The sequence below is a fragment of the Erinaceus europaeus genome, chromosome 7, assembly GCF_950295315.1.
Source record: "Erinaceus europaeus chromosome 7, mEriEur2.1, whole genome shotgun sequence".
Classification (NCBI taxonomy): Eukaryota; Metazoa; Chordata; class Mammalia; order Eulipotyphla; family Erinaceidae; genus Erinaceus; species Erinaceus europaeus.
The window spans coordinates 106,095,446-106,228,079 of NC_080168.1; the positions used below are offsets into that span (position 1 = coordinate 106,095,446).

Here is a 132,634-nt window from a genome sequence, read left to right on the forward strand (position 1 = left end):
GGATTCTGGTTGCCCCCCCTCCCTACCTGCAGGGGAGTCGCTTCACAAGCCATGAAGCAGGTCTGCAGGTGTCTCTCTTTCTCTCCCCCCTCTATCTTCCCCTCCTCTCTCCATTTCTCTGTCCTACCCAACAACAACGACATCAACAATAACTACAATAAAACAAGGGCAACAAAAGGAAATAAATATTTGTAAAAAATCTTTTTAAGTGGTCCAGGAGGTGGCGCAGTGGATAAAGCATTAGATTCTCAATCATGAGGTCCTGAGTTCAATCCCTGGCAGCACATGTACCAGAGTGATGTCTGGTTCTTTGTCTCTTCTCTATCTTTCTCATGAATAAATACAAAAATACTTAAAAAAAAAAACATTTTTAAAAAAAGATAATAAAAACTTCTAATAAAAACTTCTAAAAAGAGAGACAGAGAGACTTAGTAATGCCTCAATAATCTCTAGTCGACTGATGACCATAAAAACTTCTGACTTCTCCACCCAACATATACTTCCCCACAACATTCTGCAGTCTCCTTCCTACAAGGTGCTACTTCTCAATACAGTGTCTCAGTTTCCTATCTGCTCACTGCAGGCCTCCACCCCATAAAGAGAAGGATATCTGCCCTCCATTCCCACCCACCCTCCTATGCCCTTCCTGCACAGAGCTTCCTGTGATCTCACTAGAATATTTGAACAGTTTAGAAATTATCTCTCCACCCAGTTGCTACGGAAATCAATCCCCTTTTAGTTTCCCTGTTCCTATGCCCAAAGCAGGAGGTCCGGGACATCATTTCCCCCCTGATTGTGACCTACCTAACAAGGACAGATAGAGGGTGATCTAAACTCAGCTGCTGGCTCTACCCAGTCTTTTCACCTTCCTGTCCACTTTGCAGGATGGAGGCTGAGATTCTAGCCCTTCAAGTCTAGGGCATGTACCTTCCCCTGGGAAGGCCTGGCTTGCAGGGAGCACGGAGGAAAGAAGCCAAGGCACACAGCACAAGGCCAGGCACACAGCACACGCTGGAGGGGGAACCCACGGTTCTCTCAAAGCACTGCAAGCCAAAAAACAAATCCCGCCTCCTCGAGGTGTGGGGTGAAGGGACCAGGGCATCACTGTGAAACCACTCAGTCTCCAGCCAGGGTCAGCGGCGTCCCCACCCCCACTGAGCCACGTGACCTCAAAGGGCCGCCGGGATCTGGAATGCAGTGACCTAAGCTCCGTCCCCACAAGGGCCGCCGGGCGGAGGCGGGGGGGGGGGGGGGGGGGGCAGGGGCCGCCCCTCCCCCGCCAGGCGACGGGGTGGGGGTAGGGCGCAGAGGGGCGTCCCCTCTTTCCCATCCTAACCTTGCGCGAGCTAGGGGAGCGGGGGGAGGTGGTGGTTTGGCTTCATCCAGGGAACCTGTAAACAAGCGCCTAGAACTCGATCTGCTCCAGCCGCTTCCCTATTTAGGAGAAGGGGCCGAGCCCAGCGTCTAGCGGCAGCTGGGGGCGCGGGTCACGTGACCGGCCCGGTCTGGGTGGGGGGAGGAGAGACTGGAGTCGCGAAGCCAGGGTGGAGGGAGGAGTCCCACTCGGGGACGTCCCCTGTGTCTTAGGCTTTTTTTAAGGCTAGTTCTTATTTATTTACCTATGTATTAAGGATAGAGACAGAGAAAAATAGAGGGGGAAGGGGAGGTAGAAAGGGAGAGAGAGAGAGATCCAAGTGTTTCAGTTTGTGAAACTTCTAGCCTACAGGTGGGGACCGGAGGCTTGAACCCGCGGGCACACCACCACCTCCCTGTTCCTTGTCTTGTGTTTGTTTAAGACTTGTGGGGGAGAGAGAACCAGACATCACTCTGGTACATGTGCTGGGGATAGAACTCAGGACCTCATGTTTGAGAGCCCAATTGTGCCACTTTCCAGATCACTCACCGTTCCTTGTGTCTTTATCTTTCACTCTAGTGCACATATCCGAGGGGTGGGAAGGTCGAAGACCAGAACTGCCGCAGTGGGGACAGGGATGTCTGAATTTTATCAAGCCTAGTCAGCTTATGTCTTCTTTCGAAAGTCCGCCCCAGGTGACTCCAAAAAACCAAACTCCCTGGCTCAACCCTGGGTCTGGGACTTGCCCATTCAGATTCAAATCTGCCCCCCGCCCCAGATTGGAGGAAATTTTGGTGTTGAGATGTCTTTCCCTCTCGTTTTATTTCTACCTCTCAATGTGAAACAGTCTTGGCCAGCAAAGCCAGCTGACTTGGATAGTGTCCTTGCTTTTCCTGGTTCAAGCCTGGCCCTCACAATATTGGAGGAAATTTATAGGACACCCCACCCCCAACCTCCAGCCTCTGCAGCTTTACCTCTTATTTTCTGTTTGAAAAAGTTGGCCCAGAGGGCAGATAACCCCACCACTGTGTCCTGGAGCCCCGCTTCGCCAGAGCCCTGTCCCACTAGGGAAAGAGACAGGCTGGGAGTATGGATAGGCCTGCCAATGCCCATGTTCAGCGGGGAAGCAATTACAAAAGCCAGACTTTCCACCTTCTGCACCCCATAATGACCCTGGGTCCATACTCCCAGAGGGTTAAAGAATAGGGAAGCTATCAGGGGAGGGGATGTGATACGGAGTTCTGGTAGTGGGAATTGTGTGGAATTGTACCCCTCTTATCCTATGGTTTTATCAGTGTTTCCTTTTTTTTTTAAAGAATATTTTTTAAATGTATTTATTCCCTTTTGTTGCCCTTGTTTTTTAATTGTTGTAGTTATTATTGTTATGATTAATGTCATTGTTGTTGGATAAGACAGAGAAATCGAGACAGGAAGGGAAGACAGAGGGGGGAGAGAAAGATAGACAACTGCAGACCTACTACACTGCTTGTGAACCGACCCCCCTGCAGGTGGGGAGCTGGGGGCTCGAACTGGGATCCTTCCACCAGTCCTTGCGCTTTGTGCCACCTGCATTTAACCCGCTGCTCTACCACCCGACTCCCATGAAGTAAATTTAAATTAAAAATATGAGGAAACTAAATCAAGAAATTAAGAAAGTAGCAGGGCAGGGATGATCAGCATAGCTAGACTTTACAGAATGTATCATCACAAATCTGAAGCCCCAGTGAGGTTTCCGGGCAGCTATCCATCCCCGGAGCCACTAGCTTCTCCCTAGGCCCCAACATCTGGTACCCCCTTCACTTTTCTGTCACTGGGTCTCCCTCAGCTCATCCCACTTCACCTCTAGGATTGTACCTAGGCAGCAAAGCTAGGACCACATGGCCTTTGTGACAGGAGGGCAGAGAGCTCTGAATTCTACTGCCGGACACCCCACATTTCCAGTTACAGTACAAGCCAGCATGGAGCTTCTACAGGCAGAAACTAACAGAGAAACCAAGAAAGGGAATGTGTTCCATCTATAATAATAATAAAAAATTTAATGAAACATTTCAGTGACATCAGAGGGTCAGGAAAGTTCTCCCCTAGGGCCAGTCTTGAATTTGTTTACCATGGGGAGCAGTGTAACCTGCACAGAGGAAGGTCTTCCAGCTCTGCTTCCTTCCTTAAACTGTGGTTCAGGGAACACCCAGTTCAGTGGGAGAATGACAAGGACAGCCACTGCTGTGAGCCCCACCCGCACTATCCCCCTGCTCTGGCACTGGAGGGTAGGGTAGAGACTGCTATTTCCAATGCTTCTCACTAACCTCCTCCACCAGAGGTCAAGGTGAAGTCAAGAAATGGAACAGGTAGGTGCACAGAGTCCCTAGAAGAGGGAGGCATGCCTAGGGGGCCCTGGTTTTAGCCATCACCCTTAAACCTAACTAATGACTCAAAGTCACACAACCTGCAATTGACCCAGGACCTGGTGGCAGGAGGCAACAAGGCTGGTTCAGACAGGAGGTAGAACATCCACTAGTCCTCACTTTCCTCAGCCTCCTCACTGTAGGAAAGTGGTCTATCATGACCCCAGAGAGTTGTGGGGGCGATGGGAGCAGAGCAATGAGAAGTTCATGGCATCCAGAACTCAGGGCCTGCCTGTTTTGAGCTTCCAGGTACCAATAAAGCTGCCACTAGAGGCGCAAAGGTCCTCACCAAGTCCTCACCAGGACCTTCCTTCATCTGACCCCTCCACCATGGCCTCCACTCACATCCTTGTGCTTCTGGTGTTGGGAGAGTCTCTTTTTTCTTTCTTTTTGTTTTTGCTTTTGTTATTGTCGTTAATATTTTATTTATTCTATTCTTCTTCTTCTAGCGTTTGCCCTTCTTCCGTAGCCAGTCAACAGCATCAGGTTGAGCCTGATGTAAAGTTTCAAGACCTCCTTTGAATCTGGAGTGGTGGCAGTCGTTGACTATGTGGGTCATAGTCTGTCTGTAGCCGCAGGGGCAGTTCGGGTCGTCTCTGGCTCCCCAGCGATGGAACATAGCGGCGCACCGGCCATGGCCTGTTCGATAGCGATTGAGGAGGGCCCAATCATAACATGCTCAAAGGTCAAAGCCGGGTTGACGCTTGCAGGGGTCTGTGATGAGGTGTTTGTTCTTTACCTCAGCTGACTGCCAACTCTGTTTCCAAGAGTCTGGAACAGAGAAGATCAGTGTAGGCATAGGGGACCAGATTGGGTGACGAGACGTCAAGTGTTGAACAGGGTGGGCGAAGATATCCGCATATATTGGCAGGTCCGGTCGAGCGTAGACGTGGGAAATGAACTTAGATGATGCCGCATCCCGACGAATATCTGGCGGGGCCATGTTGCTAAGAACTGGCAGCCATGGAACCGGGGTGGAACGGACGGTTCCAGAAATTATCCTCATGGAGGAATATAATTTGGAATCAACCAAGTGGACATGGGGGCTACGGAACCATACTGGGGCACAGTATTCTGCAGTGGAATAGCATAATGCCAGAGATGATGATCGTAGTGTGGAAGCGCTCGCGCCCCATGAGGAGCTGGCCAGTCTTGCAATGATGTGATTCCTCGCGCCCACCTTTGCTGCAGTTTTTATGAGATGTTTGTGAAATGACAGGGTGCGATTGAGAGTAACGCCAAGATAGACTGGCTGGGCTTCATGCCGGATTCTCGTACCGCCAAGCTGCACATTAAGCTCACGCGAGGCCGAGGCATGGTGTAGATGGAAAACAGATGATACCGTTTTTGCAGTGCTAGGGATTAGTCGATATTTTTTACAGTAATCAGATATCAGAGACATGTCTTTCGTCTTTCATTTATTCTATGAGAGACAGAGACAGACCAGAGCACTGCTCAGCTCTGGTTTATGGTGGTGGTGCTGGGATTGACCCTGGAAACTCAGAGCCTCAGGCATGAGAGTTTTCTGCATGACTATTATGTTATCTCCCTTTCCCTTAGTAGAGTTCCTGTCTGTTTTCTTTCCTTATCTTTCTTTCCACCAAGGTTATCACTAGGGCTTGGTACCTACACAAAGAATCTGCCTCTCCTGATGACTATATTGTCTTTGATAGGACAGAGAGAAACTAAGAGGGGAGGAGAAAATAGAGAAGCAGAGAGACCTACAGTACTTGCTTCACTGTTCATGAGACCTCCCCCTCCTGCAGGAGGGGATCAGGGGCTAGAACCCAGGCCCTTGTGTGTAGAAACATGCATTTAACCAGGTGTGCCACCGCCCAGCCCTCTCTATCTGTTTTCATATGCTAGATGTCAGAACAAGAGGCTCTGAGGACCACCTCCACTACACTTCTTATATACCCTTCTTATTATAAAGGGACAGCTACAGCCCTAATCATAGAAGGTACCCATAGCTTACCTGAGATGAAGACAGTGTTGTTACAGCCTGATGGTAAGCTGTAAAATAAATTTAATGGGTCATGAACTGCATCTTTAAAAAATGAAATGGGGGGGGTCGGCGGTAGCGCAGCAGGTTAAGTGCACGTGGCACAAAGTGCAAGGACGGGTGTAAGGATCACGGTTCAAGCCCCTGGCTCCCCACCTGCAGGGGGGGAGTTGCTTCACAGGCAGTGATGCAGGTCTGCAGGTGTCTATCTTTCTCTCCCCCTCTCTGTCTTCCCCTCCTCTCTCCATTTCTCTCTATCCTATCCAACCACGAACATCAACAATAATAACCACAACAAGGCTACAATAACAAAGGCAACAAAAATGGGAAAAATGGTGCAGTGGATTCATGGTGCAGGCACTGAGCCCCAGCAATAACCCTGGAGGCAAAAAAAAAAAAAAAGAAAGAAAAGAAAAAAAGGGGTGTTCTGGGAGTTGACGCAGTGGATAAAGCATTGGACCCTCAAGCATGACGTCCTGAGTCAAGTCCCCCGCAGCACATGTCCCAGGGTGATGTTTGGTTCTTTCTCTCTCCTGCTATGTTTCTCATTACTAAATAAATAAAATCTTTAAAAAAATGAAATAGGGCTAGGGAGATAGCATAGTGGTTATGCAAAAATACTTTCATGCCTGAGGCTCCAAGGCTCCAGATTCAGTCCTAAGCACTACCATAAACAAGAGCTGAGCAGTGCCCTGATACTTTTTTTTTTTTTCTCCAGGGTTATCTCTGGGGCTCAGTGCCTGCACTACAAATCCACTGCTCCTGGAGGCCATTTTTTCCCTTTTGTTGCCCTTGTTGTTTCCTGTTGTTGTTATTGTTGTCGTTGATGCATAGGACAGAGATAAATCGAGAGAGGACAGGAAGACAGAGAGGAGGAAAGATAGAAAGACACCTGCAGACCTGCTTCACCATGTGTGCTTAACCCACTGCTACTTCCCAGCCCCCCCATCCTTCTCTTTAAAAAATATAATAAATTTTAAAAAGCAGGAGGAGGAGAAATACTAACTGGGAAGGCAGTACAGAGGAAGAACACAAAACTTGCAAAGTTGTTCCAAATTTGTTCCCTGGCCCCTTATATGTCAGAGTGATGTTCTCTGGTCTTTATTCTCTTTTCTCTCTCATAAATTCTTCTTCTAGCGTTTGCCCTTCTTCCGTAGCCAGTCAACAGCGTCAGGTTGAAAGCTGTCAGGAGCTGCTTGTTGCTGGCTTTGAAAGTGACTGGGATCCATGTGGATTCAGTCGGCTAGGAAGGATCGTCAGTTTCCCCAATGAATGGGTACTCACGGGACGCACCACGAGAAGGTCGATCCAATGCAACCCTCTCTCATAAATAATACATTTTAAAAAAGAAAATACAAATGCATGCACATAGCAAGGATGAGTCTTACCCCATGAAACTTTCACCAGTTAGTTCACAAATAAAATAAAACGTGTTTCTTTCTGTGGGTCACTAGACCCCTGGGCAAAAGATCACTAAGACAGAAAGTCAAAACTCATGTAGGAAAACATAAAGATTGCCTGCTCAGTATCAGTAATGAATGTATCCAGGGAGGGGTACAAAGGTTCAAGTACAGGACTGGTATGTAAGGTCCTGAGGTCAAACCATAGCAGTGTGTGTGCCAGGACTGTGTTCTGGCCTCTCTCTCATATATATTTTTTGCCTCCAGGGTTATTGCTGGGGCTTGGTGTCTGCACTATGAATCCACTGCTCCTGGAGGCCATTTTTCCATTTTGTTGCCCTTGTTGTTGTCATTTTTATTGTTATTGCTGTTGTTGTTGCCAGATAGGACAGAGAGAAATCGAGATCAGGAGAGGAGGGGGAGAGAAAGACAGACACCTGCAAACCGGCTTCACCGCTTGTAAAGCTACTACCCCTCTGCAGGTTGGGATCCGGGTCTGGAACCAGGATCCTTGCACTAGTCCTTGTGTTTTGTGCCCAACCCACTGCGCTACCGCCCAGCCCCCAAAATATATACATATACATACATATAGATAGATAGATAGATAGATAGATAGATAGATTTAAGAAATAGACCCAACAATGAAGAATACAGTTCCTAGTCTCATTCCAGTCCATATCCAGGTTGGGAAGTCAATAGTAAAACTAGCAGTTGCAAAATCTGATGCTTTGAAAGAGGATGTAAATGATTACAAATCCCTACTATGAAAACAGTTCTCTGGGAAGGCTTCCCAGAGGAGATAATGCAGTTTTTAGTAAGAGAAAACAATGAGTAGGTCCTTATCTCTCTTTCATCTGATAAGAAAGGCACTATTAAAAGTGCCAAGAGTTCTAGTGTTTTATTATTATTAATAGTCCTTATTTAGTAACACTAAATAGGGGGAGAAAGAGAACCAGAGCCTCACTCTGGTACATGGAATGTTGGGAACTGAACATGGTACCTCATGCTTTCAAGTCCAGCACCCTACTAAATGTACCACATCCCAGGCACTTGTTTTTGTTTTTTTTAATTTATTTTTTTATTTTTTAAATATTTATTTTATTTATTTATTCCCTTTTGTTGCCCTTGTTGTTTTTTATTGTTGTAGTTATTATTGTTGTTGTCATTGTTGGATAGGACAGAGAGAAATGGAGAGAGGAGGGGAAGACAGAGAGGAGGAGAGAAAGATAGACACCTGCAGACCTGCTTCACCACCTGTGAAGTGACTCCCCTGCAGGTGGGGAGCCGGGGTTCGAACCGGGATCCTTATGCGGGTCCTTGTGCTTTGCGCCACCTGCGCTTAACCCGCTGCGCTACAGCCCAACTCCCTTGTTTTTGTTTTTAACTAGCTCAGCTCTAGTTTGTGGTGGTATTAGGGATTGAACCTGGGACCTCAGTGTCTCAAACATCAAAATCTTTTGCATAACTACTAGGCTGTCTCCCAAGCATAGGAGTTCTAAAGCATTAAGACAAATTCCAATTGTATTGTGAAGTCATAGGTGAATTATTTAACTGTTCTGAATCTTGTCTCCTCATCTGCAAAATGGGCATCTATAAAATAAGCATGCTATTTATTCTATCAGTCTCAAAGAGATCAAATGAGATCTATAATGTAGTAGAAAGTACTATAAAATTATAAAAGGGGGTGGGGTTGTTTGTATGGATAAGGAAATGGAAGTGGAGATAGGAAGTATCCCATGCAATACTACAGAACTCGGGGCAGAGGGCTCTTTACAGTCCTCGTTCACCGTCCTCCTCCTCCTCCAGAAACTGAATGGGTTTGGCAAGAGGATGCCGCAAGACCCCAGAAGTTCTATGGCAATCCTATCATTCTAATCATCTTTTGATAACAATGGGAGGCAGATATGTGAGAACTCATCTTTTTTTCCTCTTAATGAATTGGGATCTACCCAAACTCAGTTTTCAAAGTTACATAAGTATCATTCACATCTTCTGTAACAGCTACTTTCATTTTTGGAAAAACAGCATTTCCATTAAAATGGTGTTATATAAAAAGGTTTTGTGTATGCATGTGTAGGAGCAGAAGGAACAGTTACAAGTGAGCTCTGCTAAGGCACAAGGCACATACACATTACAATCTCATGAAAGACAGTAGGGAGCAAGGTGTTTGCGGTACCTGGCAAGTTAAGATGCGACCTATTTGTTCCTCAGTCCCAAGAGCATGTCATACAGTGGTGAACTGCAGCTGGCCCATCAGCTGCCCCCACCCTTTAGGGACTGGAGAAGTCCTGGCTTTCCTGGAGGTCTCTTCCTTGACAGGGCGAGTTGCATTAAACTATTAGGTTTGAAAGTAGTTCAAAAGTCACCCAGTACAGTTTCAACCTACATCACTCTCTACAACCTGGCCTTGAACAGCTCCCTTCCTTTCAAGATTAGATGTAGTTCACTGGAAAAGACTAGATATTGAGCTGGAGCTTGCCTTTCTGTGCTTAGCATTTTTTCTTAGGAACAAATATATAGGCAGTACCCTCACTTTTGAGAGTCCAGGAGCCAAAGTCAGTGAACGGTGCCTGGGGGCCTAAAGTATAGATAGGGCAGGTTGGGTGGAGACAGCATGAATCCACAGAACCTCTAAACTGAGGCTGAGTTTCTTAGAGTGGGGTGAGGATTGGGAAAGTGTGTGTGTGTGTGTGTGTGTGTGTGTGTGTGTGTGTGTTGATGGAACTGGATAAGAATAAGTGAATGGCTTTGAGCAAAGCCCTGCATTTCATGTCTCAGCTGAAGGAGGGAGTGTACGGGGTCAGACTTGAGGTCAGTTCCAGTTCAGATACTCTGCAGTCCTGAATCCCACCTTCACACTCACATCCCTTTCCAGTTTCACTCTTTCATGTGAAACAGTGAGTACAGATCAGAGGACCAAACAGCAAGAAAACTGCCTGAACTCATCCACGCTGGCCCTATTTGAGTTGGGCTTCTCTGCTAAACCTGCACCTTACCCAAGAAAAGCTGCAAAGACTGGAAGACCTCATCACCAAATAGGAAAACGTGAGCTTTGGTGCGTCCTTTTAGGTAGTTGGGGAGGAGGTGTGGCCTAAGGGACCCGGAGGAGGCCACTGAGGGGGGGCGTGGCCAGGGGCGTGACCATAGCGACTGGAATGTTGTTGGGTCCTCGCACCGCATAGTAAGAAGCGGTCACGCCCCCTTTCCGAAGAGGGCCAATCGGAGTGCCGGAGCAGTTTCAAGTCTCCCCTGCCAGCTTGCCCGCCCGCCACCCCACCCCCCCTCGGGGATTCGTTATTTCCGTGACAAAATAGCAAGGATCCGCACGGTCTGCAGCCCCGGCCGCTCCCAAGTGCACAGTCCTAGGGCCTAGGACAGTGCTGCGGAGAGGGAGGCGCCGGCGGGCCACGGAGAGGCCTGGGTTGAGAGCCAGGAGGCGCGCGGGGGTGGGCGCTGCAGCCGCGGGTTGTTTATCTGGAGTACGGAGGGGAGGGGGGAGCCTGGAAACCGCCCCGTGTCCCATTTCCTCCTCTTGTTTTCGCTCCGGATTCTCCATGTTGGACCCAAACTGAGGAGCCCGGAGCTGCAGCCGGGGGATCGGGGCCGGGGGCACCGAGGGGTAGCCACTGCCCGGGCCGCCCGCCCTCCATCCAGGCCACCTCCCTTCCCGGCTCGGGGAGGGAACGAGAGCAGGGATGTGAACAGCCGTGGGGAGCGCAGACTTGGGAGCCGGAGCCCGAGCGGGCCCCCCGCCCAGGCCCCCCAGCCCAGCCCAGCCTGCGCGCCGGCCCGCCCGCCCGTCCTCCCGCCCAGCCAGCCCGGGCCCGCGGGATTGTTAGATGGAACACGGCTCCATCATCACCCAGGCGCGGAGGGAAGACGCCCTGGTGCTCACCAAGCAAGGTAGGGGCAACAACTTCCCAAAACTTTGCGTCGCCCCCGGGCGGGGAGGGGGCTCGGCACCGCCTGGAACCCGAGGCCGGGCCCCCAGTCTCCCGGGACTTCCGAGCTCGGAGATTCCCGAGCCGGCTCCCGCCGCCGCCCGCCCCCACGGCCCGGCAGCCGCTCGGAAGCCCACGGGGATTGCGCGGCCCGGGGCCCCCGGCTCGCGGGGGCGGGGGAGGGGCGTCCCCGCGCAGCTGTCACCCGGCGGGGGCCGCGGGGCGGAGGGGCGGCGCTGGGGGGTGGGGTCGTCACTTGGCGCACCCTGGCGCCGGGCTCGGGGGGGGGGGTGGGGGCGGCGGAGGGGACCCCGCGCTGGAGCGGAGCCGGGGCTGCGGTCCAGCGCCCCCTTATCAGGTCCGGGTCGCGCGGGCGTCCTGCGGGACTCGGCACCAAGTTCCAGGCCCCGGGAGGGGGCGGGGGAGGGGCCGGGCCTGCGGGGCCGCCGCCTGGCTGTGCACAGCAGCCCGCGCCGAGGCCCGCGCCTCGCGCCCCGCCCGCCCGCCTGGCGGCCCCGCTTCCCCGCTTCCTCGCTTCCCCGGGGTCGCGGCTGCACACAGAGCCGCGTTTGTTTCGCCCGGCGGCCGTGTCCCTGGTTACATAATGCACCCGATGGCATCAGACCCGCCACGGTGCTCGACCGCGCGGGGGAGAAGTGCGGCTCGCAGGTTCCCCGCCTTCCCGAGGGGTCAGGTGGCTGATGCAGGGGGGTGGGTGGGGGTCTGAGGTCGCGGGAAATCGGGGGGCTCGCGGGGGAGGCGAGGCGGGGAGGGGGCACGGGTTCCCTCGTAGTTTGGTAATAGCTCACTCCTTACCATGTTCCTCATCGGGCCTTGAGGATTGTGCCTGAAATAGTGGGCAGACTTTTCCGCGGGGAGTCGAGGCTGACGTGTTTATTTTCTCTGGAGAACTTCCCGAACTCTAGGTCCGCCTGGTCTTGAGCGAGCGAGTGAGAGAGGGGGAGAGAGAGAGAGAGAGAGAGAGAAAGGGAGAGAGCGAGCTCACTCTCGGAGCAAACTCGGTCCCTGCGCCCCAACCCCCTCCGCGAAGGGCCAGGGCTGCGACTGAACTCGCCGAGGCCTGTACTTGCTGGAGGTCTGCAGGGCTTTGGTGTTGACACACACACACTCACACACACTCACACACACTCACACACACACACACACTCATATACACACACACTCACACACACACACTCATACACACACACACTCACACACACACACTCACACACACACACTCATACACACACACACTCACACACACACACTCACACACACACACTCATACACACACACACTCACACACACACACTCACACACACACACTCATACACACACACACTCACACACACACACTCACACACACACACACTCACACACACACACACACACACACACACGCCACTTTAGTCAGCAGATCACTGAACTCTGTGGGCTCATTGTCCCAAGAAAGACCCCCAACTCTCCTCCCATTTCACTCCAGCCTCCTCATCCCTGGAAAGAAGTCTCAGTGCCAGCCAGGGACGATTCCTCAGGGGAGTATGACTAGAAGGGCTTCCCTTTGTGGCCAGCCGAGCTCCTTCCTCAGGCCTCGGTGGGGGGGGGGGGGAGAAGGAGAGAGAGAGAGAGAGAGCTAGCCTCCTTGGGGCCTCTTGCAAATCAGCTCAGAGTTTCACCCACCCACCCAGGCCAAAGGTAGGGGGCGATGGCCGACAGCAGGGAGCCACGCAGCTGGCTTCATGATGGTGTTAAGTTGCTGGTGTTGGCTGGGTTTTCTGGGAAGTTTTTATTTTCTGGTGTGGTTTGTCCTTCAAATTAGTCCCTGAAGAATCTGAATTCTCCAGCCAGCAAGGGACGGGTCTGTCTCTCCCTCCCCGTGTAATTTGATTGCATTCCATGGAAGGCAGACTTTTCTTTCTGGGCACCCAGCCCGCCATCCAACTTTCCTAGTTCTTATCTTTTGCAAAGAAATCTTGCATCTCAGGAAAAAACTGGGTGGGGGAGCAAATGATTTCATGAGCTCCTTTAGGATTTCTTTGCCCTCCTGCCTCTCCACAGCATCCCAACTCCATCCTCTGCCAGCCTTCGGAAAAGGGGGGAGGAGGCACTTTACAAATAAATAAATGTCTAGAAAACAAAACAAGTTGCACCTAGCTTGGGTTATTTTTAGTGAAGCAACTTTCTGCTACACATCCTCCCACCTTTATATATATTTTTTAAGCATTCTGCTTTAAGGCTGGCAGGGTGTGTTGATTCAAAAGTACTTACAGTAGAAGGAGAACAAAGTTGCTAAAAGCATTAATGATAAAAGGACCAAAATTGGATCATCTTCGCAGACAGATGGGTGAAATGGCTTCCTGGTACAGCAGGGACAGGATTATATACAACATCAAAAAAAAAAAAAAAAAAAAAAAAAGTGTCAGTTTGGCCAGAGAAAGACCATTCGTTGCAACTGCATATGAGGGTGCCTCCCCATTGCTGGGAGTTTATGCCTTGGGTTTTGGGGGCCCACTCTATAGACAGCCTCTTTAGGAGCTTAAGCTGACGGACCCACAGACCCTGTGGTGTGGAATAGGACATTTTTTGTTTCCCCTGATGGCTTTCCTCTTGGGAAGAGGGTGGTGATGCCTAGGATTTGTTTTCTCACATACTTCTGTTCAGCTGATAAGCCTTAGCTGACCCTCCACCCCCCCCCATAGTTAAGTTGGGGACAAGCTTCTCTAGCTTTTGGCTTTCTTAGCTGGTCTGTGTGGGTCCTGGGTGTTTGTTAACAGCTGGCCCCTCCTGCCGCACTGGTTCATCTCCTTGCCCTGCCCAGTCTAGGTGACTGCCGAAACTTGCTCCGGTTTCCCCTTTGGAGCTGACCCCCTCTCCTTGGAGTTCCCTCAAGGGTTTCTGCAGTAGTTTGCTCACTTCTAAAGAACCGACTGCAGTATTTGCTTACTCAGCAACAAAGTTTGTAAGTGCCTGACATCCTGGGACTTGGTGCTTGTCTTTTTTGCTGCTGACTTGTGAAGCTTTCACAATTCAGGAATGACCAAAAGCAAAACAACAAAACAAAAAACCTTCTGGAGATGGTAGAGGCTGGAGATGTCCCTGACTCCTCCTAGTTCAATTATCAGTGACTTGAAAATGGGCAGTAGAGGAGGAGAGGTTCCATCTTATCCTTTCTGTAGCATCTTCCAAATTCCTGGTTATCTAAGTTTCGTTGACATGGGAAATAAACACTGTAGCCTCAAGGTGAATTGATGCCTTTTTGTGGATCATTAACTGCTATAGGTATATATAGCTAAGTATTGTGGGAAGGGTAAATATAGACGTACTTAATGTCCTTATTATTTCAAGGAATTAACTCCAGCACAAAATCTGTTGCTTCAGACATGGGTGCAACGGCTTGCCTTCCCTATTCACAGTGAACCCTTTTGAGATGCCTGGTAGTTTAGTAAGTGATCAATAAATGTTATCCTTTTTTACATAGCTAGACCACCACTCCATTTGCTGTTTCCTTAAGGACAGTAAAAACAACACAGGGTCAGGTGACTAGGGGTGGGTGGGGACACTGAGACTCTGGGACCTTCCTAAAGGATCAGTCTCTGAGACTTATAAATGGGCTTGCACCATAGGCTCACCCCTTTTGTTGCCTTGGGGTTTTTTACCATTCTGCTTGGGGCATGAGCATCTGAGGGTGAATGGCTGCCAGTGGGCCAAGCGTTTCTTTTATTATTATTATTATCTTTATTTGATAGAGACAGCCAGATAACAAGAGGGAAGGGGGAGATAGGGAGAGAAACAGAGAGATACCTGCAGACTTGTTTCACCACTTGTGAAGCTTTCCCCCTGCAGGTGGGGGCCGGGGGTCTTGCACATTGTAACATGTGTGCTCAACCAGGTGTGCCACCTACTACCTGGCCCCGGCCAGATGTTTCCTATGAAGAGTCTGAAGTCTAAACCTTCTGAGCAGTTGAGTCTCTCAGAAATGAACATAATAAATATTCAGCTGTGCACTGCATTTTCTTATTGTATGCTTTTGCTTTGGGAATTAATGATGTGAGTAAGATTCAGATTTTTAATTGAATTATAGTAACAAGGACAGGGGGGGAAAGAAGAAATGAATTTTGAAGAGAAATAGAAGTTCTTATGCTGGGTCTTTGCTGCTGTAGTTAGTTCTAGGGTACAACACAGAGAAGGCACAAAAAACTGTTGTTTTTCATCCTGTTTCAGCCAGCTAGCTTAATGCACTTCTCTTGGGGACACGGAATCGGGTGTGGTCCTGACATAGTTCCCTCCCTCTTCTGGAAAGGAAGAGTAAGTTTCCAACTGGAATGCAGATGAGCTCATTAACATGCAAATTTTAGGAAAGACCTAGTGGAAATCAGAGTGCAGAAGTTGAGTTAGAACTGGAAGTTTGTCTGCACCAGACACTGACTAGAACAGAGCCTCTTTGTACTTAGTGGAGTGCCCAGCCCTCCTGGTCTTTTACTATGGAATGCATTCTCCAGGGAGCAGCTTGGTCTCCTCAGGCAAGAGGAGCCTATATCCAGATTTTTAATTTTTTTTTTTTTTGTCAGCAATTCTAAGGATTTGCCTTAAGTCCGATTTTCAAGTGAACATTCAGGCATTTCCTTTTCCATTTCTTGGCACTTCTCTAGTCCTCTCCTCCACCCAAAACCAACTTTGCCATAGTCTGTTCCCCATCACCCATCCCCCTTTCCTAGAGCTCTGTTCAGCTCTGCCTGGAGGTGGTTCTGGGGATTGAATCTGAGACCTCAAAACCTCAGGCTTGAGACATGTTTTTTTTTTTTTTTAACATTTTTATTTATTTATGATTGGATAGAGACAGAAATTGAGAGGGAGGAGGAGAGATACAGAGATACCTGCAGCCCTGCTTCACCACTTGTGAAGCTTTCCCCTGCAGGTGGGGACCAGGGGCTTGAACCTGGGTCCTTATGCACTGTAATGTGTGTACTTAACCAGGTCTGCCACCACCTGGCCCATATGAGAATCTTTTGTATTAACCATTATGGTATTTCTTTTTCTTTCTTTTTTTTTTATTGTTGTACTTATTGTTGTTATTAATGTTATCGTTGTTAGATAGGACAGAGAGAAATAGAGAGGAGGGGAAGAAGACAGGGGGAGAGAAAGAGAGATGCCTGCAGACCTCCTTCACTGATTGTGAAGGGACTCCCCTGTAGGTGGCTCAAACCAGGATCCTTACTTAGGTCCTCGCACTTCACAACACGTGCATTTAACCCGCTGCGCTACCGCCCGACTCCCCTTTTTTTTGCCTTCAGGGTTACTGGGGCTTAGTGCCTGCCCAAATCCACTGCTCCTGGAGGCTGATTTTCCCCTTTTGTCGCCCTTGTTGTTTATCATTGTTGTTGTTGTTGTTGTTATTGTTATTACTGTCATTGTTGTCAGATAGGACAGAGAGAAATCAAGAGGGGAAGCTATTATGGTATTTTTTCAACCTTAATTTTAAAATCCTGTGTCTTCATCTCTTGCCATATGACTACTTACGCATTCTTACAGAGTTTGCTTTTTTCTGCCTGCACTGATACCAGAGAATAAGTGTACACACACAGTCCAGTGAGAGAGCCCATAACATACATGGGACAACATAGCACAGCCCTGGGTCTCTGTCTTCTGTTTCATAGCTAAAAGGTGCCAGGATCCTCCTTTACAGGAGCAGGGCTTGCAGGAAGAGACAGCAGCTCCAGGCTTTGGCAAGTGCCCTCTAAAGTAGGGATGGGGGACCTTTTTTCTGCCAAGGACCATTTGGATATTTATAAGATCCTTTGCAGGCCATACAAAATTATCAACTAAAGGGCTGGACAGTGGTGCACCCAATTGAGTGCACATGTTACAATGCATAAGGACCCAGGTTCAAGCCCCTAGTCCCCACCTGCAGGGGAGAGGCCTCACAGGCCCTGAAGTAGTGCTGCAGTTGTCTTTCTGTCTCTTTTCCTCTATATCTCTCCTTCCCTTCTCAATTTCTCTTTGTCCTGTCAAACAGATATATATATTTTTTTAATTATCAACTTAAAAATTCAGGGTTGCAGGGTTATATGATGGGGGAAAGGGACCTGTGACTGAAGCACTCTTCTGTAAGGGTTAGGCAAGGACCACTGGCAGCCTTTAGGTGTTGGCCCTCAGCCAGGGAAACATATCAGAATCTCCTGTGACACTTGCTAAAAATATAAACCCCACCTGGGTCTTGCTGAATCAGAGCATGAGCAGGTGGGCCAGGCATGTGTGTGTTCCAAATGCTCCCTGTGATTCTGACAGGTGTCCCTGGAGAAGAGCCAGCTTAACACAGCAGTGACCCCCAACTGCTTGTTTAGCCCTAAGCAGGAAGAGTCCCCTGGAGAGATCCAGTTCTGCTGTTTGTTGCAGAGCCCGTGCCTCTTCAAAAGGAGTCTTACAGTTTTCTGAGTGTGAATGGACAGAGTAATGCTTCTTTCTTAATTACCCAGTAATTACTACAGACAGTATCTGTGACACCTATCTGGGGTGGGGTGCTTATCCTAGTGTTTTTACATCTTTTTACATCTGTCTCACCCCTCACACAGGTTAGATGGGAATGAGCCTCACTTGACAGATAAGGAAAAATCCCTGATGAGGGGGCTGGTGGCTGCTGAGGGGGCAGGCACAGTTAGTGTTGGCCAGGACTGGGTCCAGATGAAGTTACCCATAACCACACTGCCTCTTGTTTGTATTGTGTGCTCCACTTTCAAAAACTTACGTATTTACTTACTTTTGAGAGAATGAGACCACCACTCTGGCACATGTAATGCTGGAGATGGAACTCAGGACCTCATACTTAAGAGTACAACACTGCTTCATCTCTTAGGTTAAATGTGTATTTGTGTGTGTGTGTGTGTGTGTGTGTGTGTGTGTGTGTGTGTGTGTGTGTAGAGACAGACAAACAGACAGAAATTTAGAGAGAAGAGAGGGATAAAGACACCTTAGCACTACTTCACAATTCATGAAGCTCCCCCCCCCCCCCACAGATGGGGACTGGGAGCATGAACCTCAGTTCTTGAGCACTGTATTCTGTGCGCTCAAGCAGGTGCACCACTGCCTGGCCCTGTGTGTTTCGCTCTTAAGAATTCTAACCTCAGGTGATCTGCAACTATTTTGCAAGGACTCATGCAGTGAGGACCATCCCCAGTTACCTCTGAGGGAACCCAGCTGTGGAGAGATGTCTAAGACAAGAACACAGAGCTATTGAGAGACGCAAGTGGGGCAGAAACCAGGCTTCCAGACTCCCAGCTCAGCACGCGTTCTCTCGGACACACCTAGACTGGTTAGCTGGCCCCAGGTGAGGCTGAGGGGTGCAGAGCAGCAGCAGGTCAGTGTCCCTGGAGGTGGGGCGAACTCCCTGGCACTCCAGCCACAAGAGGAAGGAAGGAACTGGTTGGTCAACCTCAATGTACGAGTGACTGTGATTGGTCTTTGTGGAATCCTGGAAAAGGCTGTTTTCCAGGCCTGTCCCTACCACTACCAAGTGTGGTGTCTGGAATGAAAAGAAATCTATGATCACTTCCCATGTAAACTTTCTGAGATTGAGGCTGAGATAATGGTATGAATGTGCTCTATACTTGATAGAGTACAGTGAGTCCTTGAGTAATACCATTCATTATAACATTTATGAGGAAATATCCCTGCCAGTGCTGAGCTATGGTAGTCAAGAATTTGCTTTATTTATGTATCATTCCACTTAGTCACAAGTTCCAAGAATTGATGGGAGATATTAAGTGATGACTTACTATATCTTGATCTTTTTTTAATAATTAAATTAAATTTATTATTATTATTATTATTTTATTTATTTTTTTTACCAGAGCACTTATCAGCTCTGGTTTATGGTGGTGTGGGGAATTGAACCTAGAACTTCAGAGCCTCCGGCATGACAGTCTGTTTGCATAACTATTATACTACCTACCCCCACCCAAAGAATTTAATTTTATATAAAAAGTATTTTTATGGGAGCAAGGGACAGAAAACTGCTCAATTGTAGCACATGTGATGCTGGGATGAATCCTGGGCCTCTGGCATGCAAGTTCTGTGCTCACCCACTGAACTACTACCTCCCTTCCTGGTCTTCAGTATATTTTAGAAATTGTTAGGAATTCTCTGGTCTCAAAACTCAGTCCTTGTGGGAAAATTGAGGCCTTATGTTGAGGTTAGTGACCAGCTTATTGAAGAGGGAGGGAGGGGAAGCCAGGGAGCAGAGTAAGAAGTAACATATGGTCTCCCACCCCACCCCCACACCACAGGTGACACCCTGGGCCCAGGACTGAAATAAGTCCCTTCCCACTTAGAAAGGAGTGAGCCACCCAGGGAGTCTTTCTATTTGGGGCAAGAGGACTAACAGAGCTGCCTGTGGTGACCGGATAGCCCACTGAGATGAATGCTGGCCCCGGGATGTGTAGGCTTGCTGTTGGGAGCTAGATAGCATGGCTCTTCTATATGAAGGGCCAGCAAAATATCTCACTTGATAGTGTGCTGCTTTGCCATATACACCGCCCAGGTTCAAAGCCTGGTCCACATCACATTGAAGGAAACTTAAGTGCTGTGCTTTCTTCCCTTCTCTCTGATTTTTATTCAATTCAGTTACTTATTTTTGTCACCAGAATTACTGCTGGGGCTCTGTGCCTGAGTGACGAATCCACTGCCCTTGGCAGCCTTTTCCTTTTTCCTGTCTCTCTTTATTTAATAGGACAGAGAAAAATTGAGAGGGGAGGGGAGACAGAGGTAGAGCTCAAGAGAGGTGCCTACAGCACTGCTACATACACACATACACACACACACACACACACACACACACACACACACACACTCTCTCTCTCTCACTCCACAAGTGGGGACCAGGGGATTGAACCTAGGTCCTTGTGTGTGGTAAAACGTGTACTCAGTCAGGTGTGCCACCTGGTTACCTTTGTCTTGATTTTTTTTCTTTGTTTAATTGCCACCAGTGTTACCAGTGGGGCTCAGTGCTGGCACTATGAATCCATAGCTCCCGGCAGCCATTTTTTCCCCATATTTGATAGGACAGAGAGAAATTGAGAGGGAAGGGGAGGAGAGATAGAGAGGGAGAAAGACTGAAATAAAACTTTGCTTCACTGTTCATGAAGCATCCTCCCTGCTGGTAGGGAGTAGGGGCTTGAACCTGGATCTTTGGACATGGTGATATGTGGGCTTAACTGAGTGTGCCACCACCCGGCCCCCGTTCTCGATCTTTTATCTTGATTATTATATATATATATATATATATATATATATATATATTTAAATATTTTGTTTATTATTTATTGGGTAGAGCCAGAGAGAAATGGAAAGGGGAGAGGCAGAGACACTTGCAGCACTGCTTCACTACTTGTGAAGCTCGCCCCAGTCCATAGATAGGGATCAAGGGTTTGAACCCTGATCCTTGCACATGAGTATGTGCACCCCCTCCCCCCCAGTTAATTTATTTATTATTTTTAGCCCATGAAAGCTGGCTTGGAGTGGTGGCATTCGACTCTCGGGTATGAGGTCCCTAGTTAGATCCCCAGAATTGTATATGCCAGAGTGATACTCTGGTTCTCTCTCTTCTCTCTCATTCCTTTTGTTAATAAACTTTAATAAATAAGTCCACCTGTGAGAGTTTGTGCAGCAGGAAGCACATCAACTTGCAGGCATGAGGACCCAAGTTCCATCCCCAGTGTTACATGTGTCAAAGTAATGTTGTGTTGTCTGCCCTCGTGTGCACGTGCGCGCGCGCGCGCGCACACACACACACACACAAATACATATCTTTAAAAATTAATTTTAAAAAGTTCATGCTTTCAGTTCACAGCTGCTGTTTGGAACTCTGGCAGCTAGTGCTGGGCTGGGTAGGCCCTGCCTGCCTTGTCACCTGAAGCAAACATTGTCAGCAGTTGGGCACTGTGGAAACTGGTTCAATCATTGCTGCCAGTGTTTTCTGTGTGGGGGTCATCTGGACATCTCTCACCCTGTTGTCCTCTTGCCCACTCACCTACTGGTTCAAGAAGCCCTTCCGTCCACCTGGCAGCTTTGGACTTGTTCTTAGCCAAGGGACAGCTGCCCCTTGCTGAGAGCCTGAGGACTCCTCTCCATGGGGCTCCCCAATCAGATGCATGTTGGCTGCAGGGTCCAGGCATCTGGCCAAGAAAGGCCGGAAATGCTCCAAATACTCTCCTTCGTCCAATAGCTAAGGGAAGGGAGGCCCCTCAGAGAGGCCATTTTATAGTGATAGCCAGACTAAAGCCTTTGCTGGAGGGGAAGGAAGTACTTGTGAGGGATGAACTGAGGAAGCATCGTTCTACATGAATAGTCTTGCTGAAATGGACTAGCCTGAGAGCTTGCCTTCTGAATCTCAGGCTGCTGTGTGGGGAGTTCTTTGTTGGGACATGTATCTGTGTTGGCAGTGGTGATATCTGTACCTGACCTTCAGGAGAAGGTTAAAAATAGTGTGGTCCAGGTAAAGCCTGCCCCCTTCCCCCGTGTGTGTGTTTACACATGTACACGCTTCTTAAGAGGCAAATAGTGTCCAGTCCAGTACTGCCTGTGGTCAGTGGGGAGAGGGCATTAGTTTATTTCAAGTGAAACAGCCTCACCTGATTTTTTTGTTATTTGTAGAATACAAACAAGCCCCAGGGAGTTTACAAGCTGGAAAACAATTTGGGACTGGGAGAAAGTGTTTTGAAATCTGCCTAAGATGAGAGTTCCTGGAGCACCTTCCTTTTTCATGTTTCAGCCCTAAGTTAAGCCACACTGAAGGTGGGAAGGCTTCAAATGTCACCACGTAATGGTTATTTCCACCTAGATAACGACCCAAACCTAGCACAACATTTAGCACTAAGGTTTTACACAGTGCTTTACTGCACAAACAGTAAGCTTTGATTACCTTTTCAGTCAGTCTTGTGGCTACACTCTTTATGGATGAGGAAACTTAAAACGTAGAGGTTGTGTAGCTGAGTCAGTCACTGACAGAGCCTGGGCCCCAGCCTAGTTGATCCTCATAGGGGAAGAACTCTCCCCTTTTCTCCTTCTCTTTACACCCGGCTTCCCTGTCCTCAGCCACCTGTCCACTTTCTCTTTTAGCCAGAATTTCCTTCATTAGGTCTTTCCTGATTGTCTCTAGCCTCTAACCCCAAGCCAGAGGTTTAAGAGTAGGCATGGCAGGTACATACCAACAGCTGGGCAGGAGTCAGGAGGACAGGGTATCTGCAAAGCAGGTCGCAGGGGCGTGAAAGAGGGAGTCAAGCTGACCATGGAGCCATTAAAATCCACTTGACTGGGGGCCGGGCGGTAGCACAGTGGGTTAAGCGCACATGGCGCAAAGCACACAGACTGGCATCAGGCTCCTGGCTCCCCACCTGCAGGGGGTTCACTTCACAGGTGGTAAAGCAGGTCTGCAGGTGTCTTTCTCTCCCCCTCTCTGTCTTCCTACCCTGTCTGTTTTTCTCTCTTCTCTGTCTTCCTCTCCTCTCTCGATTTTTCTCTGTCCTGTCCAACAATGACAGCAATAACAATAATGATAAACAACAAGGGCAACAAAAGGGGGAAAGTGGCCTCCAGGAGCAGTGGGCTCATAGTGCAGGCACCGAGCCCCAGCAATAACCCTGGAGACAAAAAAACACAATAATAATAATAAATCCACTTGATTCCTGCCCTCCTGTATTGAGGAAGCTGTAATGCAATCCCTACTGGCTGTGAGTTCTCTTGTATTCCATGTTCCCTCTGGGGCTGCTGGGGGAACCTGCACCCAAGTGCCTACTGAAAGGAACCCTTTTTAAGACTCTGAGACAAGTTTGAAGTGTTCCACCCCCCTCACCTTGAAACCCATAAACAAAGCAGGTTTTGGACCAAGCTCCGAGTCCCCGGCCCTCCCCGCTTACTGCACTCCCAGAGGTGTCTGCCTCAGAACTTGGGTTGGGTGAAGCCTAGCAGCCCTGGAGCCTTGTACTACTTGACCTCTTGCACCTTTCACATCTTGTCCAGATGACAACAAGGAAGTGGGACTGGAGGGCTGGGCGGTAGGTAGCGCAGAGCTCAAGTGGAGCTGGACTTCTATGTGACCCTTTCTTAGCCCAGGTTAGAGTAGAGAGCAAATGTTTTAAGAGACCTTGCCAGTGCCCGTCCACCTCTCTGCAAGAGTCAGTGCACAGGATCAACTTGAGCACGATGGTTTCTCTATGCTTCGGTTGGGAAAGCTTGTATACAGGTGAGGCCTCAGCGAAGTTATGTTGTCTTTATGTAGGCCCAGTGCCTCGCTGGTGCTCCGTAGTCAGAGTTTTAATACCCAACAGGCTTGCCTCAGCTGCTCAGCTCCTCCAGGGCTCACCTGCCTTTCCTCACACGAAGGAGACTTTCTGTTTTTAATTCTTGCAGAGCAGTAACGCCTTCTAGAGATCCTGACCCAACCACGGGGACAGAGGCCCTCTAAGGCCCCAGAATCAGCCACTCACTCACTAAGCCAGTCTTGACTCCCATCTATCTGCTCAGAGAACCAGAGGCTGATGAGAGTACCTGGCTGAAGCCAGGGATGATACCCCACCTTTGAGTACATCCCTCTGTCCCATTGTGGGATTTAAAAAATTTTTTCCTGCATTTTATTTCCCCAGTCAAAAAAGTGGAGATTCTTGCAAAAGGGGGGGGGGGGTTTAGGGGACTGAAGCTGAGGCTTTAGAGCTTCTGACATGAAAGTCCTTTTGCATAACAATTATGCTCCCCCCTCTCCCCGTGAATTCTTTGTCAAGGTAAGGTGGGTAGAGCCTGGGGGAAGGACTGAGGGAACATCTGGGATATTGGCCTTGCTGTTGTGAATCTGGGGTCACCTCTCCAGGCACTGCAGCTCTGTGTTCAGCTCTGAGCACCTGCCCCCGAGGTCAAGATATTTGTAATCTTGAGGCCCTGGGCTGCCTGGTGACATTGTGATTTTGAGAAAGCCCTCATCCCCTGCAGAGTTCAAACCAAGCTGAGGAGCCTCTGCGGCCACACCACCAGCCAGGCTGAAACCACTCTGCCCCTTGGCCTCCTGCAGTGGGCACAGGCAGTGCCGCTCTGGCCACATCCAGCTGCCCCTTTCACCCCTCCTGCCTCTTGGGATTACTCACAGCGTCTGTCACTAAGATGCTGAGTGCATTCTTGATGGCCTCTCTTCAGGAAAGGCTGTGTGGCCTTTGAAGAAAGGCTCCGTGCCTGGGTTAAGCCTTTGATTGTGGTTCTGCATGAAGAAACCTTAAACCAAGAGGAAAGCTAAGGTTCAGCTTTGGTTTTAGAGCTTTGTGTCAGCATCTGCTGAGGCCTGGGCTTGGGTTGGATGTGGGCATATGGGCAGGTGGAGTTGTCCTCCCCCACCAGTTGCTGCAGAGATTAGGAAGCATTTAAAAAAAAAAGGCATAAAGTGGGAGGGGCAGGTGATAGCATAGGGGATAAAGTATTAGACTCAGGAACTTGAGGTCCTGAGTTTGATCCCTGGCACCGCATATGCCAGAGTGCTGTGCTGGCTCCCTCCCACCACTCCAGTCTACCTTTAACTTGTGAAATAAAGTAAATCTGAAGAGGTGGGGGCTGGGTGGAATAGCTCACTTGGATAGCGTGCTGCTTTGCCATGCGCACAATCCAAGTTCAAGCCTGGCCCCCACTGCATTGGAGGAAGCTTCAGTGCTGTGGTGTCTGTCTGTCTCTCCCCCCTCCCCCACCTTCTCTATCTCTATCTAAAAAGAAGTATCCAAGGAAGTATTCCTCCTGCTGTCTCTTTAAGTGTGGGCTCTATGCCGGTTCCAAGAGGTGAGCCTGAGGGGAAGTTCCAGTACAACCGCTTCCTTCCTGACGAAATTCCAGGTCCTGGGAAATCTTGATTCTTCCACTTGGAGCACAAGTTTGAGAGAGGTATCCATCCCAGTTTTAGACTAGTTGCTAGAGAAAAATATTTTTCTTTTCTTTACTTTAAGATTTTATTTACTCATTAATGAGAATGATAGGAGAGAGAAAAAGAACCAGACATCATTCTGGTACATGTGCTGGGGATAGAACTTCAAGACCTCCTGCTTGAGAGTCCAGTGCTTTATGCACTGTGCCATCTCCTGGACCACCGTTTTCTTTCCTTTTCTTTTTTTTTTTTTAACCAGAGCACTGTTCAGCTGTGGCTTATGGTGGTGCGGAAGGTTGAACCCGGCCTTTGGAGCCTCAGGCATGAGTCTCTTTGCATAACTATTATGCTATCTACCCTCTGCCTGAGAAAAACCTTTTTCTAGGTTTCTAATGGTCCTAGCGATGTCAAGGGATCTGCCCACAGAACAGTGGGGAGCAGGCTCTAGACTGGTGGGGGCTGTCTGCCCTACCCATGGGAACCCTTTCACCTTTCCTTTTTGAAATTTAGTTTAATTTTTAATTTTTATTTATTTTTATTTTTTAATACTTATTTATTCCCTTTTGTTGCCCTTGTTTTATTGTTGTGGTTATTGTTGTTGTTATTGATGTCATTGTTGGATACTATAGAGAGATGGAGAGAGGAGGGGAAGACAGAGGGGGGGAGAGAAAGACAGACACCTGCAGACCTGCTTCACTGCTTGTGAAGTGACCCCCCTGCAGGTGGGGAGCCGACTATTTTTTATTATTTATTTATTTATTTATTCATGAGAGAGATAGGAGAAGAAAAAGAACCAGACTCTGGTACATCACTCTGGTACATGTGCTGCCAGGGATCGAACTTGGGGCTTCATGCTTGAGAATCTAATGCTTTATCCACTGCACCACCTCCCGGACCATGACTATTTTTATTATTATTATTATTATTATTATTATTATTATTATTATTATTTTAACCAGAGCATTGTTCAGCTCTGGCTTATGGTGGTGCAGGAGATTGAACCCGGGACTTCGGAGCCTCAGACATGACAGTCCCTTTGCAAAACCATTATATTATCTACCCCTGCCCAAACCACTCAACCTTTTTTTTTTTTATGATTATCTTTATTTATTTATTGGATAGAGACAGCCAGAAATCGAGAAGCAGGTTATAGTGAGAGAGACAGAGACACCTGCAGTACTGCTCCATCGCTCATGAAGCTTTGATTGGGGCCTAAAACCTGTGTCCTGTGCATCGTAACATATGTTGAGCAACCAGGTGCGCCACTACCCAGCCCCTCCCTCCTTTCTACAGAGGCTGGGCTGAGGCAGGGCTGCTGGCTGCCACATGGCCTGAGAGCTGCTGTTCAGCAGCTATTTCCTTGTCCTTGGTCCAGTGAACTGGTTAGGTTTTCTCTCCTGTCTCCAGTAACTGGCATCAAATGTTTCTTTCATCCCCACTTCTGTAGGCTCTAGGACAACCTCCAGGTGGCTTCTGGGTGGCTTAGGCATGGCCTCCTCCTTCCCTTAAAGGGAACAAACGTGGGAGCTGTTCTTAGGGCCATGTTCTGTTTGCCCTTCCACCACCCCCACCCCTCCCAAGGCAGTCGTTTCCAAGCATTTATTTTCATGCAAGGTGGTTCTGTGCCTTGAGTCTGGATGGTTTGGGTATAATCCTTCGGCCCATCTCAGCCCAGACCCTGAGATCTGTGACCTGGGCCCCTCTGGCAGTGTTCGTGTGGCGCCACCTCCTGGTCGCAGTGCCCATAGTGTCACAGTTCTTGCTCCATTTTAGAAAAAAATTCACCTTAAAGCAAAAAGAACTTGAAAAAGATACTATAGAACTGGGTTCTGGTTGATGTCCTAAACTGTTTGTAGCAGTTTGACCTTTTTGGGACAGCCTTGCCAAACTTCCCTCCTGTTAAAATTGTCCAGGCAGGATTAAGCAGCTGCTTGGCTTGTACGCCTTGAATGCAAGACTTGGGTGGGTGGAGGGATCCCGTGGGGTTAATCAGCCTGCAGTTTACCAAGGCCTGTGTCTGAGTGGAGAGAGAGCTTAAGTCACTGGGACACAGAAGGGAACTGGAGCCTCTTCCTTGGGACTGGCGCTTCTTTTTCTCATGTATATAGGTTGGAGTTTTTAGGTACACTGGTAGGAGAGGGAGGGTGGAGCTGGGCTGGGTTACTCCTTTTTCTAGAGTGGGTAGTTTTCTGAGAATTATGCAAAGGAGAATTTTTAGTTTTGAGAATTAATTTAGAGGGTATGTTCAGTGTTTAGTTGCCTGGCCTCATCTTGGAGTACATCCCTCTTTTTCTCCACCATAGAATAAAAGACAGATTTTCTGCATTTTATTTCCCCAGTCAGAGAATGGGGATTCTCGCAGTCTCTGCTTTGGAGAGAAGGTGCTAGAGCAAACAACGTCTGTTTCTCTGTTGACTGCCTTTGCTCCTCCACCAGGCGCGTGCACTGTTTCCTGGTGATAGCAGGCTAAGGGGATGGGGTGGGGGGGTGGCAGAGAAGTAATCCTCACAGCTGATGCCTTTTTCATTCCCTCCGCTCCAGGTCTGGTCTCCAAGTCCTCTCCTAAGAAGCCTCGTGGACGGAACATTTTCAAGGCCTTTTTCTGCTGTTTTCGCACCCAGCATGTTGGTCAGTCAAGCTCCTCCACTGAGCTCTCCCCATACAAGGAGGAAGCCAACACCATTGCTAAGGTAGCTGGATGAAGGTGGTTTGATGACAGCAAGGAAGGGATGACTGGAGGGAGGTGGGGTGGGCAGTGGCCACAGGCAGGGGCGCCCAGGTAGGAAAAGACCTCTAGCCCAGAAGTGACCCTTCTTTCTCCTTCCCCTGATGGTCGCCCCTTTCTTCTTTGTGTTGTGGAACATATAGCTGTCCCTCTGGTTCCTGAAGTCCTTTGCGACTAGTCTAGATCAGGTTCCAGGAGCTCTGGATAGCACTTTGCATAAAACTGTTCTGTGTGACCCATATAGCTGATCTGCCAGGAGGGTCACACAGTTTCCACATGGGAACTGAGACCCAGAGGGTTTATGTGGCCCCTGAAGAGCTCAGGGTTAGTAAAGAGCACTTACCAGCGTTCACACTCAGATCTAGCTGTGAATTCTGTGCCTGGTGTTTTCTATACAAAGCTACAAGTTGCTTGACTTAATTTCTTTTTTAATATTTCATTTATTTTAACGCTGGTTTATGGTGGTGTATAGGGACTGAACTTGGGACCTCAGCTATGAAAGTATTTTACATATATATATATATATATATATCCATTATGCTGTCTCTCCTGCAGTTACTTGACTTTCAGGGAACCGAGTAATTGAAATTTTGTCACATTCTTGATAACCCCTTCTAGCACTCTAGCCTGTACTTGTAAGAAACATTTGAGGTGTAGGCATCTTTTATCCTCACACTGTTTAGAAGGTGCCTGGCATTTCAAGGGTGGGACAACCTGGACCAAAAATCCATTGTTATTGATCCTTCTTTCTGAAACACCAAGGATCTAGTTGTCCTTCCTCTTTCAAAACGAGACCTAAAAAACATGTATATCAGTGGGGGAAAAATCACTCTGTTAACCAGTTAGAGGAAAGTACACCATTGACAGTAAGTGGCGAATGTTTACGAAAAGTTTACAATGACATGGAAAAGTGCTGAACTGCAACATTAAGTCAAAAAGCAGAATAAAATTACATGTGGGGTGGAGACTGCTAAAATGCACTTGAAGGAGATATACTAAAAGGCCAGTATTGAGTTTTCCAGAGCGCTAGCATGTTAATTTTTGTTCAGCATTTCCATTAAGAACACTTGCTACTTTACTTTTTTGCAGTCATAACAGTATTGTTGTTAGTGGTGAGAGGAAAGCCTTTCTGATCTCTGCTTCTGCCTCCCTCATATTTCAGGAGCTCATGTGGCTTCACACTGCTTCACTTGATTATTTGTAGGGGCTCCTATCCCATCCTCCCACTGGCCCTTCAGGTATCCTCTGGAGCAGGCATAGAAAACTCATGTTTGTAGAGAGAAGCCTAGGTGCAGTAGCTAAGCAAAGTACTAAGCCACCACAGAATGGAATTCAGATCTGGTTCTGTCTTCCCTGTCGTATACCAGCAGCAGCAGCGCAAGTCCTATGTGCCTCAGTCTCTCCAGAAATAGTTTGCTCCATTGGGCCTGGAGTGGAAGCCAGCCGCTGCCCTTTCCCCTCCTTCACTTATCTCTCTGGAAAGTTGCTTTTGTCATGTCAGGATCTTCTTGGGGGTGGGGTTTTGGGGAGAAGACTACCCTCCAGGCCTGAAACATAAGCCGTGGACTTTGAGTGGGGGGAGGGCAGTGGATGAACTTACTGACGGCCTCCCATTTCTCCCACAGTCGGATCTGCTCCAGTGTCTCCAGTACCAGTTCTATCAGGTGTGTGAGCCTCATGGGGTACATGCACAGAAGCCCAGGACCCCTCACTTCCTGCTGACTCCCGGGGTGGATCCCATTCCCCAGTGCTTCACACTGATGTGTGAATGCCATTGGTTCCAGATATTTGCTGTAGTCCTACTCTGTGCAAGACAGCAGATTTAAGGGGAAGGATGGCTGTTCATCCCACACCAACCCTGACCCCTGTCCCTAATATCCAGATGATCTCATTCTCAGTGGGAAACTGAAGCCAAGGAGCCAGAAGTGTGGTATCTCTGTTGGTCGTGGCCAGGTGTCGGGCTGCGCCACGGAGAAGAGAGAGGGAGGAGGTCCGGAGCAAATGGGGTACACGAATCTTTATTATAGGATGTGGGGGCTCAGGCCACACGGAGTCAGCCAACAATGGCCGTCCCCACTACCTCACCACCGGGCAAGAAGGAAGGGGCGCTGAGAGAGAGAGAGAGAGAGAGCCAACAGAGAGAATGGGGGGGGGGAATGAGAGAGCTTTTATTGGGCAACAACCAGGGGTGACGTGTGGGGGCAGGATTGGTTGAAGGGGGCACTGCTAGGATTTCGCAGGGCGTGGTAAAACCTGGGGGCAGAGACTGCATCAGAATAATTCCTCAGCATCATATCTCTCTCTCTTTTATTTATTTATTACTGGATAGAGAGGCAGAAATTGAGAGGCATGGGAAAGGTAGGGAAAGAAACAGACGCCTGCAGCCCTGCTTCACCACTTGTGTAGCTTTCCCCCTGCAGGTGGGGACCAGGCTTGAACCTAGGTGTGCTACCTCCTGGCCTAAAATGTGGTACCTCTCCTGGGTAGGTGAAGTTGAGGATCTTCATCACCTCCATGAGCCTGGCTCTTTTTGAAAATTCTACGAAGGAGTAGTCTGGGAGGTGGCGCAGTGGATAAAGCATTGGGCTCTCAACCGTGAAACCTGAGTTCAATCCCCAGCAGCACATGTACCAGAGTGCTATCTAGTTCTTTCTCTCCTCCTGTCTCTCTCATGAATAAATAAATCATTTTTTTAAAAAAATCTACTAAGGAAAATGATTGAGCTTTCTTGGTGTCAGATGTCAGCAGCTTGGCTCTAGTTTTATTTACTTATTTCTTTTAAAATAGCTCACTTGGATAGTGTGTTGCTTTGCCAGCCACATGACCCAGCTGGTCCTCTACCACATTGAAGGACACTTTGGTACCATGTCCCCATGCCCTTACCCCCATCTGTTTCTTTTTCTTTCTTTTTTTTTTTTATTTTTTATTTATAAAAAGGAAACATTGACTAAACCATAGGATAAGAGGGGTACAACTCCACACAATTCCCACCACCAGAACTCTGTATCCCATCCCCTCCCCTGATAGCTTTCTTATTCTTTAACCCTTAGGGAATATGGACCCAAGGTCATTGTGGGATGCAGAAGGTGGAAGGTCTGGCTTCTGTAATTGCTTCCCCACTGAACATGGGCGTTGACAGGTCAATCCATACTCCCAGCCTGTCTCTGTCTTTCCCTAGTGGGGAAGGGCTCTGGGGAATCGGAGCTCCAGGACACATTGGTGGGGTTGTCTGTCCAGGGAAGTCTGGTTGGCATCATGCTAGTATCTGGAACCTGGTGGTTGAAAAGAGAGTTAACATATAAAGCCAAACAAATTGTTGACCAATCATGGACCTAAAGGCTGGAATGGTGCTGATGAAGAGTTGGAGGGTCCTCCATTTTGTAGGTAGCTAGTAGGCCTAGTTTAGTTATATTCCAAAAGGCCTGTGGCTATACTAGATTTTTTCTTCTTCTTCTTTTTCTTTTTTCCCCTGAGCCTGAAATCTGACATGTAGGTGGATCCAAGTTATTGCCTAGGGAGATGATGTCATGGCTGGAAAAAGGACCAGAAAGCTGGATCAGGGGAGAGAGTAGCTCCCAAATAGGGGAAAGGGGTATAAATACTGTTGACTGTAAACCCCATCAATTTGATGTGATCTGGGGCCCCTATTCAGTTTAGGAGCCTATGTGACCTCTGCATCCCTGTAGATCTGAGCTCACATCCCCCCTCCCCCACCTGTTTCTATACGAAAAGGTCAGCCTGGAACAATAAAGCCCCAGAGATGGAGGAAAAGAAAAGCACTTATCATTGGTTTACAGTACCATATCATTTCAGGAGTGCAATCTCCATGCTTCTGTGTGTGTATATGTCTTTCCCAAAGCTCTGCCCTTTCACACCTATCACCCTCTGATACCCCTCATTTATTTTAGTCTAAGAGATGCTTTTTGTTTGCTGTTTGGTTTTAGATCCCAGGAACCTGCCTCCTCCCAGAGGTGACAGAGGAAGATCAAGGAAGGATTTGTGTAGTCATCGACTTGGACGAAACACTTGTGCATAGTTCCTTCAAGGTAAATCAGCATCTGGAGCTCTTGTATGCCCACGGTGCTAGGAGACCATCTAAAGTCAATGACGGAGGGTAGTGAGGGGTGGGGGGCAGCATCTCTGGCATTTTGTCCACACTGGCACTGCAGATATCTAAGAGCCACACTGAAGAATCTTGAGCAGGACCTTGTTCCTCCCTGCACACAGGCTATTGTCCTGGTCTCCCCTCCAACCCCCCAGTCACAGCACAGTGAGCTCCCAGAGCTCTGTCCACACAGGCCTATAGAGGATGGGCTGCCCTACAACCTGCCCTCTCTATTTCACCAAGGTGTGCTTCTAACTCAAGAAGACCCTAGGGAGTTGGGCGGTAGCGCAGCGGGTTATGTACACGTGGCGCAAAGCACAAGGACTGGCATAAGGATCCCGGTTCGAGCCCCTGCTCCCCACCTGCAGGGGAGTCACTTCACAAGTGGTGAAGCAGGTCTGCAGGTGTCTGTCTTTCTCTCTCCCTCTCTGTCTTCCCCTCCTCTCTCCATTTCTCTCTGTCCTATCTAACAACGACGACATCAACAATAATAACTACAACAACAATAAAAACAACAAAGGCAACAAAAAGGAAATAAATATTTTTTAAAAAGAAGAAGATCCTGAGCCTTTCTCAACGTGGGTAGAATGTAGGAGGTGTGATAGGGAATCCAGAAAGGGGCTATTGTCCCCTGAACTGGGATGAAAAATGTTTCAGTGGGGCAGCCTGAGGAGCTTTGCAAAGTGTCTTAAGACCTGTCCCCTCCTCCCTGGGAACAGGGCAGGAGCTGTGACAGAGTGGAGTCTCATTGCCAGTTCACATTGACCTGTGCGACTTTTCTGCCTTCTAGCCAATCAACAACGCTGACTTCATCGTGCCTGTTGAGATTGAGGGGACCACTCACCAGGTGAGCTGCTTGTCAGGCCACACCCAACTCGAGGACTGGAGTCCACCTCCACTCCCCACCCCTTTCTATCAATTGACCCCTGTCCTGTAACTGCACTTTTTTTTTTCTATGACTTTATTCATAAAGAGGATAGAAAGAGAGCCCCAGGGTGTGGTCCAGGAGGTAGAGCAGTGGATAAAGCATTGAACTCTCAAACATGAGGTCACGAGTTCAATCCTGGTAACACGTACCAGAGTGATGTCTGATTCTTTCTTTCTCTGCCTATCTTCTTCATGAATAAATAAATAAAATATTTTTTAAAGAGAGAGAGACAGCTAGAGCATCACCGGCACATATGATGCCAGAAAGTGAACTGGACCTTGTGCTTTGAGAGTCCGTCACTTTCTGTACTGTGCCACCTCCCGAGCTGCACGTGGTGATTTAGTCATTTCTGTATAATAACAATAACTGTCATTTACTGACTAACACACCCCTGATTGTGGCCAGCACAACTTCGTGGTTGATTCCATTCCCTCTAGTCAGTATGAGGTTGTGGTTGTTGTTGTTGTTTATGAGAAAAAGAAACAGACCCTAGCACTGCTCAGCTCTGGCTTATGGTGGTGCTAGGCATTGAGCCCGAGAGCCTCAGGCATGAAAGTCTTTTGTATAACGAGTTGCTATCTCCCCAGCCCATATGAGCTATTTTCCTTTCTTATGCCCAACTAGTCCATCAAGTGTATTTCTTTTTCTTTTTTTTTTTTTCCTCAGCCTTGGTGTCTCCTATATGAAGTCTTTTTGTCTTTTTTTTTTTTTTTTCTTTAATATTATTTATTGGATAGAGTCAGAAATTGAGAGGGAAGAGGGAGAAACACCTGCAGTGCTGCTTTATTGCTCGAGAAGCTTTCTCCTGTAGGTGGGAACTACAAAAGCCAGGTCCTTTCTCATTGTAACATGTACACTCAACCAATTGTGTCACTGCCCCCCCCCTTTAAATTATTTTAATGAAAGAAGCATATATAAAGACTCAGAAAGTCAGAGCACTGCTCAGTGCTGGCTTATGGTTGTGCTGGGGACTGAACCTGGAACCTTGGAGTCGCAGACATGAAGGTCCTTTTGTATAACCGTTATGCTGTCTCTCCAGCCCTTCCTCCCCCTTTCTTTTATAAATATTTATTTATTTTATTGCCACCATGACTATTGCTGGGGCTCAGTGCCTTAACAATGAATCCACCATTCCCAATATGTATTTTTTCTTTTATTTTACTATAGACAGAAATTAAAAGAGTAGGGGGAGATAAAGGGAGAGATACCTATAGCACTGCTTCACCACTGCAGGTGGGAACTTGGGACTTGAACCCGGGTCCTTGCACATGGTAATGCGTGCACTCTACCACCAAATCCCAGCCCCTTGTGTGAAATCTTAGTTGTAGCTCTTTCCTCTGAGTCCCCACATTGGATCCTGCCCCAGTTAAAGAGCACTTGAATCTAAATAGGGTCAGGCCCTGGCCCTACATTCCCTGCTCAGCCCTGGCTTAATAGTCAATGGTGAAAACCCATTATTGGCTCAGAGTGCTTGCCTGAAGACCTGCCAGCTGGGCTGAGAGTCAAGGACCATCAGGTAGTACTGGTAGTCCTGATACTTGTTTGCATGTCCTGGTCAATGGCAGTCACTTACTTGTACAGAGATGAGGTGTAGGACTTCTGTTGGTTGTCATTATTGTCCTGTGTCCATCACCACCCCCACCTGAAGTACTGTGCCAGGCCTCACTCCAGCCCCTGGTCAGAGCCAGGCTTCACCCTCAGCCTGCCTGCCCTCTGCCTAACAGCCCTTTACAGTCTAGCTGAGGGTGTGGAAATGCACAGACCTTCCAGAGGAAAGACAAAGGTATCATTTCAGCCAGGCAAATATAAACTCTGGCTACTAAAGGAGGGTGTGTGAAGGATGGTAATGAGGAGGAGGACCGGGAGAATATTCACTCTACGCTAGAACACACACCTACCTTACCATGCCTGAAGACCCAGGGTTCAAGCCCTTAGCACCACATGGGAGCACCATGGTGTTGTGGGAAGCTCACTGAATGATAGATCATTGCTGTGATTTCTCTCTTCTGTCTCTCCCTTTCTATCTAAAATTACTATTGTTATTATTTTGGTGTCCTGTGGCCTCAGACTTGCAATTTCACCTTTTAGACCAACCTTTTCAGATAGACTGATGGCAGACAGAGAGAGGGAGAGACAGCACAGCACCGAAGCTCTCCCCAGTGCCATAATACTCCATGTGGTCTGCCTGCCTGGGCCACAAACCTGAGCTGTGTGTATGGCAAGGCACTTGCCTTACCAAGTGAACCGTCTTTCCAGCCCCAGTATCTGAAATTAAATAGGGGGAAAATCCTCTAGAAGCAGTAGACTCGTGTGTGTAAGACTGGTGTAAAACATAATTTGGGGGGGGGGGGTGACTGCCTGCAGAAGGTAGGCTTTCAGGGGATGCCTAACTCAGGATAAGCAGGAAAAGCACAGGGCTTGTCAAAGACAAGGTTGAAGAAATGGCAAGTAAACAGGAGCCTGACTGTGGGAGCCTGAAGTGGATTGTGCCTACTACAAAAGTTGGGGGGAATCTGATGAAAGGGAGTCTTGGCAGGTACACACTATTTGAGCAGAGAGTGACAAGATAAGGATAAAGGCTTTGATGGGATTATCCTAGTAGTTTGTGTGGGCTGGCTGGGAGGGGAAGGGAAACGGTAAAATGCAGACCTGGAAGGACAGACAGCCAGTGAACATTTTGGGCCAAACTATGCAAGATCCTGTAAGGAGGACAGTGTTTGGGGTGGTTGACAGAATAAGCACAAAAAGGGTGTGTGTGGGGGGCATCGAGAGCAAGATGCTAGTGGATGTCTGTAGTCACTGAGGGGAGACATCACTTTCCCCTGGTGTATTTTAGAGAAGGCATGAGGGCTTGAGAGTGTGGAAAGTGTCTGCAGCCTTTCCTGACAAGGGACGTGGACATACTGTCCTTCCAGAGCCAAGGACAGGAAACTCCCACAGAGGCTGTGGCTGGATTCAAGTAATCCAGGATAGGCTGTTTCCATCTGTGAGGCCTATTCTTGATTACTTGTTTCTGGAGGCAGCTGATGATTCACCGCTGGAAACAGATGACCCCGGGACATGGTCAGATGCATTTTTTCCTGAATTGGGTCAAGGTAGGGCCACCCAGCCAGCAGAAGCCTGGTGAGAAGCTGGTGTTAATAACCTGGTTTGTTGGGCAGGGGACTTCCAGCCAGGTGGCCCCAGAGGCTGGAGTTTGCTAGTCTGTCTGCACAGAGTAAGGTGTGAACCCACTTACTGCTCTTTGTGTCAGTGGTGGCGACGATGCTTCTGTCACAGAGGTGCCACCAACAAGCCACTCTGTTTTTTCTCAGGTTTATGTGCTCAAGAGGCCTTACGTGGATGAGTTCCTGAGAAGAATGGGGGAGCTCTTTGAATGCGTCCTCTTCACTGCCAGCCTGGCCAAGGTACCTGTGGGCAGCCAGGGAGAAAAGAACCGGGGAGGGCAGTAGGAGCCAGGACTGCAGCAAGCCAAAGCGTCTTCCCTTTTCCCAGTATGCCGACCCTGTGACAGATCTGCTGGACAGGTGTGGAGTGTTTCGGGCCCGCCTCTTCCGGGAATCCTGTGTGTTCCACCAGGGCTGTTACGTCAAGGACCTCAGCCGCCTGGGAAGAGACCTGCGGAAAACCCTCATACTGGACAACTCGCCTGCTTCCTACATCTTCCACCCTGAGAATGCAGTGCGTACCTGCCCTGTGTGGGAGACGGGTTAGGGCAGGAACTGTGAGCTTTACTGGAGGGAGGGACTACTCCAGATCAGCCAGCCAGCCCCCCGGGGCTCAGCTGGAGGAGTGAGAACTGGCAGTCAGATTCACAGCACCATCTCTCTGCTCTAGGTACCTGTGCAGTCTTGGTTTGATGACATGGCAGACACTGAGTTGCTGAATCTGATCCCCATCTTTGAGGAACTGAGCGGAGCAGAGGATGTCTACACCAGCCTTGGGCAGCTGCGGGCCCCTTAGTCCTCCCTGCTTCCAAGCAGCGGCCATCCCAGTTAAGGGGACTTGCCTACACTGTGCCTTCATGATCAGCCTGACAGAGTGGGATCCGGAGCATCTCACCAAATGAAGCTTGGAAATAGAAATGATTACAAAGATTTAGGACAGGTTAGATGCCGAGTAGGCAAATATCAAACCAACTATAGCCAGAACTACCTACTCCCTGAGTTGGGCTCCCATGGGGTGTGTGTGTGTGTGTGTGTGTGTGTGTGTGTGTGTGTGTGTGTGTGTGTGTGTGTGTGTGTGTGTATCTTGCCTTGAACCATAGCCCTGGGGTATAATTATTTCAGGTTGAGGGAGAATCTGAAAGACTAAAATTCTCCCTAAGTTAAGCCTGTCATTTTATCCAGTCACCCTAAGAGCCACTGAGCTCTAGCAGGATGAAGACAATTGAAGGCTCCGTTGCCAAACCATGGCCTTTGCTCAGTGTTGTAAGGCTCAGGCCAAGGAGAAAGGAGGGCAAGAGGCTGCCTTCTGGTGCCCTAGGGGACTCCCCCTCCCCCTTTCTGAAACCTTTCTCCAGCCAGCTGCTGCAGACAGACAGATGACATCTCTGCATCTCTGGGAAGAGGAAAACTTGCTCCCAGGACCTGTAGCCTCAGTGGCCGCCAAGGCCTGTGCACTCGCCTCCAGCTGAGTGCCTGGTTTGGGCCTTCTCTCTGGGGTCTCCCCAAGGCTTGGGTACCAGACCTGCCTTCCTCACCACCTAGCCATAGTCTTGAACCTATGGGGAAGGAGGTTCACAGTATCTGCCCTGGAAGAGGACAGATGATTGATTTCCGTTCTTTTGACTCTGTTTTAAAATTCTCTTTCTAAACATGGAGTGTTGGACCTGTTTTGTTTCCGCAGAGCTACAGCCCTGGGGCTAAGATGACTGGGAGGCACTGGGGGTGCAGGAAGAGGAAAATCCTGAAAGCGTGAATGTGTGTCCCTTTGGCTTGTTAGTCGGCTGAGCATGGGACAGTTGTCTGTAAATCTGCCCTTCAGGGATTTTCTGCTGGTGCTGGTGTAAGGACTTGCATTCCAAAGTCCATGCAGGAAGGGCGCTCCGAGTCCCGCCCCTCCTGTTTCTCGGGCAGGGCTCTTTCCTGTTGTGTCTTCCCAGGATCTGCCTTCTGCCAGGCACTCCTCTGCCCCAGTCCTCTTCCTGGCTGATGCTTTTTTATTCTCCAGAGCCTCAGAGACACTCCTGCTTTTCAAACCGGGCTAAGGGGGGAATGGTTCTGTTCATCATTTACTTTGCCAACCTAACACACCTGCCACCTGCATTGCTGACAGGTGTGAGCAAGCCCTTCACACCTGCGCTTTGGTATATCTTGCTTTCAAAGTTTCTTTATTGTGAATGCTTTAAAAAAAAAAAAGTTACAACAGATGTGTCCCCACAATGGAAAAACAAAAGGGGAAGTGCTGCTGTAATTAGGAGCACAAGGGGCTCCCTTGGGGAGCCCCAACTCAGCATCACTGCCTTAAATGGAGCCTCTCTCCCCCCCCCCCCTTCTTCCCTCTTTTCCTCCCTGAGTTGGGAAGGACTTCCTATCTCCATCTCTGTTTTCCCTAGAGGTAGGTATCCCACTGCGCTTGTAAATTGCTTCGGGTGCAAGGAGGCCTCCCACTCAGGACTCAGCCCCAACTGTCTTTTTCCAGTTTCTATCCACTAGGTCAAGCCAGAGGAACTAACCAGTTTTAAGAAACACAGGAGGCCGAGCAGCAGCTTCATGTTCTGGTGGTAGCTGACTGGCTGGAACCTTTCTCTAGTATTGCAGTGCCGTCTCCCCCTTGTCCCAAGATTGAGAGACCTTGTTTCTCCCTGTGGTGTTACAGAAGTGGAGCAGAGTCCCCAAAACCGATGTGGCCATTTTACTTTCCCCAGTATCATTCATTCCCTGGTGCCTAAGAGTTCCAGGTGTGAACCAGGAACTTTGTAGGGAGAAAAAAAAAAAGATGGGGGCTAACGACTCGGAGGTTGACTTAGGCTTCAGATCCAGCCCCCTACTCTAGGTCTCTAGCCTAGTGTTGTGAGAGGAGCTTCCAAACCCCACTCTAAAGGTTAGCCTTCAGGTCAAATCTGCCACCTGGGCCCAGCCAAACTTTTTTGACTAAATAAGCAATAAGAGGCTATAAGCTGATCCAGCCCTAGAACCCTTCCTGCCCTCCTTTGGGTCTCCAATATTTTTAAGGTGAAGGAAGGGCCTGTACCATCCCCTTTCTGTCAGGCTTTGAATGAGGTTCTTTACCACAGGCCAGGATAGCTTGGTCACTGCTGTTGGTTGACTTGTGGAGCCTCTGTTCTCTTGGCCTTACTCCTGTCAGAACCCTGCCTTGTCCACTGCACTTCAACAAAAATGTCATCCCTGTTCATCCCTCCCTGCCCTTTCCCCAGAGAAGCAACTTGGCCAAATCTGAACAGGGTCTATCCATGTGGACAAGAGCCAGCCTAAAGTCATCATTTGCTGTCTGGTTTCCAGTTTCACAGTGTGTTAGAGGCAAGTAGAGATTGTAACACTTACTCCTTAGAGGAATCAGGCCAGACTAAGTTTTGGAGGAAAGTAAGATCAGGAGGGAGTCATTTCTACTCTAGAGTCTACTCTTGAGCTTCCCACCAACCAGCTCTTCCTGTTTGAGGCTGGTCTTCTGGAGGCTATAGGCCACCAAGCCTGGTCAGCACCAACGAAAGCCATGCCAGGAACCTGCCCACCTGCCAGGGTCAGTTCTTTGAGGTGCCTCTTCAGGGACACCGTGTGTCTCTCTGATTGGGCTTCTAAATCAAAAGCCTGATGTTCGTGTCCCCCTCATAGGGGGAGCTTTGGACACAGGACCAGTTTGGAAAGGGTCAGGTAAGAGTTTCCACTCTGCACATTGTAGAGGGGGTACTCCGTAACCCACGGTCCCTTATTATAAAGAGGTCGAGTAAATTTGCCTTCAGTTAACCTGGGACCTTCTGTTGAGTCCCCTCCTGCCTCCCAAAGATTTTGATTGTTTTTCTAAGTGTATAAACTCACCTCTTAAGTGGTCCAGAAGCTTTCTTATGCTAAAAGCATGGGAAGTTTAGAGCAGTCATTCCCTGGGAAACAGACCCCCTTTTCCTGCCCTCCCTTTCCCTAGGGCCTCACTCGACAGGCAGCCCCAGAGGCCAGCCAGGCCCGAGTGTCTGCTGAAGGTTAGCCTGTCTTCCCCTTCAGGTCTTAAATTGGTTTCCCTCATCACTCTCCCCCCCCCCCCACCTTGGGCCTTTGGAGTTCCTTTGCTTGTAGTTACCCCAACATAGACATATTCCACGTCATGCTTCCTTCCCCTTTCAAGATGCCGTTTGGAGGGCAGGGGGTCTACTCCCCACTGTGAGTGGGCTGTGGGACTTGACTACCTTGCTTACAGATTCACAGTTTGATAAATTTGTTGTATTCAAAAACTTGAAATGTAGGACGCCATTTAAGTGTCTGTTTATATTTTTGGAATATTTGTATTACTTACAATTAATTAATAAAAGTGGGTTTAAAAAATATCCAGGAATGGGAGCTAGCTGCCTTCTCACTCTGCTGTCTTCATTTGGGCCCTGTGGGCACCACCCTTCCTCACATCCCTGTTGCTTACACAACACAAGTTACACAAGCCAGGCTGTGTTAGCCCCACCCCCACCCCCACCCCCCTTCCTTGGAGCCAACTTCATTGCCTTCCAGGTGCTTAATAAGCATGTGTTTTGTATCCTATTGACTTTGGTGGATGAACTAGAAGCCTTAAGGGACTCAGAGACTTTCTTTGCCCTTTACAGATTCTCCCGAAACAAGAATCGTTCTTTACACAGAAGTGAATGGACTGATGTGTAACCCCCTACAGCAAAATAGAATGACCTAGTAACAAGTAGGTCTATCCTAGACTTGCCCTCTCTATGAGAAATGCCTGGAAGCTTCTCAGGGAGGCTCTTGCCAGCTTGGGTATCCCAGGCACTCTAGTCCAATCCAGTCATCAGCATAATGCATCCATCTCTACAATATGGCAAAATCCACATCCTCCCACCCCCATCCTGCATTATTGATAGACTGCACTTTTCAAAAATCAATTAGATCAGGGCGTGGAGCTGGAGTTAGAAGAGAGGCCTTTAAAGTCTGCTCTTATTTTTACTGTTTTGAATAGGAACAGATAAAGCTTTCCCTCTGGTTTGAATAAGTCAAGCTCTGGGCTAGGCTGGCTGTGATTGGCCAGGGCTAGGAAAAATGCAGTTAAGATGCAAACACAGGCAAATATAAGCCAGTGCCTGCAGCCATTACTAAACTAAGGGGCAGAGCTAGAGCCTCTGCTTTGGGCAGGCTCTTCAGCACCACTGCTGCTCACTCACCGGAAAGCTGGGAAGCCCAGTGGAGAAGGCAAGGTAAGGTCTACCTGGAGTTCGGGTGCACGTCAGTGGGGCAGTACTAGTGCAAAGAAGAGAGAGGTCTCTAGCTTTGTCTTCTTGGGTGCGGCTTTTAAAGAGCTAAGCTAGGAGTTAAACCTACTCAGAAGTCTAGGTCCTTTCTAGAGACCACTGAACAGTCGGTGTTTTTAAAACCCGGGAGGAGAGGGAAAGGCAAAATGCCTTGCACTCTATCTCAAAGATGGTGAGGAACAATGCAGAAATTCAGACTAGCTTCCTCTACTTGGAATTATGTTCATGGAGGTAGTTTAGGAAGGATTAAAGACCACTGACTTAACTGGGGATTTTTAAAGCCACACCCCATCCCAGGGGGTTCTGTCAAAAGAATGCTGGATTAATACATTAGGACTTGGGGAAAAGGATGGGACAGATGGAACTTTGGAGAGCTTTGATGTCACAGACGGGTCACATTTTCTGGGTGTTGCAGTCTGGCAGGAAGTCCCTTTGAACATGTCTGTTCTTGCATTTCGGAGACCCTGACCCAGTGAATTACTTCCCACTTGCTAAGACACTGGCTGGAAATGGTACTGTTTTTTGCCTTGGAGACTCACTGTTAATGCCAGGTGGTTTGGCATTTACCAGGCTGACAATTATCTATCTCCAAGGAATTAGGTCATTAGTCCTTGTCCCCTTTTATTAGTTGGGTCATGGTTTTTGCCTTTAATGGCTGAACCAAGAGTCTAAAGAAAACCTGAACAAATATTTCCTGGCAGTTGTGAGCAGCACAGGGTGGGGCAGCACAAGTTATCAAATTAAATGCTCAGAATATCAGTGCTCTGTTTTATTCCAACCAGCTACAACAGGAGACAAAAGGAGTTTGGTTTTTGTGTTTTGCCAAAGCCCATTCCAAGCAGTGGTATTGCTAAGCCAGGCTTCAACCACCAAAGCTCCAGGAAAGAATAGTCAGATACGCTCCTCTTAACGAACACAATATGCTTCCAAACAGCAAAGCTCCACACAGCACTCTGTTTTGTTTTGCTTTTTTTTTTTTTAATATTTTATTTATTGATTGATGAGAAAGGATTGTTAGGAGGAGAGAGAGAAAAGAACCAGATATCACTCTGGTACATATGCTGCCAGGGATTGAACTCAGGACCTCATGCTTGAAAGTCCAGTGCTTTATCTACTGCGCCACCTCCCGGACCACTTTGTTTTGCTTTTTATCCTATGAACAGCCAAACCCACCCTTCCTCCTTTGTCTCTTGGGAGCATGCATCAGTTAGGGTATTGTCAAATCACAAGCTCCTCAAGAGCAAGAACCAGGTAGTCGATCTGTACAACCTCAAAGCTGAATGTGATGTCCACTGGGCTTCTCTACCCCTTCCTTCTCCATCCCACCCCCAGCCTGGACCACAGCACCACTGGTTCCTTGGGGTGTGTGTGTGTGGGGGGGATGAATGAGGAGGGCACCTGACCACAGGCTATACCCACCTTCCCCTGCTGGCACTGTGAACTCTGTCCCAGGCCCAACCTTACCATTTTGCTTCCCCTTTTGTCGGCAAGGCTCTAGGAAAATAATAGGCATGGCAATAATAATAATAAGGAAGTTTTTGAGTTTTAGAGTACTTTTAAAACAGTGTTAGAATTTGTGGTCCGGGAGGTGGTACAGTGGCTAAAGCACTAGACTCTCAAGCATGAGGACCTGAGTTCAAACCCCGGCAGCATATGTACCAGAGTGATATCTGGTTCTTTCTCTCCTGTCTTTCTCATTAATCTTTAAAAAAAAAAAAAGTGTTTGAATTTGTCTAGCAGGTCTTCCAATCTCTACCGGAAGATTTCCCCCCCACCAAAAAGGAAAAAAAAAAAATGGAAGTAAAAACCCAAAGAAAAGATCAGAGAGTTGACTGGAGAAGAGCGTGAGGGACCAATTGGTGGCACACCTGGTTAAGCACTCACAGTGTGTAAGGACTGGAGTTCAAGCCCCTGGTCCCTACCTGCAGGGGGAAAGTTTCCCAAGTGGTGAAGCAAGACTGCAGGTGTCTGTCTCACTCTATCTCCCCTTCTTTCACAATTCCTGTCTCTAATAAAAATATTTTTAAAAATTAAAAGAGGGAGTCTGGCGGTAGCACAGCGGGTTAAGCGTCTGTTGGCGTGAAGCGCAAGGACTGTCGTAAGGATTCCAGTTCGAGCCCCAGCTCCCCACCTGCAGGGGAGTTACTTCACAAGTGGTGAAGCAGGTCTGCAGGTGTCTATTTCTCTCCCCCTTTCTGTCTTCCCCTCCTCTCTCCATTTCACTCTGTTCTATCTTATGACTACAACAACAAAAAACAAGGGCAACAAAAGGGAAAATAAATATTTTTTAAAATTCAAACAAAGCCTGATAAATGTAATCGGGAAAGAGTTGGAGAGTGACTAAGAGAAGACAACTCACATTGGAAATAAATATTCTGACAAGCTTTTCTTCCCCATGTGCTGTTGAAGGGAGAGAAAAGTTCTGGAAGGTTACAGTATACCAAAAGGCTTAAAAACATGGGTTTTAGGATCAAATACAGATTTCATTCTAGTGTGTGATCTTGGCAAGTGAAACTGAACCTCAGCTTTCTTACTATGTGCCCTTAACCCGGCGCGCTGCCGCCCGGCCCCGAACCTCAACTTTTTAAAGAGTAAGACGAAAATTATGCAGTTTATGAGACTTAATTGTAACAATGAATCAGCACAGGGCTTAACATTTATCAGTCCTTTAGTCAATAGTTGTGGCTGTTAACCAACTCTTAAATAGGGAAATGGCAAACTTTAGGTAGGGCTCTCCAGGCAGGCAGGCTTGTCCGTAGACATGGTCAAGCCATTTCCCCCGGCACTGAGAAAAAGTGTGAGGACTGCCACAAGGACACCAATGGTGGAATGACCAACCGGAGACTGGGAAGTGACTTGGGGGCAACAGGGTGGCTGCTCACTGTGAGAAGCATCTCTCCTTGTCTGCTCTGTGATGTTTCAGTCCTGGAAAGACCAGCACCATGCCTCTGAGCAGTGCTTTCAGGGCCGTGGGCAACGAGCCTGGGATCATCACCTGGCGGATAGAGGTGAGCTGGCAACAGGCACACCCTCCTCCTTCCCCGGGGCCTGGGGGTGTGGGCTGGCTGCCCGCCCACTCAGTGACAGTCCCCAGCACACCTTTATTCTCTGCCTTATGGTTTGGGAATAGGGGCCTGCATCAAAGCGCTGGTTCCCCTCCCTTGGTCCCCTGGGTGCTCACTGCAGGTGGGGGCAGGTGGAGGAAGGACTCAGTTCTGGAGTACAGAATTCCAAACAAAAAGAAAGCATGCCCTTGATCCTGCCATCTGCTCAGCGGGTCTGTGCTTCCAGGAAATGCCCTGCGGGGATGGGTGGGGCCCTGGCCAGCTCTGGAGACAGGTCAGAATAATGGAACCTGTTTTCCACGGCTGCTCTAGCCTCTGCAAAGGGGAGCAGAAGAAGGTGAGGAGGGCACTGCACACAGGGGATACTGCCCACTCCTGCTTGGGCCAGAGCCCCTTTGGCTGACCTCCAGCTTCAGCAGTCTGCCCTGGGCAGATCATCCCCCTAGTCTGAACCAATGAATCACTGCTGCATCAAAACGGGGACAGATGCTGGAGAGGACAGTGACTGGGGGGCCGAGAGTGGGTGGGGAGACACTGGTCTGGACACACCCCTTGTCCTTCCAGAAAATGGAGCTGGCATTGGTACCCCTGAGTGCACATGGCAACTTCTATGAGGGGGACTGCTACGTCATTCTCTCGGTGAGCTCGCCCTTTTCACCAGCGTCTTCCCTGAGAGCCAGTCTTAGGGTCCCACTAGGCATCTGGCATCCAGCCTTGTGTACAACAGACCTCTAGCTCCACTATCAAAGGCTGCTGGCAGTTAGACGTTTGCATCAGAGGGTGGGCATGGAACCCTCATCCTGAACATGGAGTAGCACACAAGCAACGCCTCTCCCTTGTGGAGCCCAGACTCCAGGGTAAAGTGGTGTGGAGGTCAAGGCCAGATCATACAGGGTCACCTCTGGCTCAAGTGCTCGTTCCGGTTGAGGAGAGCAACATTCCACATGCTAGGTGCTGACACACACATGGACACACCAGCACTGTGCCTGGGTAGAAGGTAAAATAAGGCCTCCACTGGGGCCGAGGAGAGAGCATAGTGGTTAGACTCAGAGGGCCCCAGTTCAATCTCCAGCACCACCGTATGCCAAAGCTGAACAGTGAAGAGAGAGTGAAAGGTGGCCGGGTGGTGGCGCACCGGGTTAGATGAACACGGTGTAAAAGCACAAGGATCTGGTTTGAGGCCCCGGCTCCTCACCTGCAAGGGGGTTGCATCACAAGCGGTGAAGCAGGTCTACAGGTGTCTATCTTTCTCTTCCCCTCTGTCTTCCCCTCATTTCTCAAGTTCTCTTTGTTCTTTCCAACAACAACAAATGGAAAAAAAGGCCACAGGAGGCAAAAAGAGAGAGAGAGAGAGAGAAAGAAAGAAAGAGCATACCTGCTGCTCTACATTTGCTGAAGAGCAGCTAGCTATCAGCTTTTCCCCAGTATGGAGAGGAACTTGGGCTGTGATGGCTTCAGCCACACACACACAGTCTGCACTGCGTGGAGTTGGGGCCCCCAGGTTCTGGAGAAGCCTGCAGCCAAGAGGAGGGGAACAGACCCTCTGATCTGTCCCCCTGGCTCCATCCCAGACCCGGAGAGCAGGCAGCCTCCTCTCTCAAGACATCCACTTCTGGATTGGGAAGGACTCCTCCCAGGATGAGCAGAGCTGCGCGGCCATCTACGCCACACAGCTGGACGACTACCTGGGGGGCAGCCCTGTGCAGCACCGAGAGGTCCAGTACCATGAGTCTGACACCTTCCGAGGCTACTTCAAGCAGGGAATCATGTGAGTAGGTCTGTTCCGAGCAAGGAAATAAAGGACCTCTGACTAAAGAGGAGACTTATTAGGCAGAAGAAGGCTAATAAATATATAATCAGAGAAATACAGGTCAAAGTGAAGCTGTTAGAGTAGCAGAGTAGAGAGCTGTAAGGTGCCAGGTGTCGGTGAGGTGATGGGGAGATAGGAGCCCTTGTGCCCTGCTCTGGGCAGTGACGGTGACACAACATTCCCAACAGTAGTCAAATCCTACCTGTGTTGCACGACTCGCAGGACTGCTCCAGACTCATACAGACACACAGAACACAGTGTCCTCAGTAGTATTACGAGTGGTGGTGGGAAGCCGCTGGCAGCAGTGCCCACTACTCAGACCACAATGCCACTGATGAGAAGTAACGATCAAAAACACATCTTACCTGTGAATAGATCTTAGAAGCACTTAAAAGTGCTTACTGAACAGTGAGAAAACAACAGAATCAGTTGCTGTCTAAAACCACACACAAAAAATGGTAGGCTACAGTTTAAGTTTTTAAAAATATTTATTTATTTATTCCCTTTTGTTGCCCTTGTTTTTTTTTATTGATGTGGTCGTTGTTGGATAGGACAGAGAGAAATGGAGAGAGGAGGGGAGACAGAGAAGGGGAGAGAAAGATAGACACCTGCAGACCTGCTTCACCGCCTGTGAAGCGACTCCCCTGCAGGTGGGAAGCCAGGGGCTCGAACCTGGATCCTTACGCCGGTCCTTGCACTTCACGCCACGTGCGCTTAACCTGTTGAGATACTGCCCAACTCCCCGGCTACAGTTTAAGTTTTAAGGAAAATTAAGATACTAAGCTGCTAGGCTGAATACTGATGGTGTGGCGAGAAACGTGTAAGGCACGCAGATAAAAGGGTATGTGTACTTAAAACAAGAGGGGAGATCTATCAGTAACGACTGATGTTCTGTGAATTAAGTTTTAATTATTTCAGTTTGCAATCAAACTTGAAGATTGCAATCAAGATTGAAAACGGGTGGTCGGGCGGTAGCACAACGGGTTAAGTGTACATGGTGCAAAGCACAAGGACTGGAGTAAGGATCCCAGCAGTGAAGCAGGCCCGCTGGTGTCTATCTTTCTCTCTCCCCCCTCTGTCTTCCCCTCCTCTCTCCATTTCTCTGGTCCTATCCAACAACAACGACATGATAACAATAATAACCACAACAACGATAAAACAACAAGGGCAATAAAAGGAAAAAAATAGCCCCCAGAAGCAGTGGGTTCATGGTGAAGACCAAGCCCCAGCGATAACTCTGGAGGCAAAAAAAAAAAGCCGAGGCCTATCTAAATTCAATTCCTGATCAGATTAATAAATAGTAAACTGGTAAGCAGAATAATAAAAGCACTGTCATTAAATTAATGTCATATGCATTGTATGACTGGTAAAAAAAAAATATATATATATATATATATTAAAAAAAGAGGAAGGAGCAGGGCAGTGGGACACTCAGCTGAGCACACATTACCAATGCATGAGAATAGGGGTTAGGGAGACAGCATAGTAGTTATGCAAAAGATTTTCATGCCTGAGGCTCCAAAATCCAGGGTTCAATCCCTAGCACCACCATAAACCCAAACTGAGCAGTGCTCTGGTTTCTCTTTGTAACTGTCTATATCACTCTTTTTTAAAAAGATTTTTTAAAGTATTTATTTATTTATTTATTGTTGCCCTTGTTTTTATTGTTGTTGTGGTTATTGTTGTTGATGTTGTCATTGTTGGATAGGACAGAGAGAAATGGAGAGCGGAGGGGAAGACAAAAGAGGGGGAGACAAAGATAGACACCTGCTTCACCACCTGTAAAGCGTCTTCTTGCAGGTGGGGAGCCACGGGCTCGAACCGGGATCCTCACTCTCTAACCGGGATCCTCACTCTCTAACCGGGATCCTTACTCTGGTCCTTGTGCTTTGTGCCACATGCGCTTAACCCACTGTGCTACCGCCTGACTCCCCTATATAACTTTTTTTTTTTTTTTTTAGATATCTGCTCCTGGAGGCTATTTCTCCTCCCATTTTGTTGCCCTTATTGTGGTTGTTATAGCTGTTGTTGTTGGACAGGACAGAGAGAAATGGAGAGAGGAGGAGAAGACAGAGAGGGAGAGAGAATGATAGACACCTGCAGACCTGCTTCACCACTTGCGAAGCTACCCCTCTGCAGGTCGGGAGCTGGGGGCTCGAACTGGGTTCTTTATGCTGATCTTTGTGCTTTGTGCTATGTGCGCTTAATCTGCTGCACTACCGCCCAGCCCCCCACTTAAAAATATTTTAATTTATTATTGGATAGAGACAGAGAGAAATTGAGAGGGGGGAAGTAGAGAGGGAGAGAGACAGAGAGACACCTGCACCCCTGCTTCACCACTCATGAAGCTTTTCCTCTGCAGGCGGGGACCGGGGGCTTGAACCTGGTCTTTGTGCACTGTAATGTGCGCGCTTAACCAGATGCGCCACTGCCTGGCCCTTCTATATCACCTTCTTTAAAATAAAGTAAAATATTTTTAAAATAAAACACAAAGGGAGGAAAAAAAAAAAAGATTCGGGTAACTTCACAAGTGGTGAAGCAGATCTACCCGTGGCTTATCTTTTTCTCTCCCTCTCTAGCTCCCCCTCCCTCTTGATTTCTCTCTGTCTTAACAAATATAAGGGAAAGAAAATCAACATTGGAAAACAAGAATTCTAGCGAGCCTGAGAATTGAGTCTCTTTCCAGGCCTGCTTCTTGGAAGCTGGTGATCTCCACTGCCTGGATCCTCTGCCCCAAGATGGCTTCCTAGGACCTTTGCACAGAAGGGTGGGGTGGGGGGGTGTCTGAGAACCGGGTTGGGGTCAGTGCAGGGAGCAGGACAGCTGAGCCTGGTGGGGGATGGTCTTGAGGCTTGGTGTCGCTGTTATCCGGTTGTACCCCCTCTCCGTTGCACACTGACTTTTCTGATGGCTCCTAGAAGTTCTTCCCTGCTGTAGGGACTTTCTCATTGGTGTTCCCACTGTCTGTAGTACTAGTCCTCTGGTCCTTGGTCCCTGTTGCTTCTTCTTCTTTTATTAATTTTGCCATCAAGGTTATTGTGGGGGGGGGGATTCAGTACCTCCACATAACTGCCCATTTTTCCTGGTGGCTTATTTATTTATTTCTTTATTTCTCACAGATGATGAGAAAAGGGGGGGAGGGAAAGACACCAGCAGCACTGCTCCATCGCTCATGACCTTCCCCCCCTCCCCGCCCCGCACAGGTGGGGACTGAGGGCTTGAATAGGTTTGGTTCATGTCATCATTCAAATCAGTGTGTGCACTCTAGACCAAGTGCACCACCTGGTCCCCATTCTTTTTTTTTTTTTTTTTTTTTTTACCAGAGCACTGCTCAGCTCTGGCTTATGATGGTGCAGGGATTGAACCTGGGACCTCAGAGCCTCAGGCATGAGAGTGTCTTTGCATAACCATTACGCCATCTACCCTCACCCATGGCCCCATTCTTGAACCTCTTTAGAAAAGATTGCCCCATCACTAATAAAATAACAATAATAATAAAAAGAAAAGACTGCCCGGGGGACCCAGGGGCCCAAGGGTGGTGCACCGAGCTAAGCACACATAGTACAGTGTGCAAGGACCCATGCAAGGATCCCAGTTCGAGCCCCCACTTCCCACCTGCAGCAGTGAAGCAGGTCTGCAGGTGTCTTTCTCTCTCCCTCTATCTCCCCATCCCTTCTCAATTTCTCTCTGTCCTATTCGATAAAAAAAAAAAAAACAACAGAAAAATGGCTGCAGGAGCAGAGGATTCATCATGCAGAATGAAAGAAAAGAGAGAGTGGGAGTCCAGCGGTAGCGCAGTGGGTTAAGTGCATGTGGCGACAAGCACAAGGACCGGTTCCAACCCCCGGCTCCCCACCTGCAGGGGAGTCGCTTCACAGGCGGTGAAGCAGGTCTGCAGGTGTCTGTCTTTCTCTCCCCCTCTCTGTCTTCCCCTCCTCTCTCCATTTCTCTCTGTCCTATCCAACAACGACGACATCAATCATAACAACAATAATAATTACAACAATAAAAACGGTAACAAAAGGGAAAATAAATAAATAAACATTAAAAAAATTAAAAAGAGAGAGAGGGAGAGAAAGGAAGGAAGGGAGGAAAGACTGCCCCTTGATGTACTGCACCAAAGTAAAAAGGACTCTGGTGGGGATGGGGTGGAGGCAAGGTAGGGAAGCTTTCAGGTCTTAGTGCATGATGGTAGAGAAGAACCTAGGCTCGGGGGAGGGTGTTTTGCAGAGAACTGAGAAATTTTACACATGTGTCAATAACTGTATTTATGGGGCCAAGTGGTGGCACACCTCGTTGAGCGCATATGTTATAATGCTCAAGGACCCAGGTTTGAGCCCTCCATCCCCACGTGCAAGGGGAAAGCTTTGCAAGTGGTGAAGCAGTGTTGCAGGGGCCTCTCTGTCACCCGCTTTCCTCTCTGTTTCTGTCTCTAGCCAACAAATAAAGATAATAACAAAAAATGAAGAAATTCTAAAAATAAGTGTATTTACAATGTAAATCATTGATCACTCCAGCTAAAAGAGAAAGAAAGGGAGAGAGAGGGGAAGGAAGGAAGGAAGGATGGAAGGAAGGAAGGAAAAAATGAAGGAAGGGAGGAAAAGAAAAGATTGCCCCATGCACTCTGTTTAAAAAATCTGTCGCTGGGAGGCAGATGATGGTGCACTCAGTTAAATGCACACAGCACTAAGCCCGAGGATCTGGGTTTGAGCCCCTGGCTTCCCACCTGCATGAGGGATACTTCACAAGCAGTGAAACAGTTCTGCAGGTGTCTGTGTCTTCCCCTTTCTACCTCTCCCTCCTCTCTCAATTTCTCTCTGTCTTATGGAATAAAATGGGGAGGTGTGTGTGAAAAAAAAAAAGGCTGCCAGGAGCAGTGGCTTCATAGTGCTAGCACCGAGCCCCAGTGATAACCCCGAGGGGGGGGGGAAGTAATCTGTCATTCAGTTTTCTGAGGCAGCAGTTACTACCATCTTTGTTTGCCTGTAGGGGCTTGAGTGGGCAGAGGCTGCATCTGTATAATTCATAGCTGCCTCCCCAGTACCTTGCATGTTGCAGGTGTTCAGTACATAACTGAATGGCTGTCTCCTCAGCTACAAGAAGGGGGGTGTAGCCTCTGGAATGAGGCACGTGGAGACCAACACCTACGATGTGAAGAGGCTGCTACATGTGAAGGGGAAGAGAAATATCAGGGCCACGGAGGTAAATTCTGCCCCATGTCTACCCTGAGCCCCCCCCCCACACACACACCTGGCACCTCAGAATCCCTCCTAAGAAGTGTTTCCTGTCATGTGCAGGTGGAATTGAGCTGGGACAGCTTTAACCTAGGGGATGTCTTCCTGCTGGACCTGGGGAAGGCCATCATCCAGTGGAATGGTCCTGAGAGTAACAGCAGGGAGCGCCTGAAGGTACACTCTTTCCCTCAGACCTGGGGGTGAGGGGGTTGCTGGCTCTCTCTCCGGTTACCTTCTTCTCCTTTTTTTTTTAAACAACAACAACAACAACTACTATTTATTTATTTATTTATTTATTTATTATTGGGTACCATGGAGAGGGAGGGAGAGAAACAGAGCATTACAGTGGCATAGGTGAAGCTGGGAATTGAACTCAGGACCTCATTTGACAATCCAGTATCTTTTTTTTTTTTAATTTTTATTTATTTAATAATGAGAAAGATAGGAGAAGAGAGAGAAAGAACCAGACATCACTCTGGTACACGTGCTGCCGGGGATTGAACTCGGGACCTCATGCTTGAGAACCCAGTGCTTTATCCACTGTGCCACTTCCTGGACCACTTTCTCGGCTCTGATTTATGGTGGTGCAGGGGACTGAACCTGGGACTATCGAGCTTCTGGCATGAGAGTCTGTTTGCATAACCATTATGCTATTTTTTTTTTTTTTTAACCAGAGCATTACTCAGCTCTGGTTTATGATGGTGCGGGGGATTGAACCTGGGACTTTGGACCATTATGTTACCTACCCCCTCCCTCCTCCTTCCTGAGCTGGGCCTCTGTCTTTGTGCAGCATCTGCTTTAGAGACAGGGCAGGTGCAGTGGTCTGTGGCCTCCTCAGCATCATACTTACTCCTGGGTGTGGCAGAGATGTACCCCGGGTAACTGAGTGCCCCCATGAACTTCTCTGACAGGCTATGCTTCTGGCGAAGGATATTCGCGACAGGGAACGAGGGGGCCGAGCTGAAATTGGAGTGATTGAGGGAGATAAGGAGGCAGCAAGCCCAGAGCTGATGAAGGTTCTTCAGGACACTCTTGGCCGACGGTCCATTATCAAGTCTGCAGTCCCCGATGAGATCATAGACCAGCAGCAGAAATCAAATATCATGTTGTATCAGTGAGTAGTTAAATCAGGCCACTGGCTGGCAGGTGGGCTGGGGGCGGTGAGGAGGGGGCAGGGAGGGGGCCCTAGAAAGCCAAGCACCTCTGTGTACAGGTACCATACTTTCTTTTAGTCCTGTGCAAATGTAATTTTCTAAGGCAGGGGTAGAGAGCATAATGGTTATACAAAGAGTCTCTCATGCCTAAGGCTCTGAAGTCCCAGGTTCAGTCCCCTGCACAATCATAAGCCAGAACTAAGCAGTGCTCTGGTTAAAAATGATAATATAAAATTAAATAAATAAGTAATAATAACATAAAAATAAATAAATAAGAAGAAAAGAAAAAAGTGCATTTTCTAAAAGAAGCATAGTGTCCTCTGCTTGAGGCATCTGCCATCTGTTCTTATCAGCAACACCCTGTTCTTTTGGGAATACCTGCCCTTAACTGGGGTCTTTACAGGCCCAGAGACATGGAGAGGCTGGTGCCAGGGAGAGAAATGCACAAAGGTCTCCTCTGGACATTCCCACCTGCATTCAAACCACACCTATCATGAGAAATCAAACTACAGGGAATCGGGCGGTAGCGGAGCAGGTTAAGTGCACATGGCACGAAGCACAAGGACCAGTGAGGATCCGGGTTCAAGCCCCCGGGCTCCCCATCTGCAGAAGAGTCGCTTCACAGGCGGTGAAGCAGGTCTGCAGGTGTCTATCTTTCTCTCCCGCTCTATCTTCCCCTCCTCCCTCCATTTCTCTGTTCTATCCAACAACGATGACATCAATAACTACAACAATAAAACAACAAGGGTAACAAAAGGAAATAAATAAAAATAATTAAAAAAAAGAAATCAAACTACTGAGAAACTCCATACTCAAATTAAGCCAGCAAAAATAAATAAATAAATAAATGACAAGATGCTTTGACACAGGCTGACCTCTCCTCTTCTCCAGCGTCTCTGACTCAGGTGGGCAGTTGGCAGTCACAGAGGTAGCAACGAGGCCTCTGGTGCAGGACTTACTAAGCCATGAGGTAAGTAGAGCCTGGACAGATGGGCATAGCCTGGAGCAACTAGACGTGGCTTCAGAGGCAGTCCCCCCGGGGAAAGGCAAAGAGCAGGAGTGACCACATTGATCCCTGACTGCTTCAGGACTGCTACATCCTGGACCAGAGTGGAGCCAAGATCTATGTGTGGAAAGGAAAAGGATCCACCAAGCTCGAGAAGCAGACGGCCATGTCTAAAGCCTTGGTAAGACCTACGCATGTGCAACACTGGCCCCCAAATTCTGTCAGTGGCACTTTGGATGTGTTCAGAAGAGACCACTTGGGTGAGCAGGGAGGATGCTCAGTGGGTAGCGCAAGCACACACTACTTTTTTCAGAGCACTGCTCACTTTTGGTTTATGGTAGTACGGGGGATGGAACCTGGAGCATGAGAATCTGTTTGCATAACCATTATGCTATCTGCCCCTGCCCCCTTTATTTATTTGTTTATAATTTATTTTTATTATTGGATAGAGACAGAGAAATTGAGAGGGGTAGGGGGATAGAGAGAAGTAAAGAGACAGAGAGACACCTGGGAGGTGGTATAGTGGCTAGAGCTTTGGACATAAAGATTTGAAGTTCAGAGTTCAATCTCTGGCATTGCATGTGCCAGAGTGAGCCTCTGGTGCTTTCTCTCTTCACTTCTCCTTCATATTATTCCTTTTAATATTTATTTATTTATTCCCTTTTGTTGCCCTTGTTGTTTTATTGTTGTAGTTATTGTTGTTGTTATTATTGATGTCGTCATTGTTAGATAGGACAGAGAGAAATCGAGAGAGGAGGGGAAGACAGAGAGGGGGAGACAAAGATAGACACCTGCAGACCTGCTTTGCTGCTTGTGAAGCGACTCCCCTGCAGTGGGGAGCCGGGGGCTCTAACCAGGATCTTTACACCAGTCCTTGTGCTTTGCACCATGTGCGCTTAACCCGCTGCACTACAGCCTGACCCCCTTCCCCTTCATATTAATAAATAAATCTTTTAATAAAATATTGTATTTATTTACTTATTTTAATTAGAAAGATACAGAAAAAGGAGAAAGCAAGAAAGAGCAGAGCACTACCCAGCTCTGCCTTATGGTGGTGCTGGGGAGTGAACCTGGGACCTCAGAGCCTTAGGCCTGAAAGATTATTATTATTTTTTTTTTGCATAGCCATTATGCTACCTCCCCAAACTAATAAATAAATCTAAGATAAAAAAAAATAAAAAGGGGCCAGGCATCTGGTTAAACATATACACTACAGTGTGCAAGGACCCAGGTTTAAGCCCCTGGTCCCCACCTGCAGAGGAGTTTCTTAAGTGATGAGGCAGTGCTGTAAGTGTCTTTCTGTCTCCCCTATCTCCTTCTCCCCTTTCAATTTCTCTCTGTCTCTATCTAATAATAAATAAATAAAATTTTAATTTAAAAAAATTTAAAGGGTGGGGGTAGATAGCATAATGGTTATGCAAAGAAACTCTCATGCCTAAAGCTCATAATTCACAGGTTCAATTTCCTACTCCACCATAAGTCAGAGCTGAGCAGTGCTCTGGTAAAAAAAAAAAAAGTTAAAAAGGGTCTGGGCGCTGTTGCATGGGTTAAGCACACATAGTATAAAGCGCAAGGACCCACGCAAGGATCCCGGTTGGAACCCCTGGCTCCCCACCTACAGGAGGGTCACTTCACAAGTGGTGAAGCAGGTCTTCAGGTCTGCAGGTCTTTCTCCCTCTACCTCCCTCTCCCCCTTTCAATTTCTCTCTGTCCTAGCCAATAAAATTAAAAAAAAAAAAAAAAAAAGAAAAAAAAATGGTCTCCAGGAGCAGTAGATTCATAGTGCTGGCACCGGGCCTCAGCGATAACCCTAGAAGCAAAAAATTTAAAAAAGAATTTGACTCCCAGAATGGAGTAATTCTACTAATTGGCCCTGTTGGGGTGAACCCAATGCATTCCAAGGTTGACCTGTTTTGTGGGTGTGGGTATGTGTGTGGGCTCTCTGCAGAACTTTATCAACATGAAGGGCTACCCAGACAGCACCAACGTGGAGACCGTCAACGATGGAGCCGAGTCAGCCATGTTCAAGCAGCTGTTCCAGAAGTGGTCCGTGAAGGGCCAGGCCACAGGCCTGGGGAGAACATTCAGCTTTGGCAGAATTGGTGAGGTTGCCCCCAGGTCAACTTCTCCCTGTGGGCTGCTCTAGAAAGGCCAACAGAGGTGCTTTTCACTCACTCAGCTTCTCTCAACCCCTTCATCGCAGCTAAAGTTTTTCAGGACAAATTTGATGTGACTCTGCTGCACACCAAGCCAGAGGTGGCTGCCCAGGAAAGAATGGTGGATGATGGCAATGGAGAAATTGAGGTAAGGTGCGGGGAGTAGATAGCACAATGGTTATGCAAACTGACTCTCATACCTGAGGCTCCAAAGTCCCAGATTCAATCCCCCACACCACCATAAGCCAGTGCTCTGAGCAGTGCTCTGGTTTAAGAGAGAGAGAGAAGTTGAGGTAAGCCCAGTGACTGATGTCTCAGGGCGGGGTGGTCCTGAGTCAGTGCTGCTTTTGCATTTTCACCTCTGGTGCCTCAGGAATTTTCTCAGAAGTGTTTGCCTCCTCAGAGTTTTCTCACAATTCTTCGGGGAAGTGAGAAGCAGCTACCCCAGTATGCTATCAATAGCTCACTTGGCAGATAGATGCACATCATCTCTGGGCTGTAACGGGGATGCCCCTGACCAGGACTGAACTAGTTCTTGGGATTTAAAGCATGCAAATGTGACAAATCCTTAACACTGAGAAAGAAGAACCAGAAGGGGAAGAGATCCTTTGAGCAAGCATTAGTGCCTTACTCATCTAGGGTCTCTCTCTCTCTCTTTTATTTAATTTTATTTATTATTAGATAGATAGAGACAGAGAGAAATGAGATAGAAGAGAGAGAGGGAGAGAGACAGGGAGACACCTGTAGCCCTACTTCACCACTCATGAAGCTTTCCCCCTGCAGGTGGGGACCAGGGGCTTGAACCAGGGTCCTTGCATACTCTTGATGTGTGCACTTAATCAGGTGTGCCAGCGCCTGCCACCCGGCCCCAGTCTGGATTCTCTGTTAAACATAGCCCAGTTCCCTTTGAGCAGCTGTCTCTGAATTCATATAGAACCCTCATCTCGAAAATGCTATGTCTCCTCACCCCCCACCATCCCTAGGTCTGGAGAATTGAGAACCTGGAGCTGGTCCCTGTGGAGCACCAGTGGCATGGCTTCTTCTATGGGGGAGACTGCTATCTGGTTCTTTATTCATATGAGGTGAATGGGAGGCAGCATTACATCTTGTACATCTGGCAGGTAGGCCTGGAGCAGGCTCTTGGCTTTGGGCCCCGGTGCCATCTCTGGCCACTGAACTGAAGCAGTGGCTAGAGGAGCCCTCACTGCCCTCTCACCACTGCAGGGCCGCCACGCCTCACAGGACGAGCTGGCAGCCTCAGCGTACCAGGCTGTGGAGATGGATCGGCAGCTGGACGGGGCCCCTGTGCAGGTTCGAGTTGCCATGGGGAAGGAGCCTCGCCACTTCATGGCCATTTTCAAAGGGAAGCTGGTTATCTTTGAGGTGAGAATCTTCAGCTAAAATCACACCACAAGCAAGAAGGGATAAGCCAGCAGGGGAGTGACCACAGAGAAAGGAGTTGAGGAGTAGGCCATGAGGTGGATACAGACTAGAGGGTGTTAATCTGTCCAAGACACTCAAGTGAATCCCAGCTGTCTAAGGCATCAAAGGTTCACAGTCCTTTATAATCTGGCTCATTACTGCCCACGCAGGTGCACTGTCCTCAGCTCCCTCAGTCAGGTGGGTCTCCTCTCTTTATGTCCCTCTTCTTAATTTCTCTGCGTCACTATCTAGTAAATAAAGACAATATATATATATATATATATATATATATATATATATATATATATATATATTTAAATTTCCACTTCTTCCACAAAATCTTAGCTAAAGTACTACCAGGAATACTTGGTGTCAAGCAAGCCCATGGTCAGGTTCTAGACTTGTGGTCAGCCAGGTTTCTATTTATTTATTTGCCACAAGGTTATCGTTAGTGTTAGTTGGTATCCACATGATGAATCCGCTACTCTTGGTAGCCATTTTTTTCCTTTTGTTTTTGTTTGATAGTACAAAAATTGAGAGGGGAGGGGGAGATAGAGAGGGAGAGAGAGAGAGAGAGATATCTGCAGCACTGCTCCACTGCTGGTGAAGCTCCCTCTCTGTAGCTGGGGACCAGGGACTTGAACCTGAGTCCTTGTGCGTGATAACATGTGCACTCAGCCAGGTGCACCACTGCTTGATCCAATTATCCAGGTTTCTTAGTCTTGGTTTCCCCATATATGTGGTCGGATAACAGGATCTACTTCATAGTGTTGTGAGAATCAGTGAAATTATGTAGGTAAGACATCAGCCACAAACGCTGGTAAAAATTAAAGTTCTCGGGGGTCAGGCGGTAGTGCAGCGGGTTAAGCGCATGTGGCACAAAGCGCTAGGACCGGCATAAGGATCCCGGTTTGAGCCCCAGCTCCCCACCTGCAGGGAAGTCGCTTCACAGGCAGTGAAGCAGGTCTGCAGGTGTCTATCTTTCTCTCCCCCTCTCTGTCTTGCCCTCCTCTCTCCATTTCTCTCTGTCCTATCCAACAATGAATGACATCAACAACAATAATAACCACAACAAGGCTACAACAAGGGCAACAAAAGGGAGGGGGAAAAGGCTTCCAGGAGCAGTGGATTCATGGTGTAGGCACTAAGCCCCAGCAGTAACCCTGGAGGCAAAAAGAAAAAAAATTAAAGTTCTCAGGTGGAGGAGATAGCATAACAGTTATGCAAACCGACTCTCATGCCTGAGGCTCCCAAGTCCCAGGCTCAATCCCCCACACCACCATAAACTAGAGCTGAGCAGGGCTCTGGCAAAATAATAATAATAATAATGATAATAATAGTAATAATACAAAAAAAGCTCTCAGAATGAAAGCTAGTATTTTTTAAAATATTTATTTATTTATTCCCTTTTGTTGCCCTTGTTATTGTTTTATTGTTGTTGTAGTTATTATTGTTGTTTTTACTGATGTCGTCATTGTTAGATAGAACAGAGAGAAATGGAGAGAGGAGGGGAAGACAGAGAGGGGGAGAGAAAGACAGACACCTGCAGACCTGCTTCACCGCCTGTGAAGCGACTCCCCTGCAGGTGGGGAGCCGGGGGCTTGAACCAGGATCCTTATGCCGGTCCTTGTACTTTGCACCACGAGTGCTTAACCCGCTCTGCTATAGGCTGACTCCCGAAAGCTAGTATTAATGACACCTCATGACTAAGCCTAAAGGCTGCAGAACAAATATAGTGATGACTGCAGCCACGTTCCCCACAATGGCTAGGAGTGCTCTACTCACAGCAATACACCTGAGATCCAGACTCTGCTCTTCTTTCCAGGGTGGGACTTCCAGAAAGGGAGCTGCTGAGCCTGATCCCCCAGTACGGCTCTTCCAGATTCAAGGAAATAGCAACTCAAACACCAAAGCAGTGGAAGTCCCTGCCTTTGCCTCCTCCCTAAACTCCAATGATGTCTTCCTGTTGCGGACCCAGGCGGAGCACTACCTATGGTATGGCAAGGTAGGATGGCTGGGCCCAGTGGTCATGCCAGGTACTCAGCACCCAGCCCTGCACCTGCCTTCCTGCCAGCCAAGTAAAAAGAAAGAAATCGAGGGCTGGAAGTTCTCAAAAAGGAACCTTTCTTCTAAAAGGCTCTTTCAAAGGGAACAGCAACACTCCCCAGTTAAGCCTTCATTTAAAAAGTAACAAACAGGGAGCTGGGAAGTGTTGCAGTGGGTTAAGCGCACGTGGCGCAAACCGCAAGGGCCAGTAAGGATCCTGATTTGAGTCCCCAGCTCCCCACCTGCAGGGAGTTGCTTCACAGGCGGTGAAGCAGGTCTGCAGGTGTCTATCTTTCTCTCCCCTCTCTGTCTTCCCCTCCTCTCTCCATTTCTCTCTGTCCTATCCAACAACAACAACAGCTATGACAACAATAACAACTACAACAAGCCCTACAACAAGGGCAACAAAATAGGAAAAATGGCCTCCAGGAGCAGTGGATTCGTAGTGCAGGCACCGAGCTCCAGCGATAACCCTGAAGGCAAAAAAAGTAACAAACAGCACAGGGGCCAGGTGGTAGCACAGCTAGTTAAGTGCACACACACCTTACAGTGCACGAGGACGCAGGTTCAAGCCCCTATTCCCCACCAGCAGGGGGAAAACTTCACAAGTGGTGAAGCAGGGTCACTCTGTTTCCCACTTTATCTCACTCTCCCTTCTCAATTTTTCTGTCTCTATCCAATAATAATAATAATAATAATAAACAGCACTGCTCACACCTAGAAATGATCCACAAACTTCTATTTTATTTACTTTTTTTTTTTGCCACCAGGATTATTGCTGGGGCTCAGAAGCTACATGACAAAGCCACTACACCCGACAGTTCTTTTTTCATTTTGATAGAAACAGAAATTGTGGTGGGGGTGTAGATAGCATAATGGTTATAGAAAGAGACTCTCATGCCTTAGGCTCTGAAGACCCAGGTTCAATCCCCTGCACCATCATAACCCAGAGCTGAGCAGTGCTCTGGTGTTTCTCTGTGTGTCTTTCTCTCTCTGCATCTCTCTCAGAAATATAATAAATAAAATACTTTAAAAAAAAGAAACAGAAATTGAGTGGGAAAGAGGAGACAGGGAGAAAGACACCCGCAGCACTGCCTCATCACACAAGAGACTTCCCCTCTGTAGGTGGGGGCGGGGGCTTGAACTCAGGTCCTTGTACATTGTAACATGTGTGCTCTACTCATGACCCACCACCCAGCTCCTGCACAAATTTCTACACCGCCAGAGGCTGGATAAGTCCACCTTTCCACACCATATTATTTCTTTTTTTAAAAAATTCTTTTTATTTTATTTTATTATTTATTTGTTATTGTTTGGAGATAGAGAGGAATTGAAAGGGAAGGGAAAGACAGAGAGAGAAAGAGACAGAGCGACACCTACAGCCATGCTTCACCACTTATGAAGCTTTCCCCCTGAAGGTGGGGTCCCAAGTCTTGAACCTGGGTCCTTGTGCACTGTAATGTGTGTGCTTAACCAGATATGCCACCACCCTGCCCCCACACCACTTTCTACTGTAACTAACATTGAATAAAAACACTAAAAATGGGGTTTTACCAATTCAAACTACACCTGCATTAAAAAAAAAAAAGCACTAAAATTAGTTAACAAAAGACAATTGGTGACTGGGGGGCAGAGGGTAGCAGTGGTTTTGCAAAAAGACTTCCAACCAGAAGTCCCAGGTTCAATCCCCAACAACACCACCATAAGCCAGAGCTGAGCAGTGCTTGGTTAAAAAAAAAAAAAAAAAAAAAAAAAGCAAGTATTGAGCAGGAAAAGATGCTCAGCATTATTAAGCATTAGAGAAATGCAAACTGGGGGTGAGGAAGATAATAACATAATGGTTATACAAGGAGACTCTCATGCCTGAGGCTCTAAAGTCCCAGGTTCAGGAGTTGGGTGGTAGGTAGCCCAGGGGGTTAAGCGCACGTGATGCCAAGCGCAAGGACTGGCATAAGGACCCCGGCTCCCCACCAGAGGGGAGTCGCTTCACAGGAGGTGAAGCACATCTGCAGGTGTCTATCTTTCTCTCCCCCTCTGTCTTCCCCTCATCTCCATTTCTTTTTTAAAAATATTTATTTATTTATTCCCTTTTGTTGCCCTTGTTATTTTATTGTTATAATTATTGTTGTTATTGATGTCACCGTTGTTGGATAGGACAGAGAGAAATGGAGAGAGGAGAGGAAGACAGAGGGGGGAGAGAAAGACACCTGAAGACCTGCTTCACCGCCTGTGAAGCGACTCCCCTCAGGTGGGGAGGGAGCTGGAACCGGGATCCTTACACGGGTCCTTGCGTTTTGCGCCACTTGCGCTTAACCCACTGCGCGACCGCCCGACTCCCTTACCCTCCATTTCTCTCTGTCCTATCCAACAACAACAACTACAACGATAAAACAATAAGGGCAACAAAAGGGGATAAATAAATATTGCTTAAAAGTTTAAAAAATACTAAATAAATAAAGTCCCACGTTCAATCCCCCACATCACCATAAACCAGCACTGAGCAATGCTCTAGTGAAATATAATAATAATAATAACAATAATAATAATAAATAGAAAATTTAAAAGGAGAAAAAAAGAAAAGAAAAAGAAAATTAAAAAAGAGAAATTCAACTTTGGGACACTGAAACAGAGGCTAGTGAGGATGACTGGATACAAAACATTGTTTCGAGGAGTCGGGCGGTAGCGCAGCCAGTTAAGCGCAAGTGGCGCGAAGCACAAGGACCGGCATAAGGATCCCGGTTGGAGCCCCTGGCTCCCCACCTGTAGGGGAGTAGCTTCACAGGCGGTGAAGCAGGTCTGCAGGTGTCTATCTTTCTCTCCCCATTTCTGTCTTCCCTTCCTCTCTCCATTTCTCTCTGTCCTATCCAACAACGACGACATCAATAACTACACAAATAAAACAAGGGCAGCAAAAGGGAATAAATAAATAAATAAATAAATAAATAAATAAATAAATAAATAGAAAACATTGTTCTATTCATTTACTTCTCAACCTACAGTAAATGAAAAGAAAAAAAAATAAATTCAAATTCGGGGGCACCTGGTTGAGCACACATGCTACAATCACAAGGACCCAGGTTCAAGCCCTGCAGAGAGGAGGCTTTGAAAACAGTGAAGCAGTGCTGTAGGTTGTCTGTCTGTCTATCTATTTCCCTACTCTCCTTTCAATTTCTCTATCTCTACCCAAATAAATAAGTAAAATATTTAAAAAAGAGAGATAGGCAAATGAAATCACAATAATATACTATTTTTTAATACTTATTTATTCCCTTTTGTTGCCCTTGTTTGTTTTTTTTTTTTCTGTTGTAATTATTGCTGTTCTTGTTCGTCGTTGTTAGATAGGACACGGAGAAATGGAGAGAGGAGGGGAAGACAGAGATGGGGAGAGAAAGATAGACACCTGCAGACCTGCTTCACCTCTTGTAAAGTGACTCCCCTGCAAGTGGGGATCCCGGGGCTAGAACTGGGATCCTTACACCCCTTGCACTTTGCACCATGTGCACTTAACCCTCTGTGCTACCACTGACTTTCAGCAATATACTATCACACAGTAATCAGGACAGCTAAATGAAACGGCAGCATCATCTTGCAGGCAAGGATGCAGAGCAACAAGCATCTTAAACATTGTTGATGGAAATGCAAATGGCACAGAGCCTTTGGGAAACAACATGAGCTTCTTATAAAATATACATTTACCAGAGGATCCAGCAGTCCTACACCTGGGTGTTTACCCGGATGAAATAAAATACCATCTTCACACAGAAATCTTGAAATGTTTACAGCACTTTTATTACATTATTTATTATTGGATAAAAACAGAGAGGAAATTGAGAGGGGAGGGGGTGATCGAGAAGGAGAGAGACAGAGAGACACCTGCAGCCCTGCTTCACCACTCATGTGTGATGCTTCCCCCTGCAGGTGGGGACCAGAGGCTTGAACCTAGGACCTGACCCCTTAGCACTTTTATTTATAATCATAAAAAAAGCTCAAGCGACGCAAGTGAAAAGTGGATAAACAGTAGTACAGTTATATACGTTAGATACTCGTAAGAACATAAAGGAACAAACTGTTGGTATACAATGTGGGTGAATCTTAGATGCACTGTGCTAGGTGATAACTCAAAAAGCTACAGAACACAGTGTGATCCTAGTTCTGACATTGTGAAAAAGGCAAAAGTATAGTGATGGCAAACAAACTCGTGGTTGCCAGGGGTTAAAAATTCAAGGTGGGGGATCGGGCGGTAGCAGTGAGTTAAGCGCAGGTGGCACAAAGTGCAAGGACTGGCATAAGGATCCCGGGCATAAGGATCCCGGTCCGAGCCCGGCTCCCCACCTGCAGGGGAGTCGCTTCACAGGTGGTGAAGCAGGTCTGCAGGTGTCTGTCTTTCTCTCCCCCTCTCTTTCTTCCCCTCCTCTCTCCATTTCTCTCTGTCCTATCCAGCAAACGACATCAATAACAACAATAATAACTACAACAAGCAGCAAGGCTACAACAACAAAGGCAACAAAAGGGGGAGAAAATGGCCTCCAGGAGCAGTGGATCATGGTGCAGGCACTGAGCCCCAGCAATAACACTGGAGGCAAATAAATAAATAAACAAATAAATAAAAAATTCAAGGTGTTGGGGGGTCGGGCGGTAGCACAGCTGGTTAAGCGCAGGTGGCGCAAAGCACAAGGACTGGGGTAAGGATCCTGTTGGAGCCCCCGGCTCCCCACCTGCAGGGGGGTCGATTCACAAGCAGTGAAGCAGGTCTGCAGGTGTCTAGCTTTCTCTCCCCCTCTCTGTCTTCCCCTCCTCTCTCCATTTCTATCTGTCCTATCCAACAACAGACAACATCAACAAAAAAAATAATAACCATAACAAGGCTACAACAACAAGGGCAACAAAAGGGGGGGGGGGAATGGCCTCCAGGAGCAGTGGATTCATGGTGCAGGCACCGAGCCCCAGCAATAACCTTGGAGGCAAAAAAAAAAAAAAAAATTCAAGGTGTTGGCAGAGTGGATAAGGCATTGGACTCTCTTTCATATCTTTACTTATTTTGCTAAATATAATTACCCCCAGTTTCATCCAATTTGTCCCAGAAAACACAGCCTCTCTCTCTCTCTTTCTCTCTCGATTGCAGAGTAGCATTCCATGGAATATATACTCCATATCTTCTTGTTTTTTGAATGTCATAATTCATATTTTATTTTATTTATTCATTTTTTTTTTACTTTACTGAAGATTAGTAGATCACAGTACAGTTGTTGACACACAGGCACAAATTCTCATCTTTTTGCTTTCACAATCACATTGGAGAAGTGATGTAAAGTTGTAGGCTGAGGGGCAAAAGGATGCTTCGGGTTCCCTTGCTGTGATAACCTTCGTAACAACAAAAAAAGTAACCTCCCATCCTATCTCCCAATAATTCCCTTTAAAAAAAAAAATCAAAAGTAGGGGTAAAAATGCAACTGAAGATGAAAAACGGTGAATCCTGTCACCATTTACTGCGGGATTCAGAATCTAGTCCTGTTCTTGGCCACTCCCACTGCGCTTTCCTCTCCACCCCTGCCCACCCCAGCACTAGAGCAAACTCTCTCCTGGTCAGCCATTCCTGGCTTCACTGAGCTTCTCCCCAGCCTGTGTGCTACTAACGTGTGTGTGCTTTCCTCACCACCGCAGGGCTCCAGCGGGGATGAGCGCGCCATGGCCAAGGAGCTAGCTGGGCTTCTCTGCGATGGCAAGGAGGACGCTGTGGCTCAGGGCCAGGAGTCTGCCGAGTTCTGGGACCTGCTGGGAGGGAAAACTCCCTATGCCAATGACAAAAGGTATGAGGCCTCTGGTGGCTCTCCTCTTGGCTCCCCCTGCCGGCTTGTGCACAACACAAGCTCTGAGAACCCTTTCAGCTTTAAGAACCTGATTTGCAAGCAGCTCAGCTCCTCAAAATGGGTCTGTATTACAGACTACAGCAGGAAGTCCTAGATGTGCAGTCCCGTCTCTTTGAATGCTCCAATAAGACTGGACGGTTCATTGTCACAGAGATAACAGACTACACCCAGGATGATCTGAACCCAGGTGACGTCATGCTCCTGGATACCTGGGACCAGGTAAGACCCAGCCAGAGAACTGGGAAGAACTGATAATCATCCCTGTAGGTTAGGCTATTTCTTGTAAAGTATCTGTCTCCAGAACAGATCCAGGCTAGGCCATCCCCAAGTCAAACGTTAGTCAGTGGTAACCAAAGGAGTAGCCTATTTTTGCCAGCTTTGGGACAGAAGAGAATGTTGACTAAAACTCATCATTCTTGAATTTTCCCTCCTGGCTTCAGGAAGCCTGGCCAGCCTATCATCATGCACTTCATAGATCAACAGCTGCGGGCTCCACACCCAGACAGCAGGGACTTGTGGGGAACAAAGTCAGTGTGGAAGCAAGCAGTGCCCCCACTCTCTCTCTCCCTCTCTCTAATATTTATTTATTACTGAGAAAGATAGGAGGAGAGAGAAAGAGAACCAGACATCACTCTGGCACAAGTGCTGCCAGGGATTGATTTGGAGACTTCATGCTTGAAAGTCCAACATTTTATTATTTTTTAAATTATTATTATTATTTTTTTTGCCTCCAGGGTATTGCTGGGGCTCGGTGCCTGCACTACAAATCCACTGCTCCTGGAGGCCATTTTTTCCCTTTTGTTACCCTGGTTGTTTTTTATTGTTGTTGTGATTATTATTATTGTTGATATTGATGTCATTGTTGTTGGATAGGACAGAGAGAAATGGAGAGAGGAGGGGAAGACAGAGTGGGGGAGAGAAAGATAGACACTTGCAGACCTGCTTCACCACCTGTGAAGCGACTCCCCTGCAGGTGGGGAGCCGGGAGCTCGAACCAGTCCTTGCATTTTGCGTCACATACGCTTAACCCGCTGCGCTACCACCCGACCCCCTTTTTAAAATATTTTTATTTGCTTATTATTGGATAGAGACCAAGAGAAATTGAGAGGGAATGAGGAGATAGAGAGACACCTGTAGCCCTGCTTCTCCACTCATGAAGCTTTCCCCCTGCAGGTGGGGACCAGGGGCTTGAACCCCTAGGTCCTTGCACACTATAATGTGAGTGCTTAACCAGTTGTTATTGTTGTTATTGATGTTATTGTTGTTGTTATTATTGCTGTTGTTGTTGGACAGGACAGAGAAATCGAGAGAGGCGGGGAAGACAGAGAGGAGAGAAAGACAGACACCTGCAGACCTGCTTCACCACTTTTGAAGTGGCTCCCCTGTAGGTGGGGAGGTGGGAACTTGAACTGGGGTCCTTTCACTGCTTAACCTGGTGTGCCACCACCTGTCCCCTGGAGGGTGTTTTATTTGAGGTGTTCATGCTTGAAGACATGCTTGAATATGGTCAAAAGGAAGTGTTCTAGGGGCTGTGGACTTGGTGCCGTGGTAGATAGCAGGATTCACAGGCATGATGCTGGTTCTCTCTCTCATAAATACATCTTTTTTTTTTTTTCCTCCAGGGTTATTGCTGGGCTCGGTGCCTGCACCATGAATCCACCGCTCCTGGAGGCCATTTTTCCCCCTTTTTGTTGCCCTAGTTGTTGCAGCCTCGTTGCGGTTATTACTGCCATTGTTGACGTTGCTTTGTTGTTGGATAGGACAGAGAGAAATGGAGAGAGGAGGGGAAGACAGAGAGAGAGGGGAGAGAAAGATAGACACCTGCAGACCTGCTTCACCGCCCGTGAAGCGACTCCCCTGCAGGTGGGGAGCCGGGGGCTTGAACTGGGATCCTTATGCCGGTCCCTGCGCTTTGCGCCACGTGCGCTTAACCCACTGCGCCACCGCCTGACTCCCTCATAAATACATCTTAAAGGGGCCGGGTGGTGGAGCACCTGGTTAAGTGCACGTTATAATGTGCAAGGACCCAGGTTCGAGCCCCTGGTCCCCACCTGCAGGGAGAAAACTTCACGAGTGGTGAAGCAGAGCTGCAGGTGTCTCTCTGTCTCTCTTCCTCTCTATCCAACCCTTCCCTCTCGATTTCTGGCTGTCTCTATCCAATAAACAAATAAAGATAATAAAAAATTTTAAATAAATACATATTAAGAAAAGAAAAAGATGTTTCCCCAGAAGTTGGATTCAGGAAGCTTAAATCCAAAAAGACTTGCTATTTTAGAAAGAGAGATAGATCTCAAGTCTAGATATGTAGATTTGAGAGATAAAAACCACAAATCATGGGGGGCTGTTGAGTGCACACATTACCATGTGTAAGGACCTGGGTTCAAGCCCATTCCCCAACTGCAGGGAGGGGGAAGGTTCATGAGAGGTGAAGCTGGTGTGCTTTCTCGCTCCCTCTCTATCTCCCCATCCCCTCTCAATTTCTCTCTACCCTATCAAATAAAATTAGAAAGAAGAAAAGGCCACCAGCATCAGTGGACTCATAGTATCAGCACTGAGTCCCATCAGTAACCCCTGTGGCAAACCTTTTTCTCAAAATAAAGTTCACTGGCAAGTTCTGATGAGGGGAAAAGATAAGGCAGTGCCTACGACCTAGTGCTTATTAGTCTGTGGCATGAGTGCCCTCTCTCCAGACTACCCCTTCTCTCCACAACAGGTGTTCTTGTGGATTGGGGCTGAGGCCAATGCCACAGAGAAGGAGAAAGCCCTTGCTACAGCTCAGGAGTACCTGTGCACTCACCCCAGTGGCCGAGACGCTGACACACCGATCCTGATCATTAAACAGGGCTTTGAGCCTCCCACCTTCACAGGCTGGTTCTTGGCCTGGGACTCTCACATGTGGAGTGTAAGAACAGAACTGGGAAGATACTTTTACTGCAGGGGGCAAGATGGAAATGTGGGGTGCTGACTCTAGGGCTCAGGAAATTCAGGACTTGAGTACCACTCCCTGCTTTTTTCTCCTCTTTCTCACTCAAATATATGAAATTAGAAAATCCTCAGCTCCTCTCAGTAGTAAGCACTGTGTGGAAATAACACAAAGTTTATAAAGTACATCCACACACATTGTCTTTTTAAAAATTATTTTTGATTTATTCCCCTTGTTTTATTGTTGTAATTATTGTTATTGATGTCATCATTGTTGGATAGGACAGAGAGAAATGGAGAGAGGAGGGGAAGACAGAAAGGGGGAGAGAAAGATAGACACCTGCAGACCTGCTTCACCGCTTGTGCAGCGACCCCCCTGCAGGTGGGGAGCTGGGGGCTCAGACCGGGATCCTTATGCCAGTCCTTGCACTTTGCGCCACCTGTGCTTAACCCACTGTGCTACCACCCAACTCCCACACATTATCTTTTTGAGCTTTGCAACTTCCTGCTAGCTAGGACAAACGCTGTTTCTCATATTATAGAGGAAGCTTTGAGGTTTTTTTTTTTTTTTTTTGGTCTAAAGTCATAATTAGCCAGTAAAAAGAAGTCAGATATGCTGACCCTAGTCAACGACTATATCTGAATTATAAGGAGGATTGACAAGGCACCAACCAGCAGAAAATGCTGGTCATGTGTAAATACCCTGCCTGGGCCCAGAAAAGGGATTCTCATTTTTGCTTATCTTTGCAATGCTATCTGACTCTGGTTATTTGTTTTTTCTGAGCGTCTGGACTAGATCTGAGTTGTTCCTCCTTTATAAACAGCATCTCATCTTGTATTTTCTTTTGTAAATGTTTTATATTTCTTTATTTTCCTTTTTGTTGCCCTTGTTTTATTGTTGTAGTTATTATTGTTGTTATTGAGGTAATCATTGTTAGATAGGACAATGAGAAATGGAGAGAAGAGGGGAAAACAGAGGAGGGGGAGAGAAAGATAGATACCTGCAGACCTGCTTCACCTCTTGTGAAGCGACTCCCCTGCAGGTGGGGAGCCAGGGGCTCAAACCGGGATCCTTACGCCGGTCCTTGCACCATGTGTGCTTAACCCGCTACTCTACCCTCTACCGCCTGACTCCCTCATCTTGTATTTTCTGAAGTTTGAGAGTCGAACACTTGAACCACAACACCACCTCCCAGTCCTCATTCTGTATTTTCTATCTCTCCTTTTCAGGCAGGAAAGTCATACGAACAGTTAAAAGAAGAGCTGGGAGATGCTGCTGCTGTCGTGAAAATCACTGCTGTGAGTTGCTTGATCTCAGAGATACAAGTCACGCAGGCAACCAGAGCTAGAAGGAAAGAGTGCGGGTTACAGATGCCACATGACTGAAACATCTGTACTCCTTAGGGTCACTCTACTGGTTTGTTTTGATGTAAAGATAGTTTTTCAATATCTGTTTGTTCATGAATGAGAGAGAAAGAGATGTGGAGAGTCTGATGCTTTACCCACTGTGCCACTTCCTGGGTTATGTAAGGATCCTTTAAAAAAATGTTTTTATTTATTTTAGAAAGAGGCAGGTATTGAGAGAGGGGAGGGGAGATAGAAAGGGTGAGAGAGAAAGACACCTACAGACCAGCTTCACAGCTCATGACGCTTCTCCCCTGCAGGTGGGGACAAGGAGCACGAACCCATGTCTTTTACTCTAATTTGTGCGCTTAACCAGGTGTGCCATTGTTCAGCCTTCCTTTTAAAATTTTTTAAAAAATATTTTATTTATGGGAGTCGGGCTGTAGCGCAGCAGGTTAAGCGCAGGTGGCGCAAAGCACAAGGACCGGCATAAGGATCCCGGTTCGAACCCCGGCTCCCCACCTGCAGGGGAGTCGCTTCACAGGCGGTGAAGCAGGTCTGCAGGTGTCTATCTTTCTCTCCTCCTCTCTGTCTTCCCCTCCTCTCTCCATTTCTCTCTGTCCTATCCAACAACGACGACAACAATAATAACTACAACAATAAAACAACAAGGGTAACGAAAGGGAATAAATAAATAAAATAAATATTTAAAAATATATATTTTATTTATTTATTAATGAGAGGGATAGGAGAGTGAGAAAGAACCAGACATCACTCTAGTACATGTGCTGCAGGGGACTGAACTCAGGACCTCATGCCCGAGAGACCAACGCTTGCCACCTCCTGGACCACTTAAATTTTTTTAAAAATATTTTATTTGTATATTTGATAGAGACAGAGAGAAATTGAGAAGGAAGGGGAACTAGAGAGGGAGAGAGACAGAGAGACACCTGTAGCACTGCTTCACCACTCTCTAAGTTTGCCCCCTGCAGGTGGAAATCAGGGATTTGAACCCATAGTAACATGTGGTGCACCTGACCCCATAAAGATTGTTTTGAGGGGGTCAGGCAGTGGCCCACAGGGTTAAGCACACATAGTACAAAGTCCAAGGATCCTCCCAACAATACTGGTTCAAGCTCCCTGGCTCTCCACCTCCAGGGGTGGGGGTGGTCACTTCACAAGCACTAAAGCAGATCTGTAAGTGTCTATCTTTTTCTCTCCCCTCTCCTCTTTTCTCTCTGTCCTATCCAAAAGAAAAAAAAAAAAAGAAAAAAGAAAAATTTAAAAAAATGGCCGCAGGAGCAGTGAATTTGTAGTGCAGGCATCGAGTCCCAGCAATCATCCTGGAGGCAAAAATAAAATAAAATAGGGGGGCTGGGCGGTGGCACCATAGGTTAAGTGTACATGGCACAAAGCGTAAGGACCCACATAAGGATCCCGGTTCGAGATCCTGATTCCCCACCTGCAGGGGGGTTGCTTCACAGGTGGCAAAGCAGGTCTGCAGGTGTCTATCTTTCTCTCCACCTCTGTCTTCCCCTCTTCTCTTGATTTCTCTCTGTCCTATCCAACAACGACAGCAATATAATAACAACAGCAATGATAAACAAGGGCAATAAAAGGGAAAAAGTAGCCTCCAGGAGTAGTGGATATGTAGTGCAGACACCAAGTCCCAGCCATAACCCTTGAGGCAAAAATAAATTAATAAATTGATTAATTAATTTAATTTAATTAAGATTGTTTTGAGGTTGCTGGGCAGTAGCGCAACAGATTAACCACATAGTACAAAGCACAAGGACCCGTGCGAGGATCCTGGTTTGAGCCCCCAACTCTCCACCTGCAGGGAGGGAAGCTTCACAAGAGGCAAAGCAGGCCTGCAGGTGTCTATCTTTCTATCTTCCCCCTCCTCTCTCAATTTCTCTCTGTCCTACCCAATAAAATGGGGGGAAAATGGCCACCAGGAGCAGTGGATTCATAGTGTCAGCACGGAACCCCAGTGATAACCCTGGAGACAAAAAAAAAGATTATTTTTTAAATATTTTATTTATTTATTATTGTATAGAGACAGAGAGAAATTGAGAAGGGAAGATAGAGAGGGAGACAGAGAGATACCTGCAGCCCTGCTTCACCACTCGTGAAGCTTTCCCCCTGCAGGTGGGGACCAGGGGCTTGAACCTGGATCTTTGTGCACTATAATGTGCGCGCTTAACCAAGTGCGCCACCGCCTGCCTCCCCCCAAAAATATTATTTTGATCATCAGAAAAGCAGCTCTCAAGGATCAAGTAGGCAGCATAATGCTTATACAAGAGACTCTTGTCTGGGAGTCGGTAGGTAGTGTAGGGGTTAAGTGCAGGTGGCGCAAAGCACAGGGACCAGGGTAAGGATCCTGGTTCTAGCCCCCAGCTCCCCACCTGCCCAGGAGTTGCTTCACAAGCAGTGAAGCAGGTCTACAGGTGTCTATCTTTCTCTCCCATCTTCCCCTCCTCTCTCCATTTCTCTCTTTCCTGTCCAAAAACAACATCAATAACAACAACAATAACTACAACAATGAAACATCAAGGGCAACAAAAGGGAATAAATAAATAAAAGAAATATTTTTTAAAAAAAGACTCATATCTGAGGTTCTGAAATCACAGGTTTAGTCCCTGGCGCCATCATTAGCCAGAGCTGAGCACTGCTCTAGTAAAGAAAAAATAATAAGGGGGCTGGGCGTTAGCGCAGCAGGTTAAGCACACTTCTTGCAAAGCTCAATGACCAGCGTAAGGATCCCAGTTCCAGCCCCCGGCTCCCCACCTGGAAGGGGTCGCTTCACAAGCGGTAAAGCAGGACTGCAGGTGTCTATCTTTCTCTCCTCCTCTTTGTCTTCCCCTCCTCTCTCCATTTCTCTCTGTCCTGCCCGACAACAATGACAACAACAACAAGGGCAACAAAATGGGAAAAATAGTTCCAGGAGCGGTGGATTCGTAGTGCTGGCACCGAGCCCCAGTGATAACCCTAGAGGCAAATGATGATGATGACGATGATGATGATGATGATGATGGAGGCCAGGTGGTGATGCACTCAGCTGAGCACACACTTTATCATGCACAAGGACCTGGACCTAGGTTCAAGCCCCGACTCCCTACCTGTAGGCGGGACACTTCATGAGTGGTGAAGCAGGTCTGCAGGTTTCTATCTTTTGCTATGTCCCCCTGCCCTCTCTATTTATCTCTGTCCTATCAAATAAAATAGAAAGAAAAAAAAAGTAAAAATGGCTGCCAGAGCAGTGGATTTGCAATGCTAGCTCTGAGCCCCAGTGATAACCCTGGTGGCAATAACAGTGATAATAACTGATTCCTTATTTCATTGCCCTCCAGAATTTAGGCTAGACTTGCTAAAAAAAAAAAACAAAAACTTAACAGACACAGGCTGCTGGTGAAATAGTTCACTTGGATAGTGTACTGCTTTGCCATCTGTATGACCTAGATAATAACAACTTTATTATCAACTGTCTGTCATTCAGGATATATTAAGCCTGTAGCCCGGGAGGTAGCACAGTGGATATTAGATTCTCAAAGCATGAGGTCCCAAGTTCAATCCCCAGCATCATACGTATCGGAATGATACTCTGGTTCTCTTCCTCTTTCTCATAAATAAAATACTTAAGACTTATTAGTAATAGAGAGGAAATGGAGAAAAGGGGATCCAGAAATCACCCTGGTACATGCACTGCCAAGGGTCAAACTCAAGACCTCATGCCTCAGAGTCCATTATTATACCCACTGTGCCACTTTCCAGGATACATGGTTTTGTTTCTTTTTTTTTAATTATGTATTTATTCCCTTTTGTCACCCTTGTTGTTTTATTGTTGTAGTTACCGAGGTCGTCCTTGTTGGATAGGACAGAGAGAAATGGAGAGAGGAGGGGAAGACAGAGAGGGAGAGAGAGAGAGAGACACCTGCAGACCTGCTTCACCGCCTGTGAGGCGACTCTCCTACAGGTGGGGAGCCGGGGTTCGAACCGGGATTCTTATACCAGTCGTTGCACTTCGCGCCATGTGCGCTTAACCTGCTACGCTACCGCCCAACCCCGTTTTTGTTTTTTAAGAAGATGCTGGCAGTATTTTTCAGAGATAATAAGTTTCTTTTTTCTTTTTTTTTTTTTCTTTTTTTCTCCTCCAGGGTTATTGCTGGGCTCGGTGCCTGCACCATGAATCCACCGCTCCTGGAGGCCATTTTTCCCCCTTTTTGTTGCCCTAGTTGTTGCAGCCTCGTTGCGGTTATTATTGCCATTGTTGACGTTGCTTTGTTGTTGGATAGGACAGAGAGAAATGGAGAGAGGAGGGGAAGACAGAGAGAGGGGGAGAGAAAGATAGACACCTGCAGACCTGCTTCACCACCTGTGAAGCGACTCCCCTGCAGGTGGGGAGCCGGGGGCTCGAACCGGGATCCTTACGCCGGTCCCTGCGCTTTGCGCCACGTGCGCTTAACCCACTGCGCCACCGCCCGACCCCCATAAGTTTCTTTTTTATGTCTTATTTACTTAGAAAGAAATCAAGAGGGAAGGGGGAGATAGAGAGTAAGAGACACTTGAAGCCCCGTTTCACTGCTCTTGAAGCTTTTCCCCTGCATACAGGGACGTGGGGCTAGGAACCAGGGCCCTTGTGCATGGTAACCACGCACCCACCCACCCACCCCTTTGTTCTTTCTTTCTAATTTTTTTTTTTACTTGATAAGACAGAAACTGAGAGAGATGGGGAAGATAGAGAAGGGGAAAGAAAGATACCTGCAGAGTTGTTTTACTACTTGTGAAGCATCCACCCTGCAGGTGGGGAGCTGGGGTTGAACCTAGAAGCTTGCACTTGGTAATATGCACCCTTAACCGGGTTCGCTATTGCCTGACCCCCGTTTTTCTGTCTTCTTTTTGTTTTGTTCACCTCCATTTCGGGCTTGGTGCCGGCACTACAAATCCACTGCTCCTGGTGGCAATTTTTCCATTTTACTGGCTAGTACAGAGAGAAACTGAGAGACAAAAGGGAGAGGGAGAGAGCAAGATAGATACCTGCAGACCTGATTTACCGCTTGTGAAATTTCCCCTGGAGGTGGGGAGCCAGGGGCTTGAACCCAGGTCCTTGCACTTAGTACTATGTGCACATAAGCAGGTGTGCTACTGCCTACTCCCCTTCCTTTCTTCCTTTTTTCCTTCCTTCCTCTCCCTCTCTTTCTTTCTTTCTTGGGACTGAACCTGGGACATTGGAGCCTCAGACATGAGTCTCTCTGCATAGCCATTATGCTATCTACCCCCACCTTTAAAAAAATTTATTTATTTTTAATGAGTGAGAGAGAGAGATACACAGAGGGAAAGAGACCAAAGAACTGCTCTGCTCTGCTTTGCGGTGGTGCTGGAGATTGAATCTGGGACCTCAAAAGCCCCAGGCATGAAAGCCTTTTGCATAACCATTCTGCTGTCCAACCACCCCTTTTCTTTTGATTTTATTTGGTTGGACAGAAAGAAATTAAGAGGGGAGGGAGCCCAGGTGTCCAACAACAGATGAGTGGCTGAGCAAGTTGTGGTCTATATACACAATGGAATACTAGTCAGCTGTAAAAAATGGTGACTTCACCGTTTTCAGCCGATCTTGGATGGACCTTGAAAAATTCATGTTAAGTGAAATAAGTCAGAAACAGAAGGATGAATATGGGATGATCTCACTCAGGCAGAAGTTGAAAAACAAGATCAGAAAGGAGAAAAAAAGTAGAACCTGAACTGGAATTGGTGTATCGCACCAAAGTAAAAGACTCTGGGGTGAGTGAGTGGGGAGAAGACAGGTCCAAGAAGGATGACAGAGGACCTAGTGGGGGTGGTATTGTTATATGGGAAACTGGGGGATGTTAGCATGTACAAACTATTGTATTTACTGTTGAATGTAAAACATTAATTCCCCAATAAAGAAATTTAAAAAAAGAGGGGAGGGGAAGACAGAGTGGAAGAAAGACACCTGCACACCTGCTTCACAGCTTGTGAAGCATCCTCCCCCACCCTGCCTGCAGATGGGGAGTGGGGGTTCGAACCTGCGTCCTTGAGCGTGATAATGTGTGCACTCAGTCAGATGTTTGTCCACCCCTTTATCAGTTTCTAACTATGGAGTCCTCAGAGACTGTTCATTCTCATTTTTTTAATAGTTATTTATTTTCCCTTTTGTTGCCCTTGTTTTTTATTGTTGTTGTTATTGATGTCGTTGTTGTTGGATAGGACAGAGAGAAATGGAGAGAGGAGGGGAAGACAGAGAGGGGAGAGAAAGCTAAGACACCTGCAGACCTGCTTCACCGCTTGTGAAGCGATGCCCCTGCAGGTGGGGAGACCAGGCTCAAACCGGCATCCTTACTCCGGTCCTTGTGCTTCGCGCCATGTGTGCTTAACCCTCTACGCTACCACCTGACCCCTGATTTTTGTTTACTTACCAGAAAGGCAGAGAGAGAGAGAACCAGACAGCACTCTCGTACATGTGCTGCCGGGAATCAAACTTAAGACCTCATGCTTGAGAATCCAGTGCTTTATCCACTGCGCCACCTCCTGGACCACACAGTCCAACAGCTCTTTAGCAACAGTCCGAGTGTAGCATCTGGTATTCAAAGCCTCTGGCTATTTGTCCTTTGTGATGTACAATCTCTGGATCCCAGAGTTCATGGCAATGTGGCGCCTTTAACATGTATTTAAAAGTATAATTTCAATCTGAAGTCATTTAAAGGCTGGAAATGTACCAAGAGAATGAATGTGATCACAAGATTTGAGTGAGCTTTAAGCACGGCAGCTGTATCAAACTGGCTACACAGGATTTATTACACTTACTGAATCAGCTTTCTCAAGAACCCCCAAATCTGAATATTTTAATTCTGAAATGATTCTGATTTGTAGCCAAGTTTGGAAACCACTGTTTTAAAAGGTGATTACAAAGGATAAAGTAGTATAAGCCAACATACTATACAGAATTTTGACTGCACAAAACCTGAGCAGTCTTATCTCATGGCTACATTCTCATCTTATGTAGGATATGAGGAACACAACCCTCTCCCTGAATTCTGATGACAGCGAGCCAAAATATTACCCTATACAAGTGCTGTTGAAAGGTCAGAATCAGGAGCTGCCTGAGGATGTTGACCCCGCCAAAAAAGAGGTGAGTAGCTGCAGGAAATGTCTGATGGAAGCAGAGCTCCCATGAGTAAAGCATGTGCTCAGTCTTATGGCCAAGGACAGTTCTGCTCAAGAAGAAATCCCAGTGCTTGCTTCTTTATTTATTTATTGCCTCCAGGGTTATCACTGGGGCTTGGTGCCTTCACTAGGAATCACTGCTCCTGATGACCATTTTCCTCTTATTTTATCGGATAGGACAGAGAGAAACTGAGAGAGGAGGGGGAGACCTAGAGGGATAAAGATAGACACCTGCAGACCTGCTTCACTGCTTGTGAAGCGTCCCCTCTGCAGGGAAGCCGGGGTACCCTTGAGCAGGTCCTTGCACTTCATACTATGCGGGCTTAACCAGGTGCACCACCGCCCGGTCACTCCCCACACCAATCCATCCTCAAGTTACTGTCTACTCCTCTCTGTCTGTCACTCTGGCCCAGCCATGAACTATGAGTCCCCAAACTGGGCTCTATCCTGTCCTTAACTCCCCGTATAACCACCAATGGGTTTTTTTTAAATATTTATTTTATTTATTCCCTTTTGTTGCCCTTGTTGTTTTATTGTTGTAGTTATTATTGTTGTTGTCATCGTTGTTGGATAGGACAGAGAGAAATGGAGAGAGGAGGGGAAGACAGAGAGGGGGAGAGAAAGATAGACACCTGCAGACCTGCTTCACCGCCTGTGAAGCGACTCCCCTGCAGGTGTGTGTGGGGGGTCCTTACGTCAATCCTTGCGCTTTTTTTTACAATTAACCCACTGTGCTACCGCCCGACTCCCCCAACCGTGATTCTTACACTGTTCCTTGCTTCACACCATGTGGGATTAAACCTCTGCGTTACCACCAGACTCCCAAAAACAAAATCTTGATTGCCTTTTTAAAAAATATTTCATTTATTTATTCATGGTACCTAGGTTCAAGCCCCCATTCCCACCTGTAGGGGAAAGTTTTACAAGTGATGAAACAGTACTGCAGGTATTTTTCTCTCTCCCTCTCTTCTAGCACCCCTTCCCTCTCAATTTCTATGTCTCTACCCAATAAACAAAGATAATAATAATAATAATAATAGTGATAATAAAAGCTAGGGGAGATAGCATAATGGTTATGCAAAGAGGCTCTCATTCCTAAGGCTCTGAAGTCCCATGTTCAATTCCCCACACCACAAGCCAGACTGAGCAGTGCTCTGGTTTACAAAAAAAAAAAAGACTGGAGAAAAAAAAAAACACTACTAGGTGGAACCTTGAGAGCAGCAAATCTGGTCAGTTTCTTCAAAATGGGACTTCAGCACCTAGAGAACTGTCCAGTGAATAACAAGTCTATCACGACTTTTCTGAAAAATCTAATCTTTGTTCACAAGGACCCACCTACGACTCTCATGGCCCCCTAGGTGCCAAGCCTTTCTTCTAACTACTAACTTTGTTTTCTCACTTAGAATCACCTCTCTGAACAGGACTTTGTTTCTGTGTTTGGCATCCCAAGAGGGCAGTTTGCTGCTCTGCCTGGTTGGAAACAGCTCCAAATGAAGAAAGAAAAGGGCCTTTTCTAAGGCAAGAAGGTGTATACGCCTATAGTAAGATTGCAGAAGAGAGCAAAGTGTGCCAATGTTAAGGGGGGAATTATCTAATACTTGGCATAACATTGAGCTAATTAATTTAGATAAAATGGGCTTTGCAAATCACTGCATATGCTCCATCTTCTTATCCTTCAATTTAGTCATTATATATCTAAAATGTTAACTACCCACTCTTTGATTTTGTGGCTTTTGGGATAAAGCCTCAATAGAAACTGCATTGGGGGAGGGGGGCTGGGTGGTGGCACCCCTGGTTTAGCACGTTACCATGTATAAGGATCCAGGTTTTGAGACTCCAGTCCCCACCTGCAGGGGGAAGTATTTCCAGTGAAGCACTGTTGTAGATGTCTCTCTGTCTGTCACCACCTCCCTCTCAATTTAACTTTCTATCCAATAAATAAAGAATAATAATAAAAAAAAACTGGAAAAGTCAAAAAAGAAAAAAAAAAAAGCAAACTGAATACTAAATCTAAAGTATTTAATTTGGGGGCTAGGACCTAAGTTTGTTTAAACTTTTTAGGCCAACTATATTTCCAATACTTACATAACCCAGAAATCACTAAAGTGACTCACATATATACTCTAAAGTCAAAATCCAATGCCATGACCTATATGTGAGATTTCTGAGTTTTCAAATAAAGGTATCAGTATGACCAATGGGGTTCTTGCAGTACTTTGGGTTGTTTGTTATGGTAGTTATTTTATATTAGTGGAAGAAATGTCTCAGCACTGGAGAAGGAGTGAGGTACTGCTGAGTGAATTTTCCGGGTAACCGAACCACTGTAATTCGTTCCTGGCACAAGACTGTCAAAATCTGTCCTTTGTTAAAAAAAAAGATTTATTTATTCCCTTTTGTTGCCCTTGTTGTTTTATTGTTGTACTTATTCTTGTTGTCGTCATTGTTGGATAGGACAGAGAGAAATGGAGAGAGGAGAAGACAGAGAAGGGGAGAGAAAGATAGACACCTGCAGACCTGCTTCACCGCCTGTGAAGCGACTCCCCTTCAGCTGGGGCAAAATCTGTCTCGTAGCTGTCCAGGAAGCCTTGGTCCCCACCCAGCCACACTACATTCTACAAAGGAGAATGAGGCCCATGTGTTACTAATTTCAGTAATAAAGCCAGAACCAGTGTGCAAATCATGGCAAAGAGCCTTCAAAGCCCACTACAGACATCAACAAATGAACCACATTTTCCAGACAACTCTTACATTTTAGTCAGCAATTCCAAAGGAATCCATGTAGTAGAACCGAGAAAGTTCCAGGATAGAAGCATAGTCTTAGAGAACCACAGAATGAAGACAGAACAATAGCATTCTGTATCACAGAAGGAATATGATAGAATGAGCTAGAGAATTAGGGGCACCAAAGGAGTCCACGTACGTGGTCTAGGAGGTGGCGCAGGGGATAAAGCATTGGACTCTCAAGCCTAAGGTCCTGAGTTCAATCCCTGGCAGCACATGTACCAGAGTGATGTCTGGTTCTTTCTCTCTCTCCTCCTATCTTTCTCATAAATAAATAAATGAAACCTTAAAAAAAAAAAAAAAAAAGAGTCCATGTGAGAGGAAGCAGCAGCATCACTGGAGGAGTCTGTCCTCCCAGATGACACCAGTCACTTCAATAAGGTTTACTTGTGTGTTAAAACCTGTCACATGTAAATACTAAAAACCCAGACCCAACATTGCAACAAGGATTCTATTCTCTTTATCATGTGACAAGTTTATTTAATAAACTCATAAATGAAAAAAAAAGTCTAGATTTAAAGAGGTTTAGGAAACACTTCTTTTTCGAGTGATGTCCAGAGCTAAAAATAAACATCGTCTCCTCAGTCAAGTCTCTGGAACCTACTCAGCCTCTGCTTCCTCTTCGCCTTCTCCACATTCAAAGCGCACAAAGTCTACCACAGTCACCCCCTGGGGCTGCACATACTGTCCCAGTGTGATGGAGGGATCCAACAAGTAGGGCTGGGACAGCATCTTGGTCTCCATCTCTCCCCCAGGCGCATCATCTAGGGAGCCAACCGAGAGAGGGGCCATGCCCACCACATGCTGCCCAAGGTGGCGGCCAAGGTCTTCCAGGTCTGCTCTCTGCTCAGACGTCTCACAGACGACTAGGGCCCCGTACTTCCCCAGCACCAGGTTTTGGAGTGAGGGGCTCTGCATTGCTCCATGGACGTAAGAGCCAACATAGAACCCAGATGGCACCTTCACCCATGCAGCTCGCTTCAGAGTCATGTGCTCTCCCAATTTCCCTATGAGGAGAAAAAAAAAAAAAGCCTTGAGAATGTGATTCCTGTGGTAGTTATCAAAACATGTACAGAGGGAGTCAAGCTGGGGCGGGGGGCAGTCCTTGCATTTGCACTGTGGATGAAACTGTAAGATGAGGCAACACCAGTTTAAAGGGGGAAATGGGGGACCGGACGGTAGCACAGAGGATTAACTGCACATGGCACAAAGCGCAAGGACCGGCTCAGGGATCCCAGTTTGAGCCCCCGGCTCCCCACCTGCAGGGGGTCTCTTTGAAAGCAGTGATGCAGGTCTGCTGATGTCTTTCTCTTCCCCTCTGTCTTCCCCTCCTCTCTTGATTTCTCTCTGTCCTATCTATAACAACAATAACAGCAACAATAACGATAATAGACAAGGGCAACGAAGGGGAAAAATAGCTTCCAGAAGTGGATTAGAGTCCCAGCAGTAACCCTGGATAATAAATAAATAAATAAAATAAAAGTGGAAATGGTGTGCAGGGTGAGGGTGGGGGGCTGAAATGTACCTTTCTAGGGCACCAGCTATGTGTCAGCAACTCTGATTTTTATGCCAACTACCTTGACCCACAGACCCTAGACCTGAGTTCTGCCTCTTTAGTTTTATGACCCTGGGCTACTGACTTAACGGCATACCACTACTTACTAATTTATCAGGCCTTCAAGTCCTCCTCTGTAAAATGGAGATACTACCACATAAAATAGGCCAAAAGAAAGAAATCATGTAAGTAAAAGCACTAATTCCCATACCTGGCACACAGTGAGCACTCAACTGTTGATTATGAGAGTTCTGTTCTACTCCTGCGTCACTGGGACTATACCACTCCAAACTGAGTTGGAGAGAGAGAAAGAAGGCCACCACACAGCACCACTGGACTCCCACCTAGTGCAGTGGGGGCCGGGCTTCCATTCAGGTCACACACCTGGTGAAGCAGGCACCTTCCCTGGTGAACTATACATAACCTACCCAAGGCTACATCACCAATACTTGGCAGAACTGGAGTTAAAACTCAGATCTCACTCCAAAAAGAGTAAATTTTTCCCCTACCAAATTACAACACTCCTCAAGTGCCACCATAACTGACAAGAGACAATTCCTGGCCATCCTTTAAATGGGGGGTGGGGGGAGGGAAATTCATGACTAAAAGCCCCAGAAAATCCAAAACCCTATGTCAGCCGGTAGTTTTAACTTCCTCTCATTAAAATAAGATGACATGTTCATAATTGTTTCTGAGAACCAATAACTGTCTTTCCCTTTCCTCTTAAGATGCTAGTCTCCCCCAACAAAATTCAAAAGAAACCATGATCTAAAAAGGGGAGGCAAGTGAATCAACAGAAGGTTCTGGAAAACATCTTTGCATTTGCCATACATATGAAAATCATAAAAGAAACCAAACTAAATCACAAATCAGATACAAGTATCTACCCAATAGTTAATTCCCAGAACTGGACATGGCTGAAACGCCCGGTTCTTCCAGAATTTCTTAATAAATTCCATACACAGTTGTCTGTCTGGTTTCTTGTTCATGACTCACTGAAACATCATACATACTTTGAGATGACCTGATAAAAACAGAACTGATGCCTTGACTGGAAACATCAATGAGCGGCCAATTCCCAGCAAGCTCTGGCTCTCCACTCTCCACCAACAACATGTAGGAAAAAGGCAAAACCCCCAGCAGTCTTCCATAAAGATCCGGATACAATTCCTATAATTAATGAGCTCTGAATTCCTTTACAAATTCAGGATCAGATTTGTTAAAAAGAAAAAAAAAAAAAAAAAGAAGAAGAAGAAGAACCAGGGGTTATGCAAGGAGAGTCTCAAGCCTGGGAGACTCCAAAGTTCCCCAACCACCGTACGCCAGAGCACAGCCGAGTAGTGCTCTGGTACATACACAGAATCAGGAGGGGCCAGGTGCTGGGATACCTGGCTGAGTGCACACATTATAGTGCACATGGATGTGAGTTCAAGCCCCTGAGCCCCACCTGCAGTGGGAAAGCTTCATAAGCAGTGAAACAACGTTGCAAATATATCTATCTATCGGATTCGACTTCCGGAGGCGGAGCTACGAGCAGCAGATCGCTTTCTCTCCCCTCCTCTCCTCTCCTCTCCCGGATCAACTAGGAATACCAAAGGAGACCACCCGGACCGAAACAAGACAGGACTAGAATGACCACAGAAACCCAGTAAATCACCCGTGAGTACAAACACGCGTGGCTGGTGACAGAGAGGAGAGAGGGGCCTAAGGAGAGACTAAGTGACTGCTAACAGTTCAACAGTTTGTCAGTGGAGACACCACCTCCAGTCTGCTCCACCAACAAGGGGACAGCTGAAGGGAGGAAAGGACTCCCCAGAGACTCACCAAGTGCAACTCTGAGTCTCCATTGCTACTACCCTCAGAATCTGGAGCAGCAACAGGGAGGGACACCAGGGTACACCAGGGTACAGAGATCTAACCGGGAAACTCAGGAGAAGACCTATACCTCGGTGGCATAGCTGAGGGGCTGTGAAAGTCTCTTTGCATAACCACTGGATTATCTCTGCCACACCCTGCTTTATCTCTTGGTCAGGAGTCAGTGATTAAGCTAAGAAGCCTATTGATAGTTTAAAAGCCCTCAGGCTTCCATAGCCGACAGGGGGAAAAAAAAAAGGCTTTTACACCTCTGAACTCCAGCTCAGGGATTGAAAAAACTGTTAACTTATATAAAATGGTTAAAACAACAAGAAAAAATATTGGAGACTCGAACCAGGACAAGAGTCCAGCTAAAAGTCCTCCAGAGGGTGAAGCACAAAACAACGAGTTCAACATCCAAACATTAGCTAAGGAAATAATAACAGGAGTGAGTAAAGAATTTGAAAAAATTGTAATCAGAAATGCAGGAACAACAAATGAGAATATGGAAGAAAATTCTAATTATCTCATGGTTATTAGAGAGCTGAAAGCTGAAATCGCTGAGCTAAGAAGGCAACTAGCTGAACAAGCTAAAACAGTATCAGAGCAGGGCAACAAAATAGATGAACTCCAGAAAGCAGTAGAGGGCAGAGAGAATAGAATCAATGAGGCTGAAGACAGAATTAGCAAGATTGAGGATGAATTAGAGACAACTAAGAAAGAAGTAAGAGATCTCAAAAAGAGATTAAGAGATGCTGAAAACAACAACAGAGTCCTATGGGATGACTTCAAAAGAAACAATATACGCATTATTGGCTTACCAGAGGAAGAAAGAGAAGGGGAGGAAGAAAGCATTCTCCAGGCCATAATAGCTGAAAATTTCTCTAGTCTAGACAACATCAAAGACATAAAGATTCAAGAAGCCCAGAGGGTCCCAAACAGAATTAACCCAGACCTAAAGACACCAAGACATGTCATACTTAGATTGGAAAGGAATAAGGATAAAGAAAGGATCCTCAAGGCTGCAAGAGAAAAACAAAGAGTCACCTACAAAGGAAAACCCATAAGATTAGCAGCAGACTTCTCCATACAAACACTACAGGCCAGAAGAGAATGGCAAGATATCTATCGAGTGCTCAATGAGAAAGGCTTTCAGCTAAGAATACTATATCCTGCTAGACTGTCATTCAGATTAGATGGAAGCATCAAAACCTTCTCAGACAAGCAACAGTTGAAGGAATCAACCATCACCAAGCCTGCCCTGAAAGAAGTTCTGAAAGGTCTCCTATAAACAACCAGACCACCACAAATAGGACATATATCAAAACACTCTAAAACTCTACAAGAATGGCGTTAAAATATCTTGAATCTTTGATATCAATAAATGTCAATGGCCTGAATTCACCTATTAAAAGACACAGAGTAGGAAGATGGATCAGAAAACACAACCCAACAATATGTTGTCTACAGGAAACTCACCTAACGCAACAAGACAAACACAGACTTAAAGTGAAAGGATGGAAAACTATCATTCAAGCCAATGGCCCACAAAAAAGGGCAGGATCAGCTATTCTCATATCTGACATGATAGACTTTAAAATAGATAAGATTAAAAAAGATAGGAATGGACACTACTTAATGCTCAGAGGATCAGTCAATCAAGAGGACTTAACAATTATTAATATCTATGCACCCAATGAGAAGCCATCTAAATACATCAAACTTCTACTGAAAGAGCTACAGCAATATATTAACAGTAACACAATCATAGTAGGGGACTTCAACACCCCACTATCTCAACTTGACAGATCATCCAGGCAGAAAATCAGTAAAGACATAAGGGAGCTAAATGAAGAGATAGATAAACTAGAACTATTGGACATTTTCAGAGTCATTCATCCCAAGAAACTGGAATACACATTTTACTCAAATCCACATGGATCATTCTCAAGGATAGACCATATGTTAGGCCACAAAGACAGCATCAGCAAATTCAAGAGAATTGAAATCATCCCAAGCATCTTCTCAGACCACAGTGGAATTAAACTAACACTTAACAATCAACAAAAGATTAGTAACAGTGCCAAAATGTGGAAGCTCAACAGTACACTTCTTAACAACTTCTGGGTCAAAGAGGAAATCAAGGAAGAAATCAAAATGGTTCGAGAGTTCAATGAAAATGAAGACACAAGCTATCAAAATATTTGGGACACAGCTAAAGCAGTCCTAAGAGGGAAGTTCATAGCTATACAAGCACACATTAGGAAACAAGAAAAGGCACAAATATATCTATCTATCTAGCCCCTTTCCCCTCAATTTCTGTCTCTAAACAAAATAAGTAAGATCAGGTAAGGCAAAATAGCTCCACTGGATAACGTACTGCTTTGCCATGTGTGCAACCCAGGCTCAGACCTGGCCCCACGACACTGAAGGAAGCTTCACTGCTGTGGTCTCTTTCACTTGTTCTCTCCCATACCAGATGTCACTCACTGACATGTGCCTTTCACGTGTGAGAGGCCTTGGGGGCATCCCTAGCACAGAGGGGAAAAAAGTGGTGGGAGAATCAAATCATAACAATAATGTCTCCAGTTTTTTTTTTTTTCAAATTCCCTTTATAAAGAAGGTAAGAGGACCTGACTAAAGAAAACAGAGTTTCCCCTGCCCTGATGGGGAAACCCTGATGTACTAACTCCTCTAGAGCAGACTGAGAGGTGGTCCACTCAGCTGAAGTCAGCATGCTCTCTCCCCGAAAGCATGCTTTCTTGGGGCAGGGCAGCGATGCACCTGGCTAAGTGCACATATCACCATGCGTAAGGACCCCAGGTTCGAGCCCCACATCCACCCCCACTCCCCACCAGCAGGGGGAAGCTTCACCAGTGGTGAAGCATGTCTACAGGTGCCTCTGTCTCTTTCCCAGTCTATTTCCCCCTTCCCTCCCCTCTCAATTTCTCTGTCCTGTCAAATAAAATAGAAAGGAAAAAAAAAAAAAAAAGACCACCAGGACAATGATTTCATAGTGCAGTCATGGAGCCCCAGTGATAACCCTGGAGGAAAAAAAGCTTTGTTTGGCACTGTAGTGTGGAAAATAACCTGTAGTGCTCTTAGTTTCTCTCCTCAAAATAAAAATCTTTTTGACCCCCAAATATTCATCTGCCCTTAGGTTCATCGTCAGTCAACAATTTGTTTGGCTTTATATGTTAACTCTTTTTCAGCCACCAGGTTCCAGATGCTAGCAGGATGCCTACCTGTCTTCCCTAGGCAGAAGACTTCACCAATGTGTCCCTGAGCCCCACCTCCTCAGAGCCCCACGCCACTAGGGAAAGAGAGAGACAGGCTGAGAGTATGGATTGACTTGTTAATGCCCATGTTCAACAGAGAAGTCATTACAGAAGCCAGACCTTCCATCTTCTGCACCCCATTAATGACCCTGGGTCCATACTCCCAGAGGGATAAAGAATAGGAAAGCTGGGGGCGGGGGGAGGGGGGGGATGTGTGTGTGGAAATCATAATGCAAAGAGATTCTCATGCCTGAGGCTCTTAAGTCTTAGATTCAATCTCCCGTACCACCATAAGGCAGAGCTAGGCAGTGCTCTGGTGTTTCTCTCAAAAATAAAATTAAATAAATAAGAGGGAGTCGGGCGGTAGCAGCAGGTTAAGCGCATGTGGCACAAAGCGCAAGGACGGGCGTAAGGATCCCAGTTCGAGCCCCTGGCTCCCTACCTGCAGGGGAGTCACTTCACAGGTGGTAAAGCAGGTCTGCAGGTGTATATCTTTCTCTCCCCCTCTGTCTTCCCTCATCTCTCTCCATTTCTCTCTGTCCTATCCAACAACATCATCAATAACCACAACAATGTTAAACAACAAGGGCAACAAAAAAGGGAAAATAAAGAAAGAAAAATAAAAAATAAAGAAAAAAAGACAATCTTAAAAAAAAAAAGAATAGGAAAGCTTTCAAGGGAGGGGCTGGAATAGGGAGTTCTGGTGGTGGGAATTGTGTGGAATTGTACCCCTCTTATCCTATGGTCTTGTCAATATTTCCATTATATAAATAAAAAAATGTTTAAAAAAAATAATAATTGGGAGTTGGGTGCTAGCGCTGTGGGTTAAACCACACATGGCGCAAAGTGCACAGACAGAAAAAAGGATCCTGGTTCCAGCCCCCGGCTCCCCACCTGCAGGTGGGTCACTTCATAAGTGGTGAAGCAGGTCTGCAGGTGTCTGTCTTTCCCTCTGTCTTCTCCTCCTTTCTCGATTTTTCTCTGTCCTATCCAACAGCACCAGTGGCAACAATAACAACAATGACGACAACAAGGGCAACAAAATGGGAAAAAAGGGCATCGGGCGGTAGTGCAGCGGGTTAATAAGCACGTGTGGCGCAAAGCTCAAGGTCCGGTGTAAGGATCCCGATTTGACTCCCCGGCTCCCCACCTGTAGGGGAGTCACTTCACAGGCGGTGAAGCAGGTCTGCAGGTGTCTATCTTTCTCTCCTCCTCTCTCCATTTCTCTCTGTCCTATCCAACAACGAATGACATCAACAACAACAATAATAACCACAACAAGGCTACAACAAGGGCAACAAAAGGGGGAAAAAAATGGTCTCCAGGAGCAGTGGACTCATGGTGCAGGCACCGAGCCCCAGCAATAACTCTGGAGGCAAAAAAAAAAAAAAAGGAAAAAAACAGCCTCCAGGAGCAGTGGATTTGTGGTGCAGGTACTGAGCTCCAGCAATAACCCTGGAGGCAAAAAATAAATTAAAAAAAATTTTTTAAAACATTTATTTATTCCCTGTTGTTGCCCTTGTTGTTTTATTGTTGGCTATTATCGTTGTTGTTGGATAGAGAGAAATGGGGTGGGGGATAGACACCTACAGACCTGCTTCACCGCTTGTGAAGCGACTCTCCTGCAGGTGGGAGCTGGGGGCTCAAACTGGGATCCTTATGCCGGTCCTTGCTCTTTGCGCCACCTGCACTTAACCCACTGCGCTACCGCCCAACTCCCAAGTTTACAATTCTAGATCTAAATTTGGAGGAATACTTAAGATACCAAGAGACTCAGCTTTTAATTTCCAGTTTCCAGAATTCCTTCCAAATACTCACCAACTGCTAGTGCTAGCTGGTCCTTGAGAAATCCTTCGTGCTCAGGCCCAGCTGGAAGTTCAGAAAGCTCAGAAGAACTCAAGAAGCCCTAAGTGCAAAAAATGAAATCAGTTCAGTAAATTGTTAAGAGACTGGGAAAAGCCAGCTTACTTTTTAGAAAATTGTTTAAGATAATAAGTTATACACAGATGTTTTCATTAAGGCAAAGAAGTAAAAAAACTGCTAACAGCTGGGAAGGTGGTACAGTGGGTAGAGCACAGGCACTGCAAGTGTGTAGGCCCTGACTACTTCTAATCTTAAATACATAAACATGGAGGAGACTGGTTGAACAAACCATGGCACAGCCTATGAAGCTTGGAAAAGAAAAAAAATCTTCCTGAGCTACTATGAAAAATTACCAGGAGTGGTCAGGAGGTGGTGCAGTGGATAAAGCACTGGACTATCAAGCATGAGGTCCCAAGTTCAATCTCCAGCAGCACATGTACCAGAGTGGTTTCTGGTTTCTTTCTCTCTCCTCCTCTTTCTTATAAATAAGTAAATAAATATCTAAAAAAAAGAGAGAGAAAATTACCAAGATATGTAGTTAAGTGAGATAAGCAAATATCAAGAACATACGCCTTTATATCAACATTTTGTGTAAGAAATAAATATTTGCAAAATATAATATATATTTATCTGCAAACTACATACAGATAGGTGGAGAGTCAGTAAATAAAGAAACTGGTTATCTGAAAGAGTGAATAGGGGTAAGAGAGAGTAAGGCTTCTCTAAGTGTGTATGGGTTCTAGTTTTAAATTTTAGAACCTTTTACACATGCAAAACTTAAGAATTCAGAGTGTAAATGATTAAACAGAAACATAAGACACTGTATATTTTTAAATATTTTATTTATTTATTAGTGATTAAGATAGGAGGAGAGTGAAAGAACCAGACATCACTCTGGTACATGTACTGCTGGGGACTGAACTCAGGACCTCCTGCTTGAGAGTCCAATACTTTATCTACTGCACCACCTCCCAGACCACCTAACTGTATTTCAAATGAATAATGTAACAGAAAGGAAGGGAACCAATACAAATAACTTTCTTTTCTTTCTTTTCCAGAGCACTACTCATCTCTGGCTTACACTATTATGGGGGATTGAACATGGAAGTTCAGCATGAAAGTCTGTTTGCATAACCATTATGCTATCTACTCCCACCCTCCAAATAACTTTCAGTTGTCCTTTGACTACAAAACTTCAATATAAAGACAAAAAGAACATCAAAGATTTTTTTAAAAAAGATTTTATTTATGAGAAAGATAGGAAAAGAGAGAAGAACCAGACATCACTCTGGCACATGTGCTGCCAGGGATCAAACTCAGGACCTCATGCTTGAGAGTCCAAAGTTTTACCACTGTGCCACCTCCCGCACCACAGATTTTTTTTAACCAGAGTACTGCTCATCTCTGGTTTATGGTGGTGCAGTGGATTGAACTTGGGACTTTGGAGTTTTCAGGCACAAGAGTCTCTTCACATAATCATTATGCTATCTACTTTTGAGCTTAAAATTCTTTTGTCTTTTTTTTTTTTTAACAAATGAGATTTTAATTCTTTTAAATTTTTTAACCAGAGCACTGTTCAGGTCTGGCTTATGGTGGTTTGGGGGATTGAACCTGGGACTTTGGAACCTCAGACATGGGAGTCTGTTTGCATAACCATTATGCTATCTACCCTCCACCCTTAAAATTCTTTTTAAAAAAGTTTATCAACAGAGGAAGAAAAAGTACCAAAGCATCACTCTGGCACATGTGATGCTGAGAATCAAATCCAGGATACCTCATGCTTGACTGTCCAATGCTTTGCTGTGGAGGTCACTGCTACTGGGCCTTCACTGCTCTAGGCTTTTTTTTAAAAAATATTTTATTTATTTATTAATCAGAAACATAGGAGGAGAGAGAAAGAGCCAGACATCACTCTGGTACATATGCTGCCAGGGACTGAACTCAGGACCTCATGCTTCAGAGTCTGATGCTTTATCTACTGTGCCACCTCCCGGGCCACCAGGCCTACTTTTCACACTAGAAATGTTGATTTTTCTTTTAATTAATTAATTAGAGACACAGCACAGCTCCACCATTTTGATGTTCTGTTTTTCGGATAGGGACAGAGACTATAGCACTGAAGCTACCTCCAGGTAGCTGGGGGCTGGGTTCAAACCTGGGTACACATGACGAAGCAGCATACTGTCCAAGTGAGCTATCTGCTGGCCTGTAATGTTAAGATTCTTTTTTTGTTTTAACCAGAGCACTGATCAGCTCTGACCTATGGTGATGTGGGGGACTGAACCCAGGTGGGACTTTGGAGCCTCCAGCATGAGTCTCTTTGCATAACCATTATACTATTTACCCCTCCCCCAGTGTTAAAATCCTTGAATGTGATTACTATACTATGATTACATAAGAAAATGTCCTTGTTTGTTAAGAGGTACATGCTGGAAGCACCCTGTCCCAGAGTTGAGCAGTTCTCTCTCTTGTGAAATAAGTAGGGAGCAGGTGGTGGCCTACCTGATAGAGCACACGTTACAATATACAATGACCTGAGTTCAGGCCCAATTCCCACCTGCAGAGGCAAAGCTTCATAAGCAGTGAAACAGGGCTGCAGGTATTTCTCTCACCCTCTCTCCCCCTTCTATTCCAGTTTCTGTCTCTATCCTAAAATTTAATAAAATATTTTTAAATACAGGGCTGGGCAGTAGCACACTGGGTTAAGTGCACATGGCATGAAGCGCAAGGACCTATGTAAGGATCAAGGTTCGAGCCCCCAGCTACCCATCTGCAGGGGGTTTGCTTCATTTCTCTCCCCCTGTCTTCCTTTCCTCTCTCGATTTCTCTGTCCTAACCAACAATAACGGCAATAACAATGAGGCAAAGGTGAAATGTTAAGCATCTAATTTAATATATGACCCAAAGGAGTTGGGAAGTAAGGCCCATAGACTGGAGACAACCCCAAAGCTCACCTTCCTATATGTGGAGAGTTGCTCCGTCAGGCTCTGACAATGCAGCATGGCTCCCAGGGCTACTTGCTGGACCAAGTGCTGAAAATTTGAATTTCTGGAAACAAAATCTGTCTCACAGTTGACCTGTGGGAACAAATGGATGCTGCTGTAAAAGCTGCCTACTGTTTCCAAAATGTCTTAAGGATGGAGAATAAACCAAAGTCTTGATGGAACAAACTGCAGAGTCCACAAAACAAATAAACGACCCTAGAATCTTAAAGCTGCAGTTCTTCCAAGCTAGAGACCAGGAACTGAATGACATGATTCATGCTATGCCAGTGGGTTAGCAAAGACCTATGTGTCAGAAAAGGGTACCATATTGCCCCCAAAGGACTCACTACAAGCTCAACATTTACTTATGACCGGGTATCCATAATCTTTTCAGTCTTCAAGCCTTCCCCAACTCCAAGCCACTTTTGCTATCAGATCATTTACTTCTTCCACTCTAAACCATTTCCAATCTGATTCTTCACCAACTGTGGCCCCCGAAATCCCAGGTTCAATCCCCCATACCACCGTAAGCCAGAGCTGAGCAGTGCTCTGGTGTTTCTCTCTGTCCGCATCTCTCAAAAATAAAATAAATTTTGGGAGTCAGGCAGTAGCACAGCAGGTTAAGCGCACGTGGTGCAAAGCACAAGGACCGATGTAAGGATCCCGGCTCTAGACCCTGGCTCCCCACCTGCAGGGGAGTCGCTTCACAGGCAGTGAAGCAGGTCTGTAGGTGTCTATCTTTCTCTCCTCCTCTCTGTCTTCCCCTCCTCTCTCCATTTCTCTCTGTCGTATCCAACAAGGACGATATCAATAATAACTACAACAATAAAACAACGAGGTCAACAAAAGGGAATAAATAAATAAATATTAAAGAATTTTAAAAAGGGGGTCAGGCAGTGGCGCAGTGGCTTAAGCGCATGTGGTGCAAAGCGCAAGGACCGGCGTAAGGATCCCGGTTCAAGCCCCTGGCTCCCCACCTGCAGGGGAGTCGCTTCACAGGCGGTGAAGCAGGTCTGCAGGTGTCTGTCTTTCTCTCCCCCTCTCTGTCTTCCCCTCCTCTCTCCATTTCTCTCTGTCCTATCCAACAATGAAGACAGACAACAATAATTATTACAACAATAAAGCAACAAGGGCAACAAAAGGAAATAAATAAATAAATTTTTAAAAACTTTTAAAAAAATTAAAAAAATAAAAATTTAAAAGTTCTATTTTTTAAAAAATGCCAAGTATCTACCATAAAGACTGAAATCCAATGGACAGCAGTTCCTGGTCTCTGGAATTCTGACAGCTTACCTCTACTAACACAGCCGCATTTTCCTCCTGCAGCAGCCCGATCAGCCCTTCTTTCGTCTTCCTTCCCTGGAGCTTGGAGATTTTGCTCCAGCCTTCCTTCTGGGCTTGCTCATGGAGCCAAGTCTCTGCCTGTGTGTTAGAAAAGGGCAGATAACAACTTCACAGAATTCAAAACTGAAAGGGGTTCTAAGATTTATTCAGGTCTCTTGTGGGGCAGACAGTAGCATTTTTTAAGAGAACAATGTCATGCTGAAAAATCTCAGCTATTAAAAATGGTGATTTCACTGTTTTCAGCCCATCTTGGATAGAGCTTGAAGAAACCTTGTTAAGTGAAATAAGTCAGAAAGAGATGAATAAATATGGGATGATCTCACTCTCAGGCAGAAGCTGGAAAACAAGATCAGAAGGGAGGGAGTCGGGCGGTAGAGCAGCGGGTTAAGCTCAGGCGGAGCAAAGCGCAAAGACCTGCGTAAGGATCCTGGTTCGAGCCCTCGGTTCCCCACCTGCAGGGGAGTAGCAGGTCTGCAGGTGTCTGTCTTTCTCTTCCCCTCTGTCTTTCCCTCCTCTCTCCATTTCTCTCTGTCCTATCCAACCACGACGATATCAGCAACAACAATAACTACAGTAACAATAAAAACAAGGGCAACAAAAGGGAAAAATAAATATTAAAAAATTTTTAAAAAAGAAAAGAAAAACAAGATCAGATGGGAAAACACTAAGCAGAATCTGGACTGGAGTTGCTGTATTGCACGGGGGATTCAGGTCTTGAAACATAACGGCAGAGGAGGACCTAGTGGGGGTTGTATTGTTAGGTGGAAAACTGGGAAATGTTATGTATGTACAAACTACTGTATTTACTGTCGACTGTAAGACATTAATCCCCCAATAAAGAAGTTTAAAAAAAGAAAGAAAATCTCTGAGGTGTCCATCACCATAGTCACAGTGACTCCAAAGTTCCCACAATCCCTTTCAGCTCCGAGCAGCAGAGCAAAGGAACCGGGGGGATCGGCCCTGGGGCCCTGAGTCAACTGCTTATAAATATGACACAACCAGAGTAAGGGACCGTTTTTAAGTCGTATCCAGGGCTGTCCGTTAAGTGCACCCTTGGGCAACAGGTCTAACTTCCAGGCCTCCCAGCACGACCTTCTTAGGAGGTGGAGGTGGGGTCCTGGCACCCTCCCCGCCTCCGTCTCCCCGTCGTCCGCACCTGTCTGAGATCCCCGCCGCACGTCTCCAGAGCTTTCTTGCAGTTTACAAAGGAGTAGCCCGTCTTCTGCCGCAGCTTCAAGAGTTGCTCCTTGCTGGAGGTCGACGAAGACAGGCCGGCGCCAGCGAGAAACGGGGGCGGCCGAGAGAGGAGGCGCCCTGCCTGCAAAGAGGTGAAGAGTGAGGGGTCGGAGCGCCACGCGGTGAGGGGTGAGGGGTGAGGGGTGAGGGGTGACAGGGTTTGGAGAGCGCGCCCGCCGGCACCGGCCTCGGCTTGGAGGCAGAGGGGTGGCGGCTCGCCGGGGCTGGTGCGGGAGGCGGGAGGGGCTAGGACGGGTTAGGCAGGAGGGGCGGGTGCGCGGGACGCCTGCAAGCCCCCTCACCGGGCTGCTCCCAGAACGTGCTGGCAGGCAGGAGCGCAGCGATCGAAGCAGCGACATCTCTCCGGCCACCGTACACGCTGCAGCCCGGCGGCGCACCCGGGAGGACACTGTCTACGGCGTGGCGGTCGGGTCAAACCTCTCCACCCGAACGCGCGAAGCAGGGTGGCGCCACCTGCTGGCTGGGGGTGGGCACATTTAACTCCCCTACTGGGTTTGCCGTTTCTAGTCTGAATTACCAACCACCCCCCACTAGTAATAATAACCCAAATCTTGAGCTAAAGTTGTCAAATAACAACACAAGACGTTTAGTTATACTTTATATTTCTTTATTTCCAATGTGCTCTCATAGTCATAATCCACTCATGGCTCTCAACCTGGGAGGTAGTCGGAAATGTGGCCAAGGTCACCTAGGAAGGGAAAGGATGGAATCTCCTTCGGCAAACCCAGGAAAAATGTATTGAATGAGCAAAATGTTTGTTGGACATCTGCTGTTTTTCCAGAAAGAGTACTGGGCTTCAGGGAATCAGAGATGAGGAAACCACAAGCCTATCATCCAAGGTTATATAATGGTGAGAAAACTGGGAGAAAATAACCAGAAAAGACAAGGAAAGTCCCCTAAGATGAACAAGCCATTGAAGATCCTTGAGAGAAGGAAATAACATCCAAAGAGCAGGCTCGGGAAAAGATTTTTTTTTTTCCCTTTTTCAGAAAAGAGGTAATAAAGATTTTGACAGTCAAATTGTCCCTTGTAAGCAAAGAATCACCAGAAAGAATAAAGGAAGAAATAAGGGAATCTTGAGATTTCTTTAGGAAATAAAGAGCAGAGCTTCTGTCAGCTGACAAGAGATTGCAATACAGGTAGGAAGCCAAGAGGAAATGAAGTAGCAGGGTAATGTCGGAGTGCATGGGTGGGTAAATAGTATCAAGCAGAGGTGCTTAGATATGCTTCTGTAGGCAGTGGAAGCTAATCAGAGCTGGAACTGGAAGGTCACAAGTGCTATCAAAATTGCTTTCGAGGGAGCAAACAAGAGGCCAGGAATACAGAGGAGGTGACACAAGATGTTAAGTAAAAAGAGCCCCAACCACTGAGACCACCATGGGGAGAGAAGATAAGTGAAGGCACACACTGGGAAGGAGGGACTGACAAGGGCTTGGAAACCTCAAGAAAAATCAGAGAGAACATGGTATTTAGTATCAAGACTCCAGCTTCAACAAAGGACTGCTTTGGGGCAGAATGACTTAACCCAACTAAAGCCTTGGTCCCACCAGACTCTATCTATAGAAGCAAGAAGTGTATGGTCTAAGACTTCTTCCTTTTTAGTCCCCCAGCAAAAGCCCGAGTTCTTCGGATGTAGAAGAGATCTATAATGCTGCTTTTGGTGTCCTTAAGTTTATGGCTTCAGAGATACGACATTTTCTTCATTAGGACAAGAGATTCAGTGGCGCAGAAGGATGCTGTCAAGCAGGTCTTGGTTCCCTGCGCCTGGCCCTATAGATGTTGACATTCTCGTTCTCATCCCGCTGGGCCAGCTCCAGTTGGAAATGCTGGGGCAAGAGGTGCTGAAAGAAGCTCTCTGTCCCGTGCTCCTCTCTCATCTTGGAAGCCAGATAGATGGTGCCATGGGGCCCGCACAGGTGTTGGAGGGTCCCCAGCAGCAGTGGGAAGGTGGGCTCCATGTACACGATATCAGCCCCCAGCACCAGATCATAGTCTCCAGGGAAGACATGCTGGTCAATCCCCCAGGACAAGGCGCAGACCTGGGCCCGGCCTCCCGCCGGTACATTGGCCTGGACATTGCCCTGGATCTGTTCCAGGGCCACAGGCAGGTCAGTGATGGTAACATCCCCCCCTGAGAGAGAGGAAGGGGGAAAAATGCAAGTCAGAAGAATAAACCAAGGGTCTCAACTCCTGTGCAGAAGGTCCTGAAGCACCAGGGCCTAGCAGCTAACATCTCTGCTAGTCTGAAGGTCATATTTTGGCTTTTAGTGACCCTAACAATTCCTGTCTCACCCAGTCATTCTTGTTACTCTACATTCTACACCATCAACATTCCCACTGAGTTAAACTTCAACCTCTCTGCCCAACAACGACAATCAGGTGTCAGCAGAAGCCTGGGCAGGATGAATTTGGAGAAGAGCTGTGTACCCACCCTCCACTAACACCAACCAGCCTTTATGGATCTGGAAAGCTTCTCAGGAGACGTGACCTCAGTGAGCTTTAAAGGACAAGCAGGAGTTAGTCAGGTGGAGCTTTCTAAGCACCAGAGCACAAAGGCATGGTGGTGAGAAGCATGGAATATTCAAGTAAGGCTGGATCTCAGAGGCTGTGGAAGGAAGGAAAAAGAAGTATCAAGACATGAAACTAGAGAATGAAATAATTATAGCATGTTAAGAAGATTCATGTTTGATCCTGAGGGTTGTAGGTTTTAAAACAGTAGGTAGAAAGGAGAGATAAAGATAATCAGATTAACGTTCCGGACAGTTTCATTCATATAATGACTATATGTGTTGTGACCCAGGAGATGACACAGAGGATAACACTTTGGACTGTCAAGCAGGAGGTCTTGAGTTCAATCCCCAGTGTTGCATGTGTCAGAGTGATGCTGTTTCTCTTTCTGCCCCCTGCTCTTTACCATGAGTAAATAAATAGATCTTTAAAAAAAAAAAAGTGAATGCATATGGATTAAGCAACTACTAGCTCTAGGGATGCAGTGGTAAGCGAGACAAAGCCTTGGCCTTACTTATAGAGACACACTAGATCAATGGAGTATTACTTGGCAATTTAAAAGACCATATTATGTCCTTTGGGACCAAATGGATGGAACAGGAGGCAATAAGGAGGTAAGTGATAACTACAAGATGGCTTCACTCATATGTGTACTATAAAGAATTGAAACAGGGTGGGGTAGACAGCATAATGGTTATGCAAAGAGACTCTCACTCCTGAGGCTTTGAAGTTCCAGGTTCAATTCCCTGCACAGCCATAAGCCAGAGCTGAGCAGCACTCTAATAAACAAACAAACAAACAAAAAGAGTAGCCAATCAGTCTTCAAGACCTTGGGAGAACTGTGGTGATTATCCTGGGGAGGGGGGTGCAGGGGAGAGAGTTGGGACAGGACACAACTTTGGTGAGTGAATGGTATGGAAATATACCCTTATTATAATCTTGTAAATCACTATTAAAAGAGAGAGAGATAGGTGTGACAGAACTAATCACTACCATTATGATTATAGAAAGAGAAACTCAAAGTAGTGATAATTAATTAATAATCACTTTACATGTGTGAGGACCCAGGTTTGAGCCCCTGGTCACCACAGAGGCCACCTTCACAGGGGAAACTTCACAACCAGTGTAGTAGTGTTGTGCTGCCTCTCATCTTGTGCAAAAAAGTCTGGGGGCCAAGCTGTGGCACACCTGGTTAAATGTACATATTACAATGTGCAAGGACCCAGGTTCAAGCCCCTAGTCCCTACCTGCAGGGGGGAAGCTTCACAAGTAATGTAGGTGTCCCTCTCTCTCTCTCCCTATCCTCTCCTCTCCTCTCAATTCCTGTCTCTATCCAATAATAAATAAAATTTTTTTTTAAAAAAAAAAAAGGGGGGGGAGTCAGATGGGAATAATACAGTCATGTAGGTACAAATCCCCAAGCCCCAGAGAAGCCCTGGCAGGAAAGAAGAAAATAAAAGGAAAAAAAAAAAAAAAAAAACTGCAATGGGAGGTGGGTAGATAGCATAATAGTTATGCAAAGAAACTCTCATGCCTGAGGCTCCCAAGTTCCAAATTCAACCCCTCCATACCACCATAAACCAGAGAGGATCATGCACTGGTCTCTAGTAAAACAAACCCTACCATGTGCCTATAAGCCAGGTGCTAAGAATGCAGCAATGAATCAATGGGATAAGAATCCTCTGCAGCAGGGACAGGTGACTCAGTGAAAGCGCACAGAACTGATTCCTGGCATCAAGTACGTCAGAGTGATGCTCCAGTTTTCTTCTCTCTCTCCTCCCCACACTCACTGAATACATAGTTCTTTTAACATTTACTTAGTAATGGTGGAGGAGAAAGGAACCGGAGCATCACTCCAGCACATTTAATGCCAGTTGTCAAACTTAGGACCTCAGGCTTGAGAGTCCAACACTATCCACTGTGTTCTTTTCTGGACCACTCCTTAACTACATCCTTGGGGGGGGGGGGGGAGGTATGGTTATGTAAAGACTCTCCTGACTAAGGCTCCAAAGTCCTGAGTTCAATCCCTGCATCACAAAAGGCTACAGCTAAGCAGTGCTCTGGTAAAAGCTCAGCCAGTGGAGCGGGCACTTTATAACGTACCAGGACCCAGGTCTGAGCCCCTGGCACCACACAGGAGCACCGTGTGAAGAAAAGCAGTGCTGTGGTGGCTCTCCTGTGTCTCTCATCTCTACATTATCTGGGGGGTGGGGAGGCCTGCTGAGAGGTGGAATCATACAGGTACAAAGCCCGAGTAAAAACACCCCTTCCCCCCACCCCTCAAAAAAAAGCAGCCTGGGAGGTTGCACAGTGTCGAGGATGCTCAGTGTACGTACAACCACAAAGTCCCAAGTTAGCATCACATGTGTCAAAGTGATACTCTAGTTCTCTCCCCTCTCTCATTAATAAGTCTTTCTGGGCGGTGAGTAGATAACATAATGGTTATGCAAAGAGACTCTCAGAACTGAGGCTCCAAAGTCCCAGGTTCAATCCCCCATACCACTATCAGCCGGAGCTGAGCAGTGCTCTGGTAAAAATAAATAAATAAATCTTTCTTAAAACTCTCTTTGCGGGAGTTGGGCAGTAGCGCAGCAGGTTAAGCACAGGTGGCGCAAAGCGCAAGGATCAGTAAGGATCCTGGTTCGAGCCCCCGGCTCCCCACCTGCAGGGGGTTCGCTTCACAGGCAGTGAAGCAGGTCTGCAGGTGTCTATCTTTCTCTCCTCCTCTCTCCATTTCTCTCTGTCCTATCCAACAACGACGACATCAATAACAACAATAAAACAACAAGGTCAACAAAAGGGAATAAATAAATAAATATTGAAAAAAACAAGAGCAACAAAAGGGAAATAAATAAATAAAAACTCCCTTTGCTTAGTGGCAAGAAATGAACAAAACAAAACAAATGGAATGCAGTCGATCAGAAAGTAGTGAGTGCTCTCAGGTAGAAGCTGAAAAACAAGATCAGAAGACAAAACACAAGTAGAACCTGAACTGGAATTGGCGTAGTGCACCAAAGTAAAAGACTCTGGGGGTGGGGGAGAATACAGGTCCAAAAAGGATGACAGAGGACCTAGTGGGGGTTGTATTCTTATATGGAAAACTGGGAGATGTTATGCATGTACACACCATTGTATTTACTGTCGAATGTAAAACATTAATTCCTCAATAAAGAAATTAAAATAATAATAATAAATTAAAAAAAAAAAAGAAATTAGTGAGTGCTGTGGTGAAGTACCAAGCAGAGAAGAGGGGAGGAAATGCTGCAGGGGCAGGGACTACCATTTCTAGTTGGGTGACTAGGGAAAGCCTCACTCAACACATTGTATTTGGGCAAAGGCCTGAAGGAAGTGATAGAGCAAACCATGTGCATCTCCTGAGCTAAAATAAGGACCAAGTGAATGCAAACCCTGGAGGTAAGAGTGTGTCTGGCAGCTCAGGAAACAGAAGGAAGCCCAGTGTCTGCAGCACAGCAAGTCAGGGGCGCAATGATGGGGGTCATATGCTAGCCAGGGCTTAGAAGGAGATTGCCGAACCTGATTCTCAGTCTGAGTAAAATGGAAAGAATTCTAAATGGAAGAGTGGCATGCAGTGACTTATGCCTTTTTAAAAAATATATGTATTTAATTTATTTACTTACTGAATAGAGAAAAACTGAGAGGAAAGTGGGGATAGAAAGGGAGAAAGAGACACCCGCAGCCCAGCTTCGCTGCCGGAACACAGGTCCTCACACACTGTAGTGTGCGTGCTCAGCTGGGTGTGCTAGCACCTCAACCCTATCTATGTGTTTTTTTTTTATTAAATAGTGATTTATATGACCACAAATTAATACGAGTGCACATAAACACCACCACCACCCCCCGCCCACCCGCCCCATGAAGCCGGACATACACCCTCACCCTTAACCCAGGGTTTTTACTTTGGTGCCCTACTCCAAATTCAGTCAAATCCTGCTTTGAGTTTCCTGCTTTGAGTATTATTTATTTTAATGAGAGAGACCAAAGCACTGCTCACTTCTGGCATATGGTGTCTCCAGGGATTAAACCTCTGGAGCCTCTGACATAAATATCTGGTAAATAACCATTCACTACCTCCCTGGTCTGATATATGCTTTAAAAGGGCCACATCGGTGGCCAGGAAAATAGCTCAGCTAACAGAGCATAGGACTTACATGCCTGAGGTTCTAGGCTAAAATAAGGACCAACTGAATGCAAACCCTGGAGGTAAGAGTGTGTCTGGCAGCTCAGGAAACAGCAGAAAGCCCGTTGTCTAGAGCGCGGGAAGTCAGGGGCGCCATGATGGAAGCCATGTGCTCCATAATCTCGTGCCACATGCCCCAGAGTATTGCTCTAGCTTCTTCCTTCCTACCATGTAAAACTCTGTATCTCATGAAATACAAAAATGAATCTTTAAAAATAATTTAACAGGGAGTCGGGAGGTAGTGCAGCGGGTTAAGAGCACGTGACACGAAGCGCAAGGACTGGCATAAGGCTCCTGGTTCGAGCCCCGGCTCCCCACCTGCTGGGGAGTCGCTTCACAGGCAGTGAAGCAGGTCTGCAGGTGTCTTTTTTTTTCTCCCCCTCTGTCTTCCCCTCCTCTCTCTATTTCTCTCTGTCCTATCTAACAACGATGACATCAATAACAACAATAATAACTACAAAAAAAAGGGCAACAAACGGGGAAAAAAATAATAAATTAATAAATAAATCAGTATTCCAGAGGCGGCCCAGAAACGACAAGGTTGGTCTTAGAAGCATGAGGTCCCAAATTCCAGCCCAGCATCACATGCCAGAATGTGACTGGAATGGATTGAGGAAAAATTAGGAAGAAAGGAACCATAAACAGTGAGAATTATTCATATTGGGAAGTAGTATAGTGGGTAGGGTGCTGACTTGACATGAATGAGGCCCCCCAGTTCTATCTTTGGCACCACACATGCCAGGATGATGCTTTGGTTCTTGCTCATAAACAAATTAGAAGGGAGTTGGGCGGTAGTGCAATGGGTTAAGCGCACGTGGCGCAAAGCGCAAAGACAGGCCTAGGGATCCCGGTTCGAGCCCCCGGCTCCCCACCTGCAGGGGTGTCGCTTCACAGGCAGTGAAGTAGGTCTGCAGGTGTCTGTCTTTCTCTCCCCTTCTGTGTCTTCCCCTCCTCTCTCCATTTCTCTCTGTCCTATCCAACAATGACAACAATAATAATAACTACAACAATAAAACAAGGGCAACAAAAGGGAATAAATAAATATTTAAAAAAATAAAATAAATAAATTAGAAAACCAAAACTGGCCAAGCAGGTGGAGTTTTGCCATGTGCACGACCTAGGTTTGAGCCTGGGCCTCACTGCATTGAGGAAGCTTCAGTGCTATGGTCTCTTTCACTCTATCTATAAAACAAAAACAACAGTGAGGGGTTGGGTGTGTGAGTATAAGATTCAAGCCTCCGTCCCCAACTACAGTGGGAGGCATCATAAGCAGTGGAGCAGTGCTGTGGGTGTCTCTATCTCTCTGTAACTATTAGAAAGAAAATAAAGGGGGAGTTGGGCGGCAGCACAGCGAGTTAAGCACAGGTGGTGCAAAGCGCAACGACTGGAGTTAAGGATTCCGGTTCGAGCCCCCAGCTTCCCAACTGCAGAGGAATTGTTTCACGGGCAGTAAAATAAAATTTAAAAATTTAAAAAAATAAAAAAAAAAGGACCTGGGTTCAAGGCCCTGGTTCCCACCTGCAGGGGGAAAGCTTCACAAGTGGTGAAGCAGGGCTACAGGTGTCTTCTCTCCGTCTCTATTGCTCTCTCCCCTCTCAATTTCTTTGTCTCTATCCAATAATAAATAAAGAAAATTAAAATATTATTAAAAAATAAAAGAAAAAAATTTATGTCTCTAGTGTTATCATTGGGGGTGGGTGCCTGCACTATGAATCCACTGCTCCTGGTGGCCATCTTTTCTCCATTGTTGTTATTATTGTTGTTACTGTTATTGCTGAATAGGACAGAGAAACAGAGAGGAGGGGATGACAGAGAGGGAGAGAGAAAGATACCCACAGACCTGCTTCACCACTTGCTAAAGGCCTTGCAGGTGGGGATTCAGAGGCTCAAACTGGGATCTCTGTGCCAGTCCTTGCACTTCGCACTATGTGCATTTAACCTGGTGCACTGCTGTCTGGCCCCTGAAAAAGAATTTTTTTAATTATTTATTTACTACATAGAAACAGCCAGAAATCAAGAGGGAAGGGGGAAATCGTGAGGGAGAGTGACAGAGAGACACCCGCAGCACTGCTTCACCACTTACAAAGCTTTCCCCCTGCAGGTGAGGATTAAGCGATGGAACCTGGGTCCTTGTGCATTGTTAACATGTGTGCTCAACCAGGTATGCCACCACCAGGCCCTGAAAAAACTTTTTTGAGAGACCGGTGACAATGGCCTGGACTAAAGGTGATGGAAAGAAGACAGTAACTGGAGAAGTACTAAGGACCAAGGATTTCACATGACTATTGAGGGAAGAAGGCAAGGACTGACATTCAGATTCTGAACTTGGCAGCTGAGCAGGGGATAAAGAAGTCACTCTGGGAGCAACTGAAAGTAGGAGTTCCCATTTTTATCAAATGCCTTTTCTCCCATTTTAAGATAACAAATTCACCCACACAATCATCTGTTCATCCTTCAAGGAAAATTGTCATTGACAACTGCCTTGTTCTGTCTGATCCTGGTGTTCACACCACTAACTGCCCTGTCTAACTGAACTTCTTGATTTGGGGGGCAGTCAAGGCAGATATATCCCAAGCATGTTGCTGGCTCTACACAAGCCTCACCACAGTTTAGTTTCTCTTTATTAGAGCACTGATCAGTTCTGATTTACATTGGTACCAGGAACTGAACCTGGGACATTGAAGCCTTACACAGACATCTGTCTGCATAACCATTACCCTGTCTTCCTGGCCCCTCACCACAGTCCTGATACTGTAACACCTTCTGTCTTGCCCACTAGGCCATAAGATCCTGGAGAGCAGAAATCTGGCTTGCTCACTGTTTTATATGACTCTTGCTATACAAGGGACTGCAAATACATGATGGCTAAATGAATCTTGCCCCTGGGAAGACCTCCCTGAGTGTAACCTGGCTGTGTTCCTTTTGAACAAGTTCATTCCCAGAGAGATGACATTATAAGGGAGTGTTCTGGGTGTGAGTTTTCATCTGCACATTAGATTGTAAGTTAAGGAACTGTTTCCTGGGTACTTTAAGGACTTGTCTGCTTGTTTTTCAATGCTAAGGCCTCATACATCCGTGATTTCATTGTTTCCTGCGGACTTTTGACTTCATTATTATTATTATTCTTTCAACTTTAGATAACAGACAGAGAAAGAGACATCACAGAACCTGAGTTTGTACTGTGGTTTGGGGGCTCAAATCTGGGCCATGAGCACGACAAAGCGCATATCCTTCCAAGTGAGGTATGCCTTGGCTCCATGTAGTTTTTGGTTCTTGGTGAAAACAAATCAAATTTTCCCTTACCTTTTATTTTCTGAATCTGCAGTGTCTAATTTCTGCCTTTACCCCACTTACCATGAAACACACCATATGTATCAGAAACTTTTTTTTTTTTTTACCAGAGCACTGCTGAGCTCTGGCAGCTTAAGATGGTGGGGGGATTGAAACTGGGACTTTGGAGCCTCAGACATGTGTCTCTTTTCAGAACCATTATGCTAGCTATTCTCTGCCCTTCATCAAAAACTCTCAAAAAAAAAAATTTCCTCCCAAGCAACTGAAACCTAAAGAATCTAATTTATATTCATAATAAAATTATAAACTATTCATAAGGTTTAATTCCCATAGATTATTTCCACTTACAGGGTCCTCCTGGGTGTGCATTCTGGGAGATTATGTACAATGCTAAGGTTTTAAGTGATAGCACTGTCCATGAAATCACAAGTAGTACCAAAAGCTGAAACAATCCCTTCTACGAATGCTTGCTCCATTTTTTTTCTATCCCAAATAGTCTACACACACACACACACACACACACACACACACACACACACACACACACAGAGTTTTTTGTTTAAAATGGGGACAGGGCTAGCCCCTAATTACTACTCTCTCCCAAGAATTCAGATGTTTCTTGACACCCCGTCCCACCAACAAGCTCACGCACCTTGCAGCGCAGCCAAGATCCCCACGATGCCTGTCCCTGCACCCAGTTCAATCACTTTCTTGCCTTGAAAATCCACCTTTTGACTCTCGAAGTAGTTGCACAAGCTCAGAGCCTAAGGCGTGAGTAGAGAGTTAACAGAGTCCCATATGGCAGCCCCCGCCCCGAGCGCCCCGACCTCTGGGGCCCAGCCCGCGAGCCTCCCGGCGGGTCCTCACCGCGTCCCACACGCGCGCGGCCACCCCCAGGCGGGACCCGAAGTTCTGCGTGATGCTCAGCACGTGCCCACAGAAACAGAAGCGGCTCTTCTCCGCGTACGAGTCCGCGAAGAGCCCGACCTCTCGCGGGAACACCGACTCGGGCTCTGCCTCGGGGTCTGCGCCCGGGTCGGCCATTTGGCGGAGCGTGGGGACGCCGCGCGGGTCAGCGCTCGGGCCCGGGCCGGTCTCAGGGCGGGGCAGGGTGCGGTGAGGGGCCACGGGCCGCGACGTGGCTCTGAGCCCCGCCTCCTCCCCACTGGGGCTTCCTGGAGGAGAGGAGCCGCCCTCCGGCTCGGTCTGACCGGGGCGGAGAGGAGACAGGGACGAGGACGGTCCCCCGGTCCCTCTCACCTGCAGGTGCACAGGTGTCTGCAGCCAGGATGTTAGACCAGGCCTGGCAGAAGCAGGCACCGAGAAGAGGGCGGGCGCCGCACAGGGCTGTGCAGCCAGCCCACTTAGAGACGAGAAGTGTGGTGTCTGACCCAGTCGGGTCCTCCATGCCCAGCCCTGCCCAGCCGAACGGACTGTGGGTCCTTTAAGGGGCGTGGCCTGTCCGACGGCTGCCTGCTGCGTCATTAACATGCGCCCAGAGTTCGGTCTCCACGTGGATGCGTAGGAGACACCGGGGGCAGGGGCTGAATCATGGCGGGAGCCGAGACTGGGGATGCGGCCGGGGCTGGGACTGGGGCCCCGCAGAAGCGCTACTATCGGCAACGTGCTCACTCCAACCCCATGGCGGACCATACACTGAGCTAGTGAGTGAGCAGAGCAGGGGGAGAGAAAGAAGAGCGGAATTCTCGGAGCAGCCCGGGAGAGCGATGCTTAGTGTAGACGGGGGAAGACCTGCCAAGAGACTTGCGTCGGGCAGCAGGCCGAGTCCGCAAGTTGGGAGGAGGGGTGGCATTCTGGTTGAAGTATGGGTAGCTGTGTGAGTCTGGTAAGAGATCATTACTGGAGACTACTGTGAGTCTAGTAAGAAGAGATCGTTACTGAGACTACTGCCGTGGAGGCATACTGTCGGTTTCGTTTGTTGCATTTAATAAAAGACAACTGTGTACAAAGTTTCGCCCACACCTTCATCCCCTTCCTAGTGTCCATAAAATTAACAAGTTAGGTTCCTGGGCTGGGGAGACAGCATAATGGTTATGCAAAGAGACTTTTATGTATCTTAGACAACTAGTCTCAAGGAGAGGAACTGTGCCCCAGGGGGGGAAAAAGGCTATCCTGGCAGAGTCACGTCAACTTTGTGCAAAAAAAAAAAAAAAAACCAGGGCCAGGCGGTGGCGCACCTGGTTAAGTGCACATAATACAATGCGCAAGGAAAGGGACCTAGTTTCAAGCCCCTGGTTCCCATCTGCTAGGGTGAAGTAAGGCTGCAGGTGTCTCTGTCTCTTTCTCTGTCTGCCCCTCCCTTCTCAATTTCTCTGTCTCTATCCAATAATAAGGAGATAAATAAAAAGTTATTTCGGGAGTCGGGCAGTAGCATAGCAGGTAAAGCGCTGGTGGGGCAAAGCACAAGGACCAGCGTAAGGATCCCGGTTCGAGCCCCCAACTCCCCACCTGCAGGGGAGCTACTTCACAGGCGGTGTCTATCTTTCTCTCCCCGTCGCTGTCTTCCTCTCCTCTCTCCATTTCTCTCTGTCCTATCCAACAACAATGACATCAGTAACAACAACAATAATAACTACAAGGGCAACAAAAGGGAATGAAAAAATAAATATTTTGAAAATTTTTATTTCGGGAGTCGGGCAGTAGCACAGCGGGTTAAGCGGCGTGGCGCTAAGCTCAAGGACCAGAGTAAGAATCCCTGTTCCAGCCCCTGGCTCCCCACCTGCAGGGGAGTTGCTTCACAGGTGAAGCCAGGTCTGCAGGTGTCTGTCTTGATCTCCCCGTCTGTCTTCCCCTCCTCTTTCCGTTTCTTTGTCTTATCCAACAACAACGACATTAGTAATAACTACAACAGTAAAACAACAAGGACAACAAAAGGGAATAAATAAATGTAATTTTTAAATTTTATTTCAAATATCATGGTAAATTTGAAGATCAAATTCAACTTACTGAACTATTCATGAATTGGGCAATACCCATCTAACAACTAAGAAGGTATTTTTCTACCCAGAAAGAGTGTGGGAGAGGAAGTTATTTGCAAGACAATAAAAGGAGCAGACTTATACAGACTACATACTCCAAGGAAAGGCTAAACTATCAGACTATTTTTTTTTCTTGCCTCCAGGGTTATTGCTGGGGCTCAGTGCCTGCACTAAGAATCCACTGCTCCTGGAGGCCTTTTTCCCCCCCTTTTGTTGCCCTTGTTGTAGCCTTGTGGTTGTTATTGTTGATGTCGTTTGTTGATGGATAGGACAGAGAGAAATGGAGAGAGGAGGAGAAGACAGAGGGAGAGAGAAAATTAAAAATAGACACCTGCAGTCCTGCTTCAGCGCCTGTAAGGTGACTCCCCTGCAGGTGGGGAACCAGGGCTCGAACCGGGATCCTTACACCGATCCTTGCGCTTGGCGCCACGTGCGCTTAACCTGCTGCACTACCTGCGCTACCTCCGGCCCCCCCCAAACTAAGTCTTAAGTCTTAGCTTAATAAGTAGGGTTTGGCGTAAGTTATTCCACTCGGGACATGTGTTTCTTTTTCTATTTTGAGTCTATTCCTTTCCTTTACCTTCCTCTTCTTCCTATTACTATTCTTCCCCTTCTCCTCCTCCTCCTTTTAATGAAGTCTAAAAGTGTAGTTAGAGGGAGTCGGGCTGTAGCGCAGCGGGTTAAGCGCAGGTGGCGCAAAGCACACAAGGACCGGCATAAGGATCCCGGTTCCAACCCCGGCTCCCCACCTGCAGGGGAGTCGCTTCACAGGCGGTGAAGCAGGTCTGCAGGTGTCTATCTTTCTCTCCTCCTCTCTGTCTTCCCCTCCTCTCTCCATTTCTCTCTGTCCTATCCAACGACAACAACAATAATAACTACAACAATAAAACAACAAGGGCAACAAAAGGGAATAAATAAATAATAAAAAAAAAATTAAAAAAAAAAAAGTGTAGTTAGACAGGTCAGCAATCTGGGCTTCATGTTGGGCCAATGATTCACACTGGGGGTTAAGGGTGGTTTCCATTGTTTCTCTCAGAGACCACAGGGCCCACAGTTACAGAATTTTTGAGAAACTCTCCTCTCATCTACCTCCTCTTTTACCCACCCACACAAATAACTTTTGCAATGATATTACCAACCTTCTCATGTCTCCCATGTCTTCTCTCCAATAGCCCTGTGAAGCCTGAAGAGATGGACTGGTCAGAGCTATACCCAGAGTTCTTCGCTCCACCAACCCCAGATCAGAGCCATGATGATCCAAAGGATAAGAATGAAAAGAGAGCCCAGGCCCAAGTGGAATTTGCAGATATAGGCTGTGGCTATGGTGGCCTGTTAGGTAATTCTCTGGCCTTTTCTCTTGGAAGATAGGCATGGGCTAGCTTCTGCCTCCTCAGCAGGTTTGGTGGGGGCCATATTGACCTTTCCCCTTTGGACTAGACATTGGTGCTGTGCATCAGTATGGAAAGCCTCCACTTTTCCCTCTACTCTGGATCTAAGGCCTTTGCCCTGAAGAAGGGAGGGGGCTGCCTCAAATAATTTTTAAAGCCTGGGTTCTCCTGTCTGGCCCATACCAGGCCCTAATCCCTCTGTGAGCCATTTCGCCTGCCAAGTGCTGGGTCAGTGAGCTGGTCAGCACAAGCGTCAGAGATTAGCTACTGTGGTTAGTGATCCTGAACTGTTTTTCTCAGGGATTCTAGCACTCCTCCTCCCCCACCTCCCTCCTCATCTGAACTCATTCCTTTGGCTCCTCTGTCACTATCTGGGTTCCTCCCATATTATCCAATTTGTCCCACCTAGGCATGCTAGGTTCTTCATATATATATATATATATATATATATATATATATATATATATGTATATATATATACACATATTTTCCCTTTTGTTGCCCTTGTTTTTTTTATTGTTGTAGTTATTGTTGTTGATGATGTCGTTGTTAGATAGGACAGAGAGAAATGGAGAGAGGAGGGGGAGACGGGGAGAGAAAGAGAGACATCTGCAGACCTGCTTCACCACCTGTGAAGTGACTCCCCTGCAGGTGGGGAGTAGGGGCTCGAACCAGGATCCTTACACCTGTCCTTGCGCTTTGTAGCACGTGCGTTTAACCCACTGCGCTACTGCCCGACTCCTGGTTTTTCATTATTTTTAGATCTTCCCATAGAGATAAAGTGTGGAAGAAGGCGTGGGGGGTGGCCTTCCTGGTTAAGCACACATATTGCCACACACAAGGATCCAGATTAGAGCTCCCCCTCCCCACCTACAGGAGGGACTTCGCAAGTAGTGAAGCAGATCTGCAGGTAACTGTCTGTCTTTCTCTTTCTACCTCTATCTCCCCACCCCTCTCAATTTCTTTCTGTCCTGTCCCATAAAAAAATAAAGGAAAAAGAAAGGGAAAAAAATGGCCTCCAAGAGCAATGGATTGGTAGTACTAACACTGAGCCCTAGCAGTAACCCTGGGGGCAATAAAAAAAAGAGATAACTGGGGCCAGGTGGTGGCACACCTGGTTGAGTGCTCACATTACAGTGTGTAAGGACCCAGGTTCGAGCCCCTGGCTCCCCACCTGCAGGGGCTCCCTTCACAAGCGGTGGAGCAGGTCTGCAGGTATCTATCCTTCTCTCCCCCTCTCTGTCTTCCCCTCCTCTCTCAATTTCTCTCTGTCCTATCCAACAACAACAAGAGCTACGACAACGATAGCAATAATGACTACCACAAGGGCAACAAAATGGGAAAAATGGCCTCCAGGAGCAGTGGATTCTTAGTGCAGGCACCGAGCCCCAGCGATAACCCTGGAGGCAAGGAAAAAAAAAGATAAATGTGCAAATGCTATAAAACACCTGCAAAGATATACATATTCTCAGCCCCTCCTACTTCTAGTCCCGATGAGGATTTTCAGATCTCCCCAGCCCATTTCTCTAGGACAAAAGCAGCTTATAGCAGCCCAAGAAGTAGCACAATGGATAAAGCACTGGACTCGCAAGCATGAGGTGCCTGGTTTGATATCCACCGTCACATGTGCCAGAGTGACCGTCTGGCGCTCTCTCTCTCCCTCTCTCTCTCATTAAGTGACACATAAATCTGAAAAAGGTGAAGAAACCATATATCAACAGATACCTCTCTGGTGGCCAGAGAGGGTACCTGACTTGCCATGTGTGGGACCCAGGTTCAAGCCCCAGCAAACCACGTGATAATTCTATCACTGTGGGGCAGAAGCTCCTATGCTGTGGAGTTTCTCCCTCTCTGTGTGGCTGTCTTGTCTCCTTCTAGGGAAAAAAAAATCAACGAGGTCTAGGAGATAACATAATAGTTATTCCAAAGGACCATCATGCCTGAGATTCCAAGGTCCCAGTTTCCACCATCAGCTAAAGCTGAGCAGTACTCTGGTAATAAGTAAATCTAGGCATCTCTATGACAGCTCTTGCCATTCCTGACTTGGTTAGTTGCAGATTGAGGCTTCCTTTCTTGTGCTGACCTCTTTGCTCTTCCTGCAAGTTTGAAGTTGTTGATTACAATCTGATTTCTGTGTCCAGTGGAACTGTCACCATTGTTCCCAGACACACTGATTCTGGGTCTGGAGATTCGGGTGAAAGTCTCAGACTATGTACAAGACCGGATTCGGGCCCTGCGAGCAGCTCCTGGAGGTGGCTTCCAGAACATTGCCTGTCTCCGTAGCAATGCCATGAAACACCTTCCTAACTTCTTCCGAAAGGGCCAGGTAGGCAGGGACACTGGTGAGCTAAGCTTGAAGATAGGTGGGCCACGGAGGCCAAGCTCTCACGGTTCCGTCTGTCCCACAGCTGACAAAGATGTTCTTCCTCTTCCCTGACCCACATTTCAAACGAACGAAGCACAAGTGGCGAATCATCAGTCCCACACTGCTGGCAGAATATGCCTACGTGCTGCGAGTTGGGGTGAGAAGGGAGTGGGAGGAAGTGTGGGGTGAGTGACCTATACGGCATCTTCTGAGAATTCAGTTGGGAGGGGTGAGGACTCACAGCACCACGCCCATCATCTAGCTGCTTGGTTGCATGCAGACCCCTCTCTAAGGTGTCATCACTTGAGCAGGGGCTGGTGTACACCATAACGGATGTGCAGGAGCTCCATGAATGGATGTGCACCCATTTTGAAGGACACCCCTTGTTTGAGCGTGTACCTCTGGAGGAACTGGTAAGTAGTGGGCCGAGGGAAATTATCAAGATGCAGATTCTTTCCAGAATGGTTCTGGACTCCTTGGTTAAGATCGGTGCCAGGAGGGAGTCGGGTGGTGGCGCAGCCGGTTAAGCACACGTGGCGCAAAGGGCAAGGACCGGCGTAAGGATCCCGGTTAGAGCCCCTGGCTCCCCACCTGCAGGGGAGTTGCTTCACAAGTGATAAAGCAGGTCTGCAGGTGTCTATCTTTCTCTCCTCCTCTCTTGTCTTCCCCTCTTCTCTCCATTTCTCTCTGTCCTATCCAAAAACAACATCAATAACCACAACAATGTTAAACAACAAGGGCAACAAAAGGGAAAATAAATTTAAAAGTATTTTTTAAAAAATCTTTAAATAAAACATTAGTACCAGGAGGATAAATTTCGAGGCTAGGGGCTACAGAGGAGTGTGGGGCAAAGTAGGCACTGACCTATTGGACTTTTCTTCTCCCAGAGTGACGACCCTATTGTAAGACATCTTGGCACCTCAACGGAGGAGGGAAAGAAAGTTCTGCGCAATGGAGGAAAAAATTTCCCTGCTATCTTCAGAAGAATACAGGATCCCACCCTCCAGGCAGTGACTTCCAGTCCTACCCCTCCTGCTCAGTGACACCTTACCTTGCCTAAGCTGGACCACATCTTCCTGTGACTGGGGGAAAAAGCTAGACCTGCGGGCCTTTCCAACAAAGACTATTGGGGCTGAGAGGCAGCGGCCTTTCAAAGGAGTTGTGGAATCGCCCAGGTGCAGGACCCCAGTCCTTTCACAACCACCCCCTCTGCTGCCAACAGAAAGACAGACATGGTGGTACTGGGGTTGGCACAGTGGCTAGAGCGTTGGACATAAGAACAAGAGGTCCCAAGTTCAGTCCTTGGAGTTCATGTGCCAGAGTAATGCTCTGGTTCTCTCTCTCTTACTCTCTTCATAAATAAATAAACCTTTTTGAAAAAGAAAGGCAGATATGTTGACTGGGAAGGTTAAAAGGCCCGGGAGCAGAAGGAAAGAATCTACTAAGGGAGACAAGATCCCACACTCTCCCAGAGATTCTCCTGGACTCTCCTAAGCTGCAGTAGGAATGCAGTTCTACACTGTCTAATGGCCTGCGAGTCTCCAGTCACCTGTCCACCGCTGTTTACTTTGCTCTCCTGGAGATAATGTAGACATGTGCACATGTACTCTATCTCGGAAAAGGGGTGTGTGTGTGTGTGTGTGTGTGTGTGTGTGTGTGTGTCGTGTGCTGGCTCTGGAGAGTCCCCAAAAGGGGGTAAGAGTGGAGACCCTCTCCTTTATATTGATATTTCTTTGTTTAGGATAAAGACAAATTGAGAGGGAAGGAGGAAGGAGATACACTTGTAGCACTTCACGGCACATGAGACTCCACTGTGTGTAGGGGTGTTGAACTTGAGTCATTGTGCACTGTAATGTGTATACTCTACCAGATGCACCACTGCTCAGCCCTCAACTCTCTCTCTTTCTCTAAACTAGATAGAAACAGCCAGAGAGAGGGAATCAGGTGGTAGTGCAGTGGGTTAAGCACACGTGGCGCAAAGTGCAAGGACCAGTGTAAGGATCCTGGCTCGAGCCCCTGGCTCCCCACCTGCAGGGCAGTCACTTCACAGGCAGTGAAGCAGGTATGTAGGTGTCTGTCTTTCTCTCCTCCTCTGTCTTCCCCTCCTCTCTTGATTTCTCTCTGTCCTATCCAACAATGACAAAATCAATGACAATAATAACCACAACAAGGGCAACATAAGGGAATAAATAAATACATAAATGATACTTTAAAGATTTTTGAAAAAAAGAAACAGAGAAATTAAAATCAATATGATAGAAGGAGATAAGACAGGGAAAGAGACAGACACCTGCAGCCCTGCTTCACCACTCATGAAGCTTTCCCCCTGCAGGTGGGACCAGGAGCTTGAACCTGGGTCCTTGAGCACCATAATGTGTGCACTTAACCAAGTCCGCCACCACCTGGCCCCCAACCTTTTTGATGCTGACCTTCAGTCATGACAAGAGTGTGATGATGCCCAGGTGGGGGAGTAAGGAGCAGGGAGCTAGACTGGAGCTAGACTTTTAAGCTAAAAGTGTCAAGGAAATGCTGAGCAGAACCGCTCCCTCCAAAGTGGACTGAACTAGCTAGAGAGTGTGCATTTAGCCCTTGCTTCATCCAGGGACACAGAAGTATCTTTAATTTTATTTATTTATTTATTGTCACTAGTTATATTTGATGGGATAGAGAAAATGAAGGGGGGGAGGGAGAGAGCCACAGAGACACCTGCAGCACTTGCATCACTGCCCATGAAGCTTCCCCTCTGCAAGTGGGGAGCAGGGGCTTGAACATCAGTTTTTGCACATGGTAATACGTGTACTCAACCAAATGTGCCACCACCCAGCCCCTAACTTTTTTTTTTTTTGTCTTCAGAGTTATTGCTGGGATTCGGTGCCTGCACTATGAATCCACTGCTCCTGGAGGCCATCCTTTCCCCTTTGTTATTTATCGTTGATATTATTGTTGTTATTGCTGTTGTTGTTGGATAGGACAGAGAGAAATCGAGAGAGGAGGGGAAGACAGAGAATGCGAGAGAAAGATAGACACCTGCAGACCTGCTTCACTGCCTGTGAAGCGACTGCCCTCCAGGTGGGGGGCCGGGGACTCAAACTGGGATCCTTGCGCTGGTCCTTGCGCTTTGCACTATGTGCACTTAACCCACTGCGCTATCGCCCAGTCTCCTAGCCCCCAACTTTTTTTTAACTTTTTAGATTTTACTAGTGAGAGGGAGAGAGCAAAAAAAAAACTAGAACATCACCCAGGGGTCAAACTCACAACCTCATGCTTGAGAGTCCAGTGCTTTACCTATTGCCACACCTCCAGAGTTGCTGATCTTTTCTGATTTACAAAAAAAAAAAAAAAAGATGCACAGCAGGAAGTGCAGGAACTGGTGTAAGGATCCCTTAAGGAACAGCCCCCCCCCCCCAGCTTCCCACCTGCAGGGGGTGAAGCAGGTCTGCAGTGTCTATCTTTCTCTCCCCCTCTCTGTTTTCCCCTCTCTATTTCTCTGTCCCATCCAACAACATCAATAACAAGGACAACAAAATGGAAAAAATGGCCTCCAGGAGCAGTGGATTCGAAGTGCAGGCACTGAAGGCAATAACCCTGGAGGCAAAAAAAATACAAACCATTATTATGGCTTTTTTCTTTTTTTGCCAGGGTTACTCCTGGTGCCTGCACCAGGAGGCTATTTTTTCCCTTTTGTTGCCCTTGTTTTATCTGGTTATCATTGTCATTATTGATGTCATTGTTGGATAGGACAGAGAAAAATGGAGAGAGGAGGGGACGACGGGGGGGGGGGGTTAGACACCTGCAGACCTGCTTCACCGCTTGTGAAGCAACTCCCCTGCAAGTGGGGATTCGGGTGCTCGAACAGGTGTCCTTGAGCTGGTCCTTGTGCTTTGCACCATGTGCTCTTAACCCGCTATGCTCGCCCCTCCCCCCATTACGGCTTTTCACGCCCCAGCTTTCCAGAGGACAGAGCTGTAGGCTTAAAGACACGATGTTCTCTCTCTCTCTAGGAACAAGGGCAAAGCTCCTGGAATCTTTTGAGCCCATTAATCCACCCACCATTTGCTAGTTGTCAGATTTGGGGATGGGGACACACTCCCAGTATTATTGTACATTCTGCCCGTGTAGAGAAGGTGCAGCCAATGGAGGAATTGGGGACTCAGAACTCTGGTGGTGGGGAATTATACCCCTGTTGACATGTAATTTTGTAAATTAATATTAAATCACTAATAAATAAATAAAAAATAGAGAAAGTGCAGCCCTGTAAGCCAGCAATGGGAGAGTCACATCTGTGCCCCTTCCCGGAGAAACTGGAGGATGGGGAATTCCTGAAGGCGAGTCCGAGGGCGGGTAGCTCCCCAGAATTGTCTCTATTGGTCACCACACTAAGTAGCCTTTCCCAAGAAGAAAGCTATAGAGTGTTGGATTAGGACAGAAGAAACTGAGGCAGGTCTGTACTCCCAAGAAAGCCATTGCAATGTGATACCCAAAGGAACCGCAGCCCCGCCTACAGTTTGTGGGTGTTAATCCCCAGCACCCACAACACTCACGAGGGGATTGGCTGAGGAGCTGGCAGAGGGGCGTCACCACTACCTTGAGACGAAATAGGATTAAATAGGGGTACCTGCAAGATGTTCCGAAGGAACACTCTTTCCCGCGGGCTCCCTGAAAGACCATGGCTGAGACCCTCAAGCTCGCTTCCAGAGTGCTCCGTCGGGCCCGCTGGGCTCCGGAGCTGGGCACCTCACTGGGTTCCAAAGGCAGCGACCCAACAGCGCCCCACGGCTTGGCGGACATCCCAGGCCCCTCCACACCCAGCTTCCTGGCTGAACTTTTCTGCAAAGGAGGACTGTCACGATTACACGAGCTACAGGTAGAGGGGGACTCCGTGCCTGGGACCCAAAGCTGGGGGAAAAGGGGCTTTTAAGAAATTATATATATATATATATTAAATGAAGAGATGAAGAGGTGAAGAGGGGGACCGAGACAGCACTACTTCACCCTTTGTCAAGCTTCCCCCCTGGGAAGGGGTAGGAGGAGTAAAGGTTAATTTGAACCTGGGCTCTTGTGCATGGTGGCTGGCGTGTGCCCTCAACCCAGTGAGCCACCGCAGAGACGGTGAAAGGGATTTATGACTGTCAAAAAGACAGCCTAGTGCTGCTTCCTCAAGACAGCTCACTTGGGAGGATGCCTGATTTCGCCATGCACCTCCGGGTTCGAGCCCAGTCCCCATTGCTCTAGAGGAAGCTCGAGTGCTGTGGTGTCTTTCCTTCTCTCCTAGTATTTCTGTCTCTGAAAAAGTCCACCACAGCGGTGCAGCTCTGGCGACAACCAAGAATACTAAGAGTAATAAAAGTGCATTGTAGAGAGGGCCAGTGAGAAGGGATGTCCGTGAATTATGAAGAAGTCCCCTGGGAGTCGGGGTGCTGCGGCACCCCGCGTGTTCTCGCCAGGGAGCCGGGTAGATCTAGGCCCAGCGCGGGGGAGGCGAGCAGTCCTCGGGGATTGATCCGCTTCGGCTGGGTTCAGGTGACCGCAGCGATTCCTGACTGCTTGGCGCCGAGTTTCCCTGTCCCGCTCTTCAGCTGCAAGCATTCGAGGGCTGGGGCGGGGGCGGCGGAGCGAGCAGCCGCGGGCTGAGTGCGGGTGGTCCCCGGCGCCCCTGCAGAGACCCCGGCTCCTCTCGCAGGTGCGGGGCGCCGCGCGTTACGGACCCGTGTGGTCAGCCAGCTTCGGGCCGGTGCGCACAGTGTACCTGGCGGCCCCGACTCTGGTGGAGCAGCTGCTGCGACAGGAGGGACCCCGGCCGGAGCGCTGCAGCTTCTCCCCCTGGACCGAGCACCGACGTCGGCACCAGCGGGCTTGCGGGCTGCTCACCGCGTGAGTCCCCTCCACCGCCCCCCGCCCCGGGCCCCGCAGCCCCCGGCGAGAGGCGCGAAGGCTGCAACTCCACCTTCCCGCCCGAGCCTGTCTTCTCCCAAGCTCCAGCGGAGCCCGCCCACCCGCTGGTCTCTTATGGCCAGAATCTGGGGGGGCCGCAGAAAAGGCTCGGGTACTGGGGTCCAGATGAACAGTCTGAGTCCGTGACTCAGCTTACCCGGGAAGCAGGAAATGAGTAATGAGCAAAGGGGCTGGGGAGCGGGTGCAGGCAGCGGCGGGGGGGGGGGGAGTGAGGCACAGTCTCTCACCGAGGCACCTCAGTCAGTCACGTCGGTATCGCCATTACATCCCCCCCCCCCGACACACACACACGCGCGCGCGCGCACACACAGGCCCCTCGGTCTCCCTCTGCGCACCCCGCAGGGAAGGCGAAGAATGGCAGAAGCTCCGCAGCCTCCTGGCGCCTCTGCTCCTCCGGCCGCAGGCGGCCGCCGGCTATGCCGGGACCCTGGACGAGGTGGTCCGGGACCTGGTGCGGCGACTGCGGCGCCAGCGGGGACGGAGCGCAGGGGCCCCCACCCTGGTGCGCGACGTGGCGGGAGAGTTTTACAAGTTTGGGCTGGAAGGTGAGTCCCTGGCCCCGGGCCCGCGCGGGCGAAGACTCATCCGCGGCCCCGGGTGTCTGACGGCGCCCCCTCCTGGTCAGGAGTGGGCGCCGTGCTGCTGGGCTCGCGCCTGGGCTGCCTGGACGTGCAGGTGCCCGCGGACACCGAGACCTTCATCCGCGCCGTGGGCTCGGTCTTTATGTCCACGCTGCTGACGATGGCGATGCCCAGCTGGCTACACCGCCTGGTACCCGGACCTTGGGGCCGCCTCTGCCGAGACTGGGACCAGATGTTTGCATTTGGTGAGGGTGCAAAAAGGAAGTGGGGGCGGGGGAGCGTTAAGGGGGCCAGGGGCAAAAGGGAGTCATCCCGGTTCGGTCTCCCCACACGCAGCGCAGCGGCACGTGGAGCGGCGAGAGGCCGAGGCGGCTGTGAGCGGCCAGGGAAAGTCCGAGGTGGACGTGGGCGCTGGAGCACACCTAACCTACTTCCTACTGCGGGAAAAGTTGCCTGCCCCGTCCATCCTGGGAAACGTGACAGAGCTGCTACTGGCCGGGGTGGACACGGTGAGGCTCACCATCCATGCTGCAGCCCCCACATCCTGAGCTCACACACCCCAGCCTCAGGGGACTTTCTGGTTGCAGAGGATTAACCACGGTCTTCTAGACTAGTTTAGCACCTGCTGGACTCCAGGCCTCATATTCTGCACCCCTCCTCCCATGCAGAGACCCACCTGAAACCTCTGACGCTCTTGCTCGTGCCCTCAGGTGTCCAACACCCTCTCCTGGGCCCTGTATGAACTCTCTCGGCATCCAGAAGTCCAGATGGCACTGCACTCTGAGATCACAGCTGCCCTGGGCCCTGGCTCCCATGCCCACCTTCCAGCCACCACCTTGTCTCAGCTGCCCCTGCTGAAGGCTGTGGTCAAAGAGGTGCTAAGGTGAGGGGATAGGAGGAGAAGAACTAGAGAAAATGCTGGAAGGGGTGGAGAACCAGACAGCAAGTGGGGGCAGGCAGAAATAAGGTCGCATTCTGCTCCCACCAAGAATAGGATTGGCAATAGGGTCCCCAACTATGAAGAGGGAGGTTATAACCTCACTTTACTGTCTTCCTCTTGTGCTCTGCAACCCAGATTGTACCCTGTGGTTCCTGGCAATTCCCGTGTTCCAGACAAAGACATCCATGTGGGTGACTATATTATCCCCCAAAATGTGAGTAGAACCTAAGGGCCCCTTTTGATAAGTCATACCTATCTTGTTCTCAATCATTCCCTTTATTATTGGATTGTCCAAAAAGTCATGACATGTTTTTCTTTTTAAAAATATTTTTACTTTATTTATTAAGGAGAGGGCTAGGAGGAGAGAGAAAAATAAAAGAAAAAAAACGGGGGCAGTCAGTGACACACTAGGTAATCACACACAGTATGAAGCGCAAGGACCTGTGCAAGGATCCCAGTTCGAGCCCCCGGCTCCCCACCTGCAGGGGAGTTGCTTCACAGGTGGTGAAGCAGGTCTGCAGGTGTTTATCTTTCTCTTCCCCTCTCTGTCTTCCCCTCCTCTCTCCATTTCTCTCTATCCTACCAATGGGGAGGGGAAATGGCCGCCAGGAGAAGTAGATTTGTAGTGCCAGCAGAGCCCCAGTGATAACCATGGAGGCAAAAAAGAGAGCGAGATATCAAACTCAGGACGTCATGTTGAGAGTCCAACACTTTATCCACTGCTACCTCTAAGACTACATGATGTGTTTTTCTATGTAAAAATATGTCATGACTTTGCCAATAACCCAATACTATTTATTTATTATTTTATCAGAACAATGCTGATAGGGGATTGAACCTAGGACCTTTGGTGCCTGAGGCATGAGAGTCTCTATGTATTACCACTATGCTATCCCCCTCATCCCTCAACCATTTCCTTTAAGTCCTTTTAAATTGAGCTGGCAAAATAGCTCACTTGGATTGCATACTGCACTGTGGCTTTCACCACACGGAAAGAAACTTAGATGCTGTGGTCTCTCACTCTTTCTCTTTCGGCCCATCTTTTTTTTTTTTTTGCCTCCAAGTTTATCACTGGGCGTCAGTGCCTGCACTATGAATCCACTGCTCCTGTGGCCATTTTTTTCTTTATCATTGTTGCTATTGATGTCGTTGCTGTTGGACAGGACAGAGAGAAATGGAGAGAGGAGGGGAAGACAGAGAGGGGAGAGAAAGATAGACACCTGCAGATCTGCTTCACCGCCTGTGAAGTGACCTCCCCTGCAGGTGGGGAGCCAGGAGCTCTAACCGGGATCTTCACATCTGGTCCTTGCACTTTGCACCACATGCGCTTAACCCGCTGCACTACCGCCTGCCCCCCCCCCTTTAAGATTTTTGAAAACTTGATAGGACAGAGAGAAATTGAGAGGGAAGAAGGATAGAGAGGGAGGGAGACAGAAATGGTAACATGCACATAACCAGCTGGTGGCATACCACCTCTGCTGTCTCTTTTTTAAAAGATTTTATTTATTTATTAATGAGAAAGATACGAAGAGAGAAAGAATGAGACATCACTCTGGTACATGTGCTGCTGGGGACTGAACACAGGACTTCATGCTTAATCCACTGCGCCACCTCCGGGACCACTGCCTGCCCCCCCCCACTCTATCTTCTTAAAAAAATAAAAAGATGTATATAATTAAGCCCTTTCAAACTCTCTTGTTTGCTTGAATGCCTCTAAGATATGAGGCAATGGAGAAATCATTCCAAAAGCAGCCCCCGAAAACCTCTCCATTACCAAGCACGTCTACCTGTGTTCCAGTCCATATGTCCTTTTCTGCATGTACCTTCCTGCATTCCTGGGTACAAATGAACAAGTCTGTATTCCTCCTCCACTAGACATTGGTTACTTTGTGCCACTATGCCACCTCAAGGGACCCTGCACAGTTCCCAGAGCCAAATTCTTTCCGGCCAGCTCGTTGGCTGGGGGAGGATCCAGCTTCCCACCCATTTGCATCTCTTCCCTTTGGCTTTGGCAAGCGCAGCTGCATGGGGAGACGCCTGGCAGAGCTTGAGCTGCAAATGGCCTTGGCCCAGGTGAGTATCTAGACCTCATACCTTCACCAGGTAGAACCCCCCCTAATCCTCTCAAGTAACATGCTCTTCTTCTGACAAGCATAGGAAAATTTATAAGCCTTGGTAGACCTAATTTTCCAAAAACATGGTCTTCCTAATATAGGCCTAGAGAAGGAAAGTTATTTCTACTTTTTCCCTATCATAATACCAAACTCCATCAACCCAGAAATGCCCTGCCAGCCCCAAATGCCATTTCAATACTGACCATCCCAACATTAACTATTCTTTCCCAGTCAAGCCCACCATAAGGCCCCTCTCATCACTATGACCTCCCTCCTCCTTTTCTAGATCTTGACCCATTTTGAGGTGCAGCCTGAGCCAGATGCTGCCCCAATCAGACCCATGACTCGGACAGTCCTGGTACCTGAGAGGAGCATCAACCTCCTGTTTGTGGACAGATAATCCTGAGAAAGGACGTTGCCATTATCATTATAGGGCCTTACTAGGTACATACAAGACAGAGATCCATATCCCTGAGGTCTCTCTATCTGACCAAACTGGGCAGAACAAACAGACAACAAAGTGTTTGAGACAGCTTTGACTAAGGTGTGAAGTATATACTTGGTTTTATCTAAGATAACCCCAGTTCATCTACCTGCTTGACCTTTCTTCTGTGCATATAAAATAGCCAACTCAGATTTCAACTAATTATATTGGGTGGTCTGAGGAGGAATTCAACCTCTATCCTTTTGGGGCTTTCAAAGCCTTCACTGCCATTGCTGGCTAAGCACTGACCATGGCCTCAACTAAACAACTGTACATCTACTCTGTACCTGCTTAGTCTTCTCTCCTTCTCTCTTTGAAATAGAGTGGGTGAGGCCTTATTTGGTCTTCATAATCCCTGCCAGGACCTCTCCCTAACTAGACTGTCAGACTGAATCTGGACCATGGGGCTCCCTCTGTCCATCTCCTTTCTCATCTTGCCCCAGGAAGTGGAGTCTGTCCTATCCTTGCCTGGTTTATGGTTTTTTGTTTGTTTGTTTTTGTTTTTAAACCCTCCCTGGATCTCTGGTCACTATTAGGTTAGCTTACCCTACCATTTAGTTCCTAGGCAGACACATCTTGGGGTTTATTTCTGCCCAAACTTTTTTTTTTAATACTGACTTTTTAAAAATATTCATAGTTTTGAAATTAAAAGTTTGAATGTTTTAGCCTCAACTTTTGACTTATTTCTCTTCCATTCCCATTTCCTATAAGACCTAGATCAAGACCCTCATCCAATCCCTCAGCTCTGCCTTGGTTTCTCAGGCCCTGGGTGTGACCTACATAACAATGGGAGGTCTGGATACCTGGAGAGTGGTTTGCCTCACAAACCCAGACATGTTCCTGTAGTAGGAACAGCCAAGTCTAGCTCCCAGGAAGAGATTAAGGGGGTGGTGGTGAAAAGCAGTTGAAAGGCCTAGGCTACCATGTCAGGTTGGGAACTGAGAGATTTGCAGAGATTACAAGGGGATGACTGACTCTTTGGTGTAAGTGCTATTGATATCTGGGCCACCAGGACAGAAGGACATCGCAGAATGGCCACTATACTCTTAAGAAAGGTTGTTCCAAGGTCATCTTGTTTGGAGAACCGTAAGAATACAGGCAAAGAAGTGAAGTCAGACAGGATGAAGACAAGTGTGGGGGTGGCCAGAAGCCCTGAGGCACCAAGTCAAGAGAAGAGGGATGGGCAGAGTGAGCTTCTAGTTCCCTGAGTCAGCATTCTTTGCCCCCCACCCTCCAGAGGTTGGACACAGTTCTCCCCTTGTGATGTATACAGATTAATTAATCTTCCATACAAATAAATCTCTCAACACAGTCCCTACAGCTCCAGCTCCCTCAGTATCCTCGAATACCCTCTCCATGTCAGGACTCGCCCCCTTCCTCCAATTAATTGGATATAAGTGTAAATGGAGATCTTACATGCTCCTCTCCACCACCCACTTTACACCCCACACACACCCTAGTTACTGCCTCCTGACTACAGGCACTCCATTACTGGGCTAGGGGCATAGCATAATGGTTACACAAAGACTTTCATACCTGGAGCTCTGAAATTCCAAGTTCAATCCCCAGCACCACCATAAGCCAGTTCTTTGGTCAAAAATCAAAACCAAAACCAGAAACTCCATTAGTTTGGGGATTTTGAGGGTGTGGTAGGTTGCTTCTTTGTATGCTAGATCTAGAGAGAGGCAGGGCATGAACAGCCCTACACACAGACATGTGTGCCTTCACCTCCTCTCAATTCCTCAGTCTCCACTCCCACCTCATCATTTCAGTTTAACTTGCACCAAAGTGATCTGATTTTAGCAGATTAGAGTTTGGGACTCTTCCCCCAGAATCACTGGTGGCATTGCACACATTCACACCCTTCACTGGGCAAGTAGGACTGCCCACCTGAGGAGAACAGCAGTTCCTTTGAGCACTTCCCTGGACAAGAATCTCTTTAAGTTGAACTGGGGAGAGGGGAAAGGGGGCTTTATTGATTGCTGGTTCCAACACCCAGAGAAAAACTTGCAATAGTGCTAAGAGGGAAGGGAACATACTGTCTCATTTGGCCTGATTTTAAGACCCAGAGTGGAAATGGGAGACAATATGCTTATGTGGGAGTATGTCTGTGTTCTTGGGCATGACTGAGATTCCAAGAGGGAGGTGGGGGTCACAGGAGACAGCCTAGGTTTGTATAGGAAACTGCACCTATGTCATACCTACCTGAACCCTATCTGCCAGGACAGGTGCTAGCAGTCACTGATTTGCTGTGAAATCAGTGAACTTGGGCCATCTTTCCCAGCTGGGGAATGTGAAGGCTTCTCCATGGGGAAATGATTTCCCACTGGGAAGATAGGGATTCAGCTGTGGTCCCCTCTCATCTTTGATCTCTTCTGAGGTTGGAAACTATACACACTCACATACATCCAGGTAACTCAGACCTGATCCAGCCTTGGTTCCCACACTCCCAGGCAAAACTGGATGCCAGCACCATGGACAGTGGTCAGGAACCCTTCCCCCTCCTGAAGAAAGGTAGATGACCATTTCATGAGCAGGGAGAGTGAGCTTAGTAGAAAAAGTGACCTTTAGTTGGGAAATATTTTCTCAACATCCCAGGATAGTAGAGCAGACCCTCCTCTGAAAAAAAAAACGAAAAAAAAAAAAAAAATGGGTGGGAGAAGGTCTTTAGATCTGACCTCAGTAATCTGTGAAGTAATTATTTGAATTGCTGATCAACAGTCCACTTAAAAGACACCATCATATAATAAAGAATCCTATGGCCTCAGGGGAAAGGGATCAGGTGTCAGACTGACCCTATTTTAACCAAGCCTCCAAACCCTTTTTTTTCCAGAGCACTGCTCAGCTCTAGCTTATGGTGGTGCAGAGGATTAAACCTGGGTCCCTTGATGCCTCAGGCATGAAAGGCTTTTTGTAAATCCATTATACTATTTCCTCAGCCCCCAAACTTTCTTTTCTATACAGTCCTCAGGCCAGGGAGATCCACAGACTGTAGTGCACCTGCACCACAACTACATGCCTAAGGCTCCAAAGATTCCAGGTCTAATCCCAGCCACCACCATAAACCAGAGCTAAGCAGTATTCTGGTCCCTCTCATTAAAATAAACTTGAGGGGGTCGGGCAGTAGCGCAGCAGGTTAAGCGCACATGGTGCAAAGTGCAGGGACTAGCGTAAGGATCCCGGTTCAAGCCCCTGGCTCCCCACCTGCAGGGGAGTTGCTTCACAAGCGGTGAAGCAGGTCTGCAGGTGTCTTTTTATTTTTCTCTCCCCCTCTCTGTCTTCCCCTCCCCTCTCCATTTCTCTCTGTCCTATCCAACAACAATGACATCAATAACAACAACAATAATAACCACAGCAATGATAAAACAACAAGGGCAACAAAAGGGAAAAAAATATAGCCTCCAGGAGCAGTGGATTCATGGTGCAGGCACCAAGCCCCAGCAATAACCCTGGAGACAAATTTAAAAAAGTAAAAATAAACTAGAAAAAGTCCTTTATGCTGTTGCCTCCAAGCACAATACCCTGCAGTTAATTCCACTAACTGGGGCATACCAGGACTGCCCTGGAATACTACTGAAGAAGTAGCTTTGGGAGTCGGGCCGTAGCACAGCGGGTTAAGTAAACGTGGCGCAAAGCCCAAGGACTGACGTAAGGATCCCAGTTTGAGGCCCTGGCTCCCCACCTGTAGGGGAGTTGCTTCACAAACGGTGAAGCAGGTCTGCAGCTATCTATCTTTCTCACCCCCTCTCTATCTTCCCCTCCTCTTTCCATTTCTCTCTGTCCTATCCAACAACAACAACATTAATATCAACAACAATGACTACAACAATAAAAAAAACGAGCAACAAAAAGGAATAAATAAATTTTTTTTTAAAAAAAAAAGTAGCTTCAACTGGGACTGGAGACTTGTAACATCGAAGGAGTCTTTCCGTCTTAGTCCAAATGAGTTTGTTCACCTCATACTTCTTCCCTGAGTGACTATATTGCCTGGGAAGAATAGAATCCACATGACCCACAGAGCAAGAAGGCTAGTCCCCGCCTGCCCCTAGCTCCAATGTCCACAGCATTAGAAGAACTCTGATTTTTGCAAATAGCCACTATTCTTCATGTTTTCAATGTCTACTTCCTCCTCACATATCCATATCTATTATACTCAACACAAATTTCCAAAGCTGTGCAACTCCAGATAAAAAGTATTTTGCAGGGAGTTGGGCAGTAGTGCAGTGGGTTAAGCGCATGTGGCGCAAAGTACAAGGACCAATTTAAGCATCCGGGTTCGAGCCCCCAGCTCCCCACCTGCAGGGGGGTTTTCTTCACAGGTGATAAAGCAGGTCTGCAGATGTCTATGTTTCTCTTTCCTTCTCTGTCTTCCCCTCCTCTCTCCATTTCTCTCTGTCCTATCTAACAACGACAACAACAATAACTACAACAATAAAAAAACAAGGGCAACAAAAGGGAAAATAAATGTAATTAGATTAAAAATTATTAAAAAAAGCCTTAAAAAAAAACACTTTGCAATCTGTTAGCCATCTAGGATTTGAAATAAATCAACCATCAACTAGTCTAGAAATCACCAACCTTTTTTGCACTCACATTCAACCTGTCCCTCATTTATCCTCATTCCAACCCTATGAAGTAGACAGGAAAACCACATTAGACAGATTTTTTTTTTTCTAAAGCACACAACTCACAGGTGGCAGGCCCACCCCTTAGATACCTCTGAGCACTGCCACCTAGCAGCTGATGTGAATTATTCACCAGCAAGTGGGAGTTACACCTCCAACTGAGAACTCACTGCTGCATTTGAGATTTGCAACCTCTGCAGAGAAACCTCTCCACATCTCCCAACCCTCCAGAAAAGTCCCTGATGAAAAACAAGAGTCTCCACGTGCATATAAATGATTCTTTATGCCCTCCCCCCATGCAGTGGGGGCAGAGCAGGGGGTAGTCCCCCCGCCCTCATGCAGGGAACGGGAGGTCAATGTATACTAGTCTTATTGCCAGATGCCCTGTGGCCATGGGGTAGGGAATGGGGGGGTCTACAGCCCCTTTCTTCTGGCATTGGTCCCCCTTCACCAAGTCACCATGATGGAGCTGGGGGGCTGGAGGCCCTAGGAGCTGAGGTAAGGACGGTTCTGTCTGGAAGAAAAGCTGCTTTCCCCACCTGCCCACTGGCTGCCCCAGGATGAGCATGGGGAGCTGTCAGTGGGGGCTGGAATGCCATCCAGGTGTCTCTATCCAGTGGGCAATAGAGGCCAGACAATGTCTCCAGCTTGAGGCTGTCCACAGAGATCCTCAGTAGTGGAGGCAGTGTACCCCAAACACCTCGTCCAGGTAGTACCTCCAAGCAGCCATGACAGCTCATCTCTGGCCGATGCATATGACACAAAATTCCTACTCCTGGAGTCCAGTTCAGACCGTGGTAACCCTCATGACAACCTCTCGGCCAGAGTGAGAACTGGAACGGGCATCTGGTGGCCGCAGCTGTCCAAGGAGGTGCAGGATTGTATAACCACAGCGCTGAGGCAAGAGCGTCCGCATGCGCTGGGCAGCTGGGGGACGGCTGGTGGCCCCTGAGGGGGGGCCTGTCCTTGAGGTCCTGGGGCCTTGCTTCCCTGCCGTCGCTCCCCCTGCATCTCCTCCTGTGTCCTTGGTCTTGTCATAGTTAAGCACCTTCCATTGCTGATTCACTGCCTGCCAGCGCTTGAAGATGCGGTAGACAGAGGAGCCTTCATGGACGATGAGGCCTGAACATGGGAGAGAAGAAGTCCAGAATCAACCGCTACCCAGAACTAGGCCAGAGGTACCTAAGCAATCAGGAAGGAGCTAGGACTGTAAAAGGGTCTGGAGAAGCCAAGGGAGGGAGGGGCACTGAAAGCTCCCCATGGCAGACAATATGGCCATGAAGATGAAGAAATGAGCCCAGATGCTTTAAGTGTATGAGTTGGTAGAAGAGTCTGGGCAGGTTAAGTGGGAGAAGTGCCCTCACCTATGCAGACGACATCCATGAATCCGTACATGCCGTAGCAGATCTGAAAGAGCAGATCCTGTCGTTGCCACTTGGCTGAAGGGCTGAGTGAGGACCAGATGAGCCAGGAGATGCTGGCAACGAGGAAAAGAGAGCCCAGAACTATGGCAGCAATCTGGACTTTCTCGATAACTGTCAGGGAGATGGCCTGCCACTGTATGGGAGAAAGACTCCAAAAAGTCAAGGAAAGAGATGCAGTACTAGGTTACGTACGAGTGGCCTCGGTCGTGGCAGACAGACTTCAAGAAGAGTAACAGATGTTTCTGCTCTCTTCTGGTCAAACCTAGAATGGGGTACTTCTCACACTCTTTGAGACAGCTTGTCTGCTTATTCTAGAAAGGCACGATCAGGATCAGGGAAGTGCTCCAAAGCCAGACCATCTAGGTTTGAATTCCAAAACCCAGCTCCATCATTTACTGGCTGAGTAACCTTGGGCAACATTTAAAATTTATATGTGTAGCTCAGGGAGACAGCATGCTGGTTATACAAAAAAGGTTTTTGTGACTGAGGCTCCAAGGTCCCAGTTTCATTCCTGACACCACTATGGTAAATAATAATAAAGTATTTGTGGGGCAGGGAGGGGATAGATAGCATAATGGTTATGAAAAGTAACTCATGCCTGAGGCTCGGAAGTCCCAGATTCAATCCCCCACACCACCATAAGCCAGAGCTGAGCAGTACTTTGGTAAAAAAAAAAAAAAAAATCAAAGAGAAAAAGTGTTTGTGTATCAGTGTCTTCATCTTTGAAATGGGGACAATGACAGGACATAACTGTTGGGATTATTAACATTAATCCACCATCCAGGGAGGTGATGCAGTGAATGAAACCTTGACTTCGAAAGCATGAGGTCTTGAGTTCAATCCCCAGCATCTCATGTGGCAGATTATTAATAAATAAGTGAAGCTTAAATGAAAATCAATATATGCCAAGGGTGTGACACACAAAAAACACTTTGTTTGCTATCATCATTCTTTCCTTTTTTTTTTCCGGTCCTGGCACCTACAATAGTACCTTGAAGACAGGCATCACCCAGTGAATATCTTTGTGAGGAAAGGAAAAGAAGGAAGGAAGATTGACAGACAACCGGGAAACTGTGGTAGTGGTGTGAGGAGCGACTTTGTGCTACGAGTAAGGGATGAAAGCAGTTCACGGCTCTGACTCTGAAAAAGGTTCTTACTCTAATCTGAGAGTCCCCACCTAGCACCTCACCTGCAGTGGGTTCTTGGTGCTGATCGCCAGGACTTGGTACTTGAAGTAGCAGAGCTCACAGCTCCAGGAGCCCCTCTCACTGATCCAGCGGATGAGGCAGGGCTGGTGTGTGCAGCGCACCGAGCCGTCACAGCGGCAGGGGCTCAGGAGCTCCCCCTGGAGAAAGAGTAAAGCAGGTCCCCCGTCAGCTATCAGCACCAGGACCTTCACACCTCTCCGCTGGGGGAGAGGAAAACCTCCTCTCCAGGTCGTTCTCCCACCTTAAAATAACAACAACAAATATCAACCACAAGTACCCTGGGCTTTCACAGAAAACAGGGCAAGAAACTAAGGCTACAACAGAAAAGAAGAAAGAGCTCGAGGTAAATGGGGGTGGGCTGGGTCTTCACTTTTCTTAGAATCTGAGGAGCTTCCCTAATGGAAGTCTACCCTTAGCGTCCGAAGAGGGGAAGTTCTGGGGTTCTAAGCCATGCCCTCCCCTCCTACCACATCACCATAAAGTGGGGTGCACTAGGGGAGTTTGCTGGTCTCTAAGTATCAAAAAGGGGAAGCGGTCCTAGAGTGAGAGCTATCTTCCTTCCATCAAGACATAGTTTCTCGTGCCATAGAGACGCACCACCACCACCACCACCACCACCACCACCACCACCACCACCACCACCACCACCACCACCACCACCACCACCACCACCACCACCTCGGGATAACGCTAACCATAACACTGAAACAAAGACTACCCTGGCATGAGATGGAAAGTTGCAAACTGGGATGTGAAGAAGCGTGTGCCCCACGGAGAGGTGCACTGAGCCAGGCCAGGGCACTGGCTGGGCCCCACCCTGCACGGTGGGAACCAAATCCCTCTCCCTAGCGGGATCCGAGAAGACAGCCCCCCCTCCCCCAGCCCCACCCCTAGCTCACAGAGACCCCCGCGGTGAGAAGCGGGGCGAAAAAGGCTGTCACCGTTAATGGCTGAGAAGCATTTTAAGCCCTTGCAAGAGGAAGCCCCACCCCTTCGTGGAGACCCCTGATCTCGGCCCCAAACAGGCGCCCCGGGGGCGTCCAGGCAGCCCCCCGGAGCTCCCCCCAGCCCGGGTCCCGCCCAGCCTCCTCAGGCCCCGCCCCCTGCTGGTCTCGGGGCGCCCAGGTGCGCGCCCCCGCCCTCCCGCCCCGCCAGGTGCCGGGGCCTCACCTGCTCCGGGCCCTGGAAGCAGATCCGGCACTGGGGGGTGCGGAGCCCGCTGTCCAGGCTGCTGCTGAGCGACAGGGCGTCCAGCGCGCCCGGGGGCGGCGGCGGCGGCGGGGCGGGCGGCGGCGGGGGTCCGGCCCGCGGCTCCTTGTCGCCGGCCAGGCCCCGGGCCCGCGGCTCCGACCCGTAGTACTCCTCCTCGTCGCCGTCGCCGTCCCGGCTGGAGCAGCCGGCGAAGGGCGCCCAGCCGCAGCCGCCCCCCCCGCCCCCCCGGGGCTGCGGCTCGGCCCGGGGCCGCCCCCCGCCCGTCAGCACCAGCAGCTTCAGCTCGTTCAGGAACATGCGGAGCCGAGACTTGAGCATCGTCCGGGCGCCGGGGGCGGGGGCGCGGGGCGGGGCGGCCGGCCGGGGGGCGCGGGGCCTGCGAGCGCCGCTCACTGCTGCGGCCGCCGGGGCTCGGGGGCTGGCGGGGCCGTGCGGGCTGGCGGCCCGGGGGCGCCGGGGCGGGCGGCCATGGCCGGGGCAGGGGGCGGGGAGAGGGGCTCAGGGCGCCGCGCCCCGCGGGTCCGGGTCCGGAGCGGGCCGAGCCCCCGGGGTGACGCGCCCGGGCCCTCCTGCGGCGGGGCCGCCCCCCATCGCCGAGCTGCCGGCCCCAGCCCCGCGCCCCGCTCCGGCTCGCCGCGGCCCCTGTGCTCGGCGGTGGCAAATGGCGGCTCCTTCCGGCGGCGGCGGCGGCGGCGGCGGCGGAGACCCCCCCCGGAGCGGCGGGCGGGCGGGGCGGGCGGGGCGGGCGCCGCGGAGCCGGTGAGGGATGGCGGGAGGGGCGGGGCGGGGAGCGGGAGAAGAGAGGTGGCCGCGGCTGCGCATCCCCGCCCCGCCCCGCACCAGCAGGTGTCCCCAGGGGCGGGGGCGCGGGTGCGGGCCCCGGGAGGCGGAGGGAGGGGAGTGGCCAGGGGAGAGAGCGTGCACGCGGGTGGAAGAATAGGTGTGTGCGGGGCGCGATGATGGAGGCGAGCGGTCAGACACAGGTCGGGAGAGGAGGCGTGTGCAACGGGCATGTGCAAAGAGCCATACTAGGGTCGGTCTGAGGGAAGTTGAGTGAGCAAGAGGTGAACTCAAGCAGTATACATTTTTTGACACAAAAGACAGTGCACTCTGAGGTTGTAGAAAGGAGGGGTGTGTAAGGTGAAAAAAAAATGGTATGAGAGATGAGTGCGTGCTGGTAATGTGTGATAGCGGTGAATGAACAAGGGAGACAGGTGTGTGCTTTCCTGGTAGGTAACTACCCTCACCGCCACCATACTGAAAGTAAGCGCATACATGTAAACCCTGCCACCACTCCAGCCCCTAACTCTTAGCTTTTATGGGGGCTTTGACTCTGAGAAACCGTTCATCAGGCTGTCCTTGCCTTACACACTCCCTCTACTCCCTTTTCCAATACTGAGGAAAAAAAGAGATTCCAGGGGGATCCATTGGGTCAAACACACTGGGAAAAAATTAATTAGTAAAAAGAATAATTAACAGGAGAAGGGAGGGTAGGAAACCAGGGACAGACTGCCAACTAAGATTCCTCAACAGAAGTTATTAAGGAGAGTTATGCTTTTATGAAACATTCAGATCTTTTGGATGGATGAATGAGTAAATCAGAGAGAGACAAAAAGATGGAACCCTAGAGAACAAAGAGGGTGACTTCTATTCTAAGGCACCATGGTGAGTTTATGTGAAAGGTGAGGCTGAAGTGGAGATTGCCGGTGTATAAAAAAAGAAAACTGGAGGGTGGGAAGTAGCGCAGCAGGTTGAGCACACCTGGCACAAAGCGCAGGGACCAGCATAAGGATCCTGATTCATGCCCCGCCCCCTCCTGCAGGGGAGTCGCTTCACAGGCAGTGAAGCAGGTCTGCAGGTGTCTGTCTCTCTACCCCCTCTCTGTCTTGCCCTCCTCTCTCCATTTCTCTCTGTCTTGTCCTATAACGAGTGACATCATCAACAACAATAATAACCACAACAAGGCTACAACAACAAGGGGGAAAAATGGCCTCCAGGAGCAGTGGATTCATGGTACAGGCACTGAGCCCCAGCAATAACCCTGGAGGCAAAAAAAAAAAAAAAAAAAGAAAAGAAAAGAAAAGAAAAGAAAAAGAAAATTGACAGACTTAAGGATAACTACTATAAAGTTTACAAAACAACTAGTGCTGGGCTGGGGAAATAGCTTAATGGTTATACAAAAGACTCTTGCTTATAGCTGAGGTCTCAGGTTCGATCTCCAGAACCACCCTAAGTCAGAGCTGAACACCTAACTCTGTCTCTGTCTAGGTCTCTGTCTCTCTCCCTCTCATATAAATACAATACAGCATGTTTTAAGAAATCATCTGGGGAGTCGGGCGGTAGCACAGCGGGTTAAGCGAATGTGGCATGAATCGCAAGGACCGGTGTAAGGATCCTGGTTTGAGCCCCTGGCTCCCCACCTGCAGGGGAGTCAATTCACAAGTGGTGAAGCAGGTCTGTAGGTGTCTATCTTTCTCTCCTCCTCTCTGTCTTCCTCTCCTCTCTCCATTTCTCTCTGTCCTATCCAACAACAACGACATCAATAACAAAATAATAACTACAACGATAAAACAACAAGGGCAACAAAATGGAATAAGTAAGTAAATAAATACAAAAAAAAAAACTGATGGGGTTTACAGTCAACAATATTTATACACTTTTCCCATATTTGGGAGCTACTCTCTTCCTTGATCCAGCTTCCTAGCCCTTTCTCCAGCCATGACATCATCTCCCCAGACAATAACATAGGTCCACCTGCATATCAGATGTCATACTCAAGAAAAAATAAAACTAATGTAGTCACGGGCCCTTTGGAATATAACTAAAATAGGCCTCCTAGCTATCTACAAAATGGAGACCCCCAAATCTTCATCTGCAATATTCCGGCCTTCATGATTATCAACAATTTGTTTGGCTTTATATGTTAACTGTTTTTCAGCCACCAGGTTCCAGATGCTACCATGATGCCATCCTGACTTCCCAGGGCAGCCGACCTCACCAATGTGTCCTGAAGTCCCACCTCCCCAGATCCCTACCCGACTAGGGAAAGAGAGAGGCAGGCTGGGAATATGGATCAACCTGTCAACGCCCATGTTCATTGGGGAAGCAATTACAGAAGCCAGACCTTCCACCTTCAGCACCCCATAATGATCCTGGGTCCATACTCCCAGAGGGATAAAGAATAGGAAAGCTGGGTGGTAGTGCAGCGGGTTAAGTGCAGGTGGCGCACAGCGCAAGGACCAGTGAAGCAAGTCTGCAGGTGTCTATCTTTCTCTCTCCCTCTCTGTCTTCCCCTCCTCTCTCAATTTCTCTCTGTTATAAAAACAACAATAATAACTACAACAATAAAACAACAAGGGGAGCAAAAGGGAATAAATGAATAAATATTTTTTAAAAGAATAGGAAAGTTATTGGGAGGGGATGGGCTACAGAGTTCCGGTGGTGGGAATTGTGTGGACTTGTACCCTTCTTATCCTATGGTTTTTGTCAGTGTTTTCTCTTTTTTTTTTGTTTCCCTTTTGTTGTCCCTGTTGTTTTATTGTTGTTGTAGTTACTATTATTGTTGTTATTGATGTCATCATTGTTGGACCTTTAGGTGGGAAGCCAGGGGCTCACACCGGGATCCTTATGCAGGCCTTTGTGCTTCACACCATGTACACTTAACCCACTGTGTCACCGCCCAGCCCTGGCAAAAAGACTTTCATGCCTGATGCACTAAAGATCCCAGGTTCAATCTAGCACCTACAGAAGACAGAGCTCAGCAGTGCTCTGATAAGTTAGTATTAAAAGTCTATGTTAGTGCTCAACAATTTGTTTGGCTTTGTATGTTAACTCTGTTTTCAGCCACCAGGTTCCAGATGCCATCAGGATGCCGGCCAGGCTTCCCTGGACTGAAGACCCCACCAATGTGTCCTGGAGCTCCGCTTCCCCAGAGACCCACCCTACTAGGGAAAGAGAGAGGCAGACTGGGAGTATGGACCGACCAGTCAACGTCCATGTTCAATGGGGAAGCAATTACAGAAGCCAGACCTTCTACCTTCTGCAACCCACAATGACCCTG

At 47.7% G+C, this 132,634-nt stretch overlaps 7 protein-coding genes across 10 annotated transcripts; 4 read left to right on the plus strand and 3 right to left on the minus strand.

The window, feature by feature from the left end:
• Positions 1-10,480: 10,480 nt before the first annotated feature.
• CTDSP2 (CTD small phosphatase 2) lies at positions 10,481-40,001 on the plus strand. The gene is made up of 8 exons (XM_007516660.3): positions 10,481-11,061; positions 27,526-27,674; positions 29,335-29,373; positions 31,654-31,755; positions 32,605-32,661; positions 36,057-36,149; positions 36,238-36,423; positions 36,580-40,001. The coding sequence occupies exons 1-8, from the start codon at positions 10,998-11,000 to the stop codon at positions 36,703-36,705; spliced, it is 816 nt and encodes a 271-aa protein (XP_007516722.1). The 5' UTR covers positions 10,481-10,997; the 3' UTR covers positions 36,706-40,001.
• Positions 40,002-40,908: 907 nt separating this feature from the next.
• On the plus strand, positions 40,909-89,821 carry AVIL (advillin). 3 transcript variants are annotated; one of them, XM_060195020.1, is made up of 20 exons: positions 40,909-41,104; positions 44,082-44,166; positions 44,788-44,862; positions 45,795-45,991; positions 51,127-51,235; positions 51,331-51,441; positions 52,179-52,381; positions 53,313-53,391; positions 53,510-53,608; positions 55,376-55,529; positions 55,631-55,731; positions 56,567-56,704; positions 56,808-56,966; positions 58,831-59,010; positions 64,713-64,858; positions 64,993-65,137; positions 67,632-67,820; positions 69,071-69,139; positions 76,209-76,334; positions 88,759-89,821. In XM_060195020.1, exons 2-20 carry the CDS (start codon positions 44,101-44,103, stop codon positions 88,816-88,818), a joined length of 2,406 nt encoding a protein of 801 aa, XP_060051003.1. In that variant the 5' UTR covers positions 40,909-41,104; positions 44,082-44,100; the 3' UTR covers positions 88,819-89,821. The 3 variants fall into 3 exon arrangements, with proteins under 3 accessions (XP_060051003.1, XP_060051002.1, XP_007516723.1); XM_060195019.1 differs by lacking the exon at positions 88,759-89,821 and adding an exon at positions 77,773-78,138; XM_007516661.3 differs by lacking the exons at positions 40,909-41,104; positions 88,759-89,821 and adding an exon at positions 77,773-78,138 and having other exon boundaries at positions 43,882-44,166.
• On the minus strand, positions 79,600-93,725 carry TSFM (Ts translation elongation factor, mitochondrial). 2 transcript variants are annotated; one of them, XM_060195021.1, is made up of 7 exons: positions 93,567-93,725; positions 93,185-93,346; positions 91,978-92,106; positions 90,655-90,777; positions 87,656-87,743; positions 84,940-85,090; positions 80,022-80,157 (listed from the first exon to the last, which is right to left on the minus strand). In XM_060195021.1, the coding sequence occupies exons 1-6, from the start codon at positions 93,621-93,623 to the stop codon at positions 84,966-84,968; spliced, it is 684 nt and encodes a 227-aa protein (XP_060051004.1). In that variant the 5' UTR covers positions 93,624-93,725; the 3' UTR covers positions 80,022-80,157; positions 84,940-84,965. The 2 variants fall into 2 exon arrangements, with proteins under 2 accessions (XP_007516724.1, XP_060051004.1); XM_007516662.3 differs by lacking the exon at positions 84,940-85,090 and having other exon boundaries at positions 79,600-80,157; positions 93,567-93,707.
• Positions 93,726-93,890: 165 nt separating this feature from the next.
• Positions 93,891-104,773, minus strand: EEF1AKMT3 (EEF1A lysine methyltransferase 3). The gene is made up of 3 exons (XM_007516663.3): positions 104,150-104,773; positions 103,935-104,046; positions 93,891-95,416 (listed from the first exon to the last, which is right to left on the minus strand). Exons 1-3 carry the CDS (start codon positions 104,771-104,773, stop codon positions 95,025-95,027), a joined length of 1,128 nt encoding a protein of 375 aa, XP_007516725.2. The 3' UTR covers positions 93,891-95,024.
• Positions 104,774-104,807: 34 nt separating this feature from the next.
• On the plus strand, positions 104,808-111,419 carry METTL1 (methyltransferase 1, tRNA methylguanosine). Its single transcript, XM_060195022.1, has 6 exons — positions 104,808-104,946; positions 107,454-107,617; positions 109,811-109,995; positions 110,078-110,191; positions 110,346-110,447; positions 110,922-111,419. The coding sequence occupies exons 1-6, from the start codon at positions 104,834-104,836 to the stop codon at positions 111,075-111,077; spliced, it is 834 nt and encodes a 277-aa protein (XP_060051005.1). The 5' UTR covers positions 104,808-104,833; the 3' UTR covers positions 111,078-111,419.
• A 3,259-nt stretch (positions 111,420-114,678) lies between these two features.
• LOC103107862 (25-hydroxyvitamin D-1 alpha hydroxylase, mitochondrial) lies at positions 114,679-120,777 on the plus strand. Its single transcript, XM_060195023.1, has 9 exons — positions 114,679-114,898; positions 115,715-115,905; positions 116,329-116,531; positions 116,612-116,812; positions 116,904-117,076; positions 117,278-117,450; positions 117,643-117,721; positions 119,383-119,580; positions 119,908-120,777. Exons 1-9 carry the CDS (start codon positions 114,701-114,703, stop codon positions 120,019-120,021), a joined length of 1,530 nt encoding a protein of 509 aa, XP_060051006.1. The 5' UTR covers positions 114,679-114,700; the 3' UTR covers positions 120,022-120,777.
• Positions 120,778-124,994: 4,217 nt separating this feature from the next.
• On the minus strand, positions 124,995-129,422 carry MARCHF9 (membrane associated ring-CH-type finger 9). Its single transcript, XM_007516687.2, has 4 exons — positions 128,533-129,422; positions 127,344-127,499; positions 126,095-126,287; positions 124,995-125,852 (listed from the first exon to the last, which is right to left on the minus strand). The coding sequence occupies exons 1-4, from the start codon at positions 128,890-128,892 to the stop codon at positions 125,518-125,520; spliced, it is 1,044 nt and encodes a 347-aa protein (XP_007516749.2). The 5' UTR covers positions 128,893-129,422; the 3' UTR covers positions 124,995-125,517.
• Positions 129,423-132,634: the final 3,212 nt, after the last annotated feature.

Coding starts and splice junctions, on each gene's coding strand:
- CTDSP2 (XM_007516660.3), top strand. CDS start 10,998: ATGGAACACGGCTCCATCATCACCCAGGCGCGGAGGGAAGACGCCCTG. Junction 11,062..27,525: donor CCTGGTGCTCACCAAGCAAG/GTAGGGGCAACA, acceptor CCTCCGCTCCAG/GTCTGGTCTCCAAGTCCTCT. Junction 32,662..36,056: donor TTGAGGGGACCACTCACCAG/GTGAGCTGCTTG, acceptor GTTTTTTCTCAG/GTTTATGTGCTCAAGAGGCC.
- AVIL (XM_060195019.1), top strand. CDS start 44,101: ATGCCTCTGAGCAGTGCTTTCAGGGCCGTGGGCAACGAGCCTGGGATC. Junction 53,392..53,509: donor AGGACTTACTAAGCCATGAG/GTAAGTAGAGCC, acceptor TGACTGCTTCAG/GACTGCTACATCCTGGACCA. Junction 67,821..69,070: donor GGGACTCTCACATGTGGAGT/GTAAGAACAGAA, acceptor TCTCCTTTTCAG/GCAGGAAAGTCATACGAACA.
- TSFM (XM_007516662.3), bottom strand. CDS start 93,623: ATGTCGCTGCTTCGATCGCTGCGCTCCTGCCTGCCAGCACGTTCTGGG. Junction 93,347..93,566: donor CACGTTCTGGGAGCAGCCCG/GTGAGGGGGCTT, acceptor ACCTCTTTGCAG/GCAGGGCGCCTCCTCTCTCG. Junction 87,744..90,654: donor AACTCTCCACATATAGGAAG/GTGAGCTTTGGG, acceptor TTTTGCACTTAG/GGCTTCTTGAGTTCTTCTGA.
- EEF1AKMT3 (XM_007516663.3), bottom strand. CDS start 104,773: ATGTTAATGACGCAGCAGGCAGCCGTCGGACAGGCCACGCCCCTTAAA. Junction 104,047..104,149: donor CCGCGCGCGTGTGGGACGCG/GTGAGGACCCGC, acceptor CTCACGCCTTAG/GCTCTGAGCTTGTGCAACTA. Junction 95,417..103,934: donor GATCTTGGCTGCGCTGCAAG/GTGCGTGAGCTT, acceptor CCTCTCTCTCAG/GGGGGGATGTTACCATCACT.
- METTL1 (XM_060195022.1), top strand. CDS start 104,834: ATGGCGGGAGCCGAGACTGGGGATGCGGCCGGGGCTGGGACTGGGGCC. Junction 104,947..107,453: donor GCGGACCATACACTGAGCTA/GTGAGTGAGCAG, acceptor TCTCTCCAATAG/CCCTGTGAAGCCTGAAGAGA. Junction 109,996..110,077: donor ACTTCTTCCGAAAGGGCCAG/GTAGGCAGGGAC, acceptor TCTGTCCCACAG/CTGACAAAGATGTTCTTCCT.
- LOC103107862 (XM_060195023.1), top strand. CDS start 114,701: ATGGCTGAGACCCTCAAGCTCGCTTCCAGAGTGCTCCGTCGGGCCCGC. Junction 114,899..115,714: donor CACGATTACACGAGCTACAG/GTAGAGGGGGAC, acceptor CTCCTCTCGCAG/GTGCGGGGCGCCGCGCGTTA. Junction 117,722..119,382: donor ACTATATTATCCCCCAAAAT/GTGAGTAGAACC, acceptor CTCCTCCACTAG/ACATTGGTTACTTTGTGCCA.
- MARCHF9 (XM_007516687.2), bottom strand. CDS start 128,892: ATGCTCAAGTCTCGGCTCCGCATGTTCCTGAACGAGCTGAAGCTGCTG. Junction 127,500..128,532: donor GCTTCCAGGGCCCGGAGCAG/GTGAGGCCCCGG, acceptor CTCTTTCTCCAG/GGGGAGCTCCTGAGCCCCTG. Junction 125,853..126,094: donor CATGGATGTCGTCTGCATAG/GTGAGGGCACTT, acceptor TCCCATGTTCAG/GCCTCATCGTCCATGAAGGC.